General features: G+C 35.5%; 5 protein-coding genes across 6 annotated transcripts; 3 read left to right on the top strand and 2 right to left on the bottom strand.

Annotated features, from left to right (window-relative positions):
• Positions 1-41,543: 41,543 nt before the first annotated feature.
• Positions 41,544-57,263, bottom strand: LOC132560035 (protein NipSnap homolog 3A-like). The gene is made up of 6 exons (XM_060224692.1): positions 57,169-57,263; positions 52,318-52,552; positions 50,450-50,608; positions 45,421-45,534; positions 45,027-45,095; positions 41,544-44,296 (listed from the first exon to the last, which is right to left on the bottom strand). The coding sequence occupies exons 1-6, from the start codon at positions 57,226-57,228 to the stop codon at positions 44,232-44,234; spliced, it is 702 nt and encodes a 233-aa protein (XP_060080675.1). The 5' UTR covers positions 57,229-57,263; the 3' UTR covers positions 41,544-44,231.
• Positions 57,264-57,878: 615 nt separating this feature from the next.
• LOC132560020 (protein broad-minded-like) lies at positions 57,879-93,264 on the top strand. The gene is made up of 35 exons (XM_060224679.1): positions 57,879-58,033; positions 59,732-59,890; positions 60,721-60,916; positions 61,803-61,877; positions 62,301-62,426; positions 63,350-63,425; positions 64,005-64,108; positions 64,461-64,522; positions 65,267-65,411; positions 65,718-65,774; positions 66,437-66,548; positions 67,965-68,099; positions 68,757-68,846; positions 70,389-70,528; positions 71,718-71,753; positions 74,550-74,677; positions 74,996-75,197; positions 76,113-76,204; positions 76,725-76,863; positions 77,751-77,838; positions 78,742-78,860; positions 79,344-79,463; positions 80,176-80,264; positions 81,287-81,397; positions 82,615-82,726; positions 83,173-83,263; positions 83,597-83,620; positions 86,189-86,323; positions 86,608-86,691; positions 87,789-87,858; positions 88,352-88,473; positions 89,394-89,548; positions 89,949-90,089; positions 90,495-90,683; positions 92,687-93,264. The coding sequence occupies exons 1-35, from the start codon at positions 57,879-57,881 to the stop codon at positions 92,798-92,800; spliced, it is 3,993 nt and encodes a 1,330-aa protein (XP_060080662.1). The 3' UTR covers positions 92,801-93,264.
• A 4,445-nt stretch (positions 93,265-97,709) lies between these two features.
• Positions 97,710-106,160, top strand: LOC132560019 (large ribosomal subunit protein mL38-like). The gene is made up of 8 exons (XM_060224678.1): positions 97,710-97,863; positions 98,939-99,082; positions 99,974-100,185; positions 101,079-101,197; positions 101,513-101,671; positions 102,877-103,013; positions 104,685-104,772; positions 105,582-106,160. Exons 1-8 carry the CDS (start codon positions 97,710-97,712, stop codon positions 105,781-105,783), a joined length of 1,215 nt encoding a protein of 404 aa, XP_060080661.1. The 3' UTR covers positions 105,784-106,160.
• A 1,324-nt stretch (positions 106,161-107,484) lies between these two features.
• LOC132560006 (CCAAT/enhancer-binding protein gamma-like) lies at positions 107,485-111,749 on the bottom strand. Of its 2 annotated transcripts, none has more exons than XM_060224660.1 (2): positions 111,630-111,749; positions 107,485-110,264 (listed from the first exon to the last, which is right to left on the bottom strand). In XM_060224660.1, exon 2 carries the CDS (start codon positions 110,174-110,176, stop codon positions 109,781-109,783), a length of 396 nt encoding a protein of 131 aa, XP_060080643.1. In that variant the 5' UTR covers positions 110,177-110,264; positions 111,630-111,749; the 3' UTR covers positions 107,485-109,780. The 2 variants fall into 2 exon arrangements, with proteins under 2 accessions (XP_060080643.1, XP_060080644.1); XM_060224661.1 differs by having other exon boundaries at positions 111,638-111,749.
• Positions 111,750-112,436: 687 nt separating this feature from the next.
• LOC132560008 (uncharacterized) lies at positions 112,437-113,970 on the top strand. Its single transcript, XM_060224664.1, has one exon. It carries the CDS (start codon positions 112,437-112,439, stop codon positions 113,523-113,525), a length of 1,089 nt encoding a protein of 362 aa, XP_060080647.1. The 3' UTR covers positions 113,526-113,970.
• Positions 113,971-130,373: the final 16,403 nt, after the last annotated feature.

Genomic DNA, 130,373 nt, shown 5'->3' with positions numbered 1-130,373 from the left:
GTTCTTTAAAATCCACAGTCAGAACCGAATACCGAGATTGGAAATTTTTCCCGAAAAAAAATCAATCGGGAATAAATATTCACGTCTTGTCTTGATACATTAATACAAAACGGAAAAGTAATTGAACTGATTAAAAGAAAATCTTTATACGATTGGTTATAAACAGTTCGTGTGGTGATACTTCATGTGACTAGATAATGACGTATACATGTAGAACACAAAAACGAATTGTTAACAAATTAATTTAATGAGAGTAACATTGATATTATACATGCTACATGGTATGATAGAATCATGATGACATTTTTTTCCCACAAATATAAATTTATGGATAAAAACATTGAATACGTCCACATATTTGTCTCTTAAATTGCACTTGGGGAGGCCATGATTGACCTGAATATCTAGAGGGTAATAACAGGTAATATTGGAACTCTTTTCCTATAAAATCTGCAAATATGGCATTGTATTGTAGATATGCTAATCGCTAATTGACCGTTAATTTCACTTCTCTATCATCGTAATATTTGGAGAAAACGATAGGTATAATATATGGTATAATGTATGGAAAAACAGTACTTATGGAGATTATATCATAAAGTGATATTGTAAACAATAGTTCCGAAAGGAAGCATGTTATATTCCATAGTGAACCATAGTGAATAACTATTTACATGTATTGATCGGAGACGAAACTGCTCAATATTGGAAAAGTAATTGAATTTGTAAAGTAAATTATTTAAAAGTAAAAAAATCTTGTTCAACTCAATAACCATTTTATGAATACACCAGTAGATTAAACCTGTATTATAAATATGAACACTGTTATGTAAAATGAACAGCAGTAAAATCAGAATAGCACATTGTATAAATATATGAGTTGATATGTTTAAAGAATATTATCACATCATAAAATATTTCCCGATACGTGATTCAGAAAAATAAATACGAGTGTGTTTTCAGTACGGATGAAAATATCTTGTTTTAATTCTCTTTTATTAATTTTATTTTTTCAAAATGAAATCTACCCATAGTTGTAAAATCCTATTGTGGCAAGCTCTGATGTACAGCAGGCCAATATATTAATGTAAGTAATGATACAGATAAAATGAAGGGTTTTTGTTGTTGTAATCTGATCTTTTTTTTATTACAGTACATTTAACCATACAAGTTAACAAACATATTACATGATACATGGAAACATAAAAACATAAGGTGCTACGAAGACACAATCTACACAAACTACAGAAAAAAATAGAATGCATAGTATATGTATACATATAATTGACGTAAGTACTGAAATATTTCACTCTTATTGTTTTATGGGGAAATATATATATATATTAAATTTTCATTTGTTTTGTTTTTGTTATTAATATTATATTATCTATAATATCTATGAATAGTATAATTACCAAATTAATGATACATAACATGTAATAATATATCGAATTAAACCGTTTATTTCCGTGTCAAATCCGGAGTTCATTATCCTGCCGTCAGTTTGGTTTTTACTCTTTACTTTTAAAAACTTGTTGCGTAATTATTATTATTATTATGTTTATTCAGGCAAAGGCATAATAAAATTACAAATATCACATTACATAAGCAATTCAATAACTATTAAAATCAGTAATAAATTATTGTGGATTTCTTAAAATTATTAATTATAAAATATAAAATATCACAGAAGAATTTCACATACCTTAAAATATCACAGTTTAAACTAGTATCGAAGAAATTAAATTACACTGTGCTTGCAAATCTTCTAAGTAAAATAGTTGAACGTTTTAGAAATATCAATAAAAATGAGAGAAATTTGATAAAACCGGATGAAAATGCCTTTGGCCTTGGATTACCCATAAAGCCTATAAAATAGGCTTATTTCCAATGGGGTATGCGTGTGAACTCGTATTTTAGTAGTGCTGGTGTGTCAGCTGCAATGGGGTGTTAGTTAACAACTGGTAAGTATTATTTTACAAAAATGGACCGTGTGTCCGGCACAGTAATGATATATATGCGCTTATCTTTCTGATAGTCTCCGAGCACACGTTCGGTGACAACACTATAACTAGCTAGTGCATAATGTTCGGTACAGTATGCCTACTACTATTGTTTATGTAGTCCTATATTGAATTGCTGCTTTAAGTTGTGTTTCACTGTAGTTTTTCCTTGTATTTTGAATACCTTCTATATTATTATTAATAATTGTAATAAAAGGTAGTTGTATTAAATATAATTCAAAGCTCAGATTCCCCTTGGTGGCCTTGTGACGCATGGGTCCGGGGTCACGTGATACATATATGTAAACATTGTGTAGTTGTCCATATGAATATATGATTAAATAAGTAGGTCGATTTATTTCTGAATTCAGAATAATTGATTACTGCCAGTTTTCTCTTCAAGATTTGCTTTTGATATGAAATAATTAACAGACAATATACATGAAGGAATTTTGTCTAAAGAACACCCAGCACATCCTGAAAGGTTTTATATGGAAGTTTTCTGTATTTGTTTTCATCTACTGTCATTTTTTATGTGTTGTTTGAATATGTTTTCCTATGTTAACCAGTATTGTTTTTGCCTCACTAATATAGTAACTTTTGTAAATAATGTATCCTATCAAAGTTAAAAGGTGATTTATTTCATGATAATTTGGATATTCTTTTTTATAGCCAATGGCTAGGTTTTTTATCGTCAACATGCCTTTTTAGCCCACCATCGCGCGCGCGCGCGCGCGCGCGCGCGCGCGCGCGCGCGCGCGCGCGCGCGCGCGCGCGCGCGCGCGCGCGCGCGCGCGCGCGCGCGCGCGCGCGCGCGCGCGCGCGCGCGCGCGCGCGCGCGCGCGCGCGCGCGCGCGCGCGCGCGCGCGCGCGCGCGCGCGCGCGCGCGCGCGCGCGCGCGCGCGCGCGCGCGCGCGCGCGCGCGCGCGCGCGCGCGCGCGCGCGCGCGCGCGCGCGCGCGCGCGCGCGCGCGCGCGCTAAGAGATGGTGGGTTATTCAAATTGACCTGGGTTTTGGATGTAAACAATTCTTGTTACCGCTATTTCTGGAAAAGTACTGGACGGATCTTTCTCAAATTTCATATGCAGGTTCCCCTTGGTCCCTAGTTGTGCATTGTACCTTTTTTTAAACTGATTCGCATTCAAGATGGCCGACAGGTGGCCATCTTGGATTTTGGAAGTAAAAGTTTGTTACCGCTATTTCTGGAAAAGTACTGGATGGATCTTTCTCAAATTTCATATGCAGGTTCCCCTTGGTCCCTAGTTGTGCATTGTACCTTTTTTGGACTTATTCTAATTCAAGATGGCCGACAGGCAGCCATCTTGGATTTTGAGAGTAAAATCTTGTTACTGCTATATCTGAGGAAGTACTGGATGGATCCTTCTGATATTTCATAGATATTGGTTTCCCTTGGTCCCTAGTTGTGCATTGTACCTTTTCTGGACTGATTTGAAATCAAGATGGCCCACAGGCAGCCATCTTGGATGTCGACAGTAATACAGCACAAGCATATTGTCCATTATCCACCTGTAACTGACTGCTATCTAATAATACTTTGGGATCTTTTTCAAATGAAATTTGCGAATAGGTGCTTAATTAAAAAAATATCTTGTGCCATCATTGAGTACATTCAATGAAGACCAGTTCATGAACATTTACAACACCTGTAACAAACAAAAAAAAATAAACAAATCTTCAAGAACTGAAAACAGATCCTCAAATGGTGGGCGCCAAGATCCCTCTGGGATCTCTTGTTTATCCATATCTTTCAAATATCTGTTTTGTTTCGTTTTTTTTATGAAAATTTAAGTATTAACATTTTATAAAATAGTGTTCATAGTCTTCCTTGATATTGCAGTAGTTACAGTTACGGATATCATTAATTTTTCTACTTGTATAGGGTCTCTTTTGATGCCAGAATTTTGTTGAATAGTTTCCATTTGAACTCTTTCAATTTATTATTTTGTAAATATTTAAATATAAATTCATGTATATATTTTAATTTATAATGCAGAATTATACTTAGTATATTTTCCCAATATATGGTAGTGATAGGTTTTCCTGACCTTATTTTCACAGGATGATTATATATTTTTTGATTGGTACAATTTTTTATCTTAATTTGTTCTTGTTTAAGGAGTTTAATGATCAGATCATTTTTTATAGTCACTGTAAAGTTCTATAAGTTTACCTGACTTTCTTCTATTTCCCTAAGCCATCTTTTTGGGACTGCTTTTCTTAATTATTGATATCTCTGAAAACCAGTTACTTTTGATTTGAAGTTTCTCATAGATATTTCTTTCATTTAATTTTACATTGCTGTGTAGTAAGTCCTTAACTGTGAATATTCCTGAATTTAGCCAATTTTCAAACCAAAGAGTTTTATCATTCATCTTTATGTACTTATTTCCCCATATGATTTGTGATAACATGTTATTGTAGTGTTTTGGTTCTTTGCGTGATTCTTTTAGTGTTATCCATGAGGATAAAATTTCATAGTAAAATGGGGAAAGCTCTTCACTTTTTTTGAGGTTTTTTAAATTATCTAGATTCAGTTTGCATATTAAGAAATTTGGTCCAAATTTACCTATCTGAAACTGTGGGATAACTTTCCATAAAGCATTTTCATTGGATGTTAGTTTTCTTAACCAGCTAAAAATTATTGTATCAATGTGGGATTTTAAGTCAGTACAGTTTAACCCACCATCTTGGTATGGTCTATTCATTGTTTTACGTTTGACTTTCTGTCACTTCCCCTCCCATATGTAAATATAAATTTTCTTTTCAAATTGAAGTATTGTGTTATGGTGAATATATAGCATGGAGCTTAGGTATGTTAATTGTGGTATGAGTAAGGATTTAACTATTTGTATTCTTCCTATTATTGTCAGCTTTCTTAATTTCCAGTTATCTATTTCTTAATTTTATTAAATTTTTCATTCCAATTAAAGTCTAACATTTTTTTGTTTGTTCAGGCAGAAGTAGATACCAAGAGCTTTGATGATTTCATCTGTCCATGTTATTCCTTCAAAATTATCTTCAGTCATTACTTGATTACCTAGTCTTAATCCTTTTGTTTTTTCTCTATTCAAAGTTAAACCTGAAAAAGTGCCAAAGGTTTCTATTAAGTTTAGAGATTTTTCAATATCTTGTTTTGAATTTAAAAACAATGTTGTATCGTCTGCTAATTGTGATATTTTATATGGACGAATTTGATTATTTTTAATTACAAAGCCATGTATATCTTCGTTACTTCTTATTCTGATGGCCATCACTTCTGCTACCATCACAAACAATAATGCTGATACAGGGCAGCACTGCCTGATTCAACGTGATATTTGTACTGGCTCCGAGATCTATCCATTATTACTTATTACAGAGGTTATATTATTATAAAGAGTTTTAATCCAGTTTACAAAGCATTCATTAAAGCCAAATTTAAACATTGTTTGATAAATAAATCCCCATTCAACAATATCAAACACTTTAGCAAAAACTAAAAATAATAATGCACCCTTTAATTTAAATTCATCTTTGTTTTCAATTATATCTATAATTTGTTGTATGTTATATCCAATATATCTACCTTTAATGAAGCCGTTTTGGTCGGAAGTAATTATGTTTGGAAGAATGGATTTTAAATCTTTCTGATAAGCACCTTGTTAGAATTTTATAGTCAATGTTAAGAAGTATGATTGGGCGTCAGTTTTTTAAATTTAGGGGATCTCCTTTTTTTATAAAGTAGGGAAAGGTTACCCTGTTTTTGAGATGTTGTTAATTCTTTTTTCCTATAACTTTCTTTGAAGCAAGTTACTAAAATTTCCTTGAGGGGAGGCCCGAAAGCATTGTAGAATTCCGCTGTTAAACCGTCGTTGCCTGGTGATTTAATGAAGTTATAGCCCGATCACAGGATAGACTCTCTTGCCGTTTTAACCCTTTTTCAAATTCTGTATTCTCAATATAGTTCAAAATGTCTGCGGGGTCTATGTTCTTTTTCTTGTAAAGATTTTCATAAAACTGCCTTAGTCTATTTAAAATGTCTTTTGGTTTGGTCAGCATAACTTCATCTTCACTGTTAATTTTTGTTATTAATTTTTGTCTTTGTCTTTTCTTTTCAAGTGTAAGAAAATACTTGTGTTTTTTGCCTTTTTCCAACCAATTAACTTTTGATCTGATTTTCGCACCATATGCCTTTTTATTATGTAGATTTTCTAGATTAGCGTCCAGTTCATTTATTTTGAAACTGTTTTCATTGTGTGACTGCTCATATAGACTCTTTATTGTCGTCTCAATCCTCTGTTTTTCATTTTTTGTATTTTTGGCTATTTTTTTACTAAAGGATGTTTCTTCTTTATTCTTTATTTTGCATATGTCCCATGCTGTATGTACCTCTGTTGTTTTGTTTTCTATTTTCGTATTACATGTCTTTATAATGGCTTTAATTCTGTTCTTGTATTCTTCATTGTTTAGTAGGCTCTTGTTAAATTTCCAATATCCCGGGCCTCTTGCAGGGTTTGAGATATCTACAATTAATGAAATCGCAAGATGGTCAGTTGATTTTATTATAGCAGGACGGATATCTCTTTTAATCAATTTCGGAGTTATTTCCCTTGATATCAAAAATTAGTCAATTCTACTTGCTTCTGTTATGTTATTTTTTCTTCTCCAAGTCAATTGTTCTTTCGTAGGATTTTTTATTCTCCACATGTCAAATACTTTAAGTTCTCTTTTTAATATAGTAAGGCCATTAACACATTTCTGTATTCTATTCACTGATTTTCTGTCAATTTTATCTTGTATGTCATTCCAGTCCCCTCCAATTATTATCATGCCCTGTTTAAACTTTTCTATTTTGTTTTTTAATTTTTTGAAAAATCTGTTTCTTTGCTGTTTTTCATTTGGGGCATATATGTTGAGAATTATAAATTTGTTTTCATGTATTTGTAAATTTACCATAATACATCTACCAATCTCATCAGACCATGTATTTATTATCTCATGATTCAAGTTATGTATCATATCTCCTCTCCATTCAGCATTATATCTGTATACATATGATATAAGCTTTTTGTTCCTTAGCCTATAGAGAAAAACAAAAAAGAAACAGATTTTATCCGTGTGTTTAGCGTTATACAGTGCAATTTGTATTTTATTTTGAATTTTTGAAAATTCGGTTTTTAACTTATTTACTCATTTTATTTGTTTTATCCTGTAATATACAGGTATTTTTTATCATTATACATATACACCTTGTAAGACATATTTAATATTTTGATATTTAGATTATGATTGTCATATGTAACATTTTGATGTTTGTGTTGTTTTCATTGTTTGTACATTATACATTGTATGACATAATTAGCATTGTGTTGTTTTTCATTGATATATGTACAATGTAAATACATGTATACTATTTATGTAGTTAATATGGCATACATTCTCAGGGCTAGAAAAAAATATTTTCAGCAACTCGTCTGTTGGGCAAGTGAAACTTGAAATTCACTTGCCCGAATCCAACATTCACTCGCCCGAAGAAAATAGGCAACAAAACATAATTTAAGGAACACAAAATTTATGAATTTCTATATCAAATGTTTGAACTCAACACTTGCTTTCATTGTTTTTACTCATATTTAATTCACTGTTAACGCGAGCGATAACATTGACTTTTTGACAGTAACTACGTACACAAAACAACCTTGTTTACAACATTTGTGGTGAAGTAATAGGTTTTCGTGTAGTCTGGATCAACCCAAGTCTTGACACGTGGTGCAAACAAGGATACTACATTGATGTATTTGATCGACTATCAGTGGATCTAAATTAGTTTTAAGAGTGTTTAAGTTAATAAACGTCGTTTATTGTGGAATATTCAATAGTCAGAACTACAAACTTCACTCACCCACCGGACAAGTAGCTGAAACAAATCACTCGTCCGCAAGTATGTTTGGCTCGTCTAGACGAGCGGATGAGTGGATTTTTCTAACCCTGATTCTGTATAGGATATATTTCGTGATTCATACATAAATTACCATGTTTGACTGCTTTAGTGAAATTTTCTACATTGTAAATAAACACTTCTAACTTCATTTCTACTTTCTCTGTTATATATTTACTACGATTGTATTTTCTCATGGATACTATATGTGTAGATCTGGGAGGGAAAAAGGATACATCTTGGGCCATCTGTCTTGATTTACGAGACATCAACGGAGTTCCTTGGTTTAGAAATTTGTCGAGGGTGGTCATGGTGCTGGTTTTAGTGCCTCTCTTAGTGTCTTTTTTGTGAGTCTTGTGTTTCTTTCTTAGATGACTTCACTGCCAGATGGTGTCTTAACAAAACATTCTTTTTGTTCAGCAACTAAAGTGATGGGTTCAGTTTCTGTTTCTTGGTCTGTGATCATGGCATTCTCATTACCCGAATTTTCATCTGAACTTGAGTCATGTTCTGATGATGAAGTCACTTTTTCGTTGAGGGTACCGACTCAACTGGCCACCCTTGTGTACATTGTGAAACTATGTACTTTCAGGTTGAAAGGTGATAATTGAACTAGAGTTACCACATGAAAATTTATCTTCTATTTACATTGACTACTGACCTTTGACATTGAAAAGCAATCCTATGCAAACACCTTCACTTAGTAACTTTTGTGTGAAGCCGAGGTTGGTCAACCCAAGGACACTCAAACTAGTACATGTGTTATATGTAATTTGTTTTGGTGACCAAAAACATACCAGTATGTCTCCCCTTCCCAGCATTTTGACCTTTGACCTCAATATCAAGGTCAGTGACTTTTCAGTAGTGCACTGCATATCTCCTTCAGGTGATGCAGACATATTTTATGGTTTAGGAGTTATGGCCCAACCTTTGACCACAAGGTCAAGTTTTATGCATATCTCCTTCAGGTGATGCAACTACAAACCAAGTTTTATAAAGATATCTTTTACAGTTCAGGAGTTATAGCCTAGGCAAAATATACAAGTGTGTTCAAACATTGAGATTTTTTGAAAATATTTATAAAATTATTCAAATGAAAGATAGATATTGTGAATTTTTGTTGAGCCTACCAGAATTTGTTACCACTACAGTTAACCAATATTTCTCTCTGAAATCATTGAATTAAGTTCACCTGACATAATAACACCAATGCATATACTTTTGTCCATTTGAGTTTAAAACAGAAATTTCCCATTTCCTGACAACGAAATCTACAGCAACAGTCACTCTGAGTTTGCTCCATATACCAGTCTTCAGTAACTCATTGAGATATTGATTAAATTTATTACTTACAAAATAAGAACAAAAACATGAATTAATATCACATGATTTATCTGGTATAAAATACATGTAATAAAAAGTAACATCAAATGTGTTTACAAACAAAATGCCAAAATTACCATATGGTTTCTAATTGCTCATCTGCAATGCAGTGTGAAAAGGAAAAGCTGAAACAGTAAATATATATATTGGCTCAAATTTGATAGCATCCCAGTATGCCACAGACAAAACAAATATCATGGGTCTTCAGATTTTCAAAATGTTACTTGGAATTTAGACAATTTGACCTAAATCATCTAAAAAGCAATTGAAGGTCATTTCTTTGTGGTAACAAACATGAAATGACTCCATTACAGCATGTTATGTGCAAAAAGACTTGAATCAAGTATTTTTGTGTTATTGAAGATGAATAAAGATCTCAAAACTGCCACAGACAGATGGATGCCACAGCACAGTATAGATTCATTTGTCCTTCAGGAATCAGCCAAACTAAGTCACAAAATTAATGTAACTAGAATACTGAGGCAAGAACAAATTAAACAATAAATCAACATATTTTAAAACTGTTCATGAACACTTAATAATTCTGTTTTTAAGAAAACTCAATGTTCATTCTTTATCAAAAACGTCTTCTGAACATCCCACTATATCATATCACAAATCCGGGTTATGAAACAGGCCAAGATAAGATTTACTTCAGTCTATTTTTCTGTTGCTTTACGAGCTCAGACGTTGGGGAGGTGGTACTGGAGCAATGGTCTTCGCAACCCGTCTGGGGTCTTTTGGTGCCATAGTTTGTCCTCCCTTCATCGCAACTCGATCTGCCAAACGGTTCTCCACTACAGATTCTAAAAGTCCTTCAACATGAGTGTACGACTTTTCTTCCTTGACGGCATGTGCAACCCATCTGCCAGACTTGTTGAAATTTCTCTGGTATCTGCAAACAGATTGTAATACCGTTGGTTGGTAATGTTCAGAGATGAACTGTATTTTTCTATTGTTCTAGTACTTAAGTCTAAAATACATCTACTATTACATAACCCAGTGAACGTGAACATGTACATTTCTCTACACTGAGTTAAATACTTTGATATGTATTACCATGATATGTAATCTGTACTTGTTCAATAAATACAACTCTTTACCAAGGGAGCATTATCATATGTCACAATGTAATCTATTAACGTGTATTTTATATTCTACATCAATTTCTTTTCCAGAAGTGCTGGTGCAATACTGATCCGAGTCTTTCCCGATTGCCAGATCTTATAGCATGTATAGCATTACAAGGCTCATTGTTCTAAATATTGTAAAATTTTGCTCAATTTCATCTGGCACAAAGTTCTACAGCTGCAAATCAAATCAGAAGATACCTTATTGTGCCGTCTTTATTTATTTATTTATTTTTTTTTTTGTGTTAGTCCACATTTTCATTATAGTCCAGAGCAGCCATAAGGATACTGGCATGGTAGACAGGTGGCACATACGAGTATCGCTTGGCACAATACATCAAAACAAGCTGATGGAAATTTTCAAGCTCTGAAGTACTCCTGTGTAGTGAAAAAAATGTGTGCAAATTGCAAACCATGACTTCAGGTCAAAATTTCTTGCAATAGATGTACATAAACAAGAATTTCATAGAAAAATGTCGCGTGCCTAGGACAAAAATCTTTTTATACTAACATTGACCTTGACCATTGAACATGAAAAGCAATCCCAAGCAGACACTTTTGGTGAGGAATCACTGTAAGGAGTTTGAAGTCGATCGACCTTTTGCAGGCGACACAAAATATATGATTGCAAATCTCATTTGAAGAGTGTGCTTCATAAATTGTAGATATGCACTCTGATTTTTAGAGCAAGTGACTTATTGCCCCACATGGTCATTTGACAACTTTTCTCATAAAGCAGCACACATATCTGTGCTACTGTGACATTGATAGAGGGCCAACGTCCACCATTTGAACAAACTTGGCGAAGCTTCATTACAACATGCTGGAGTCAAATATCAGAACCCTAAATGTCTGTTTTCTGATAATTCATTCGACCTTTGTGACATTGAAAGTGGGTCAAGGTCAATTATTTGAAACAGAGACTTGGTAGAACTTTAGCTTGCCAAATGCAACATAGAATCCTAGACACAAATACACCACATAATGTTTTGAATTTAAAACCTACATGAAGTTCAAGTAGTAAGGCACCTGACGAAGAAACCTAGTATCCAATCCAATCCTTCTGAGTGCATTGTGAGCTGCACTTCCCTTTTCTAACCATTCCTGGTCTCGGTCTGTTTCGGCTCTTTGCCCGTGACTGCATTGACCAAAGCCTGATTTGCCATAAGCCAAAGCCCACTTATGTTCGTTAACACAATGGTGCAGAGTAGCTCCCAATAGTTCCTGAAGAATGTTGCAAGTATTAGGCGTACACTATCAGTTATCAAATTATGATTGTTTTTAGAAAAGGTGGTTCATAAATTTCTTTCTCAGTTAAAGATATAGATAAAGCTTTATAACAGTATATTTTGTTTTAAGTTTCCCCTTAATGATAGCTTTCCACAAAATGTGTCAGGAAATCTACATCACATAGGTACATTATATAATACATATTGACTCTCTATCTACTTCTATATAATATATTTGTACTCTCAATAAAACAGCGGACTAATACACTTGCAATTAAATGGGAGACATAATTTATTAGTACTGAGATTGAATTCTACATATGTTTAAAATTTCTCAGCAAGAACTTACCCATGTGAGGTAGACAGCAGATCCTTTTTGGGATTGAATTATTTCTACCGATTCTTTGCAATTTTTCATGTTGCATTTTACATCTATTTTGGTTTGAGCTAGTGCTGTAAGCCTTTCCATATACACTATGCATGTATAATCCTTTGTCAGATGGAAACAAAACCGACACTCCTCTCCATCATCAAAATCATCATCGTCGTCATCTCCGCTCTCTTCTGCTCCAAATTCTAGGTCTGCCAGTGACACTTTTCCCAGCTGTTCTGTGTTTTTTAGGTCTGCAACAAAAAGATTATGAGATTACCAAGTAAGATCTCAGTAGACATCAATGCCTACCTGTAACTCTTACCCAAATATATTTTTATAGACATTTATAATGTTTTATGTCTTATTCAGAGCCAACGTCTTTAGAAACTTTCATGGCGAAGGAAAGCCAGAGTGCTCAGAAAATGTACTGTACATTTCAACTGATCCAGAGCGATTTTTAACTCCGTGCTCAAAAGGTTCGTGTATCAAGACAAGAACTAGAAATATAGTGTAGTGATTATTTCTCCCTTTCCAACAAAAATATATATCATTTGACCTCAAGGTCAAGGTTATAGTGAACTTTTGGTAAAGCACTCCATTTCTTCAGATGAGGCGACTACACATCAAGTTTGATATAAAGATATTCTTTAGCATAGGAATCCTTTAGCAAAAACACAATATTCTTTATCTACGAGGTCAAGGTCACAGTGACGTACCTCTATTTCGGTAAAAATGTACCTGACCGACCAGTTAGCTTCCAGTGACGACGGCCTCTCGATGTCGCCGGACCTGCAATATACATGTCGGAGAAGTGTGAATATATTTGATTAATCACTTTTTTCAACATAATTTCGTATGTTCTTCACTAAGGGGTGTTTTTTTTTTTACCAAATTTGGTTGAAATCGGTTAAAGTTAAATTTAAACCCATTTTGAGCTTCCCCTAGTGGGGCCGTTTTTCACCAGATTTTTTTTTCATTCGCAAACTTGCCATAAGGACCATAAATATCAAATATGAATTGAATCTGATTGTTGGTTCATGAGAAGATTTTAAAAGATTTACCTAAATTTACCCCCCGTTTCCCCTCTCCTGCGGCATCTAGTGGGTTCAGACCCTTTTTCTTCGCAAACTTGAAGCTGCTTCGTACTGGGATGCTTTGTGCCAAGTTTGGTCAAAATCCATAAAACTGGTTCTTGAGAAGAAGTCATTTAAAGAAGGTTTTTACATATGGCCCCTTTTACACCCGTTATCGGCCCCAAAGGGCACATAATCACTTTTTCAAACATGATTTCATATGTTCTTCACTAAGGGACGTTTCTACCAAATTTGGGGATGCTTTGTGCCAGGTTTAGTCAAAACCCATCAAACTGGTTCTTGAGAAGAAGTCAATTAATTACATATGGCCCATGTTACACCCCTTATGGGTCCCAAATGGCACATTATCATTTTTTTTCACAAATTTTCATATGTCCTTCACTAAGGGATGCTTTCTACCAAATTTGGTTGAAATCGCTCAAAGTTGAATTTTTTTACCCTTTTGAACGCCCCCTAGTTGGGTCGTTTATCGTTGAAGTAGCTTCCCATGGGGATGATTTGTGCCAAGTTTGGTCAAAATCCAAAAAACTGGTTCTTGAGAAGTCATTTACAGAAGGTTTTTACATATGGCCCATTTTACACCCCTTATGGGCCCCAAAGGGCACATAATCACTTTTTTCAACATAATTTCATATGTCCTTCTCTAAGGGATGCTTTCTACCAAATTTGGTTGAAATCAGTCAAAGTTGAATTTTTTACCTTTCTGAGCGCCCCCTAGTGGGGCCGTTTTTCGTTGAAGCGGCTTCCAGTGGGGATGCATTGTGCCAAGTTTGGTAAAAATCCATAAAACTGGTTCTTGAGAAGTCATTTAAAGAAGGTTTCTTATGGGGGTAAAACCGGGGATAACCGAACGCCGCTATGGAAAAAAAATCGATTACCTGTGATTTGCAGGCCGCGTACTGTTGAAAACAAAGCTCCGCTGCTTGTATCAACTTTAACAATGTTGGCAGGGGAAGAAAACACCATGTACAGAAAAAACCTCAAATTCGGCGTAAACAAACACCATACCTTCTCTCCTCACAATCAAATTATGAACTCGGTCGATCTATCAGCCGAGTCGCACCGTATTCAACTCCTGTTTCACAACCCCTCAAAGCAAGAAAACCCTGCTAAGCCACATACAAAAACATTCTCACCCCATGAGTGTGTATGGAATAACGAGGTCTGCACTGAATGCGTGCCAACTGAAATTCCCACATGTTCGGAGAAATATCTGTATACGACTCACGGACATTTACCTGCCGAAGGAACTTGCGATGTCGGAGAAGTACACAGTTTGAGCGGACCTGATGAAAAAACCAACTTCGTCCAGTCCTCCAATTGCTAGAGTTCCCAGTAGGGTCTGAATGAAGCCTTGTAAGAACTTCAATCCGACACACGATATAGACTTCATTCCTACAACAGGTTAAGAAACAGAGAACCTACGTACCTCGATATCGGCAAAAATGTACCTGACCGACCAGTTAGCTTCCAGTGACGTCGGCCTCACCGTTTTTCTTCGCAAACTTGAAGCGGCTTCCCATGGGAATGCTTTGTACCAAGTTTGGTCAAAATCCATAAAACTGGTTCTTGAGAAGAAGTCAATTAAAAGGTTTTTACATATGGCCCCTTTTACACCCGTTATGGGCCCAAAAGGGCACATAATCACTTTTTTAAACATGATTTCATATGTTCTTCACTAAGGGACGTTTCTACCAGATTTGGGGATGCTTTATGCCAAGTTTGGTCAAAACCCATCAAACTGGTTCTTGAGAAGAAGTCAATTAATGAAGGTTTTTACATATGGCCACTTTTACACACATTATGGGTCCCACAGTGCACATTATCACTTTTTTCCCACATAAGTTCATATGTCCTTCACTAAAGGATGCTTTTTACCAAATTTGGTTGAAATCGGTCAAAGTTGAATTTTTGACCTTTTTGAGCGCCCCCTAGTGGGGCCGTTTTTCATCCTGATTTTTTTTCATTCCCAAACTTTGTAGACTTGCCATAAGGACCCTAAATATCAAATATGAATTTAATCTGACTGTTGGGTCATGAGAAGATTTTTAAAGATTTACCTAATTTTACCCCCTTTCCCCCCTCCTGCGGCCCCTATTGAGGCCAAACCCTTTTTCTTCGCAAACTTGAAGCTGCTTCGCATGGGGATGCTTTGTGCCAAGTTTGGTCAAAATCCATATAACTTGTTCTTGAGAAGAAGTCATTTAAAGAAGGTTTTTACATGTGGTCCATTTTACACCCCTTATGGGCCCCAAAGTGCACATTATCACTTTTTTCACATAATTTCACATGTACTTCACTGAGGGATGTTTTTTACCAAATTTGGTTGAAATCGATCAAAGTTGAATTTTAGACCCATTTTGAGTGCCCCCTAGTGGGGCCGTTTTTCACCAGTTTTGTTCATTCGCAAACTTTGTAGACCTTGCCATAAGGACCTTTCGGCTCAGGTAACCTAAAAACCAACTTCGTCCAGTCCTCCAATTGCTTGAGTTCCCAGTAGGGTCTGAATGTAGCCTTGTAATAATTTCAATCCGACACACGGTGTAGACTTCTTTCCTACGACAGGTTTAGAACAGAATACCCACCAGTTTTGGTGAAATCAAAACATACCTAAACTCGGTACAAATGTACCTCACTGCAACCAACAGTCACGACCCTCCAATCCAGGGCAGCCATGCGAGGTTATCAGCTACAACAGTTCCAGTACAGCCATGCGAGGTCAGCTCATCCCAGGATTCAGCTGTACAATATTATTCTGAGAGGATTTAATATTTTAGATTATTAACAAAAACACTGATACCCACCAGTTTTTGGTGAAATTCGTGATGTTTCACCACCATTATTTCGACAAAAAAATCCAAAAAAATTACACACAAATGATTTTAGAAGATTTTTCAACAAAACATTCACACTATTGCACATTCATAGCGATAAAATTAAACACCTTAATCAGGCCACCAATTATTCAATTAATCAAAACATACCTAAACTCGGTATAAATATACCTCACTGCAACCTACAGCCACGACCCTTCAATCCAACCATTGCAGCCATGCGAGGTCAAGTACATCCACACTAGGTCAGCTCACTCAAGGATCCATCTGTAAAATATTTTTGATGGGTGTCGAAATCAAAATTTTATAAAATGTTGAAAAAAAATCTAGTAGTTAATTTTACCTCTCCAAAGAAATACAAGACCTTAGGGTCATGGTATTCACCCATATTCTCCTAGGTCAATGTCACATTGTGTATCTGCAAAAAAATTTTTTTTCTCTTCAAATTATTTTTATCAAAACTGTACAGGCATCACATTTCAAATAAAATTCCACTTTCATTCAGTTGATGCCATCATTCCAATTTGTCAGAAACAGGGCTGCAAAAAATTGGAAATCCAAATGCCAATTGAGTCTGTGTTCCTCATGCTGAAGCTGATTTAGTTTTAAAAAAAAAAGAGCAACTGATCAATGTTTTCTCTTTAACAAGAGGCCACCAACCTAAACAGTCATGTGACCAATTTCAACAATGTCCACCAGTAATAAAACAGCGAAGGGCCATAACTCTGTAACTTAATCAAATTGATTTCATAATACCAAGGTTGCAGACCCAGGTTTCATCAAAAGATATTCATATTTTCAACAAGTTTTCATGGATATTTATAGATTACCAATTGATTAAACAGCTGCAAATAGAGCGAAATTAAATCCTCTGTGATTATTACCAACTCCACAATACATTAAAACCTCTTCCATCTAAACACAACAAAATTGTAATAAGTCATCTGTCTGAAATCCCTCTGGTCTTTATTTCTAGGGTGCTAAACATTAGATAACCAATCTGTTTACAATGTTCAGTAATTACATAAGGTATCTGTTATATTTTCTATGTACATGTAAAACAATGAGACACATAGAAACACAGTCATACTTTCTGCATCATCCAAAGAATTAAACTGTTGTCATGTGTATACCAATACATATAATTGAGAATTAGAAAAAATCTCAGTGGTCACCGTCAAAAATGTATCAACCTGCTCTTGCCGAATTAGAAAAAATAGTCTGATATTATGATGTCATGGTAACGGCTGATGTCATCAGTACTATGACATCATCAATTGCTAACAATGGCTTCACCAATGTACTGTGATGTCATTAAACTATTGGAATTGCCCTGAAATCCAGTCTAAATACATTCTAAGGTTGTCACTGACTTATTTTATACCTGTTACCTACTGTAGAACAGTTTTCCAACTGATACCAAGCCTTTTGAAAACAGCTGAAATTCTCACCCAACGAGCACCCAAATTACCTCCCTTTATGCACCCCTGATGAAATTAAAATAAAATCATTATGAACAAGTTTTAGTGTGTATTTCATGTATTTATAGCAATTATGAATAGGATTAAACTTAATCAAACATAGTAAAGCACATTTCAAATAGATTAATTTTTTTAATGTGCTTTATACATCACAATTAGTTTTTTGAAATTCATTAAAATCCTTCTGAGTGTCTAGAAAATGATCAGATGAGCAAATCAATATATCGCTTTACTGTGTATCTCGAATAGCTATAGAGTAATATAGATTTTCCTGAATGGTGTGCTTTGACAAATTCTGCTCTCAAATTAGGAAAATTAAAGCTTGAATAAATCTTAAATTTACTTGAATAAAGCTGCAATTGAATCTGAATCGAGTAGATTGTGCTTCTGTGAATTTAGACAACTGAAAAGAGGATTGTTACTACATATATATAGTCTGATATTATGTCGTAATGGTACAGCTGATGTCATCAGTACTATGACATCATCAATTGCTAATAATGGCTTCACCATTGTACTGTGATGTCATAGTGAAGGCTAGAAATCCCACAAAAACTTCAAATTAGCATCCGACACATTTCTCAAAAGTAATTAACAGTGATATGACATTAGATATTCTTAAATGTCATGTGTATGACATCACAAACACATGCTTACTGCCCCCCACCCTTCTTCAAGTGTGATATTAGAAACCCTATGACATTGCAATATTGCTCGAAAAGTAGTCTTTTTTACAGCTGTAACTATGGAAATGTAATTTTATGACAATATTAACATGAATGTATGCCCAGTCTATGAGAAATACACACACATTATTGAGTAAACATCATCAAAACAGAGAATTTATTCAAAATTCAAAAACTCATATTTTCCTTCTTAGTTACCATGGATACCACAAATTAAACTATTGGAATTGCCCTGAAATCCAGTCTAAATACATTCCAAGCTTGTTATAACAGAAAGCAGTAATTATTCCGCCCATTAACCTAAATATAGGACTGGGGGCTATCCTTACCCCTTAGGACTGTAAGTCTCTTGTTATAACAGAAAGCAGATATTATCCCGCCCATGAACCTTTATAGGACTGGGGCTTCATACATCTTTGGACCAAAAAGTTTGTTATACCAGAAAACAGTAATTTCCCTCCCAAATTATTTTCATGATTCTCACAATGTTTTAATTGAAACTACGACATGACTATGGCGAGACTCTCTTTAGCTGTAAGAACTCAAATGTTCTCTTATTCCCGTGAAAAGAATGAGATATCGACACTACAAGAGTACAGATTTGTATGGCCACACCGGGTCACACAAAGGGACAAACATGTACATTTTCTCGTGCATGTATACGCTACAGTCACAACATACATCTAAAAGGTATGTTTAAAACATAAAGGAATTCTTATTTCTTCAAGATTTACACTTCGTACATAAATATATATGAGAAAAATGTCACTTACATGTCGGTTTCGCAGCAGGTGTTTTCTGAATGACCAGTCTCGTGCCCAACGCTGAAAATTTTGTCGCAGCACAGAGCAGTATTCATTATACTCCAAGCTCATTGGTTGTCCCTTTTCTTTAACGTTTTCATTGGTCAATACGATCTTGAGACGCAAAATTCTTGCACGTGCCCGACGCAAAGCTTAGGTGCGCACTGTATTACTGAAACAATAAAGCGCCCCAGGAAACCTGGTTCTTAAATTTATCTTAAAAAAAAACACACATTGGACCAAAAAAGGTGAAAATTTTAAGAGTTTGATAACGATTAAATTGATTTTTTGTTTTGTTCTGTTTTGTAATTATTGGGATTAAGGTTGGGATGGGGGTGGGGGAAGGGGAGGGGGAGGGGGTCGACTGTAACCCCGGCCTTCTTCTATAGGCACACAGGAAATTAAGATATGTATCCACATCTTACTGTGTCAGCTTAAAAAAGAACAGAAGTTTCAAAAGATATTTCATATATCTACGTACTCCGTATCTTCTATTCACACCAAAAGATAACTTTTGAACCAGGATAATAGTTTCCCGCTTATACCGAAACTGGATAGTTTGACTAGTAGGCCGCGGTGCCATACTCTGTCAAAGGCCTTGCTTATGTCGCAAAAGACCATTCTAATTTCTTTACCGGAATCTTTTAAGGAGCTGATTCACAGTGGAGTCGCCAGACCGAAACCATGATTGATGAGAGGACAGAAGTGAATGGTCTAGGAAATAGTTATGAATATGCTTATAGACACATCTTTCGAAAAGTTTAGAGACGACGGATAAAAGAGATATTGGACGGTAGTTGCAAGGCAAAGAGGGGTCACCTTTTTATAGATAGAGGAAACACAAGCTTTTTTCCACTCACAGGGGAAAATTGATTTAGAAAGAGAGATATTGAAAATCATACACAGAGGAATACAAAGTATATCAACTGCTTCTTTTAACAAGCGAGGGTTAACCAGGCCAGGACCTGTTGCCTTAGAACAGTCTAATGTAAGGATAATCCCTTTGATATCTTCAGATGTAATTATTATTTCAGATAAGCTACACCTGTGAGTGTTAGCTAGAGTTGGAGTTTCGACATTAGAATCGTCCAAGTTTGACTGTGAACAAAAGTAATCGTTGAGTATAGTAGCTTTATCTATATCATCATTATATAATGTATTATTGACTAGTAAGGGGGGGACACGTGAGGTTTTACCTGAATTGGACATTAAGAAGTTTACAGTTTTCCACCAAGCCTTAGGTTTAAGAGGACTCTGACTATGCAGATTTTGACAAAGTTTGTTAAAATATTCTATTTTTGCCTTCCTTATAAAGTTAACGCACTTATTTCGGGCTTGTTTGAATTTCAACCAGTTGTTTTGTAAATTAGTTGATTTTGCTTTACGATGAAGCTTTTTGCGATCACGTATCAGTTTACGAATAGCATGGGACATCCAGGGCGGATCATTTTTTCGGATATGAACAGTTTTGTTGGGGATTAATAATTAATATGTTATATACATGTATGTGACTCGTTCAAATTACGTCTTTTGGTGGTTCAGATCTTCTATTTGAACAGTTTTGTGTATGCATATATATATTGTAGGATTAGCATACAGGGTGTCTAAGCGAACGTCACAACGCGCCGCGCACGTGAATTTCAAGTCTCTGAATACGAATCGCGCTTTGTGGTATTCGTGATATACGTGTCACAGAAGAAAATACTTTAAAACACCAGCGGTTAGACCACTTAAACTCGATCTTTGAAACTATGATATTTGACATGCGACTTTCTTTCGTTTAAGATTGAAATATGCCATTTATAACCCAGAGTGATGTATTTATCTGCTACAATCCGTCGATCTCTAGTTAATAATAATTTGTTTGTTCTAGTGTATTTATAATATAATGTATACTTGAAATAGGCGAATCATGAGTGCTAGCTCATGATTTTATTTCTTGTTATTTGTATCCCCCGTCCTAACAATTCCTACTCTTCTTTCATTAACACATTACATTTCACCGAGTGAAACAATATTAAAACTTCTGTATTTGAATAAAATATAAGAACCAGAGACGTATATATGTGTTATATACGTCTCTGATAAGAACCAATAAAATACTTTATAACATGACCATTCCAATAGTAATAAAGTAAAATCACACAACACGTATCGTGCGCTAACGTACAAGTCATATATACGTTTGCAACACTCCACAATATCACCTCATCCGTCATTTATAGTAGAACTACAAATAAGGAATAACCTCTTATTAAATTTACAGAATACTTCAAGCAATAAATGCATAACGCTTATACATTCGTAAAGTATAGGATTTACGAATATTATAATACATATACACTTATACATTGTTGATTCCAAATATTACCCTGAACGTTCAGTTACCGTTAAACATATCATTGAACATTATATTGTTCATACAAACTCTCATCACTCACAGGGAGAATATATTAGAAGAAATACTTTGACTAGAAAGAAATAAAGTTACAGAAAACTTACCATAAAGACAAAACCCGCGGAACCTGGCATTTGAACATCCGTCTAACCCGCAAGCCAGGATTCAAATGTACCCAGATATAGTAAAAGACAAAAGACAAAAGACGTATACCCAGGAGAAACTTTCAACCAATCAAACACCTTGGTCAAAGTCCGTCAAATGTCTGGTGTCCAGTCGGTCAGTGAACACTACTCACATACACAAGCACGTACATCTACACTACACAAAGGGACGCGCGCTCGCCAATACGTATAAACGTTACGCGCGCAAGTAAAACGTGACACTAACGATGTGTTCGCGATGATAAATGATACACACATACATAACCAGCACATACACATATATATATACCACAATATAAAATATAGATATTACAGGAATCAGTACCAATATACAAAATATGACCCTATTACAGAAATATTAGGAAGGAGATACATTTATGAAAGTCTTTAGAATAGTATGTAGGAGGTATTTTCTTCCGCAATATAATGAAGATATGAATATAATAATTCTATACTGTGTGTTTATTACTTAAAGATGTTCTGCATCTTTTTTGGAAGTCAAATTCAGTAGTACTCATACTTTGTGCCACACACGTACCTCCCTTTACACTTTATGTAAAAGGCCAAAGACCATATAGTTTCCCTCTCATAAATGATTACTCAGAAATGCAACTGGTCAGAATCCATCATCCTGGAAGCCTTGAATCCTTGACAGTTTACTGATAACAATTACAATGCATACAAGTTTGTCTCAACATTATTTCAGGAACCAGTCTTTGGCTCATTAGAATATAAAACAAGAAGAAAAAAAATCAGTCACTCTATCATTTCATTTAGTATGTCACATGTAGCAGAAAGCATCAGGCTTTATAGAATGTGTACAAAAACAAGAGGCCCATAAGGTCTGTAACGCTCTGGATCTGAAAGCCCACCAATGTCATACATGCCTATAGGTTGGATATTTTAAATATTTCCAAATTAAAGCTCTGCCACTTAAGCTCTTTGATGGGGCAAAACCAATGGGTAAATTCTTATATCATTACTGTCTTTATCTCTTCATGTCCGTTATTGCTATGAATTGTTAAATATAAACCTCGTTCCCCTAGATATTTTTCTGACAACCTTCATTATATGTATCCCTCATAGATAAATGATAAATCTTCAAATTGAATTTCACAGTTGGAATTCAATTGCTCGTGAATGCAGGTTAAAGGTAATTCATTATTCATGTATATAATTTTCAATATTCGGTTTAATTTGTTGTAAGATGATACAACTTCTTTGTCAATTTACATATCGGTGTGGCGAGGAAATGAAACTCGGGACAAAGTTCATAATTATTTTCGTTTTAATGCACCGACGCGAAATCCTACAGAGTCAAGGAAAACAGTCGCACATGCGCATACGAAAAATACACAACATCACTAGTGCACCATTGTCAACCTAACCAGTTTCTATTTGACAACAGTAAATACGTAAACCCGCGTGCTCTGACTCCCAGCAACAGAATGAATAGTTGGAGAGACCGAAAGCCAGAAGAGGCGTGACGTAAGCAGTGGAAACGCATTAAACATGCAATGCAAGTGCATTTAATAAAATGCGGAGCCTCCACTGACATACAAATCAAGAAGGGCTTTGTGCCCCCCTGGAGATCTGCCATTGTCCATAATTCATTTATGGATATTAACAAATGATTTATGGATACGAAAAAGGGATAATGTATGAATATCCATAAACGAATTTCTAATTTTTAATTAAATTACTCTTTAATATTTATAAATGGAACAGAATTATTGATATAAATACATATCGTGTGTATTATAATTATTTATGGATATCCATAAATTGATAAATGGACATCCATTTATAGTGATTTTTCCCCACTTGCGGTTTCCGTACACCCATGCAGTATTATGAAGTTCTGTTTCAGCACTGGCCAGATTTTATTCCGATCTCCGATTCTTGTTGTTATATTATTAGGTTGGCTTAGGTGATCTCTCTCACTGACACTTCAATACAAGACTGGTGTTAGGGGAGATCGAAATAAGACGAGAACAATAAGTAAATAAATATGATATAACACAGATGATATTCAAAATCATCATCATCATCTCTCTCTCTCTCTCTCTCTCTCTCTCTCTCTCTCTCTCTCTCTCTCTCTCTCTCTCTCTCTCTCTCTCTCTCTCTCTCTCTCTCTCTCTCTCTCTCTACATGTTTCACATGTATTCAGTAGAATATGAAATGTAATAATCTACAGAGTAATGAAAAATAAATCGATCACCGTAGTAAGATTTTCTCTGTGTTTTAATCAGCGTTTTGATGCATTGTTACGGCTAGGTCAATGCATGTTTGCATTTTCCAGACCTATTTCAACTTAGTAATAAATGTGCTGGTTTTGTTGGTTATATCAATACAAATAGCAACGAAAAGGAGATACATTCGTGGCTTGTTGTATAATATCTTAAATCTATTGTTCCATAATGCATCCAGTAAGTATTCACTTGTACATTGGATGTATAGATATCAATTATTTTGATTATCTGATAAATGTTGAATGAATTTATTAGTGTTATTCGCTTGAATTTACTATCGACAACGTGTGTTTGTTCTTGACTGCAAGGTGGGACCCAATTGCGGGTATTCGTTTTAAGTGTAAAAATATGATGGTACTGGTGTTACTGTTAGAATAACGACTGTGATGATAAACATACCCTTCATAATAAACACATAGACATATGTTGAATGGTAATCAATATATATTAATATGTACAAACAAAGTATCAATTCTTGTGCATTTCTGCTCCATGAGGTTTTTTTTCTTTTCACCCGGTTTGTAATTACCCCCTTTGGGGCCCCACTAGTTTAGCGCCCGCGATTGTCATAGATAAGTATCGCACGACAAGCCTAAACAAAACGAATTACTAAGATTGATTGTTAAAACTTATACATAATAACACTATAGAATCATTTACTGCCAACAAGAATTAGCAGATAGGGCGCAAAAGCAAGTGTCATACATAAGACACGTGCGTTTGTTTACACTTTCCTCGTAATCCATTTTTTCTTTGCGGCGGAAGTAAATGACTTCGCCACATGACAAACCATGTGACCCACTCGGCTTTCTTCGTGATAAACCGAGCGTGAAAATGTTTATAAAAATGTTTATAAACTTTAAAGCCACTTTAAAGTTATAAACATTAGTCATGATAATCAATTTTTCGACGCCGAAAATTTGTACAAAAACAACAGATTTGACGTTGTATGCGCGTGCATCGCTTTATTATGGATATATTCTATTATTCATAAGCCGAATTCTCCATTCCCCGGTGTTGAAATCTAAGGTAATAGCCACTTTAAAGTTTTTTTCATTTGATACTTGTTTTAAAGTATTCCACGCTTTGCAGTTATATAAATGAAACAATATGTAACTGTAGACACTATTAAAACAGTTGGTTGAACAATTTATCTAACAGAACGTGATTTGATTCAAAGGCATTCGTAAAAGTTTTGATTAAACGGGTGACGGACTCCTCCACTCCTCCGCTATGTTCGAGAGCTCCGAGAATGTACTTTCGTTAAAATGGAAAACTCTAGAAACATCCAAATGAAGAGGCATGCGCGTGTGTACATCACGCGCGTGGTAAGAACACGCCCGCCATAGTTCAAGTTGGCAAGAGAAAGATAGATTGGAAATGTCCGTTTGTAGCGAAAGCAAAGCTTTGACGAAGTAGCCGATGTTATCCAGGTTTATATTAGGTAAGTATGTTTTCATTCAATTTCCGACTAAGTGAAAAAATGTAATGAAAGGTGAATTGTTATATATAACAGAGCACTAAGTGCTTGCCCCACATGTGCGTGTGGGGCAAATGAATGTGATATATTTTTTAAAAATTAGATGCAGTAAGTTGATGAAAATGAACAATTTTGTGAATTCCATATGCCTTTTTTTATAACGTAACTACGGAGGTTGTTTTTGCGCGTTTGAAATAATCACCTGGTTCATGGAGCGGTTTATTATCTGCTAACTTACATTGGCGCATTAGTTTCGGACACTTTAAGAACCATTTAAGCTAGCTACGCTGTGTCCACGATTTGCCACCAAATAAATGCATAAATGAATTCAAATATGTTCATATTAAAAGGTTAAAAAAAACAACTGATTAGTGAAACACCAGTATTTTTTCTAAAAAATATCCACAGATCTTACCTCACATGAAATGGTCGACATCTGTATTGGACATGTGACTGCACGCCGATTTCTGATGACATCACTTAATCTTAAGCTTATGATAACTTATAATGACCCAGAAGTACACATGTATTGCATAAAATCATCATTTGAACAGGACAAAATTCTGATGACAGAAAAAAATTAATAAATGAAAAAATATAATAACCAAAAATAATTGATATTTGTGTTGATGTGTTCATCTTTTCTGAATATGTTTTTAGTTAGTTTTTGGTTGTTTTTTCTCAAATGAACCATTGTTCTTGACGAAAACCAAACTAATCAAATAAAGTTAATTTAACATCAGTCAGTATACAATTCGTTTGTTAACAAAAAACAGATATGAGTCGCCTAAAATGATGATTTAAAAATCACCACTTTTCCAATATAAGAAGTGCATGTTTGGATGTTTGTAACCAAAACATTGCAAGAAGGTCTGGCCTTTTATTTATGTTCAGTTTTTTGTTCACTTGGCAGACAACAAGAAAACACTGGCATCAGAGGATGTATGGATTGATTACTTCATCATATCTGTGAGGACACCTAAAACATATATTAAGGAAAAATACTCAAATTTGCCAATGAAGTATTGGCATATAAATGTATAAGACATTCTTTTGGAATGATCAGATTTGTAAAAATCACAAAATTTATTGGAACTATGGAGCTACTGCATCTCCTCGTCTAGATTTTGACATTTCTTTTGATCAGGGTGGGTTTTCCATGGTTGCTTCATAGCTGTAGCATCACTAATGTTTTTCACGGCAAAACAGCTGCATGATGCAACTTAATTCATTACTTAACTCAATTGTATCAGAAAAGTATCCATGGGAAATTTGTTAATATATATGATTGAATTTTGTCAGAAGCATCTATGGGTGAATAGGAAATCAATTTTGTATAAATTTTGTGGAAAATCGGGAAATCTCAAGAAAATTGAGAAATGGTATAAAAGGAAATAATAAGTTTGGCTTGTACATAGTGATTAATTCTGTCTGTCACTAACAGAACATGCAGCTTTGACTCAATTGTTAAGAGTCATGGATTGTTCCGCCAGAGACATGGGTTTGATTCCTGTCGCAGTGCTTGGTAGGAATATGTTATCTGTTCTTTTAAAAATGTACCCTCATGCAAGAACCTGGCTACCTGTAGATTAGTACAGATCATGGTCCTGTGCTGGATACTGGATAACAATGATAAAACTTAGTATTATGCTAGGTGAAAATGTTGAACCATGATAGCCCAGTGCATTTTGATAATAGGTTGATCTTGTCATTTCTGTGATTGAATTACAAGTATACTTCCTGTGTTGTATTTTAGGCAAGCTGGTTGTATAGAGTACATATTTACAAATGATATTGTTTGAATGCTTGTGTTGTAGTTGAATTTAAGAATGAAAATATCATTTCCCTATTTGAAAAGTGTTCCATTTTGGTCGGCAAAGATGCATTATGATAATGCTACTATTTTCACTTCAATTTTGTTATAAAAAACATAAACAATGTAGATAAACAATAAAGCACATCCATCGTCAAAATGATATGCTTTGTGGTGCACATCCTGTTGTAGCTAAAGTGTAATGTTTCAGTCCTGTTTGTTTAGGTACTGCATGGTTTTGAAACCCATGAAAAAATACAGGTTTACTAGTCAGTAAATTATGAGGTGTTGTGTTGGCAATATGTATTATGTACACATCTTTTCATTGTAGGATGGAACAGGTGCTTGGTGTAGAGCCAGTCAATGAAAATAGGCTTCCCTTGCCTCCCATATCATCTCTGTTGTCAGTCAAGAATCAGAAATCCCTGCAAGTCTCCACTCAGTCACCACCACCACCATGTAAAAAGACTGTGACAGCTCATATCCCACCACCAGTTAAGAATCAAGTGATTTTAACAAGTCCAGTACTGAACAAAACCAGTAAGACTTTGTCCTCACTATCTCCTTCAAAATGTGGAAAAATTGTGACATCTTCTCCAACTTTTCCACTATTGTCATCACCTCCTCCACCTCCTCACCTCTTATGTGGCCTTAGTAATGTTCAGCAAAGCCCTGCCCAGGGGCAGCTAGTGGACAAAAGGGGGATGGTACCATGCCTGAGTGAAGAGTTTCTAGACCAAGGTAGTATAGGGTCCATAAATTTGCCTTGCAGTCATGTCATACAGTACCAGCAACCAAACTTCAGAGATGTCAATACACTCTCCTGTCATACAGTTATGTACCAAAACACCAGTATTATATCGCCAAAAGTAGGATTCAGATCTTCTATTTCTAACCATCCGAGTGCATGGACAGGGAATTTTCAGCAGTTCAATATTCCTGAACACAAAACATCACCTAAAAACAAGAAGGTTGCATATCAAAACAAGTATTCTTTGTCACAGAATCATCTGGATTTTAGATCTAGAACAGTTTTAGAGAACTTCCAATTTAGTTATGATGTGGATCAGCTAAGAGATCTAGGACAAGATGTATTTGGTTGTAGTAGTGTTATACCCATTTCTCAGACTTCATCAACTTTGCAAAATTCAAAGACTGATAGCACTGATGAGCTGAGGAGTATTGAAACTGGTGGAAACATTATCAGCTCAGTTCATCTGCAGGGATCATTAATTCAGGAGGAAAGGGCATCCTCTAAAGAGGATGGTGGAAAGTTAACCACTTGGATGGAGGATGAAGATGGATCAACCCAGGAATTAGAATCAAAGAGAAAATTGATCTCCTCTGCTTATCCAGTGGACACAGCTGACAGTTGCATCACCAGTAACAGTTCTACAGAGAAACAATCTGCAGTTCCAAACATGTCTTCATCCAAAGTTGAAGAAAGCACTGAGCTCAATTTGTTTCCCTATCCAAAGATAGATGAGATAGAAAGTGTTGGATCCAATGATTTGGGTGTTGACAGTGTAGAATACCATCCCATAGCTTTGCCGTTAGGTTGTTTCCAGTGTAACCATAGTGACACAGAGTCAGATACAGCCAGCCACGAAGGATCACTAGGCAAGCGTATGGCAAAGATGGGACAGGATCAATTTGATCTTCACCTAGATAAAACATTGACGTTTTTCGATTGGAATCTGATACCTATTCAACTGCAACAAGTCAACAAATCAGTGTCTGATATAGCGAAGCATTTACAGCCGGATGATCCTCATCTGCAGCGGTTGAATGAAAATGATTTCAGCCATGCTGACTATGCAGAATTGACAGACAGTAGTACAAGTGTTCCAGGAGCTTTGGAGTTTCAGCAACAGACACTCCTGGAGGATAATCAAACCACAGGAACATTGCATGTAGATTCTTCTGTGTCTGGGACTAGAGAAGAGTTTTGTGATGGGTCTAAACTTGGCAAACATCCAAAGATAACTAAAAATGAACAGGTGAATCCTGAAACAGAAAAACATAACGAAATAGAAAGACAGTGTGAACATTTGTCAAAAACAAAAAATGAAATATTGTTGAGGCAGATTGAATCACCAAGTGGGACAACCTCAGAGGAAGCGATGGTGGTTCCATGCGGTAAGAGCAGCGTTAATTTTGTATCAGGTCCTACAAGTGACACCTTTTCTTGTAATGAAGTTTCTTCAGAACATGAAAGCAGGAGCTTAACTTCCAGTGACATCAGAGATACAGTCATAGAAACTCATCAAGGTAATCCCCTATCCAGGATTGCTACTGTTTTATCCAAAAACATGAGTAAAACTTCCAAGGAAAAAATTGGTAAAAATGTTGAAAGGTTGTCCCAGAACATTTCTACTGTCATTCAGCAAGCAAAGCTGTCTACTGATAACACGGCATTGACAGCTGTTGGAAGTGTGATTTCCTATACAGGGACAAAGCCTCAGATGAGAGAAGATGTGCTTTCCATGAAAGAACCTCATTGTAGTACAAGCAGTGTTTTGACAGGTGAGCATGATTGCAGAACTCCAGGTCTTTCAAAATCAGAGTTACCACCTCTTTGGCATGACTCCAAAAATTACACTGATGCTCATCAAGGAAAGACAACATCAAGCCAGGAGAAACGGCTACTGCAAGAATCAGCTGAATTTTTAGGAAAGGACTTCAGTGCATTCAGTCGAAGATCACAGAGAAAAAGAGGCATTCCAAAGAAGTTAGAGAATTACTTCAGTGAATGTAAGGATGTATCAGAGGACTTTCAACCAGCTGTAAACAAGAGGAAAAGGCAAAGAACAAGAAAGGATGCAGAAAATGATTTGAGCACATGTGATAGAAATGGCAGTAGTTTTAAATGGAATAAGGTGTATCAGGATGACTATGTTGTAGGAGATTGTAATCGGGCCACAGAAGATGAAATCTGTCAAATTACAAAAGCATGTGAAACCTTTTCACATGATCAGGATCAAACCATTGAGATAGATGGAGAATACCTCTTGGAATTAGCCCCTTCATGTACTCAGAATATGTTAAAGAGACTAAAACAAGGTCTTACTACTGACTTATCTTGTAGGAAGACAAGGCTAAGATCTCAGGAAACAGCACCAGTGATCTGTACTACAGATGTCAAACTTAGATTTGCGAGTAGCTTTGTAACCACAACCAAAAGTGTTACCTCCCCTGTCACCATGGTAACCAGTGCTACGGATGTTAACATGGGTGCAATTAATGCAGTGACCATTAAAAACCCAAAGATTACTACTGGTCACATAGGGATCTCCACAGCCACCAAGACTACGGACTCGGGAACTACTGGGAAAAGTTGTGGCCCCATGACCCAGGACTGCACGGTTCATATAACTCAGGAGGATACTGTCAAGATTCAGTCCCTGACCAAAGGGGAAATAACTTGTGCTGTCAATTATGAAAATAACTCTACACCAACTACAAGTGACAAAGAGACAACACATCAGTTTATCATAAGTGAAATGCAGAAGAAAAAAGTCTCAAACATACCAAAAAAAAAGGGCAAGTTGAAGAAGAAAACTGGATTTGAATTAAAGAAAGCGAAAGGCTGCCTTATCGCAGCAACTAAAACAACTGTAATGTATGAAACTAAGCTAGGCAATGAGAGGGTATCAGGGTTAGAGGGGCCTGAAAGAGCCAGCAGAACAAGGCTGAAATCTACCTGTTCCTCTGAGGACATTGGTGCCTTACCAGAAAAGAAAAACAAAGCAGGAAAAAAGAAAGCTATGTCATCTACTGGCAAATCAAAGAAAAACAAACTGAAAGATCTATCAGGTCAGGACAGTAGAGACAGCAGTGTTGAATCTGCTCTTGTTGCAGAAGACATCACAAAGAGTGCTGATGTGAAGAAGAAATCCAAAAAAAAGAATGTTTTTGGTGAAAAAGAAGCACAGCTAGCAGGTGATGGAACAGGATTGACAAAAAGTTGTAAGAAATCCAAAGGGGGAAAAAAATCAAAAGAGAAAGCTGATGTAAACAGCTTATCCAAAGATTTTTCTTCTGGGCAGTCTTTGAAAACAAATGACAGTTTAATACAGAATTCTGATGGAAATGAAACTTATAGGAAGAAGAAAGCTAAAAGTGATGGCAACTTTGTTCTAAAGGGAAATAACTCAAAATTTAAAAAAGGAAAAAGTAAAACTTTTAATAATCTTACAAAGAACATCACCAATTTGGTGAATAAGAGTAAAGCAAAAATACTAGAGTGTTATGCAAAACATGGTGTGGTCACTGATCCAAATCAAGAAGTCATGTCTAGTACACCAACTGATTGCCGTTTCTGCAAGAAAACTGTTCTGTTCTCTGACGTGAAAAAGCATGAAAAGAGCCACCAGTTCAAATGTTTTAAGTGCTGCTTATTGTTTAACACAGAGGTAAGATTTGTGAATGTCTGCACCTAAATCTGTTCATTGTGACACTTTTACAGATCTGAACACTGTTGTAACACCCTGTCTATTATGACCATTCTACATATCTGAGCACTGTTGTAAAACCTGTCTATTATGACAATTCTACAGATCTGAATACTGTTGTAAAACCTGTCTATTATGACAATTCTACAGATCTGAATACTGTTGTAAAACCTGTCTATTATGAGGATCCTACAGTATTGAATACTGTTGTAAAACCTGTCTATTATGAGGATCCTACAGTATTGAATACTGTTGTAAAACCTGTCTATTATGACAATTCTACAGATCTAAATACTGTTGTAAAACCTGTCTATTATGAGGATCCTACAGTATTGAATACTGTTGTAAAACCTGTCTATTATGAGGATCCTACAGTATTGAATACTGTTGTAAAACCTGTCTATTATGAGGATCCTACAGTATTGAATACTGTTGTAAAACCTGTCTATTATGAGGATCCTACAGTATTGAATACTGTTGTAAAACCTTCAAGATCCTTGATTAGATTGTTGTTGTTTTCGTTACAGAAGGAAGAGAATGAACATGTCCTCGGTGAACACAAGGTCAGTGAAAAGCCTAAGAAGGTCAAATCTCCAGTGACCAGACTTAAGGAGCTCTACCACTGTATGCTGTGTGAAAAATCCTTTGTAACCATAAAGTTGATCCAGCGCCATCTACATAGTAATGTTCATGGCTATAATCGTCACATACAGAACAGATGTCTGACTATGATGGGGAATCATTTTGAGCAGTCAATCCAGACCCTGGAGAAACATGATGTCATTCAGGCCATTGACAGTGGTGTTCAGGAAGGTATGTACATATTGTACATCTAGTTACCAGCTCATTTGATTTAAAGGAGCAGTGAGCTTGTGCCACCCTGCAGTGTTCATCTTAAAATCACTACTTGTCATTAATGAATAAGCAGATTTTGACCAAATCTTGTCAGAATCATTCTTGGCTAAAGGGGAATCAATTTGTATAACTAGTGGGTCTTGGCCAGAAGGAGCTTGAGGGACAGGGCTGAATTTGGGAAGTAGAGGAACATCTTTCTTCCTTCCTTTGTAGGACTGGCAGGATTTTGTCCAAATTTGATCTGAAGCATGGGTAACTCATTTTTGTATAAATGGTCGGTCTGGCCCCTCCTGGAAGCAGAGGGATGGGCCCAATAAGGGAAATGGAGATTTCACTTTGAAATACGTCTTGTATGACTATGCAGGCATTTTAAGCAAATGTTGTCAGAAACATTCTTTTGTAATTATAGATAGTTGGTCTTGGCTTCCTCTGCCTTGAAGGGCATGACCCAAGTAATTATAGATAGTTGGTCTTGGCTTCCTCTGCCTTGAAGGGCATGGCCCAACAGGCAAAATTCAGCAAATTCTTTGAAATCCTTCTTCTATGGTAGGATTGTTTAGATTTTGACAATATTTGGTCTGAAGCAACTAAGATTTAATTGCTCTAAATTTTATTAAATATTGTGTAAATGGTAGGTCTCATCTCTGCACAACAGAGGGGCAGGTCCCAACAGAGGAAATAGAGGAATCATTTTGAAATTTATTATTAAAATTATTTTTCTGAATCAAGGATCTGCAATATAGCCCAGCATCATGAGAAATAGAGGTCCGATTTAAAATCATTGAATATTTTTTTATGTTCCTGGAAAACATATAGTCACAACTGTCTCTGTCCATCTGTCTTTCCATTACTTCTTCCTGTCATAACTTTACTCATTATTAAGTAAGAATCATGCACATGTATGTATGAGCATGTTGCTCCCTGAAACTATACTTGTAACATATTCTGGGGTCAGTGACTTATGATATTATACAATGCAGCAATGTTGATGAACAGATTGACGAGGGTTGCATAATGCTATCTCATGCATAATCATATCTCATGCATAATCATATCTCATGCAAAATCATGTCTCATGCATAATAATATCTCATGCATAATCATATCTCATGCATAATCATGTCTCATGCATAATCATGTATCATGCATAATCATATCTCATGCATAATCATATCTCATTCATAATCATATCTCATGCAAAATCATGTATCATGCATAATAATATCTCATGCATAATCATATCTCATGCAAAATTATGTCTCATGCATAGTCGAATCTCAGATCCTTTTTTCGTCATTATGTTATGAAATACACATTGTACAATACCTTCACATTAACACATGTGTATGGTATGTATTTAGTTTACCAACACATTAAGTATTGTCATTTTCTATCTGAGAGCCCAGCAACTAGTCTGTGTTGCTTGCAGTCAAGTTCTGTTGATGGTAGTGAGTATTCCTGTGTCAAAATGTATCTTTACAGCAGTTGTGTGGTTTTATAGTTGAATTTATAGCATATTTCCAATATCCATACATCATTCCGTGCCTTTTTGAAGTAAATTTCGGAAGATTTCTATGATTGAATACATTTTTCAACTTGTTACTATGGCCATTGTCATAGACATGTGTACAACAAACCCAAAAGAGTTCCCTTCATACTGAGTGACATTAACATTGATGCCAATTTTTCAAAAGTGCAACTTTGTAGCCTAAAAGGGAACATTTGTGTCATTAGTAGACAGAATAAATCCAACAATTCTAGTGTCCACCTGAGTAATTCCAATAAAAAATCATCAAAACATCACATTTTTCATACAAATATTGTCGTAATCTGTCCCATCACTTGGTTTAATGGTGTTTTGAGAATTAAATAATGAAAACTATTCAGATGGACAGTACTTTTTGAATGGTTTAGACAACACTCTTTCTAGCAATGAAAATTTGGTATATCATGAATGTCAGTTAGAGGTTGCACTTTTTGAAATTCGATGTTGATGTTAATATTGCTGTAAATTATTGTCACATGACTAAATGCTAAATGCATATGAACCCAAAGGCCACTATGATGTTGGATGTGATACGTATCAACTATGTATATCAGTGTCTATGAGCCCTACATTGGATACAACATGATAAAATTAAGATAAGGAATAAAAGGAGGTGTATTTTCAACAGCAAAATACTGAAAAACAACATTAATGGTGATGCGTGAAAGTTGGTGTGCGCATAGGTCATACTAAGGTGATGTGTAGTGAACCAAATCAGGGCCCTTGGCCCCTCTGTTACAGAGTTATTGCCCTTTGTTTAAATTTTGTGTCCAGAGCATAACTGCTTACATTTAGACCAGGAAAATATATGTATACGTTCATCATATAAGGGAATGTAGTGGATAGACTGATCTTGCTAAGAGATTGTGCAGTGTACCAAAATCAGTGCCTGAAAGGCCTTAATTACAGAATTCTTGCCATTTGTTAAAATTGTTTTTAGGGAGAAATAATCAGTTTTATTCATATTCTTGGAGTTTTCTTTTTGCTTGGATGAAGGTACATTGTAACTTAGTTTGAAGCTTTAAAAGTCCTCAGTTTTTGGAAAAAATGTAACGATATTATTTTGAATTGAAAGCGGAAACGTCCAGGTGAGCTGTACAGGCCCAATGGGCCTCTTGTAGAAACTACACTTCTTTTCTTTACAATTGCCAAAGGGAGGATTAATTCTCTTTGAATTTTACAGAAGAGGTGATAATATTATATATCGTTGACCTTTAGAAGGATCCAAGCTAATAATGCAAAGTACAATGTACTGTATAATATTTTATACGATGATCACCAGCTGTTTTTCACTTTCTCCACTGTCATCATCTATTGCACTCTCCTCTCTCAGGTTTCACTGATCTATCTGAAGCCATGACATCATGTTATGTTTTGTCAAGATTTACATTTTGGTAAAGGAAACTGTTCTCTTGATTGGTATATGGATACAAAATGATTGAAATAGTTGAATATTGCCTTAAGATCCAGTTGGTTTTCTATCAGTCCTTCTGACACCTGCGTTCACTTTCAATTCTTTTTCATAATTGTGGATTGACGCTTGCTTCAGATTTTTTTATGGAGGGCAAAAATTTGAACAAATTACAACACCAGCCTTACAAGTCACAGGTGTCACTAACAAATGAGTCTCTTTTTGTGGATTTCAAAAAACACTACTTATGGACTTTGATTTTGTGGATATGTATTATTCAATAAATATATTTATCCTTATTTTAACATTTAATTCCTTGTCAGATAAAATTTTGTGTATGAAGAAGAGCCATGAAATTAACATAGATTAACCCCCCATGAAAAGTATTGATTCAACAGTACTATGATTCATTTGATTTCTTTTCTGTATATTTGTCTTTAGAATCACCAAGTGATCAGCTCATTCAACAAAGATTCACATTCAGTAAAGTGGAAAACAAGTCCCTCAAGACGTGGACACTTCCAAAAAGTCTGACTACTACTGAGGTGTTAGAGAAACAGTTTATCAAGATTGTAAAGCAAGGCATCGTAAACTATTATTATCGTGAGCCAGAATTTCTGGAGTGGATCAAAAAACAAGAATATGTTTTAGAAAGCAGGTCTGCCCTTCCAAACCCAGAGACATGCCAGAAAGAAGAATCCTATGCTGTAGTTACCAACTTATCCATGATGCAGTATCTCACCTCTTGTTCTAATGTCACTTCTGTTCCTGAAGGTCAAGGTAACGGCACTCAGTGCATGCACGACCAAGTAGGGGACAGCACCAACTTTTTGTATAGAGAATCAGTCAAAAATATTGCTAGTTCTTGTTTTCTACCAACCAGTGAATCAGAACATAGATGTTACACCCTACCTTATGATAACTCATCAGATTCTTCCAACTTTCAACCTAATAATCATCTACAGATGGACAACTTGTCTCATTTTGAATCAAACCAAGTGGACAGCATCAACACCACAGCACAGGAAGCAGTGCAATTCACAGTAGGACATACCATTGGTCATGATAACTCATTCCTCAATTCATTTTCAGCAGACGGTAGTCCACTAGACCAGCTGTCACTGAATGCTTCCACGACTCTCTCTACAAGTGGAAGTGACTATTCTGATCTGGACATGGATCAGTGCCCAATGGGCTGGCTGAGTCGTGCCATCGAGGACATTGAGGCCGATCCGTACTATCCTGACTTTCTGGACAGTCAGTCCAATCTGGAGAATAACTCTAGCTTTAACAAGTTCTCCACATCTAAGGATTCTCAAGTTTTTCCCACCACAAGTACTCAGCCAACATCCAGCGAGTCCACAGTGGATACAAGGAGTTTCACAGATTTAGATAGTGGACAGCAGGTACAAGTCTACAATGATAGAAGTTTGGATACAACAGAACAGTGCTCACATACTAACAACACAGGTGAGGAGGATCCTGAATCACAAGAATTGATTAAACTTGAATATGCTCAGATTCTCTGTGATATCCGCAACGTTGTTCTGGGAACAAGATCTTACCAAGAATTGACACCAAATGGACAGGTGACATCTTATCATGAATGAGGATTAACACCACAGGGATGTGACATCATAACACAAATGAGGATTGACACCAAATGGACAGGTGACATCTTATCATGAATGAGGATTGACACCACAGGGACAGGTGACATCTTATCATGAATGAGGATTAACACTACAGGGACAGGTGACATCTTACCATGAATGAGAATTGACACCACAGGGATGTGACATCATAACACAAATGAGGATTGACATGTAAGGAACAGGTGACATCTTACCATGAATGAGGATTGACACCACAGGGATGTGACATCATAACACAAATGAGGATTGACATGTAAGGAACAGGTAACATCTTACCATGAATGAGGATTGACACCACAGGGATGTGATATCATAACACAAATGAGGATTGACATGTTAGGAACATGTGACATCTTACCATGAATGAGAATTATCACAACAGGGACATATATCTTATCATGAATGAGGATTAACACAACAGTTACATGTGATATCTTATCATGAATGAGGATTGACCCCACAGCAACATGTGATAGTCTACTGATAGGATTGATGATCGATAACCTGTAGGAATATTTAATACCTTACCACACGCGTTTGATACCGGTACTTGAGAAATCCTCTCTGTTACAATAATGACAATACATTGGCATTTGATGTTTTCTTTTGGACATTTTTGACAAATTAGGATTTATACCAAAGTGACATTTGATATTCTATATTTTTTTGTGTTTTGTCTGATCATGAGCTCAGCTAAAATGTTAATATGAACCGTTTAAATATCAACAATATTTAGTTGAAATATTCATATATGAAAAGTTTAAAGAATACTTTATTTTCAGTTTGATGAAGTCTTCAGACAGACTCAACTTTCATTATTTCTACGGAAATCTCTGAAACATGAATTATATCGAATATAGATTTTTTATTTCATTAACTATAAATCATAGTCCCTATAAGCTTTCATTGATGATCATCCTTTTAATAACTTCCTTAGAACAAAAAGTCTTGCAGTCAAATGATATTTTGATTGAAGCTTGCCAGGAGGAAGGACTGCCCACTTTGTTGAAATAAATTATCAGCTTTGAATAAATGTACCTATTTATATCATCAGAGAACATATTGACTGCTGGATATTATATCAGATTGTCACCAGCTTGATAGGGCAAAACATCATCTAATTTCACGCAAATCTCAGATATTTTAAAAATATGTTCGCCTATCTCATCTTGATTAGTCATGATTAACAGTTAAATTTACATTGACATATACAGGCAATCAGACCTCTTGTAATTATAACACAGGATAACAGTGATGTTATGTTATACAAATCCTATTGTGATACATATTTTATGCATAAAGTATTGAGAAGTCGTTAGTGTTGACAATTGTAACTTGTGAATGTGAAAAGTACAGCACTGATTGGGATAATTAAAATGAGAATGATTAAGATTTTTTACTGTTGATTTAAATGTGGGCCATCTCTGTCTATCATTACATTATCAATACTCTTCTTTTACAAATAGTTTCATAGTCTTACAAGTTTTTTTTTAACTTTTTAACCAAAATTGTATTTCTTTCTTTTTTCTTTTTCTGTTGTTTTTATGCAAATTGTACTTATTATCCTTTCCTACCTTTATGCCAGAAGTAAAAACAGCAGCAATGATACTTTTAAACTAGGAAGTTTATTTGTTGTACGTGTATGTTTCCTAGATATAGACATTGAATTATAAGTCTAATTTCAAAATTCCAAACAGGTGCTAGAAGTGGTGGATTGTTTTGTATCACAGTTATCTGGTCACTTCAATAAGAAATCAAGATTTTAAGGTTTTACTAACAAAGTGAGTTTCTATCAAATTTGAATTTGATATGTGATCATTTGTATTCATTTGTAAAAAGAATATATGTCATTAATGTCTTTACATCATTTTGTTTATCCATATTCTCAGAATTGTAGCATGATGCACAATACCACTACACTGGGCCTTGGTTTACAAAATGAAGTGCTGACTAGAAAGTCTACATGGTATATAAATATACATTTGTTAATTTTTAGGCAAATTTCTTATTGATCTTGATTAAAAATAGTATGCACAGAATGCGTATAATTGAAAATAATTATACACTTTGGAAATACCAATGTGGATGTGAGCTGTTGGACAGAATCTTGCTTGGTTATCCTTAGAATATCTCTGATATTCCAGTTTGTTTTTAATCACATTTTAATTATATATGTGAAAAATATTACTTTCAACAAAGTTAAAATTTCACTCTCTCAAAATTACTGACTCTTTAATTCAGTTTCAAGAGAAGTTGATTTGTTATGCATTGCCAACAACATCTAGATAATTAGGGCCCTGCATCAAAAGTGTGGGTGCCTTTTAGTGAATAGGTTGTCTGTTCATCTGACGATCTTTTATTATTATTATTAATAGACCAACAGTTGCACTTTTTACCCAGTGCTTCTTTGAAGGAAGTGCTTGTTTGGGAGAGAAATTTGGTTCTTGAGGTCCAAGGTCAAGGTTACAGTTTTGTTAAGACATATTACAGAGGAATAATCAGTTGAAATCAAATGAGAGAGTGCCTGGCTACAAGTCAAGGTCACCAGGTCAGATTTGAAATATCAATATTTCATGGGCAAATTATTGTCTATCAAGCAATCAACAAAACTTCAATATCAATGTAACATTCTCATTTAGAGTCTGACACATAGCCAGGCCCTTTGTGACATGTGTCAGTGCAAGATTTTTTTGTTCTAGAATAAAAATATCAAGCACACCAGAATACCGAGTCAATGCCAGCTATGTACCTCCACAATGACTAGATCATCTATAAATATTCCTCATTATTCGGTCCCTTTGCGATATTGCTGATACGTCTATAGCTGGAAAAAGCGGAAGTTGTTGGTCTGAAGTTGTTAGAAGATTTTGTTTTTAAGTTGTTAATATACCTTAAATGCTTCAGCTTGTTCATTTACATATACTAGGTTTAGTGTCTTAAAGTAAAAAATGTAAATGTATGATATAGTTTTACACTGACAAATTGTACAGCAATGTTGGGACAGAATTTGACTTAATTTATTTTGAATATTTTTCCTTGATATGAAAGGTCCAGAGTGTGTGGAGATTGGTGATCAGTTTTATATATAGTTTCTATATACTCTTCATTGTTATTGTTAAGAATGGAAGAACTTGTATTTTTACTAGTATTTCATCTACATTGATGTTACTGTGAATTTCTGTGTTCATAAATATACCTGTAATTCTTACAGGGAGAAATTCATCCAGGATGGTTTTTTTTTAATTAATTTTTAATACATTTGTTTTCCATATACATCGTCTACTTTAATAAAATTTAACATAAGTTCCTCATTGCAATCCTTAAAAATTAGGTTTCAGTGGAATAACTTCTAAAAGGTTTTCTACATTTAAATGTATATTTTCAATGTGACTAATGAAAATCTCCATTAAGTTTTAATTTGCACTAATTTCAAGATTGTTCTCTGCAGATTAAATTCGACATTACAGAGTTATGTCCCTTGCACTTGCAAATTTCAAGCAATTTCTAGCTTCTGCTGATTATTTCAGACATTTTGGATTGAACTTTGATGCATGTATTATGGAAAATGGCGGGTCATGTTTGTAGTTGGTTTGGGTTCGATGATATTTAATATTTAATAATGGACTCTGAAAATTTCAAACAGTTTACATTTTCAATTTTGTCCCCGCTGGGGTATTCATGTTGTAATGCCATATCTAGTTCTACATATGGCTAATTCTCAGGAATGAGAGTAGATTTTGACAGAATTTTGTCAGAAGCATCCTTGGGCAAAGGAAAATGTGTTTTGTATAAATGGTGGATGTTGGCCCCCTGTGGCAAGAGGGGCGAGGCCCAATAGAAGATCCTATTCCCCCTGTAGGACACATTGGGTTTTGACAAAAAAATTAGTCTGAAGCATTATTGGTTAATGTTTAATCCATTTTGTGTGAATGTTAGGTCTTGTGGCCCTGTGGGGCAGGTGGGGCGGGTCTCAAAAGGGAAATAGAGTAAATTCTTTAAAATCCAAAACTCCTGTAGGAATAAATGGATATTACCCAAATTTAGTTCCAAGTATTTTTAAGTGAAGGTGGACATTTTCTGTATAAACACTTCCTCCCAGCCCCCTTGGGTGGGGGCCATTTGGGAAATATCAATTTTTTAAATGCCTTCTGCTGAACAAATATATTGTACAAGTTTGATCTGAAGCAATTTTACCCGGTATTTATAATGGGTCTAACTTCTGTTTGACAAGGCTGGGACCATACAGGGAAATTATATCCCGAATTACTGATCATGTTTGAAAGTTTTTATCAAACGGCTGAATAGCTAAATTAACCAAGTGGGTGATGCATGCCCCTTTGCCTCTTTTTTCTTAACTTATTTGTCTCAAAATTATCTACAAATAACTAAGACAGTGGGAACATGCAAATAGGAAATTACTGGTTACTGACTGTCAGAGACCTGAATTAGAACAGCTCATCATGTGGTTAAAAGTGCACATGAGCTTTCCTATTTGAGATATGGTTTAACTAGAAGCAAATCTTAGACAGTCCTTCTAATGTCATTAAAAAACCATCAACACTTTCTACACACTGAATATTCATTCTTTAATCAATTTTGGCAAGGAAGGCATATATACATACCTGGTATGTATTAATCGTTATGACAAAGGTTTCAAATAACAGAAAACACATAATATGTATTCCGATATAGCAATATTCCTTAAAAGATCTATCAGTACAAGTGAAAACATTTAAATTGTAATCATATTGACAATACAAAAGCACCAAGCACCATGTAGAGAAGAAATCAACAGATACATGATCTTATTTCCATGTATATGGTTTAAATTTGAATCAACCAATTAAATATTTAAATTGTATCATCTTGACAATACAAAAGCACCCAGCACCATGTAGAGAAGAAATCAACAGATATATAATTTTAGTTCCATCTATATGGTTTAAATTTGAATCAACCAATTGAATATGTAGCTTGTTACATCACAAAAAAAAAGGAACAAGTTAAGTAGTGATGAAATTAACCAGTGTGTACAACTGTTTATAGACATATAAGTACATGTAAAAAGAAAAATGTTGGCATATCAAGATCTGAAAATAGTACTTGTCTTGTAAAACTTATAACAACAATCAGCCAAAAATCTTACTGGACACCTAGTACTAAAACACACTGTATCAAAACACATAATGTGGTAAAAACATACACTAGTGAAGTGGAAAGTAAAAAAATAAATTTCAGATGAACAGTTAATTTCTGATTTTGACACATTGGATATATATATTGGACAATTTTTTTATTTTTTTTTATTTTATGGTTTGCAAACATTGAAAGTCAAATTCAAGTTAAATTTTGAAGGATTTCCCTTCAGAATCTGCAATGCCTTGTCAATTCATGTTTTTACCGATCAGTAAATAGTGACTGATGCCAAAAACTGCCAGAAAATAACAACTTTAAAGGGAAAAACATTACATTATTTTGTATTAATTTTTCTTGCTGAATGATTTCACACATATGCAGAAAAAAAGGATCCATATGTGATCAGATGCCTTGATGTGTGTGTGACTAAAATATTAAACTACCGGTATTCTGTATAGGGACTAGGTAATTCACTTACAAATGGCACAGTGTACAAACAACAGAACCTCCCCTGAAGAAACTAATGTAATATTTAGCTTATATAACTTACACTTATAAATATGGCACTTAAAATCAAGGTTTATGACTATGTAAATAAAATGTATAAGGAATTCAGTGGTAAAGTTTATAAACTAGCAACTTCAATCTGAGTAACCTGTTTAAGATAAAAATATATGATGTATATAGCACTGTTTATATTCAACAAAACAATTCTCAGGGAATCTAAGTTAACCATTCAAAATAGAACAAATAGTTTGTAGTGTAAACAGAATGTAAGCATGAGATGAAAAAAAATTCAGATATAAAAAATCATATATTGATGGATGATTTACTGTATATATGGAAGAGACAAATTATGCCTAAAATAAATTGCACAACTACACTACAGCTTACATTGAAGACAATGGATGGTTCATAATGACATTTTCTGCAAACTTGAAATTATATTCTTTATACATGTACTACACAAATGCCATTACTCCAGGTATATTGCTTAAAGAAAAACAGCATGCTACAGGCCCAGTATCAAGTCAAGACCCTTGGCCATTTGGTTATTGAGAAGAGGTTGTTTGGAGATTTTAACACATTTCACACCGGTGACCTTGCCAATAGGTCAAGGTCAATAATATGAACTTGGAAGTTATTTATTTCAGACTGCAAGCCTGATTTCTGCACCCTGGTCCATTTTCATTATTGAGAAGAACTCCTGTGATCTAGAAAATGGGTCAAGGTAATTTTGAACAAACTTGGTGATCTCCATCCAAGAATGCTAAAGGCCCATAAAAGTACCATGGACCTTTTGATTATTGAGAAGATGTTCTTTGAAGATTTTAACATATTTTACCCCTGTGACCTTGAAAGCATATCAAGGTCATTCATATCAACAAACTTGGTAGCCCTTCATCCAATAATGCCACAGGCCTAGTATCAGCACCCTTGGCATTTTTGTTAATGAGAAGAAGTTGTTTTAACATTTTAACATATTTCTTCTAAATACCTAAAAGGCCAAAGGTCTTGATATTGGGCCTGCTAAAATCTTCAAATGACGTCTCAATAACACAAAGATCCAGGCTGTTGATATAAGTTCTCTAATATAAATGGATGAAGGGATACTGATTTGTTGAAATAATTAACCTTGATATTCTAGATCTCTTGGGCTAAGTGAGTTGAGATCTTGCAATTTCTTTTCGACAAGCAATATGTCCCGAGTAAAGGCATTTGTGTAGTGCATTTATAAAGAATATGATTTCAACTTTGCAGGAAATGTCTGTATGAACCAACCAATGTCTTCTAATCTAGGTAACCTGTAGAGTAGTTGAGCAATTTATTTTAGGCCTATTTGGCCTCTTTCACATACAGATATTTAAAGTCAAATGACCCTTAGGCCCATGGGATTTATGTTTAAAGGATCTGGTTCACATATATTTTGATAACTACAAAAAGTTGTGTATACAAATTAGGAAGAAAACTGTTTAAAATACTCCATGTTGTACCAATTCAATCACCTCATCTTTCAGTCACATGGAAGGAAAACTAACATACTAGGTATCTTAAGTCTACTGTCTTTGGTCATGCCAAGGAGCAGAATGAGGTGAGGTGAAGGCCTCCTATTCTACTGAAGAGGAGACCAAGGGGTCGGAATCAGTAGTCGTCTATGTCCTCCTGTTGCCTGGTCATCTGTATTACAAAAATAAATATCACTCTTACCAAAACAGCTTTAAAAGGAAAGAAATGAACAATTGAAGTACATTGATTACATACCTGGCAGGTATTGCCATTTAGTGTACCTATGTCATATATATATAATATTGTGTTTTGAGTTCCCATTTTATAAGTGATCTACGAAACTAGATAAAGAATATTTTATTTTGGTGGGCTACCATGAAAATGTTTTTGTGAATTTCTAAAATCATGAACTGGAAACTCATGCCTTAACTCTCTACCAATCAGAAACCAGGCATGCAGTACCCCTTCTGAAACTTCCCGCGAGGCAGGCATATTTCTAACTTTTTACCTTGTGACAATGGTGTAATAAAATGTGTTATACAATATAATTGTGGCAGGTTTTAAATGTGCTAGAGATAAAGTGACCCATTAGCTGTGCACTTGAGGGAATTTTCCTTTACATATAAAGCTTGATTAGTAAAGAGGCCAACTCATTCACCAGCAGTTCCAGATTTGAACCCTGACAAGCACGCTACCCCTTTCCCGTTACATATAATATACTCGTGTAATATATCTAAATATATGCATGTTTACCTCATACAATATAGCCAAAATTGTGATGTCAATGACATTACAGAGCTGAAAGGACTTCAGGTTTAATGTGGAAAATACATTTTCTGCAATAGCTGCCAAAATGATTAACATGTGATATTAGGCAAAGAACTGTCAATAATTACTGTACCTGAATTGTCTCCCTTTATCTGGTTTTCCACAGCCTGCTGAAGAGAGTTATGAAACCACAGCTGGTACCCTTAAAATAATAATTATGTATTCCATGAATTCCAAACATGATCTAGAATTTCATTCAAATGGTTTCTGTGTAGGTATTGCCATAAATAAAAAAATGTATATTTTTAAGTGAAATCGTCCTACACTTATATCTTAATGAGAGGTGATAAATTCTGGTAAAGTAATACAGAGTAATGAGATAAACATATACGTAATGGTTCATGTATATAAGACTCCCAGTACTGAAGCAATCATCATTAACATTATCAGTAAAACAACTAACACTAGTACACATACAATGGGTGGCAGAAAGTTTACCATGAGAGACAAATGTTAAAATATCCCACCTGTGTTGGTTGGTCCAAGAACACTTTGAAATGTGCCCAGAAGTTTTGCATTGCCTTTATCGGAAGAAAATTTGAGCCCTGCTCCCTGTTTGATTGTGTCCAGTTCATAAACACCTGTAGTTAGATAAACCATTTAAAGGGGACTTATTTTACAGGTATCAATAGAGATAATTTCGACTGTTCAGTCTCAAACTGGACTTTGCGAACAAGGAGAAAATACCAGCATAGAACAAAGATCTTCATTATAGTTCAAGAACTGATGTAGACAAGGGCTAGATATGAACCAATAAAGGTTTTTTTGTTCCTATTCAGCCCTTGTTTTTATCAAAAATAAAAACAAAATTTACACCAATACCCTGGGAAAAAAACCAAGAATAACAAGTTCTGATCGGGTAATTGCCCTCTGATTTAGATTTATCGACATATCTGTCATGTAAATTACTTCTAAATTGCTAATCTAAGTAAATAATGTTACTTTAAAAACAAAGTAAAAAATACAATAAAACCACCAGCTGTCTTCGTACATAATACAATAAAACCACCAGGTGTCTCCGTACATAATACAATAAAACTACCAGGTGTCTCCGTACATAATACAATAAAACCACCAGGTGTCTCTGTACATAATACAATAAAACCACCAGGTGTCTCCGTACATAATACAATAAAACCACATGGTGTCTGTACATAATACAATAAAACCACCAGGTGTCTCCGTACATAATACAATAAAACCACCAGGTGTCTGTACATAATACAATAAAACCACCAGGTGTCTCTGTACATAATACAATAAAACCACCAGGTGTCTCCGTACATAATACAATAAAACCACCAGGTGTCTCCGTACATAATACAATAAAACCACCAGGTGTCTCTGTACATAATACAATAAAACTACCAGGTGTCTCCGTACATAATACAATAAAACCACCAGGTGTCTCCGTACATAATACAATAAAACCACCAGGTGTCTCCGTACATAATACAATAAAACCACCAGGTGTCTGTACATAATACAATAAAACCACCAGGTGTCTCCGTACATAATACAATAAAACCACCAGGTGTCTCCGTACATAATACAATAAAACCACCAGGTGTCTGTACATAATACAATAAAACCACCAGGTGTCTCCGTACATAATACAATAAAACCACCAGGTGTCTGTACATAATACAATAAAACCACCAGGTGTCTCCGTACATAATACAATAAAACCACCAGGTGTCTGTACGTAATACAATAAAACCACCAGGTGTCTCCGTACATAATACAATAAAACCACCAGGTATCTCTGTACATAATACAATAAAACCACCAGGTGTCTCCGTACATAATACAATAAAACCACCAGGTGTCTCCGTACATAATACAATAAAACCACCAGGTGTCTGTACATAATACAATAAAACCACCAGGTGTCTCCGTACATAATACAATAAAACCACCAGGTGTCTCTGTACATAATACAATAAAACCACCAGGTGTCTCCGTACATAATACAATAAAACCACCAGGTGTCTCCGTACATAATACAATAAAACCACCAGGTGTCTGTACATAATACAATAAAACCACCAGGTGTCTCCGTACATAATACAATAAAACCACCAGGTGTCTGTACATAATACAATAAAACCACCAGGTGTCTCTGTACATAATACAATAAAACCACCAGGTGTCTCTGTACATAATACAATAAAACCACCAGGTGTCTCTGTACCAACCTCTAGCATGAAAACATGAAATAGAATGTTTTCCCAATAATATCCTGAATTATTCTACCTTTTTCATTTCTCGACAGTTTGACGTTCTACAGAATCGTCCTTTGAAGTTGGGCTGGCAGAGAGATTTACATCATTCTATGTTACCTTTGCTATAATGTCAAACTAGACGATGACAGTATAGCAGATTATACATTAGACCTAACACTGATGTTAAATTTGACAATCAGAATCTGTTTTATGATATCTTTGAACAAGACTAGACTGATCTGACACTGTTCTTTATTTACCTTGGAGGTCAGACTGGACAAGACTGATCTGACACTGTTCTATATTTACCTTAGAGGTCAGACTGGACAAGACTGATCTTACACTGTTCTATATTTACCTTGGAGGTCAGACTGGACAAGAAGAGTGATATGATACTGTTCTACATTTACTTTAGAGGTCAGACTGGACAAGACTGATCTGACACTGTTCTATATTTACCTTGGAGGTCAGACTGGACAAGAGTGATCTTACACTGTTCTATATTTACCTTGGAGGTCAGACTGGACAAGACTGATCTTACACTGTTCCATATTTACCTTGGAGGTCAGACTGGACAAGAGTGATCCAACACTGTTCTACATTTACCTTGGAGGTCAGACTGGACAAGAGTGATCCAACACTGTTCTACATTCACCTTGGAGGTCAGACTGGACAAGAGTGATCCAACACTGTTCTACATTCACCTTGGAGGTCAGACTGGACAAGAGTGATCCAACACTGTTATATATTTACCTTGGAGGTCAGACTGGACAAGAGTGATCCAACACTGTTCAACATTCACCTTGGAGGTCAGACTGGACAAGACTGATCTTACACTGTTCTACATTCACCTTGGAGGTCAGACTGGACAAGAGTGATCCAACACTGTTATATATTCACCTTGGAGGTCAGACTGGACAAGAGTGATCCAACACTGTTATATATTTACCTTGGAGGTCAGACTGGACAAGAGTGATCCAACACTGTTCTATATTTACCTTGGAGGTCAGACTGGACAAGAGTGATCCAACACTGTTCTACATTCACCTTGGAGGTCAGACTGGACAAGAGTGATCCAACACTGTTCTACATTCACCTTGGAGGTCAGACTGGACAAGACTGATCTTACACTGTTATATATTTACCTTGGAGGTCAGACTGGACAAGAGTGATCCAACACTGTTCTACATTCACCTTGGAGGTCAGACTGGACAAGACTGATCTGACGCTGTTCTATATTTACCTTAGAGGTCAGACTGGACAAGACTGATCTTACACTGTTCTATATTTACCTTAGAGGTCAGACTGGACAAGACTGATCTGACACTGTTCTATATTTACCTTGGAGGTCAGACTGGACAAGAGTGATCTGACACTGTTCTATATTTACCTTGGAGGTCAGACTGGACAAGACTGATCTTACACTGTTCTATATTTACCTTGGAGGTCAGACTGGACAAGAGTGATCCAACACTGTTCTACATTTACCTTGGAGGTCAGACTGGACAAGAGTGATCCAACACTGTTCTACATTCACCTTGGAGGTCAGACTGGACAAGACTGATCTGACACTGTTCTATATTTACCTTAGAGGTCAGACTGGACAAGACTGATCTTACACTGTTCTACATTTACCTTGGAGGTCAGACTGGACAAGAGTGATATGATACTGTTCTACATTCACCTTGGAGGTCAGACTGGACAAGACTGATCTGACACTGTTCTATATTTACCTTGGAGGTCAGACTGGACAAGACTGATCTTACACTGTTCTATATTTACCTCGGAGGTCAAACTGGACAAGAGTGATATGATACTGTTCTACATTTACCTTGGAGGTCAGGCTGGACAAGAGTGATCTGACACTGTTCTACATTTACCTTGGAAGTCAGACTGGACAAGAGTGATCCAACACTGTTATATATTTACCTTGGAAGTCAGACTGGACAAGACTGATCTGACACTGTTCTATATTTACCTTGGAAGTCAGACTGGACAAGACTGATCTGACGCTGTTCTATATTTACCTTAGAGGTCAGACTGGACAAGACTGATCTTACACTCTTCTATATTTACCTTGGAGGTCAGACTGGACAAGAGTGATCTGACACTGTTCTATATTTACCTTGGAGGTCAGGCTGGACAAGACTGATCTGACACTGTTCTATATTTACCTTGGAGGTCAGACTGGACAAGAGTGATCTGACACTGTTCTATATTTACCTTGGAGGTCAGGCTGGACAAGACTGATCTGACACTGTTCTATATTCACCTTGGAGGTCAGGCTGGACAAGAAGAGTGGTATGTTACTGTTCTATACTTACCTTGGAGGTCAGACTGGACAAGAAGAGTGATCTTACACTGTTCTACATTCACCTTGGAGGTCAGACTGGACATGACTGATCTGACACTGTTCTATATTTACCTTGGAGGTCAGACTGGACAAGACTGATCTGACACTGTTCTACATTTACCTTGGAGGTCAGACTGGACAAGAAGAGTGATATGATACTGTTCTACATTTACCTTGGAGGTCAGACTGGACAAGACTGATCTGACACTGTTCTATATTTACCTTGGAGGTCAGACTGGACAAGAGTGATCCAACACTGTTCTACATTTACCTTGGAAGTCAGACTGGACAAGACTGATCTGACACTGTTCTATATTTACCTTGGAAGTCGGACATTTATATTTACCTTGGAGGTCAGACTGGACAAGACTGTTCTATATTTACCTGACACTGTTCTACATTTACCTTGGAGGTCAGGCTGGACAAGATCTGACACTGATATATTTACTGTTCTACATTCATCTTGGAGGTCAGGCTGGACAAGAAGAGTGGTATGTTACTGTTCTATATTTACCTTGGAGGTCAGACTGGACAAGAGTGATCCAACACTGTTCTATATTTACCTTGGAGGTCAGACTGGAAAAGACTGATCTGACACTGTTCTACATTTACCTTGGAGGTCAGGCTGGACAAGAAGAGTGATATGATACTGTTCTACATTCACCTTGGAGGTCAGGCTGGACAAGAAGAGTGATATGATACTGTTCTACATTTACCTTGGAGGTCAGGCTGGACAAGAAGAGTGGTATGTTACTGTTCTATACTTACCTTGGAGGTCAGACTGGACATGACTGATCTGACACTGTTCTATATTTACCTTGGAGGTCAGACTGGACAAGACTGATCTGACACTGTTCTACATTTACCTTGGAGGTCAGACTGGACAAGAAGAGTGATATGATACTGTTCTACATTCACCTTTGAGGTCTGGCTGAACAAGACTGCTGTCACCAACGGTTTGAAGTAACATGTTTTCCTGACGAGACATCATTGGTAATATCTTGCTGAAGTAACTGTTGATCCAATGAGAATCTCCAGCCAGAGCCTGTCGTACTGCAGCCCGCTGGGTCAAGTTATCTGATGGATAAGTGTAGTCATGGAGATTATGTCAATGTAACAGTATCAATATACGAGACAATAATAATACTACAATAACTCCATGCCAGTAGGAATGTACTTCCTCAGTTTTTAATTCTAGTGCAACAAAAACTCAGCACACAAGTTGTAAGAAATTCATATTTCAATGTCATAGATCAATGTCAAGGTCACTGTTACTATTAATAGTCAACCTATGTTATACCACAATTATACTGAATAAGCCTCACTCTCCTTAAGAATAATTCATCATTGTTTTCTGTACGATCATGATATATTACATTTGAATGAGAAACTTGTAGATTAAATATCATCTGGACAATTTTTCAATGAGAAAGAAACTTTTTGTATTAATTTGTTTGAATATGACAGTTTACATGTATTATCTACTCTAATGATTTATCACATAACCTAATGCATAGCTAAACAGTTGATCTAATTTGATATTTCATATATGAAGCTTTGCTGACTATTTTTCACAATTTTTAACTACCAATGAGAATTTTTTTTATATTCATATATGTAGCTTTGCTGACTGTTTTTCACAATTTTTAACTACCAATGAGAATTTTTTTTATATTCATATATGTAGCTTTGCTGACTGTTTTTCACAATTTTGAACTACCAATGAGAATTTTTTTTATATTCATATATGTAGCTTTGCTGACTATTTTTCACAATTTTGAACTACCAATGAGATAATTATACTACCAGTTTAATAACAATATATTTCATAGATGAAAAGAGAAAAACATGAGGCCTAGCAGCCTTAATGGTCACCTGAGATAAGCAATATTGAATATAAAGGTTATATGATAGCTTTCCAGTGTTATGAATAGTGACACTGTATATATAGTAAGCCAGTGTCATTACATGCATATCATCAAAACTGTCATCCGATACTAATAATTCTTACAAAATATTTCAAGCGATAAGTGAACAACATTATGATCAAAAACAGGTTTTCTATAAACATTTCAGATTTAGAAATAAAATTCCTCAGGAAGAAATGTGAGACCCATTTTGTTAATAAAAGCATCTGAAAATGCTTCCTTTCATACAGAGCATTTGATTCTACCATATCTGGATGTTGAAAGAAAGATTTTTGAACCAGAGCCAATTTGACTCATTTTGGCCCAGCCCATCAGCCACTGGGTCAGTCAGGATCAGTATGGGCATACCATCAAGCCTTCATCCTTCTCCCATAATTCTAACCAAGTATATTGTCGATGGAAATTAAACAAATTATGCTCAAAATCTAGTTTTCCTATTCAAAATAAACTATAGTAAACTTTACCCCTTCCCCTTGGGATAATGTGAGACCTGGGGCCTTGAAATTCACAATTTTGGTAAAGCACCTCAACATGCTTCCATTCATGGAGAGCATTTGATTCTACCATGGGTGTTGAAAAGAATTCTTAAATCCAAGTCATTTTGACCTCTCCCCTCAGGCCACTGTGGGTTTGAGGACTGCATAATTCTCACTTCTGGTTCATCTTAGGCTAGGAAAGTTTTCTTCAAAATTTCATTGATATCAGTTCAAGGCTTTTTGAGAAATCGAACATGTTAAATTGTTTACGGACACACAATGCCGCACAAAAATGATCATATTAGGTCACTTTGAGACTTTGTCTCGGGTGACCTAAAAATGGATCACATGTATCAGCTTTGCATGCTAGGAAATTACTTACCATATTCCCAAATATGGACAACATCATTGATACCACCAATTTCGCTAACCCAGTATCCAATGAGAGGGGAGTGAGCAGTTCTCAGATGTATCCATTCTTTGCTCAGTTCAATAAATGGTTTCATATCCTTTGGCCAGATTTGATAAACTCTCAGTTCATAGAGCTTGCCTAGTCCATTGCTTGTACTGGAGCTGTGTCGACTCAGCTTCCCAGGCAGCTGGTGACAGAATGGGGTCTGCAGAAAAACAAACTGTTTTCAGTACACATGAAACTTCAAGTCAATGAAAGCCTTCCCTATAAGTTTAAAAAACCATTGACAAACTTGATAGCAATTATTGCATGAAGAACACATGACTTCATTTAAAAATTTATGTTTATCAATGTAAAATTTTAAAAACTCAAGGAGAGGACTTGGGACTCTACAACTAAAGAGCATTAAACTACATAATTATTCAATCATTATCCAAGCACTCCCCCATCCACCCCCCCAACCCCAAAGTAATAAAAGAAAAAAAAAGAAAAAAACAAGGACATAGTCATCAAAATCCTCCACTCCTGTTCATTTTTAAAATATATAAAGTGAGCTACAAGGAAATCTAAAGTATTGAAACCATTTATCGTTTATGTTCAGTTTAAAGTTCTGTTGAAAGTGATCATTATAATAACAATTTAGAAGCATAATACTGTGAATATTAAAACCAGCTTATCATACCTTTATATTCCCTTCTTTTATGTTAATGATAGAATATTTGTCACTTAATTTCAGTGATGATGGATCAATTAATGATTTTATTACCGCTCAAGCATGACAAAACAGTGAAACGGTTTATACACATTAATAAAATGCAATACAGCATCCAATAGTCAGATATGTAAAATAGCAAGAAAGTTATTATCAGTACAACAAATCTTAACCAGTGATAGTGCAACATCACTTTAAACATTAATATTCTAAAAACATTTTGGAGATTCAATGTCATAAGTTTGTTAAGGCATTTTACCAACTGGTGGAAAGACTAATTGTTATTGTTCTGTTTCTTATCATTATTATTCTTATGCCATGATTTTGTGGGGTCTAAATTTCCAAATCAGTGAAAGATATGTTTATAGTCTTTTAAAGGTCTCATATTATTACTTCAGAAGATATCCTGTGCAAAGCAATCAGTCATTCCCGTCACAGCTGCCTCTTCAGATATTTGCAGAATTAGCTGATAATCAAACTTAGGAGAATGGTTAAGGTACTAAGTCTGCTAAGCAAGTCTTATAAAATATTTGATCATTCCATTGAAAGAGATGTGGAAAGTGTTTCAAGAAATCAGCCAATCAGGTTAGAGCACCATCATTAAATATGCATGGAATTCACAGCTGATTGAACTTGAGTGAGGAGACCTATTTCCATTCATTTTTAAATCTTTTAGTTTTTTTATCATTTTCTAGCATGATTATCACACTTTATCAATTATACAGAATCATTAGTACGTTATGATTCTTTAAATGTATCCAGCACAATGTCGCCAACTTGCCTGATATTGACTGCATCATGACTTGTTTAAATTATGACATATGCTACACTTGACTGGTGTTTCTTCATGATTGATCACTACTTAAAATGTTCAAAATCAGTATCTGGATCCACTACAGTCCACAAGGGCAGTCAGAAATGGGTTATGCTGGCTGATTGGAACAAAAATTAAGTATGAAAAATAACAAAGGACAACAAGAGAGTTATGGTTTTTGTGCACTGCTCTCATACTCGTTGAGATCTCCTTACCTCGAACCTTTCATGTTGATATCTCTTATAGTTTTTGTGTAATGCTCCAGGCAAAATTCAAGTATGAAAAATAACAAAGGGCAATAACTCCTACATAATCACAAGAGAGTGATGGTATTGGTGCACTGCACTCCTTGTTGTGATCCATCTACCTATGAAGTTTTGTGTTGATAAATCTTATTGTTTTTGTGTTATGCTCCGGACAAAATTATGGATGGACAGATGAACAAAGTGGCGACTATATGTTCTTCCTTCGGTGAGCATGAAAATGTGATACCTACATAGAACTGATTATTATGTCATATTCTTTGATGAACCTTTAAAACATCCTGTCACCCTTGATTTTTAAGGGCTAGACCAGAGCTTAGATGATTTGAGGTTGGCAATACTGCTATCAATAGGGTACATCTTTATCAAATATGTAATCATTTTATGTAGTGCTGAGCTACATACTTCAGTGTGTCAATTATGTTGGTGGTACTATATAGACTGTATACACAGACCGCATCAAGTGAAAGCTAGAGAATACTGAGAGGCATTTGATGGAGCTTTGAGAGATTAAGACATTATCTAACAGGAAAAAACCTGTTCCTTTTACGAAAGGAGAGTATCCTATCCTACCCAGTCTAGTGAAGATTGTGTTGATATTCACAGTGAGTGCAATATACAAGGAAGGGGGAAGCTCTTAGAAAACAAAGAAATGAAACACTTTGTATCAAATGTTGCATTATTGTATTGCATGACGATGTCTTCCGGGGAAAGCATGAAACAGGAAAATCTTGTGCACATCAGTATTGTGACATTGAGTTATACTGCTTGTAATATTGTTAGGTAGTCTTCATTGAGACACATGATTTTCCGATATTTTGATTAATTTCTGATAGCATTAAACAATGGATTGGCTGACAGAAGTTCACAGGGGTCAGGCTATTGCAATGATTATGCAAGATCAAAGGCAAATACAGGTTGCCAGACATTTCAGTGTCCATATTTGCATTATAGAACATCTTGTTAGATGTCTAGAGGAAACTGGGTGGGTTGCTGACACACCTAGGTCTGGGCATCCGCATGTGACCTCACAACGTCAGGACAGGTTTATGCGTCTCACGTATTTGCACAATCGGCACCTTCTGCCCCTTACTGCTGCTCGTCGTCAGCGTGGTGTGTAGTTTCAGTGTAGTATGATAAAGTGAAGCCCATGGTAAGGGAAGCGTTACACTATTTTCTTACTAATTAACTTTTTTCACCAACTTTTTTTATCCCTTGGGGAGGGGGTAATATTTACTTTATTTTATATAGGAAAATTACATTTTTGAGCATCATTTTTTTAACTGGTATTTTCTTTCAGAAGTAGTTCAAACTTGGTTAGAATTGTTTTATTTTTAGTTTAAGCTGACAGTCCGATGAGATGCACATATTGACCTTGACTGACCCCCAGGGGCTGAAAGGCGTTGCCAAAAATGGGTCAGATTGACTGAAATTTCAAAGATGTTCTACTGTTCCTGGATGAAATTTTATACAGAAAAATTCAAATCTGGTGTAATTTCTTTGATTCAAATATGGGTCAGCATAAAGTATATATAACTTACATTTGCATTAAGTGTACAATATAGTTAAAGTTATATGTTTTTTTTTTTTTTTAACAAAATCATTTCCACAACATATCGCATGAAGCATTATGATTCAGGTGACAGTTAAGGCCCTTGGACCTCTGGGATATTTATTTATTTTTGTGCTGGGATAAGAGCACAAGACCAAGAGCTAGTTTTGATATAAGTAATGTTTGCAGGTGATTGCATTAGTAAGCAATCTTATGGTATAAAATTCCTGATCATATTACGACAGACAGCTGGTAGATTTGTATGCGTAGACATGTACATGCATACGTCAGATGTCACATATTTTATGTGGGTCTTTTCACTTACGTTCTCATTTACAAGTATACAAGCTTGTTCAATTTCTTAGTACATTAAGTTCCAGTTTTTGTTTGGGGCAATCAACCATGATGCAAATAATGTATGTACATCCTTATCCATGCATGACAAAGTGCTATCAATTTCATATAAACATATTCAAGGGATAAAGAAACGCTCAGTAAACTTTGAAGATGATTCTAGGCAAGATGTTCCCCATACCTGGGATTTGAGAAGATGATTTTTAACGTTTCTGAGGCCCCTAAGGGTTGGGTACCATATTATTTACAATTTTGGTGCACTTTTAGCCGTGGAACATTTTTGTAAAATTTCATTGACATTGGTTCTGGAGATTTCCAGGAGTAGTTGAAAATGTAAAAATTTTATGATGCACGAGGCTGCACAAAAGGGAATCTCAATAGGTCACGTTGCCTCAGGTGACCTAATAAATTATTTAAGGAAAATAAAATAACTATTTATAGTCAATGTAACCAATATTATTATGTAGCAAAATAAGCGTTCCTGAAATTGAAAATCTGTGCCATAAAATTTGTTCAATCAAATATGGAACTCTTTCAGGATATAAGTCAATAATTGTGCATTAAATTATATAAATTCAGCCATGTGTGTAATTTCATAAGCTAATAACACAATTGACTGAACATGTATACCACCACTCTTAAATCAGGTGGTGATAAAATTGTGTATGTCATACCCGGCCCCAAAACCTGTACCAAGGAAATTCAGAAATAATTAATATATCACTAATAAAAGGGATAATAAATCTCAAATTTTCTACATTAATCTACTGAAGTGTTTTGAAAATCTGTCACTTTTTTCATATCACAGCTAATTTACGGTTTTGATTTTTTTTCCAATTCCAAACAATAATTATATTATTCTGATTTTAAAGATTTAGGTTCCGCTCAGAAAAGAGGCGAACTTCACATTTAAACTCTCGCGGGTCGTTTGTTTCCTTGGTAAGATCACTCCTCCAGTCAGATGAATGTTTGTTATAAAGTGAAAAATATGTAGAAACTTCAGCCATCCTTAGTATAAAAAATTACCCTCTAACCTTAAATCACTCTCGGCTTCAATTTGCACGTTTTACTGCACATGTAGATATCGAAAAAGATATTCTCCATTTTCTTAAAGTGCATAACTCACTTGTAAATTCCGTACAGATCGACAGATGCCACGTATAAAAACTTGAGACTGCATGGCCATGTTGCGAATTTATTTCTGGTTCAGCTCTGCTAACGTTTTCATCAACATCACTCAGGTCATAGGTCAACGGTTGCCAGACCAAGATAAGATATGGTAGAATAAATTTCATTGGTGTTTTATCCACTAGGTGCAATGTTTCATCCAATCACAAGATTCGTGTCATGTTGAACTAGGACGAAGAATAAAAATGGACGGCGATTGTAAACAGTGATGTTTTGACAGGTTTTAGAAGGTATTTTATTTATTTTGAAAAGGAATATTTGTGTTCTTTTATTATTGTTTAATGAAATCATTGTTATAGATCCCAAATATTTTAACGGTAATCTAAAAATAATATAAAAGAATTATTTTAAAATCTCGATTAATGAACTACTGGGCGCTAAATATGTCCCAGGACACTGATTAGGTACACTGTATAGCATTATATCGACCTAGCCAATAATTTTGGAAAGTACATGCCTATGGTGAGTGTCACTGACCATGTGTTTACATATATTGATATACCTGAACAGTTAATTGAAAAGTAAAGACAATCAAAATTACAACTTTGAGGAAGCATGTTTTATGGCTTCATACACATACAGAACTTGAATAATATCATATTGACACAATTCAATATTACTTTGAAGAAAGAGTGACCAAGATCCATCATGAGTGGTTGGAAGGGTTTGGAAGGTGATGACCTCATTCAGAACCTCCGTCACCTTCTTATCAACTTTGACCCCCACATCCGAGAGGCTGGCTCATCAGATCAGGTAGAGGAGGCCCTGGTTCATATGGAGGAAAATGATGAAAACTTCCACAGGTACTATGATTATATATCACTGGTAATCGTCTTTCGTTTGTTCCATAATCTGGAAGATATTTTAATTGCATTTTTATGAGGAAAAAATTAAACTGACATCTTCGTACATTTACAATAAGAAAGGTAATACATGTATTTCTTCAACATCAAATTTGGATTACAAGAATGCAGAGAGTGTATATGATCTTATAACTTTTATCAAACAAGTCATAAAATTGTACTTTGTTATTTTAAAAGGCACATTGAAATGGAAAAAGGGTTGCATACTTCACATGTTGAATGGAAACAAAATTAGGATCCTTTGTATCACACAATTATCAATTATTGAGGCAAATTTTGTAGAAAACAGACATTTGCACAATAGACTTGAAGTCATTCTGGCTTTTATATCTCCATTGTTACATAATAGAGTTATCAGTTAGTTTGTGACACCATTTTATCATCCAAACCTAACATTACAATAGGTTATGTAATGTGTAATTTGCAAAAATAAGATATGAATATAACCTCTAAATAACAAGGATTATAGATATGTAATTTCCTGAAGATGGCTACTTAAATAAAGCATGAAAACATTAGTGAATTTCAACTTTATTTATCCTATCAGCTTCTCTTTATCTTTTATAAACCCAGGTATACATTTCTGTATATGTCGTAGGTTAAGTGAGCTATATTGGAAAGGATATTTCGGGAGAAGGCATATAACAGTGTATCAGAAAACTGTTATGTTATTACCTATGCATTGGCATTTTAATTGTGCATTTGTATTTTGTCCAAAAAAAAAAAAAACTTATCATTCAAGTATTTCCAGAATGATATACCATACTCTTAAAAAAAAGTATATTTATGAAATTACACTTGACAGTGCACCAAACTTACGTTTAGAAATATCATATAATTTTAAAGATTAGAACTTATTCTTTTTGTTCGTCCATATCACATCTGATATTCCATTTCTCTCTCTCTCTCTCTCTCTCTCTCTCTCTCTCTCTCTCTCTCTCTCTCTCTCTCTCTCTCTCTCTCTCTCTTATTATCTTGTATTTTGTGTGAATGTTGGTATGTGTGTCTTATTATTTTTAAATACAGTGTATCATGCAAAAGTTTGAAAGAAAAGATGCAATAGATATGATTTTAAAAAGATTTACCCATGTTTCCTAAATATCAGGACTCAGTCTTTGCTTGCATTTTTATATCAAGTAATTGCCAATATTAGCTTAAACTATTCAGTGTTATTAAACTGATGTGACCTGCACAGTGTATACTACTATCATTATGGAATCATGGTGGTTTGGTGAGTTAACAAATCGTGACCAAGTCTTCTAGGAAAAGTAGGAGTCAAGGAATAAACCTAGTCCCAAAAACAATAAAATATATATGTCATAGGATGTTTTCACAACAGATGAACTTTTAAATCCTTCAGAAAAGATCAGGTGAGATTTACCTGTTACAGAACCAAAATAGAGTCTTGCTAAATTTAATTCAGATTTGATATCACCTTAGTAACAGGACGTTTGGATGTTGAGGTATCATTAAGGCTGACATCAACTCCTTAACATTTTTATCCTGTTATCTTACAATTTTAGGGTTCTAAAGTCAAAATTGCATTTTTTCTCAAAGTCAATATTCAAATAATAGAAGTCATCCTCAGAATATTTCGGTTCAAGAAGAAAATTATTAATCAGTAAACTGGTGTTTCAGATATGAATTTGTGCGACAGTTGAAGAGGAAGATTGAAGAGGTACTAGGTCCTATCATTGAGGATGAAATTGAAAAGCAATCAACATCTACTGGATCAGTGGACATTGGTCAAGACACATTGGTCAGCAGGATCACTGAGCGAGTCATTCACTCAAGACAGTAAGTTCATATCCTTATAGTCATGTGGTCGCAGTTTGATAGTTTTTATTCAAGAACTTTAGTTTTTCTGTGCCACTTAAACCTGGCCAGTCGTTAAATGACCCTGGCTGTTTATAGGATGTTAAGTAACAATAAATTAAACCAAATCCTATCTTTATCAGTAGATGTACTAGTAGCAGATATGTATGAGATAGATTTCAATTTCTGTAGAAAATTTAACATCCCGTTGGTAACGATCAATATACATTAGAAGTTGGACTTTGACCAAATGTTTCAATAAAGATTTTAATGTTCATCATTATAAACATTAATTAAGATCTAATGTTAAACATTTATTAGAGGTTGTTAACAATATTGTTGTCACTATAAACCTTCACTTAAACTAGATCGATCAGAAAAATAGATTTCCATTTGGCATGTCATTAGTTGTAGATGGACAATTATAAATATTACCTGAAATGTTGAAAACATATTAAAAGCATCCAAAGCTAAATTGATTTGTAATTATTTATTTTTCTCCGTCCCATTACATATTTTCATCATCTTTTGAGCAAAGTCATATTTGAAAACTCTGACATTTGTTTAATTATTTTAGTGTGTTAACCTTTTCTATGAGTTTCATTAACTTGCATTTTATTTGTTTAAAACAGTTTAAAATCCATTGATCAGATTCCTTACTGATTTATCATTCAGTTTGATTAATTTCTATAGAATGAAAAAGATTTACAAATTAACCAAGGATGTTATGAAATTTTACTATTTTTGATTATTTAAAAAAAAAATGAATTTTTTTGACTGACAATAGATGAACTGATTTATATCTTTTTCAGTTACAATGATCTATCAAGGAAGATGAAGAAAAATATCCTGGAAGCTGTTGACCACCTGATGAGGAACTTTGATTCCGAGTTTGGTACAGGGCGCCATCGTGACTCTGCAGATCAGCTCCAGGCCAGCAAACAAACACGCAAGACTTATATTGTCAGTGACGAGGATGAGTCCTCATGTGGCAGCTCCTTTAATCAGGTAAATATCATCTGACTTTAACAGTGCTATTTCATTGTCTTGTAAGCAGTAATAGTCATAGTCCACTCCCAGTCTTTTAGACACAAGGAAAGTGTAGGTCACCTGATTTACCACAGGATGGTGAAAGGATAAAATGTCATACACGTCATCTCATTATATAACATTTCTATTTCAAGTGTTCTATAATTATCCATTTTATAAAACAATATTTTAATTCAGAAAAGGAACAAGCTCATACTTAATTATTTATAAGGTCACCTTAGACAAAGTCTCAGGGTGACCTATTGTTATTCCTTTTTTGTCCAACTTTGTGTGTTGTAAACATTGGAACATTTTCGACTTCTGGAAAACTCTGGAACTGATTTCATTAAAATTTTACGGAGACCTCCTATGGCTAAAGGTGCACCATAATTGTACATTATATGGTCCCTGACCCACAGGGGTTTGGGGGCGGGGCCAAAAAGAGTCAAACTGAATGAAATTAAAAAATCTCAGGTATGGTAGAATCAAATACTCTTCATGGATGGAAAGGCCTTCAGATGCTTTACCAAACATGTGAATTTCATGACCCCAGTGTCTCACATTTCCCTTGAGAGGGGGTAAAATTTACTATAGTTTAAATATGAAATTTACATTTTTGAGCATAATTTATAGACTTTCTATTAGAAATAGTTCAAACCTGAGTGTAATTTCTTTCATTTCAAACTTGGTTAGAAGCCTAAGCATGGGACAGCAGTTGATGCAATGCACAATTTACATTTGCATTATGTGTACAATGTAGTTAAAGTTGTATTAACTTTTTTAAGCAAAATCATTTCTGTGACTTGTTACAAGAAGCATTGTGACTCAGGTGACCATTAAGGACATTGGGCCTCTTGTGTTTTAGGGTATGATGTGGTACACTAGCCATGAGATGCTGGAGAATGTAGCTGAGAAACTGGGCAAGACCAAAGACACACAGGTAAGACAAGTAAATGGAGGTCATTGACATGTTAGCCCTACTGCATTAGTGCTGATGAGATAATTAAAGGGAGGTAATTGATGAGTAAGCTTACTGCATTAGTACTGATGAGACAAGCAAAGGTAGATAACTGATAGGTTTGTTTCTTTAGTTCCAGTTTGGAACCTTATTGCTTAGTATCAGCCACTCTCTGCAACTAGATAATGTTAATATTCTCTGTCTTGTTTAGAACATGACTTCCTGTATACATTGTATTTCTAATTAAATTTGTTTCTAAAATGTTAGATTTTTATTAAAAGGGTGTTGCATCTAACATTAAACAGGTCATTGCATCAGTAGAGATGTTTTAAGAAATAAATACAGGGCTGACAGATATTTGTGAACCAGAATTTATTATTGAAGGACTTAACGGATTATTTTCAGACAAGAATAGAAGGGATGCAGACACTGAACCAGAACTCTCCTGGAGATTTTGTCAATAGTGACCAATGGACAAGGATACGGAAAAATCTAATGGATGTGATGGCTGATCCTGATGAACAACTCTCTGTAAGTGATCTATAGTCCAGCACCACAATCTGTTAGTCCAGCACCACAATCTGTTAGTCCACTCCAGCACCACAATCTGTTAGTCCACTCCAGCACCACAATCTGTTAGTCCACTCCAGCACCACAATCTGTTAGTCCAGCACCACAATCTGATAGTCCAGCACCAAAATCTGTTAGCCCATTTCAGCACCACAATCTGTTAGTCCAGCACCACAATCTGTTAGTCTAGTACCACAATCTGTTAGTCCAGCACCACAATGTGTTAGCCCAGCTCCATAAACTGTTAGTCCATCACCACAATCCATTAGTCCTGCTTCACAGTGTACGGATGTGACAGAATTTATATCAGTACAATGACAATAGCTTTATAAGAGCTTTGACAGTTGTGTAGAACTTGATTCTACAGTCACCGTGTTTTGTCCATCGTCATGCATTGTGCTTAAACTTTTTCTTTAAAACCCTACTCCCCTTTCATACCTGTATTGATTTCAGCCAAATTTGGTCTGATGCATCATTGGATTGTAAATTGCATGTATAAAGAATATGATTTCAAGTTTGTAGAAAATGTCTTGATGGACCAACAATGTCTACTATGTAAGGTGTAGAGTATTTGAGCTATTTATTTTAAGCCTATTTTGCTTCTTTCATATATAGGTCTTTATAGTCAGATGACCCTTAAAGCCCATGGGCCTTTTGTATTTATGTCAGTCTTGGCCTTCCTGAGGTTTTTTGGACATGTTATAAATGGTGTTACTTTGTGTCAGTATTCAAATATCTAACTTCAAAATTGATTGCACCATGACCACAAAGTCATAGTCCTTTGATTTTCCTTCATGTTTTTTCCCTCCTCAATTTTCTGCAACTTTTAAAAAAGAAAATAATAAAACTGCTTATAATTTCACTCAATTTTGTTTACATTTCAGTATCTCAGCCAGAAGTTTATCGTAAGAGCGTTTACAACCACCTCACAATACACCAAGGAAGTCTATACCCTCTTAGGTCTGTATACACCATCGTAAACATCAATTTGTTTATTGTAACATGTATATATAAAACACAAAATATGGAAAATCAACACCATTTTTTATGGTGCAGTAAAAAGGCCTTTATGTGCATTTAATCAATTTGTATTCATGTTGAAATTATAAATTGAGAAATAGAATCTTGTATTGATCTTTGTAGTCAAGTTGAAGCTTCTGTTTATTTTATGACTGGTTTGTTTGAGGAATTTTCTTTACCGGTAATACATTCATGTATTTTTACGAAGCCATATTAAATTGAAATTAGATTACAAAATGGTTTAATCATAAAGACAGTGTACTTTGGTTTTAATTTTTTAGAAATCAATTTACTTTAATATGACACATGATTTTTAACATCATTTACCAGAATCTTTCATTGTAGAACAAGCAACAATGCCATGGTTTTATGTTATGAGATTATGGTTATAAAGGCATTAAGAATCAGTCAGTAGATTTTAATTGTTATCAGTGACTTGAATCACAGCAGCTATTGGAGACGTAATGACTGTGTCATTATAAGTCCTAGCTAATCTACTTGCTTCCTTTTAAATTCTAGCGGACTATCTGATTGTCCAGTTCAATTCAAGGCGTGGTTTCATTCCTAAAATTAAGAATGGACTTGATGTACAGAAAGGCGAAATTGTGAAACTCATAAAGGCTGTAAGTCGGCTTCTTTGATAGTGCTGGCAGTCAGATCAACATTTGGTTAGAGCTCTGTGACTTTGAAGCATAACAAAGTGGTTGAAGTTTTACTTTGTTGTACTTTTCTATGTATGCCCATCTCTTATCTCTATTAAATACATTTCAATAAACATAAATATGATGTTATAGATCAAGATTATCCCTACATTTCTATACTTTAGAGGGATTGATTGATAACAGAATAAATCTGACTCTTTTCCTACATTTTTTTTCATTCTTAGAAATAATTGAATTGTTCAACTTTAAAATTGAATAAAAGGTTATTTGAGTGTTTGGGTTTATAAACATATTTCTTTCCTTTACTTCACAGTTCCGACTGTTAAATGAATTTCAGCAAGAGACAATAAACTACTGGATACGTTATCCTGACAAGTAAGTCAATTTGCATGTGATAAAAATATAACATATCCTGTAATAATGGTAGGTTTGGGAGGTATGGGGGTAGAAGGGGGAGGGATTGGGGACAGAAGGGGAGGGATTGGGGTAGAAGGAAGAGGGATTGGGGTAGAAGGGTGAGGGACAGGGATAGAAGGAGGAAGGATGGGGATAGAAGGGGAGGGGTAGGGGTATATGAAATTAGATTTGGGTGGGCTTATTACTGGACATGACTTTACTGCAGGATAAATACTTAATGAATCATTGAAGCCATATACATACTAAGTATCAATAAACAAGATAGATTTAGCTATTAATTACATTTTTGCAATTGAATTGAGTTGTGCTTGTGATTTCTTATCACTTTATTGGAATGCACACGAAGCATATGTTGAATATGGGAGTTTTTAATCAGATTTTTTCTGTGTACTTTTGGGGTTTTTCTCTAATTTGGTCTTTAAAATCAGTTTTGTAAGGAATTCCTACCAGGTAATAGCATAAAACACTAGTGTTCCATATACAGTAGTCATTTCAAAATGGTGTTATTTTGTTTTCAAGCGTAACGTCATTTGCTCTGATGGCATAACTGTGTCAATACTTCCCTAACTTCTTGTTTAAATGCTGGTTTACTTTTTGTTTGGATCAACTTATTTTCTCTTTGTTTTTTGTTTTTTCATTATAAATGATATTAAAAGAACAATTTATGGTATTTCTAACACAATTTGCCCTCGTGTGTTCTAGATACCTTGAGATGGTTCTGGAGAGTACATTGAATCTGTTCTCTATACACCAACAAGGGGCCCCTGTAGGGACTTCCTCCAGTCTCACTCCGTTACATTTTGTATCCCTCATCGATCCAAAGGCACAGTGGTTCATTAAATGGATGGTATGTTAGACCTGGAACAATTTGATGTTGCTGAAAAACTCCATAATTATAGACTACTTTCTGAAGAAATGCTTATAACTTTTTACCAATGTTGTTCTGTTATGATTTAATATCTAAATATTTGATACTTGCCTTTGATATAATAATTATTATTGTTAATTGTTAAATGTTAATTTTTATTTAACAACAATTATGAATTAAGTTATACCAACTTTAGTTTATATCATTTACACATGACTCACTGATTACTGCGACAAGCAGTTATAAGTTATAAGTGATAACTGATGTTATGAATATCAATTGCAGCATGGTAACTACAGCAGGATGAAACTGTTGAAGCTCCTGGAGAAATATAAATCTGTGGTAGGTGCCATCAGCTAACAATGATGATGTACAATATTAATTTTACAGAAAATTATATAAAGAAACTGCAGTTAGACCAATTATAATTTAGCTTAAATGTATTTTATCGGCTTTGATAAATACAGTTTTCGTAATAATAAGGTTCGAGGCCTCAAACTGATAACTCAACTCTTGGTTATCCACTAAAACTCTTAACACTTTTTCGTAATTTAATTTTTATCTTAACACGCAAATTGTGCTTTTTTCATTTTTGTGATTGTAGATTGGAAATATTCCATTTATAAGAATAATAAATAGTGCCTTTTTCCTTCTGGTGCTGCAGACACAAGCTATTTCATTAAGACACACTAAGAAATACACAAAAATTGTCAGGGATGAGATTTTGAATGTTCAGAATGAGGCTTTACCAAGTGCTGAACCTCAAAAATCTTACCCTTTATTTGGAGATTCCTAGGCTTAAATTACACAGAAAGGAGTAATTTTTTCTCTAAAGTTTTCCTGTCAAAGAAATATTTCATGCTTCAATGGTGAATTGTATGCCGCAAAGGTTTATTTCGGGGATGGATACAATATAACCTGCAGGGAAGATAATGCTTGTCTATTTAAATATCTTACATTGAACATGATTTGAAAATTACAAGTTGATGTTGTGTTTGTTGTAGGTTGTGAATGCTGTACACCATTGTCTTGAGTTTTCAGCCAATAGAAAGACACCATTTGATTTAATGAGCGAAATGTCGGACAACTTCTCAAAGACATCTGTTACAGGTGAAAGTCATTATCAGATATATAATTCTGTGTGTCTCAATATGAGAAATTTCTTTCAACTTGATATTTAATAGTAAAGACTAAAGCCTGACAGTTTGCCAAATATGTATCTAATAACAACTTTTTAAATTCTTTCCACATCTCTCTTTAAAGATATTTTCCACATCTCAAGCTCTTTCTTACCTTGTGCTTTTATATGTAAAAGAAATTTAGATAAGATTAGTTTTGACATCCAGTTCGATTTCTGGGTGACCATGACACTTTATGCAGGCGACACATAAAGTTCCGAGGAACTCTTGTATATGGATGTATGTGTTCAAAAATGATTTCCAAATGAAAAAATTTAAAAAAAAAAAAAAAAAAAAATGTAAGGTTTTATGGTAAAAATATACCTTGAGTAGGTAGCTTTCACTAAGTGTGTGTAATCAAGTGTGTGTGATATGTGTGTCACTTTGTGTAATCAGTGTGTGTGTATTTGTGTGTGAAAAATATCATGTGTGTGTTACTGTGTGTTGGTGCTGGCCAATCTGAATTTTATTATCAAAATGTTACCTGTGTGTGTGTATGTGTGTGTTATTAGTGTCATCTGTGTGTGTGTACAAAGTGTCATGATGCCCTATTGCAATGAACCAAATTGTGAATTATACAGTCCCCACCACTCAGGGGCTGATGGATGGGGCCAAAAGGGGTCAAATTGAGTTAAATTTCAAAAATCTTCTTCTCAACCTCCAGCATGGTAGAATCAAATGCATTTCATCCATGGAAGCATCTTAAGGTGTTTACTTGGGTCTCAAATTTCTTCCTGGTGATGAAGTATTTTTTAAACTTCACTGTAATTTTCATAGAAAAAACATCATTTTTGAGCATAACATTGGCTATTTCCCACTGGAAATAGCTTTGTAAGACTTAGTATAGGATGACAGTTTTGATGGTATGCATGTATTGACACTGACTTACTATATTCAGTGTCACAATTTCTGTTTCATGACACTTGATAACTACCTTTAACCTTTACATCCAATAATGCTTATCCCAGGTGACTATCAAAGCCGCTAGGTCTCTTGTTTTATATGAAAGCATTGAAGACTTGTGTTTTAGGTGTGAAACTGTTGTACAGTTCTTGGCAGAATTATGATTATAGACACACAAACAAGCAGAGCAACAACTTTAGATGAGATTTCACTAGTGTGCGGAATGTATCAAATAGAATATTCCTAATATCTTAATGAATAATAAATGTATTACATCACGCTGGGGTGAAAACTTTCATTTTTTTCACTTGTGCAAAATTTCAAAGTTTCCACTACACTCAATAATAACAGTTATTCATCAATTAAAAAAAGGTTTCTTAGACCATGAAACCTTGTCGTAGAACCACAATTTTGAACAGTACTTTACCACCACGTATGTTTGATGTTGTAGATAAGGGACGTTCTTACTACACTGGAGCTGAACTGGAATACTCCTACTTCATACACTCTGTCTTTCTCCTGGGGCGCCTGCTCTGTTTCATCAATGGCCGTAAACTCTTCCCCATCAAACTGAAGGACTCGGAAGGTACGCTTATTTACTATGCTGTGTTGATATTATAGCCGTGTTATCGGCTGGTTGTTTTACAGCTTTGAAAAGTCGTTTTGTTAAATGTTCATATTGTAACGGAAATTTTACGTTTTAGGGCTTTTCATGCTCAACATATTGTGCTTACTGCAGTTTCTTAATGTTGATCATATTAGAAACAAATTCATCTCTGTGCTTATTTGATAAATAAATTGATGATATGCTGAAGTTTCATTGTATAGAAATCAGTATGTTTATGTTATATAACAGAGAATACCCAGAAATAAAAGACCCAGGCAATGGATCCTTCAAACTGTTATTGATATGACTTTTAAAAATTGTACATTTGTTTTTAAGTTAAAGGAAGTATTATTGTTGTAAATGCATAATGCTTGTTGTGATATTTGTACAATTTATATTAAAACAGTGGATAACGTTCAGTGGGTAGATATTTCTTTTGAATAAATCAGATCGATGCTCATCAGAAATTTCATGAAATGTTTATGTACCATGAGATTATATTGAACTCAGTGTGCAAAATCATCACACATTTTAACATTTGAGTAAGTATCATATTTATGATAAGAATTCTACTTAGCTGTTAAATGACATCATTCTAACCTAACTTTCCTCCAACTTTGATTTCTGTAATTACAGAACCAGTCACTATAACTAAATTGTTGGTGGCTCTGGTATTGATAGTGGTCGACCCAAGTCTCAACAACGGAAACTCCAAGTCCACTCCAGGTATGTGCAAGTCCAAGCTGATTAATTTATTAAGTCACCTTAAACAAAATCTCAGGAAGACCTATTGCAATATCCTTTTGCCCAGCGTTGTGCATTTTACATATGCGTCTTAAACTTTCAACATTTTCGACTTCTCAAAAGGCTCTAATCCAATTTCAGTGAAATTTTGCAGAAACCTTCCCTGGCCTAAGATGAAACAAATTTATGAATTATACAGTCCCTACCCCACAAGGGCCTGAGGAGCAGGGCAAAAGGGATCAAATTGACTCAGATTTCAAAATTATTCTTCTCCAGACCCAGATATGGTAGAATCAAATACTCTTCATAAATGGAAGCATCTTAAGGTGCTTTACCCAAACTGTGAATTTCATAGCCCCAGGGTCTAACATTATCCCGTGGGTATGGGGTAAAATTTGGCATATTTTATTTCAGAAAAACTAGATTTTTTAGTATAATTTGTTTAATTTCCATTGGAAAAATTTCAAACTTGGTTAGAATTATTAGTAAATGATGACAGCTTGATATTATGCTGATTTTGGACCTGACTGACCCCCAGGGGCTTTACTGTAATTTTCACAGCAAAATTGTGTTTTTGAACATAACATTGGTTATTTCACACTGGAAATAACTTTATAAGAATTATCAGTATAGGATGACAGTTTTGATTGAATGCATGTAATGACACTGGCATACTATATTCAGTATCATAATTTCTGTTTCATGACACTTGATAACTATCCTTTAACCTTTATATTCAATGTTGCTTATCTTAGGTTACTGCAAGGCCACTGAGCCTCTTGTTTATTTTCTATTGGAAATAGTTCAAACCTGGTTAGAGTTATTAGTATAAGATGACAGTTTGATGAGATGCACATGTTGACCTCGGCTGACCCCAAGGGACTGTTGGGTGGGCCAAAACCGGAAAAAACTAACTGCAATTTCAAAAATCTTTTTTCTAAAATCCCAGGTATGGTAAAATGAAGTATTCTTCATAGATGGAAAGGCCTTCAGATGTTTTACCAAAATTGTAAATTTCATGACCCCAGGGTCTCCCATGTCCTGCTGTGGAGGGGTAAAATTTACAATAGTTTGTATAAGAAAATTACATTTTTGAAAATTATTGGTTTATTTTCTATTGGAAATACTTCAAACCTGATTAGAATTTTTAGTTCATGGTGACAATTTAATGAGATGCACATCTATAATGATTTTCATCTAAAATGAAATTTCAAAGATGTATTCTATTACATCTATGGAACTCCTTTGTTTACTGTCGGTGATGCGTCGATTGGCCGTGACATCAGTTGAGATTTCCAGTGATAAAAAGTAGCTGTTCTATCAATCAGTCCGTCCTAACATGGTATTTTTTATTTCTCTTTTAAGAAATAAGAATTTACAGAAAAAGGCTTTCTTAATGTTAAATATGATGCCATCATCTTTCAATCAAAAATATTTTTGTAAGAGTAAGCCTGATGATAATCCCAACTGACATGATATATTGCTGGGTCTAATGACTGTATAATCCTCATTGCCTTTTCACAGCTCGATACGAACCAGGCAGTTTAGTGACAGAGATCCTAAAGAACTTATGCAGCTCAGAACAAGTCTGTGAAATTTGTCTGTACAAGGATGACATCACCAATACTCTCTTGTCCCCTGTCTCCCAGTACCTTGATACATCGGTAGGCAACACGTTTTATCTATATTGTCTTTTGTATTTGATACAAAATGATTAAGATGGAAATATTTCCCTGTCAACTCTTTCTGGAGTTCTTTTGAGATTTTCATCAACATATAACTGACACCAAGTGAGCTTCTCATTCATTGTCTTATAAATTCTTCTTTCATTATGTATATTTTGTTATCAACAGATAAAATATCTATTAGCATTTCTGTTTTTATTCATGCTCCACAAGAATATATTTTCATGTATTGATTTATTTTTTCAAATCGCTCTGCGTCCATGGTCTGTCTGTCCGTCCATCCGTAAACAATTTTTTGTTATCACTATTTCTTCAGAAGTACTGGATAGATCATTCTCAAATTGCATAAGTAGGTTTTCAATGATCTCTAGTTGTGCTTATTTGATATTGGGACTGATCAAATAAACAAAGTGGTGGACAGGTGGCCATCTTGGATTTTTTCCATGAAATTTGTAATCGCTATTTCTTTAAAAGTACTGGATGGATCTTTCTCAAATTTCATATGTAAGTGCCCCTTGGTCTTTAGTTGTGCCCATCTAATATTTTGACTGACCAGAGAAAACAAAATGGCGGCCAGGTGACCATCTTGGATTTTTTATTCATGAAATTTGTTATCACTCTTTTTTCAAAAGTACTGGATGGATCTTTCGTAAATTTCATGTGTAGGTTCCCTATGGTCCCTAGTTGTGCCCATCTTATTTTGGGACTGATCAGACAAATCAAAATGGCTGACAGGCAGCCATCTTGATTTCACCTAGTAAAGATTGTTATCCCTATTTCTTAAGAGGAACTGAATAGATATCTCAAATTTCATAGGTATGCTCCCTTTGGTCTGTCATTGTGTTCATTTAATTTTGGGACTGATCAGAAGAAACAAAATGGCTTCCAGGTGGCCATTTTGGATTTTGCAGGTGAAGAATATCACAATATCTGCAAAGGAATGTTCAAATGTCTTATCATTAAGAGCAAAAAAAAACATGAGAAGAGAAAAGAAGGGGAAAGATCCAACTTTCAAAGAGCAAATTAAAATCAAACAATGATGGGCGCCAAAATCCCTATGTGATCTCTTGTTTTCGCTTATTTTTCTTCTAATGTGATTTTTTTTTCTTCACTGCCTTTTGTATACAAATGTGTATTATCTCCTGTCTCTGTTTTACTCAAAACATAGCATATTCGACCAGGGAGTGAGTATTCCTTCAATGAGGTGAGCACCCGATGTTTTGCGTGCCCTGAAGACCTATTAACGGTTGTTGGAACATTAATAAAATTCCCACCTCCAGAGCAGTCACTAATTACCCAATGTTTTTATCTTTACTTTGTACATGTATTAAATCTATCCTAGAAATGGGTTTCAGTCTGGTTTCAATTTTTGGAGACCTAATTGTTTGTAATATACTGATACTTATACTGATCAACCTACAATTTTTTTTCACTAATTATTTACCAAAGATTAATACAAAAATACGATCTATACTCATAAGCATTATTTAAAACCTTTGAAAAATTTTTATGTCATGTTCTAAAGCTTGGGAAAAAAAGGTGAAAATATTTTGCAAGGATGTAATAGTAAAAGTTAGTTATTTTATCAGCACTTCTGGTCAATGATAGTTGACAAATTGCATCTCATGAATATTAAATTGACATAAAAGATGAATAATGATTTGACATTGAGAATGTGATTCTTCAGCTTAAAAGTGCTCATTTTAGCAATACACTTCCTAAACACAGTGAGTTTCACTTAGTATGATATTCTATTTTAACAGATATAACAGATATCAAAATCAAATTATAATGGTAATTATTAATTACGCTTTATAGTTTGTGTGAACCTCATTCTAACTAAAACAAAATTAAGCTATGAATTTGCTACAAATTTTGTGAGGTTTTCTTTTTTCGATTAATTATTTAGTAATTTTCCTAAACAAGGTTCTAAAATTTGCTTGATTTCATGGAGAGATAATACTTCTTTTTTTTTTATTGATAGTCCTGTACAAATAGTGATGTCTCTGTTTAAAATATACCTGGAGATATACATGTTGCAGTCTTCCTACTGGCCATCTGCCCCTTGTTGTGCCAGACTTTGTGATGTGTTTGTTTTCTCTGTAAATAATTGTATCAGGATGTTAATCTATGACTTTAAGGTTTTTGTTCAGCTAACAATGGTGTATTGGAAGTGTTAAATATTGTAAATACCTTCTTTACTTCCCCTGGCCCAAAGAGCCAAGTGAGCTTATGCCATGGGGCGGCATTTGTTGTCAACTTTTTCATTTAAACAACTTTTCCTCAATAACCAGTGGACCAAATGTTTTGATATTTGGATGGTATGTACCTAGGATAAAGCCTGACAAATTTAGTGAAAAAAAAAATACCTTGAACCATATTCAAGGTCACAGGGGCAAGATTTGTTAAAACCTTTAAAAGACTTCTTCTCATGAACTAATGGGCATAAATAAATGATATTTGGCTGGTGTGTTCCTAGTATGATGATTGATAAAGTTTGTTAACAGAAATGACCTACTGTCTTGCATGGTTACACAGCAGTCCAGCAAGGTCTTACAGTTAACTTAAAGCAAATGCAAAACAGGCATTTGATGATAGGTTGTTTGTTATCATGCATCATCTGCCGTCTGCCGTGCATAAACTTTCCATTCAAATGACTTCTTCTCAATAACCAGAAAGCTCAGGGTCTTCATATTGGTCTTTTAGCTTGATGGGATAAAGGGCTACCTAGTTAGCCATCATGTTTTGTATGTTGTCATGCACCAACCACTTTCTGCCATGCATTGTGAATATGAATGACCTTGACCTACTTTCAAAAGAGGTCAAATATCTAAAAATCTTTAAACAACTTCTTCTCAATAACCAATTGGCATAGGCTGCTGATATTAGGTGTGTGGTATGGAAGGATAAAGGGCTACCAAGTTTGTAAATATGAGTGACCTTGACATTCATTTAAGGTCACAGAGGTCATATATTTTAAAGTGTTTAAATGACTTCTTCTCAATAACCAAAAAGTCCAGGGTGCTGATAATAGGCCTATAGCATGCTAGGAGGTCTATCAAGATTGTTCATATTATTGACTTAGACCTACTTTCAGGTCAAAAGTGTTAAATATGTCAAAATCTTCAAGCAGCATGTTCTCAGTTGGCAAAAGATCCATAGTACTGATAGATACAGGGCTATCAAATCTGTGAAAATTAATAACCTTGAAACCATTTCAAGGTCATAGGGGTTAAATGTATTGAAATATTTTAACGACTTCTTCTCAATAACCAAAATGTCCATTGTGCTGATATCGGTCCTGTAGCATGCTGGGATAAAAAGCTACCAAGCTTGTTCACCTTGATCTACTGTCAAGGTCACAGGGGTCAAATGTTTTGAAATGCGTAAGCAACTTCTTCTCAATAAACAAAAGGTCAAGGGTCTTGATATTGGGACTGTAGCTTGTTCTTTCAACAAGCAATATGTCCAGAGTAATGGCAATTGTGTAGCACATGTATAAAGAATATGATTTCAGATTTGCTGAAAATGTCTTGATGAACCAACAATACCTTCTATGTAAGCTGTAGTGTAGTTGAGCAATTGATTTTACACCTATTTGGCCTCTTTCAGATATAGGTCTTTATAGTCAGATGACCATTAGGGCTCGTGGGCCTCTTGTTTCCACATAACATGGAAACAGCACAACCAAAAAAGTGCTGGTATGGAAAGACAAGACATGTTACTTACTTGAATGTAACATACTGTTTAAACGCTCACCATCAGCATCCAGCAAGGTTGTTAGAATCAAACACAGTCTTTCTATGCGACCATAAATCTATATATTGAAGTACAACATATAATTCATTATCTATGTGCTCTGTCAACATCAGGAATCATTATCAAAGTTTACTTTTAATTCTGTTTTTCTGTATTCTGTTTATTGTGTTTTGTTTTTAAAATCAGATTTGGACTATGTTTGGTTTCTTGAATGCCTCACTCGACATTGTCTTATTTGTAGGACCATCACATCGGTAATGAGACCACACTTCTACATGTCGCAGACATTGTGTCTATGATTGCATCTAGCACTAAAGGTCGCCGCCATCTTATCTACGGAGAGAAGAAAGACATATTTACCCGCACAAAGTAGGTTTGGACCACAGAATGTATGGTTTAGTTTACTTATGAAATTAGAACATTTTCATTGGGGAGATGTTATCTGCAAAATTTCTGAAGCTTTTAAGGTCAACACTGTTTTATACTGCAGGACTATTTTAATATATATGAACTAATATTAACAAGTATATGCACTTTAATGTAGACGTTGGGTAGCCTGTTAGAACTCGGTTTAGCTTTCGGTCAAAAATCAAAATATGATATGAAATTGGGTCAGACATGCACATGTCATTCATCTGTTTGCTGTTGTTAAATTGTCTGCATCACTTAAACACCTTGTCTGTTTAGGTCATCAGCGGCACACATCATAGCTAAGTTTACAAGGAAGGCATTGTTGGGAGAGTTACCTCATGAGGCAGGCCCCGCTCCCTCGAAGGCCGTCATCGGAGCCTACCTGTACATCTGTCGTCAGCTGTATAACACTTGTGAGGGCCTTCTGGTACTGTACCCTTACGACCTTCACAGTGTTGGGGCCATCGCCTGGAGAGAGGTATGTCATGTGGTAGTATTTGTTAACCTGCGACATGGGAAATCTATTAAAAAACTAGAAATACTGATTCTTATTAGCTCTTGCAATCAGATAAAACATATTTATCAAAATTGAAAATGAATTAAAAATGAAGTATTATCATATTGACCAACAAGAAGGCTGATATATGCCTGTGTCTGGCAATAAGTCTGTGTCTGGCAATAAGTCTGTGTCTGGCAATAAGTCTGTGTCTGGCAATAAGCCTGTGTCTGGCAATAAGCCTGTGTCTGGCAATAAGCCTGTGTCTGGCAATAAGTCAGTGTCTGGCAATAAGTCCGTGTCTGGCAATAAGCCCGTGTCTGGCAATAAGTCTGTGTCTGGCAATAAGCCTGTGTCTGGCAATAAGTCTGTGTCTGGCAATAAGTCTGTGTCTGGCAATAAGCCTGTGTCTGGCAATAAGCCTGTGTCTGGCAATAAGCCTGTGTTTGGCAATAAGTCCGTGTCTGGCAATAAGTCCGTGTCTGGCAATAAGCCCGTGTCTGGCAATAAGTCTGTGTCTGGCAATAAGCCTGTGTCTGGCAATAAGTCTGTGTCTGGTAATAAGTCTGTGTCTGGCAATAAGCCTGTGTCTGGCAATAAGTCTGTGTCTGGCAATAAGTCTGTGTCTGGTAATAAGTCTGTGCCTGGTAACAAGTCCACTCTGTTGATGTTAAGAAATATTACTAACAAATACTATTGATCATACTTCAATAAGCCCACCCTTGGCTTTAAGTGTACATTGCCCATATCTTATTGACAGTCTCAAGATAAGCTAAAAACACCCCAACCATCTGCAATGAGGGATATAGTCGGCGCCGTTGTGTTTGTCATTCCAGTTGTCAGAGAAAGTATTTTGAGCACTTGGTTTAGATGCTTTTCAAATTCTTTCTGTGTTAGGCTAACAGAGATGCTGATAATGCTGTGACCCCAACCCCATCAGACAACAGCTCGGACACCGACGTCACAACTAGACAGGGCAAGGCAGACACGTAAGCTACCTCATGTCTGTTATCACCTAAAGAGTTAAGGGCTTTCTAGAAAATCACTGTGGAGAGGAATGACTTTCATGCATAGGTGGTGCTGAAGAACTTATTATTTCATACAATGTTTTCACTTGCTCACCTCTCTTGGTGGATCGTTTGTAACACAAGTGGATTAATCAAATTTTATAGACGATGTACTGGAATAGATTTTTGTTTTATCATTTACTATTTTTTTCTGTGAAAGGTGTCACAGTGTTCTCCTTTTCGCTGTGTCAAGGATGGAACTCTTTTGTGAAAAAATAAATTTTTTGAAAATGAAAAAAATAAAAAATAGAATTCTTTACAGTTCATTTATGACTACTGCAGAAATGGCATCTTCTTGTAACTGTTTTTAAAAAATAATGAAAATTTGAATGATTGCAAAAATAATGTTAATCTTTAAAACATTGTTTAACCATAGAAACTATGTGTCTTCAAACATGTGGAATTATTTTATGTATGAGTTATCTGCCCTTGCTCACCACAGGCAAGTTTGGGAGGACACCCTGAGGGACAATCTGTTGAATTTTGCTAGTACAGCTAAAGGTATTCTCCTCCTTCAGCAGACAGGTGCCATCAACGAGTGTATGTCGTACATGTATATACGCTACGAACAGAAACTTCAGGTAAAGAGTTTCATTGATATATATATATGTTTGATAGTATTCAGTTAAAATCAAATCCTTACTGATACTGTGTTTTAATTCTCAGACTAAAACAGCTAAATCAAGGCAAAAAGGAGCATATTATTGATTAAGTACGGTATTTCCAGATGATATGCTGCATTTTTTCCCTCTGCATTCAGGCCAGGGGTTTATATACTGGTGCAGCTTGTATGTGGATGAAAACAAAAATCAGCAGAATGGGGCGAAATATGTAGGTCTAACATACCAGTACGAGAGGTCATAAATATTTCTACAACCATGACATGTTTATGACTGAAACAAATTGCGTAGAACAGAATCAAATCAAATCAAATACCTTTATTAAATGTTACACTGACATCTTGATAAACAGCTTTCCGTTATCTGTTGTTGGTATAATAAAAGTAAACAATAGTGGTCACCTTATCGTAAGAAAAAGGGTGTGGCTTATATGTGGATCAAATTGAAAAAATTGGCTTAAAAACTGGCCCTGCTGCTTGTATACCTGTGTGACTTATAACCCATAAAATATGGTATATCTCAAGTAACGGCACTTGAAGTAAGGGTATATTTATGGATACTAACCAGAATATTTATAAGTGTTAAAGGTTACTGTTACTTTAAATAGAAAATGCTTTTCCCTCAATACTGTATCCTTTTCTGTCACTCCCTCAAGACTTCAAATTTGTTGTCCATTAATGTTCCATGTCAATGGTCCATGCGGTCATTGTTAGAACAGGAAGTCAGTTTCCACCTTAGTCTTTGGTTCCACTGTTCAGTAACTGAAACAACAATCACAAAGATTTTCCTAAGAAATAATGGTTGGTAAGGATAACTTGCTAAACATGGTGACTTGTGTATTTTTTAAGGTGAGCAAGTGTGAAAAGTTTGGATATGGTTACATGGTGACACAAGTGGCTGGTACTGCTCCAGGAATGGTGGCTCTACAGAAAACAGGTGAGAATATATTATATAATTATAAGATCACATTACCTCACAAGTGAGAATTGGTGACATATAACCTATAGCCATCGTGTTTCGTCTATCGTCATCTCCCATGCGCAAACCTTCCATTCAAATTACTTTTCCTCAATAACTAGAAGGCTCAGAGTACTGATATCGGGTTTGTAGCATGATGGGATGAAATGCTACGTAGTTTGTTAATATTAATGACCTTTACCTGCTTTCAAGGTCACAGAGGACAATTATGTTAAAATGTTTAAATGACTTCTCAATAACTAAAAGATATTATGCCTGTAGCATGCTTGAAGTTATGGCTACAAAGTTTTGTAATATAAATGATCTCTACCTGCTTTTAAGGTCACAGGAGTGAAATACGTCAAAATTTAAACAACTTCTTCTTAAATATAAGGCCAAGGGTGCTGATATTGGGCCTGTAGCATGCTTGGATGAAGGGCTACCAAGTTTGTTCATATTATTGACCTTGACATATTTTCAGGATCAAATTTGTCAAAATCTTTAAATGACATCTTTTCAATAACCAAAAGGTCCATGGTAATAATATTGGGCCTTTTAGCTTGCTTGAAGTGCCACTAAGTTTGTTAAAATGAATCCCTTGACCTACTGTCAAGGTCACAGGGGTCAAATGTTCTGATATGCATAAGCAACTTCATTTCAATAAACAAAAGGCCAAGGGTCTTGATGTTGGGTCTGTGGCATGTAACAAGTAATATGTCCAGAGTAATGGCAGTTGTGTAGTAAATGTATAAAGAATATGATTTCAAATTTGCTGAAAATGTCTTTATGAACCAACCAATGTCTTCTATGTCAGTTGTAGTGTAGTTGAGCAATTTATTTAGATGACCTTTAATGCCCATGTGCCTCTTGTTTCTGTTGAAGGCTATATCAAAGCATTGATAGCTGAGCTATGGTCAGTTATGGAGAGTGGACTGTCTGACGCACCACTGTACAGTGCCAAGACCTGGCCTGTTGATGCTGTGGATAGACATGCACATAAGGTATTAGACAATAAAGCTTGCAGTACAAAATAAATCCTTTTATTTCTCCAGCAATAAGCCCATGCTATTGTATAAGCTCATCCAATATTCAAGGTCATTTAATTAACCGAGCCCTGACTTCATGTCAAAGATGTAATTTTGTCACCGTGGGCTTATTACAGGATCGGTGTATTTTTCATTCAGAAAAAATGTAATCTTGTTTTTATGAGCCAACATTTGTAACTCACTTCAATCTCTATTCCTTAACTGTTTTTGATTTATTATTTTTTTCTGATGAATTTTAACTACAATTACTTCTTTCATTTGGTGATATACAGTAAATTCATGCTTGTTTTCATATATCTACACTTAATGACAAATTATACATGCCAGTGTGACAGTAGCATCAATAGATCACATGAAACATTGGAGGCTTGATATAAACAACAAATGGTGGTATGTGTTGATTGTATGTAAGATTACAGCAATAATTGATGATTACAGCACCTGGTCCGTCTCCTCAATGTCCTGGCCTCTTTTCCTGCTGTGTACGAGGTGCTTGCTCGTAAACCTCTCCCAACTCAAGATGAGTACACATTCCGTGAGATGCCTGAAACCATTGCTGTAAGTTTTCAACAGAGTGACTGTTAGATATTGAAGATTCCAAACCTAGTAAGGATCCAAGGTGTGCAACTGGATCCCTGGATGGAGCAGTTTGTGTTTGTCAGGAAGCTGAGATCATGAACCTTCCAGTCATAATTATGTCCTGGTACATTTCCCGAAATATACCAATACATACCAAAACTGCATGTGGTGGGCCTTCCACATGATATTTAGTGAGATGGCAACCAACTACTTTTAGAAGACCCCTTACCTCTAAAAGACCATGACTGCTTAAGCAAATAAAAAAATAAATGGTTATCAAAAAAAAATCAATGCCTCAAAACTCCTGAGATCAATAGCACGCTAAGTTTCTCAGAGGTTGTCCTGTTTATTTGTATAATTTGTAAATATTTATCAAATTCTTTATTCTGAGGTATTCTAAGATAATTACAACTCTAACAAACTGTAAGTCTCACAGTAGATATATTGTTCACATTTAATTAAAATGTAGATGAAATGCAGTCAAATTTAGTTAAAACAGTTTGAAATAGTCTAATATTGTTTAGCAACTGAACTGTGAAATGATAGCGATTGTACTTGGTCTGATGAAACACACAATGAAATTCTGATACTCACATTCATTTTTGTAGAGGTTTTGACAGGAACAACTGAGGTCGTAGTGGCCTCTAAAAGAAAAATTTTACCAATTTTCTGTACAATGTTCCTTTTCCAGGGTTTTATTGATAGACTGATCCTGGTGGACTCCCCGGGGAAGACTCACTCTCTGTTTAACTATGAACACTCCCATGTGTTTGGCTTGAGGTAGGAACAATATCTGTCATTGTCAAGGCTGTGTTAGTCAAATCAACATAACAACGAATTATTTATAATAAAATATAACTGTGATGTGTAAACTTTCAATATTTTTTGACATCTGATCGTTATTTAGGATCTAGTATATAGTATTTTAGTTCTGTTTAATTGTATGATTTACATGTATTATTCATAAATGATGAAGTGCAGGAAAATTATATTATAGGGTGTTAAGTGTGATGATCTCATATCTCCTAATTACAGGGTGTTAAGTGTGATGATCTCCTATCTCCTAATTACAGGGTGTTAAGTGTGATGATCTCATATCTCCTAATTACAGGGTGTTAAGTGTGATGATCTCATATCTCCTATCTCCTAATTACAGGGTGTTAAGTGTGATGATCTCATATCTCCTAATTACAGGGTGTTAAGTGTGATGATCTCATATCTCCTAATTACAGGGTGTTAAGTGTGATGATCTCATATCTCCTAATTACAGGGTGTTAAGTGTGATGATCTCATATCTCCTAATTACAGGGTGTTAAGTGTGATGATCTCATATGTCCTAATTACAGGGTGTTAAGTGTGATGATCTCATATGTCCTAATTACAGGGTGTTAAGTGTGATGATCTCATATGTCCTAATTACAGGGTGTTAAGTGTGATGATCTCATATGTCCTAATTACAGGGTGTTAAGTGTGATGATCTCATATCTCCTAATTACAGGGTGTTAAGTGTGATGATCTCCTATCTCCTAATTACAGGGTGTTAAGTGTGATGATCTCATATGTCCTAATTACAGGGTGTTAAGTGTGATGATCTCATATCTCCTAATTACAGGGTGTTAAGTGTGATGATCTCATATGTCCTAATTACAGGGTGTTAAGTGTGATGATTTCCTATCTCCTAATTACAGGGTGTTAAGTGTGATGATCTCATATCTCCTAATTACAGGGTGTTAAGTGTGATGATCTCATATCTCCTAATTACAGGGTGTTAAGTGTGATGATCTCCTATCTCCTAATTACAGGGTGTTAAGTGTGATGATCTCCTGTCGAGACACATTCCTACTACTACAGTCCCAGTATAGGTTTCAGGATGTTCTTTTGAAGGCACAGGGTGAGAATCACCCCAACGATCGGTAAGTCAACCACACTATCACAACAATATGCATGCTTATCAGCAGGAAACACTACAGTAACGACATTAGGTCCACACAATACTCATGCACTCCCTAAATTCTTTTTCGTCTAAATTTGTATGAAAAAAACAGCATCAAGAACCAAATTTTGTAACTGTTATATATACTTAATAAACAATGGGTAATCCAACACTACAAGAGTCAAAGTAATTGTAGAAATATCCTACTGTGGACCTTAAAGTGGATTCTATAGATTTTCTTACTAAAAATACATGATAAAGAAATCTCTAATCTCCGTGTTGGATCCTTTATTTTGTTATTTTCTAAAAATAAATTCATGACAACAAGTAAAGATCTGTGACAAAAAATTATAGATCAGTGACAAATAAATACAGATCTGTGACAAATAAATACAGATCTGTGACAAATTAGTACAGATCTGTGACAGATTAGTACACATCTGTGACAAATAAGTACACATCTGTGACAAATAAGTACACATCTGTGACAAATTAGTACACATCTGTGACAAATAAGTACAGATCTGTGACAAATAAGTACAGATCTGTGACAAATTAGTACAGATCTGTGACAAATTAGTACACATCTGTGACAAATAAGTACAGATCTGTGACAAATTAGTACAGATCTGTGACAAATTAGTACAGATCTGTGACAAATTAGTACAGATCTGTGACAAATAAGTACAGATCTGTGACAAATTAGTACAGATCTGTGACAAATTAGTACAGATCTGTGACAAATTAGTACAGATCTATGACACATTAGTACAGATCTGTGACAAATAAGTACAGATCTATGACAAATAAGTACAGATCTGTGACAAATTAGTACAGATCTGTGACAAATAAGTACAGATCTGTGACAAATTAGTACAGATCTATGACAAATTAGTACAGATCTGTGACAAATTAGTACAGATCTATGACAAATTAGTACAGATCTGTGACAAATAAGTACAGATCTGTGACAAATTAGTACAGATCTGTGACAGATCTGTGACAAATTAGTACAGATCTATGACAAATTAGTACAGATCTGTGACAAATAAGTACAGATCTGTGACAAATTAGTACAAATCTGTGACAAATTAGTTCAGATCTGTGACAAATAAGTACAGATCTGTGACAAATTAGTACAGATCTGTGACAGATTTGTAAAGATCTAAGGTATGACCTGTGTGTTTCATATTTCAGTGAAGATCTCATCGTTGACATGCTTTCTGTGGAGAGAAATTATGTCCTGGTCAAGTCCTACCTGATTGGTGGACCTTCAGAGCGAGTCCATCCACCTCGCATCCTCGGTGAGGTAAGACACCACAAACACCAAAGTTATTTGTAAAACCCCTTTTCTAATAATAGATCTTCAATTTTACCTTTGTTTCTGAATAAAGAAATTTATTTACAATCTTTTGAACACAACACTGTTTTTTAATCAACACCGAAGATAAAGACATATTCATAATCAAGTGTTAAAGGTCACCTCAGGGACGGGAGGATGTGACTGGGATCAATCAGTGCCAAATGTCAAACTGCATACGTTCATTTCATTTTGGTGATTTTTTTTTTCTGGGTTATGTCCCTTTGGTAAAACCTGAATAAACATTATATGATGTGCAAGATTATTTGTTCATAGACTTTTACTTAATATATTTCTAATCTTAATTGTCAATAGTGATGTAATTTGGAGGTCATTCACCATGATCAGAGCACCTTGATATCACTTCTGGTACAAGATCTATTTTTGATTCCCAGGATTCTGTCTACCCATATCCATTGTTTTCATCATTTCCTGTTCCGCGGGAATATACACCAACAATAGGAGGGCGCACTACACTAAAACAAGGTAAGGTATAACCTCTGTGAGAGACTCTGAGGGAGAATTTCAAAGTACATAATACTTCTTAAAACATAATTTGTTTCAATTAAACTGTATTTCTTTATGTTAATTTATTTGGGTAAATGTTATCTCATTTGGACTTTGAAAGTAATTTTTTATATATTTGTTCACTTTGAAGTTGAAAATGTTGATATATTTTTAGTTCTACTTTCTTATATTATTTGATGTTGATTTGATTTAAAAAAAAAACATCTAGTAATTACAAAGGCAATAGACATACTTATTTCACAGCTTCCTCTGAAATTTAATTGTTTGTAATATTGTGAGGTTTGATTGCAGCATTTGTTGAATCAGAGGAGGAAGGTTTGTATAGAGTGATTGACAAGTTGATAAGCTGTGTAACTCCGCCCTTTCCTTATCATGCACTCCATGACCTGCACTCACTGTGTTCTATAAACTATAAATATTTTTTTTATGTACTAAGCACAGAATTACTGATAATAATCATTAAATAAAGAATTTTGTCCAAAAAACGAAACAGTGGAAGAGAAACTGGATTAAGTTGTTTACGGGTGACCTGCTATCTTATAATTTGTCTAGTGGTCTGATTATAGGGTCTTGTACATGTCAAAGACTTTTGTAAAAGTATGTAAGGAAAGTAGACAAGGTTCAATTTCTGGTTCCATGTTCGTTAATCCTGAGGTCCCAGGTTTGAGTCCCTGGTTGGAGCTCTTTCCTCCAAGTACACATTACTTAGGGGGTTCAAGTTGACAGGAAGTGATGCTTTTGGGGGGATTAGTGCTGGCAGGTAGTGATGTTTATGGTGGGTAGAGCTGGCAGCCAGTGATGCTTTTGGTGTTTAAGTTGATTGGAACTGATGTTTATGTGTAAGGTTTACAGGTAAATTCATAATTTATCAACTGGATTTCATGTAACTGACTAGATATTAAATAACTGACTAGATATTTAATAACTGACTAGATATTGTTGTTGTAGATATCATCTGTATATTGCTGAACAGACATGATCCTTAGAGTGTATCCATGTTATTCATCCTTTAAAATATTCCTTGCTTATCAGGTTATGCTTTTTCCTTTCAAACTGTCTAAGGCATTCTGGAAAATATGTTGCACTGCAATTTTGATTTCAGGTAAAAACTTATCAGTTACAAAATGGTAAAAATTATGAAAAAACTTTTGAATTATTATTGACAAAAAAATCGTTTAGGCATATGTCACTGACTATTACTGTATTTTGCAATAAGCTCAAGGGGCCAACACATTACCTGTGACTCAAAGTCAGGGGGTTGAGCTTATTACAGAACCTCAGGGGCCAACAAATTACCTCCTCTCAAAGTCAGAGGATGGGCTTATTACAGGACCCTTGGAACCAACAAATTACCTCCACTCAAAGTCAGGGAGTGGGCTTATTATTGGACACCCCGGCCAACACATTACCTCTGACTCAAAGTCAGGGGATGGGCTTATTATAGGACCCCCATGGCCAACAAAGAACCTCCAATCAAAGTCAGGGGATGGGCTTATTACAGGACCCAAGGAGACCCAACACAAAACCTCTGACTCAAAGTCAGGGGATGGGCTTATTATAGGACCCCCATGGCCAACAAAGTACCTCCACTCAGAGTCAGGGGGTGGGCTTATTACAGAACCCCAGGGGCCAACAAATTACCTCCTCTCAAAGTCAAGGGATGAGCTTATTTTAGGACCCTGGGGCTAACAAATTACCTCTTAAAGTCAAGGGGTGGTCTTATTACAGGATACCTTAAGCCAACACATGACCCTTTACTCAAAGTCAGGGATGGTCTTATTTCAGGACTCCAGGAGACCAACGCATAATCTCTGACTAAAAGTCAGGGATGAGGCTGTTTCTGTTAAAATACTGTTAGTATTTTATGGTAGTGATTCTAAGTGGCAGATTTGGATGGGCTTATTACCAGACATAAGTTTGCAGATAAGTGTGATAATGAATCAAAACTTAGAAATGATAAGATAAGCTAATTAGTTAAGTATTATTTGTAAAGTGTGTTGAAGATTTATACATTAACATGCATACTCGTTAGGGTTACCGTGTTGAGTACAGATCTAAAGAGTAGCATGTATGACACAGAGATACTCGTTAGGGTTATCATGTTGAGTACAGATCTAAAAAGTAGCATGTATGATACAGAAATACTCGTTAGGGTCATCATGTTGAGTACAGATCTAAAAAGTAGCATGTATGATACAGAAATACTCGTTAGGGTCATCATGTTGGATACAGATCTAAAGAGTAGCAAGTATGACACAGAAATATCCTGTCATGAGTACAGAAATATTATAGGATATGATATTGCAGTATATTGATTACACATGTATGCAGGAATTTTTTGTATAGACATATAAAGTATTTTGTAATGAGTACAAAACTGACCATGATATATTAAGGAACAACCTTATAGAGTACACACATTTAATAAAAAATTTGACATCCTAGATTGAGTACAGACATGTGAGAAATAACTTCAGTTGTGTAAAGGGAGATAACTGATTGATAATTAACTGTCATATATAGGTAATTATATTTCAGGGGATTTTTACCGCAACGAAAAATTCTCATTTTCATTCAATGTCAATTAACACACAAAAAATAGATTTCAACATTAACATAAAAGTTAAAGATTCTCTTTATCATTTGTTTCATTGAAAAAAAAATTTAAATGATGTGAAAGGTTACTGGTAACGGCTGTGTTCCTTTGTGTACTTATTCAAATGTCCCCCTTGCTTTGTACATTGTCACATATCATGAATTATTCTATGAATGATTTTGCTAATATGCTTTATAACAGGGAACATAAAATTATGGATGAAGTATCTTGAAGTGTGTGGTCCACAGTGAAATGGTAAATGTTTTCTCTTTGTACCTGTGTTACAGAAAATGACTTAACCAAGTTCCTAAGTAACACAAAGACATTCAAAGCTGACCGTGGAAAGACGACGTGGCTGGAAAGATGTAAAAACACCCTCACTAAGATGATAATAGCCAAGTCTGATCAGGTCAAGGGCATGGGTAGGTCATAACCTAATATAGGTCAAGGTCATTTGTAGCTCAATTAACTAATAACAGCAAGAGGAGCTCTAAACCAGAATATAGTTGACGGATGACAAGAATATTTCAACAAAGGTTTACCTGAGGAGGAAATCAAATGAAATCTGTAACGTTAAAGAAAAAAAAATAATAAAAAGTCGTAGAAAGTGTGTAAACTTTCAAGAAATTCTAATTTTATTTCGTTAAGTTCTGCCTTCTGTTTTGACACATACAACTGCTGATGATATTTATTTCATTACTATCAGTAATACAACAGCTACTGGAGACGTGTATTCCCCAGATGACAAAGGTTCCGGAGGAATGTGTCTTTCCGTTACTGGACTATACTGGTAAGTCAATCTCAGACATGTGCTAGTTATACAACACAGACTTATATAGTCCTTCATGGTTTTATGTTTTGTATTTATGTATAGATACACTGTGAACTATAGCAAAGTCTGATATATAGACTGTTTCTAAATTCATTATTTGTGTTTGAGCAAATATGATATGTATATAATTAATGGGGGCTATTTGGGAGAGTGTTTTATGTGTTGAAATGCATAAGCAACTTCTTCTCAACAACTAAAAGGCCAAGGGTCTTGATATTGGGCCTGTAGCATGCTTTTTCAACAAGCAATATGTCCAGGGTAATGGCAATTGTGTGGTGCATGTATAAAGAATATGATTTCAAGTTTGCAGAAAATGTCTTCTATTTAAGCTGTAGTGTAGTTGAGCAATTTATTTTATGCCTATTTGGCCTCTGTCATATTTAGGTGTTTATAGTCAGATGACCCTTAAGGCCCCATGGGCCTCTTGTTTAAAAAGACTACCATTGTAAATCTACTTGTACCAGGTACTTCTTTTAAAGTTCATGGACATATTGAATCAATGAAAAAAAAAAACACGAAAATAAACTTTGACACAATAATTTACATATATTTTTATGTATACTGGTGTATAATGTATCTATTGGGCTGTTTTTATGTGAACTGGCTGAAATAGTTTGTGTGGTTTGGAATTATATGTCAGATGTTGGAAATGTTACATGTGAATCTCAGAATGCACAGTTTCAGAATTTTTCTGCCAAACATAAAATAATCAACTTGTAATTAAAGATATTAAAGATAAAGATATTAAAGAAATGTGTGTGTACATTTTACTCTGTTTTATGCAGAAATTCTGAAAACTAATATGTTACGTCAGTTTCAGACATGAAGAGCTGGCCCCTGTAAACATATGCTAAATATTCCATAATCCAGAATTGGTTTCAAACTGTACTTGGCATTTTTCTTGCAGGTTCAAGCAATTCAGATGTTTAAACACTTTCACGAAAGCAAAATGTATTTAGTATGACCTTGTACAAAGATAGAGATTATGAACAATTTCTTTGAATTCATTTGTATACTATCAGAAACAATTAACCATTTTACATGGTGTTACACAGGTACAGATAGTGCTGTTAAGGCATATCATTTGTCTCCACTCCAGACACTGGGCATCAAGATAGCAATCAGGTTGGTATAGTCTTAATACTGTTTATTGATGTCCTAAAAAATATTGCTTGCAATTATGTAATGATATTGTATTGTTCAGTGAGATATGGTCTTCTCTTAAACCATGCAAATTTTATCATAACAACTTGTAAATTTCAGTGTTCTGTGAAAACTACCAGTAAATTTCAGTGTTCTGTGAAAACTACCAGTAAATTTCAGTGTTCTGTGAAAACTACCACTAAATTTTAGTGTTCTGTAATAGCTACAGTAAATTTCAGTGTTCTGTGATAACTACCAGTAAATTTCAGTGTTCTGTGAAAACTACCACTAAATTTTAGTGTTCTGTAATAGCTACCGTAAATTTCAGTAATAAGTTGAAATACATCATAAATTTACAAGTATGAATTTGAGTTTACATATTCAGCACACAAATCAAATGGTAGTAAACAGTTGCCAGGTAAAGAAAATAAGGCATTTCAGCCTAAATGACCTTTGACCTTATTTGACTTTAAAGGTACGGAATACACCTGAAGTTGATTCACACTTCGTCAGACGTCACAGAGAAGCTTACACACCTGATTAAACAGTGTGCCTGCTTCCTACAGCAGCAGCAGAAATCGGCAGACACCAACATCAGTAGCCTTTTCTTCAGGGGGTGCTTCTGCAGATTACTTACACAAATGCCATTTCTCATTTTCTCTACTCATTCATTCCAATTGTTTCCATGTGTGATTAACTCAGGTGACTGTTTAGGCCCCTGGGGCCTCTTGTTTCAGAATGTGATATTATCAGAAATATAAATACATTTTCTTTTTTTTTTTAACAACAATCACGAAACAAGCTTTAATCTTTTATCAATCACTCTTTTTGGCTCAAATGAAAGTGCGGGATGGGGAAGGGGTCTCACTGTGGAAGAAAACTAGAGTGCCATGGTAAATCCATATGGCTGAGCAGATGTTGCCATACCTATTCACATCTGCACTAGGAATCAAACCCAGGACACAGACACCTACAAGGTGAAAGGGGGTTGCATTTCCACATATCTTTTGAGGGACGGGTAAGATTTTTATGAAATTTGGTGGGTACACTTGTTACCTTAATCCCTTGCTCAAGTTTGATTATTGGCAAATTCTGCGCTTATTAAATCAGGCTGCCGTGACCTGATTTGCTGATTTCCTTTTAATCACTCTTGGATGCTGCTTTCTGCATGATATCTTTTGAAGGACTGGTCGGATTTTGAAGAAAATTGGTTGGTACACTTATTACCTTAATCCCTAGTTCAAAGTTCAAATAACAGTGACTTCCGCGCATATTTCATGAGGCTGCTGTGAGCTGATTGGCTGATTTCTTTAACCACTCTATGGGAAAACTTTCAGCGCATTATCTTAGGAAGGAATGATATAAAATTTTTAGGAAACTTCCTTTGTAGGCTTATTACCGTAACCCCATGGTCTGCCTCTATTTATATTTCGCCCTCGTTAATCTATTTTGGGTTTGATTAATGATTTTGGTGAAATGTCATCCATTTGTATTTGCTTTCCTTAACCTGTATGTAGAGTTCCTACAGGGTAACTATCCCGGGTTTGACTGGTTCGCTGCCACCGTCTTCCTTATCTTCAATGGTAACATAGAGAAATCCTGGCAATTCCTGTACAAGTTCTCAACACTCGGCTGTTCCGGATACCTCTGGACACCACGTCTTCACTCCTCCGTAAGTCTTTGTCCAACAGACTACAGAATTTTGAATAAAAAAAACTTTTTTTCTCCAGTTAACGTTTTGAAATTAAAGGTAACCAATTATGTTCTCACAATTGATAATTTAAGTGAACTAGTTCTGTTTGTTCCTTCTGTACACAGGTCACCTATGTTATCATGTATGTTGCTTGTACAGTAATAATAATGTTTGATTCACAAATTAATGGAAGGTATTTATCATAATTTTATGATAATCCCTCAAGACCAACATGGAAATTCTGGCCAAGAGTAATGGGAAAGAACTTATAGGTTCTGAACTTCAAGGTGCTGAACAGATTGAAATACAGGTGGGCTTATTACCAGACATTTGCTTATTTCTGGATCAGTTAGGAATTAAGATTTTATGACTGTTTCAGGTCCATTTGCCAAGTGCTCTCATGTCCAGTGGTATATCACCACTGTTCTCCAGTACAGGACACAATATTGAACTCATTCTTCAGATAGAGCTCCCCCTGGTGGCCTCAGCCTTCAGAATGTCAGGATACACACCTGCACAGGTAATTTTCCTCTCAGATACTACAACACACCAAAAGATGAACAGTGTCTGTAAGCATATACAATTTTAGGATCCAATGGGATAAGGATATAAGATATCAGTTTTATAGTGATAACTAACAGTATTTCTGTTTGTGGAAGTTCAAAATGATTAAAAAATTGAATAAATCAAGTATGTATATACAACAGACCTCGCTTTGATGGTATGGTGTTCTCTGGGCAACAGCAAGAAGGAATTTAAGATTTATGACAGAGAGTTTGGTTTATAGTTTATCTGGGCTGAGAATTTTTAGCTCTTCAAACAAAAGCTCTTAAATGTGATGTTTAAAGCCCAGATGAATTAATTCCAGTTGCTCATACTGTATGTGAAACAATCCACAACTATGTATCATATCATTGTATTGCAGATATGTGTTCATTGGCTGAAACAGTGTTTCTGGGACTACTTAGACTGGCAGGATATATGCCACTATGTGTGTGTGTGTATCGTCATGGGGATAGACTATCAGGTGTATATGTGTGTGGCAATTCTCCGCCACATGCAGAAGCGCATCATGGAACACATGCAGACTCATGACCTCATCATCTTCTTAAAGGTAGAGAGATTGATGCAGTAGTTTTTGGGAATGATTTTCCAAAAACATTTTGAAATTATACTCAAAAAATATCTAATCTGTTTCACCCTGTTTTTTTTAATGCCCCAATCAATTTAGGTTTGTAGGGAACATGTAGGTGGGCTTTGTCCCATCCTGTTTCGCTCTTGATTAATCAATGTCACCACTCCAGTAATTTTATTTCTTAAAGGATTTTGATAAAGTTTTATACAAAAATGTAATTAATACCTTAGATGAGTTCATTTTTCGGTTACTAAGGTTACTGTTACTATATAAAGAAATTTGGCAGAAAGTGATACTAATATTCATTGGGGTCATTTATGTCTCAGATATATTCTAGTTTTTTCTCACAAATTGCCAACAGTCGGATCACTTGATGTTCTTGTTGTTTTATTCAAATTCCCCTAATTCTGTGGTCCATCGTCCATCCATCCTTCTGTAAAAAGTTTTTTTATAGCTATATATTGAGAAGTATAGGATGAATCTTTCTCAAATTTCTTATGTAGCTTTCCCTTGGTCCCTATTTGTGCCCTTTTGATTTAGGGACTGATCGGGAAAAGTGGCTGACAAACGCCCATATTGGGTTTAATTTCATGGCAGATTGTTATCGCTAATTCCTGAGAGGTACTGGATAGATCTCTTGCAGATTCAATATTTAGGTTCCCCATGGTCCCTTGTGTGCTTTTGATTTGAAGCCTGATAAAGAAAACATTATGGCCAACAGGCCACCATTTGGGATTGTGCCTAACAAAATCTGTTATTGCTATTTTTTGAGAAGTATGAGGTGGAACTCTCTCAAATTTCATATGTAGGTTTCCCATGGTCCCTCGTTGTGCCTGTTTGATTTAAAGACTAATCAGGAAGATTCACAGACCTATAGCCAACATGTTCTATCTGTTGACTCTTGCCGTCTGCCATCCATAAACTTTCCATTTAAATGACTTCTTCTCAATAACCAGTAGTGCTGATATTAGGCCTGTAGCATGCGATGATGTAGGGCTTCTAAGATTGTTAGGTCATCTGACCGGAAGGGTCAGGATGACCTCTAGCCATCCTGTTACGTCCGTCGTCGTGTGTGGTGCGCCACTGCAGTACATAATCTTCCCATTTAAAAGACTTCTTCTCAATCACCAGAAGACTCAGGATAGTGATATTGGGCCAGTATGGGATGAAGGGCTACCAAGTTTGTTCATCTTGACCTACTGTCAAGGACACAAAACAACATCTTCTCAATAACCAAAAGGCTAAAGGTCTTGATGTTGGGCCTGTAGCATGCTTTTTATACGCCCATCAAAAGACAGACGTATTATGGTCTGGCGCTGTCCGTCCGTCCGGCGTCCGTCGTAAACTTATGAAACTTGGTAGGCTTAATCACCATGATATGAAGTTGTGTTTTCCTGAACAGGGTTTTGATTTGGTGATTTGAACAAGAGTTATGCCCCTTTGTTTATTTCACCCTAGAAATCTTGTCCGGAGATCTCCTCCAACATTTTTCAGCCGATCTTTATGAAACTTGGTAGGCTTAATCACCATGATATGAAATTGTGTTTTCCTTTTGAATAAGAGTTATGCCCCTTTGCTGTTTTGGATATTCACGGGCATATTTTTTTCTGTTTTCGGTACTCTTGTTCAACAAGCAATACGTCTGGAGTAATGGCATTTGTGTGGTGACCCTTCAGGGTATATATCTCATGGATCTGGGGGCTCCGTAATACACAGTTTGAGCCCTTTACTGTGTATTACTATCTAGTACAAGTTGCCCTCTAGTGTTGCTTAATTTTAGAGTCTCACACACAAAATTAAACCTGAATATGAAAAATCACTGGTTCATGCATTTAAATACAGAATTTTAAAGTATGAATTATTCTATACAAAATCAATTTTTTTTATGATTTGTTGTGTAACTGTCTTGTGAAATTATTTATTGGTAGATGATACAGGTTTAATAGACCTGTTGTTTAAGTTTCTATTCTTTTTCATTGTAGGAGACAGCTCTTGATGGCTTCCATGTGTCGTCCAATTTGAGATTCATGAATGAACTAGAGAAACGCTATAGAAAGATTGTGTTATCTGATATGTTAAACATATCCAAACCTTGACTTCGGAAAATTCTACTGATATTGAATGAATAGCTCTGATGGACTTGAATCTGGATTAGGAAATCCTGAGAGACAACAAAACAGGAGACACATGGAAGACAGTAATGTTGGTTTTTGTTCAGACAGAGCAAAATGGTGCAATGATTTTTTTCTTTAGGTCACCTGACCATATAGTCATCATGTTTCATCCGCCATTGTATGCTGTCCGCTAGGCATAAACTTTCAATTCAAATAAGGCCCATTGACCTCTTGTTAATCATGGATCCATACCGATAATATTGTCATACTATATTTTATTTACATGCTAGAGAACGTTTTTTCAGTTGTCGGAATTCAAAAGGATCGTGTCGGCGGAAGGGGAAAATTTTTCAAACATGATTATGTATTAAAGATGATATGACAGTGAGTTGGACTAATATTGAGATTATCAGATATGACTTTTGATAAATAGTCTATGAAATGAAGTGTTATTATGAAGTTAAGATTGTATTTTTTCTGTGATAATTGTATTTAGCTGTATTTTTACATTTTTTGTTATATATCATGCAAGAAATTTGAAAATAAAAGAATACAAAAAAAAAAAGAAAAAACAATTTAAAAAAAAATAATAGTTTGAAACATCATTGGGGTTTGGAATCATTTCTTATATATAGAAACTTGATTTGACCCCCAGTAGTGGTTAGTAAATAGTTCTAAAATTCAGAAATCTGATTCGGCCATTTGTTTCAAAACACTACTCCTTCTTATTCCTTGGTAGAGTTCAAATTTCGTCTGAGACATAATTACAGGTTATCATTTTGTAAATTCAGGAAGTGGATTCGATTTCTAGGGACCGAGGAGTAGGCGAGGTCTCAAATGGCCTTAAGCTGTGATTGTGGTCTGTCCATATCACATTCCCTTTTTTCTGATACGGTATTCATCATTCTGTACTATGTATATTAGTGACAAAGTTGAATACAGATATTACAGTACATTCTCATGATCAAATTAAATCATGAATTTTTTGATAATTTATTTTTTGACATTTTCCTGTTTTGTCTTTTATGATGGACTTAAAATAAATTAATATGGTGGACAATTCAAATTTTTACATCCCATTGTAGAAGGAAACATTTTTTGGAGGGTTTTTGTGTATAACTTACTTAGCACCATGAAAATCCTGTTAACTGTTTTCACCACTAGCAGTCAATGTTCAAGATAAGAGGTTCGTTTTTTTGTAAAACTAAAAGAAACTTCAATTAATCCAGGATCACTTTCATTTTTGAGAGCCATTTAACTCCTTCATTGATTTTCCATGACATCATTAATGTTAAGCCATTGTCCAAAATACATGAAATGATGTTAGAAAACCAGATAGGACATTCCGCACCATTTTATTCGAGACATTTTGTGGTAGTCAGGTTGTGTTCAGGTTCACTTACATGACAGCAAATCACAGACGTGGAAAACATATCTAACGATGTTAATTGTTTCCGCGAAAATAAAACCCAGCAAACTGTGCTCATTTCATCTTAATAAAGCACATTTGGTGGAATTTGTCCATGTTTTCACTGCTATGCACTAAATGCACTTATACATGAAACACAGTTCTTCTAGTATGAGATAAAAATACTGGCATTGCAGGTAGGACATACATGTAGCAACAAGACATGTCAGATTCATCCACCCTACTGAGTAGATAGAAATCCACAGGAGGAATATGTCAGATTCATCCACCCTACTGAGTAGATAGAAATCCACAGGAGGAATACATCAGATTCATCCACCCTACTGAGTAGATAGAAATCCACAGGAGGAATATGTCAGATTCATCCACCCTACTGAGTGGATTGAAATAACTACCATACAACATAGAAATCCACAGGAGTAGTACAAAACCCCTTTAGCATGGACACAATGTTAAATTCAGACTTATATCAGCTAATACCAAACTGGCAGATTCCAGAATCCGTCACTTTAGACCAACTAGAACAGGACTTATACTTATCCTCGGACTTTGAAGATGAGCGTACAGACCACCACTGAAGTACATGATAAACTACCTACTATCCTCCAAAACAGAACAGTACACAGAGACTTTCTAGAACTTATCAATTATAATATTCTAATGTCATAACTATTATGAAGTCACTATGTATTTGTAACACTTGTACCACATTTTTATACTTTAGGCATCAGCCGTAATAAATGATGTGTCCTGATGACAGCCGTAAATGGGTGGAAGCATGTAGACATATTCCATATAACGTCGTTGTAGTGAGGAGTGTTGAATCACCCTTTATTTATCATATTTCTATACCTTGTTATGTATTGTTGGGATATTTCCATTACATGTAGTCATGTCATGTGTCATTCATAACTTGTCATTGGCCTCTTGCATTAATGTTAGAGGAGAGGTATACTGAAAGTGGTAAATCTTTAAATCCATTTGTCCGTTCATCTTTGAGTTCATCCATCTGTCCGTCCATCTTGAAGTCCATCCATCTGTCCGTCCATCTTTGAGTCCATCCATCTGTCTGTCCATCTTTGAGTTCATCCATCTGTCCGTCCATCTTGGAGTCCATCCATCTGTCCATCTTTTATTCCACCAACAACAACGAATATTAATTCCATAAGTACTGAATGTGATTTCAATAAATATGAGATCTGTAAGATCTGTTTATATATGTATTTTTCATTATGAACACTGTAGTTTCTTTATAAAAGTACATGGGGTACTAATACAACTAAAATTATGTGATTTTTTCTTTATATTCCCTTTTTGATAAGGTCACACTTTGCAAACCTTTGTGGACAATTTTTGTGTCTTCAAATTTTAAACCTTGGGTATTTATCAATATTGCATCATAACGACTTCTGATGATAGATTCTCAAAAAATTTCCGGAAAAAAAAGAAAAAACTTGATCTTAGGATGAATAGAATCTTGAAATTGTTTCCTGGTCATAAAAGATTTGAGAGATTTAACATGCTATGTGTTAACTTTCAAAACTTGAAAGTTCTAATCAGACTGGTCTTGAATCTCATATGAAATGGAAACTCACACAAGATCCTTGTAATCAAAGTTGTGTGTGATCCATCAGAACCTTTATGAATGCCATCACTTGCAAACATTTTTGTGATTACCATATTTATCTAGCAATAAGCCCATACCTGGTTATAAACCCACTCATGTTTATCAAAATTTGAAAAAAAAAATAAGCAAACAAAAGATGTTATACATGTTTTATAATTATCCATTCTGATCCCATGACCTCCCTGTAATTGAGTTTAAGTGATGGTCTTATTTTAGGATAAATATGGTTACAATTAAATTATGTGTTCACCATACATGTTTTATGTAATGTATGACTTATACATTCCCTAAATAAAGTATTTTAAGAATGCATATTTGAATTTTATTTTGTTTTGTGTTCTCCTGTTGAATATGAATAACAAACATATACTGCCTGTAATGCAGAATGAGTCAATTTAGCATTCATCTAACACTTCAACACTGGCTAAAGGGTCTAAAACAGGAAATCTAAGATCTCAACTCAGCACACAACCATACAATACAACACAATGCACAAACATACAAACCAAATTGACACTATACAAGATCAGCACAAATATATCACATATATAACTATAAAAGTCGGTATATTGAACAGAAATATGCAGAAGGAACTGAGTGGAATCGCAGAAAGCAATAGACATTTGTAAAGTGATAATGTAGCTTAGACAATATGATTGGACAGGTTTTCAAGATGGGACAACAAAAAACAAGTGTTGATTGTAATGTTGATTATAATTTCACCTGTACCGAACTAACCATAGTACAGCGGATGGGACTTTAAACGGTAGCCCGTGTGAAAGCAGGGGCCACGATCCCGTGACCTGGGCAATGCGGTGATATATAACGGTTTTAACAATACCAATATATCATTGTAGCTGATGGCTTTCAAATTGTAACTTTTAAACAACTAACACAATACGCAGAATGTATTCTAAAACACGACGAAAAACAAAACATGCCAGTCACGTGACTCGGCGCTCGATCCATTGTACCTCACCAACATTAACATTATGTCCCGATTCTGCCTGATCCTGTAAATCGTTTTTCGGTTCTTCAATATCTTTTGGGGCCGTTTTCGGTCAATATGAAACTTCAATATTTTAACTATTGTTATTTAGAAACAAAATATTTACACTACGGGCCTGAATTTTACATGTAAACTGCCCGATTCTGTGTGATCCTGTAAATAGTCTTTCGGTCTTGCGCGACACAGTACGTTAGTGAAGAAAATAAATATCTTTTTGGTTGTTTTTGGTCAACATGAAACTATAATATTTTAACTTTGGTCACTTAAACACAGAATAATTATATTGAGAGCAATTAAATACCTGAATTTTACATATAAACCACCCAACTGTGTAAATCGTCTTTTGGTCCTGTGGGGCATATTATTACGTTATGCGAAAAAAAACAGTATCTTTTTTGGTCATGTTTGATCAATATGAAACTATTATTTTTTTAACTGTGGTCATTTAAAACTAAAACAATTACACTAAAAACAATTGAATACCCACATTCTACATATAAACCCGCCAATTCTGTCCGATCCTGTAAATAGTCTTACGGTCTTGCGCGACCAAAACAGATATCGTGGGGTTTTTTTGTAACACTTCTTCATTTTTCCCTTAAAAATGTTCATAATATTTAACAGAAGAGTGTATTAATACAAAGGAAATTCATTAAAATCATTAAAACGGTGAAATTTCAGCCTGATTCTGTCCAGGGACGTATCTACGTTCCTGTTCTGTCCGATCCCGTACACTTTCTAACCTACTCAGCCGATACTCGAATATCTCATACGTCGTTTACAAGACTTGCAATAGTTCAAGGGAGCTAACCCAAGGTCAACCAAGATGGCGACCTCCTTACGAGTTGGGTCGGCATGCTTAAGAGACTTACTACGGTTAGATGGAAGAATAATTAAACAGCAGATAAGACAACGTTGGAAGTGGAGACACAGGGGGAGAAGACCAGAAGAAGCTAAAACATATGTGGAACGTGTCGCCGGTATGTGGTTGATAAGCTTAGCAGTGCACTAGTTGACAGATTCGCCAGTGCACATGAACACGTCGGTCCCTTTGAAACTGTTTATCGATGTTATTCAGTATTGTAAATCATACGTAGGCGACATTGACCTTTTGCATGCAAGAGAAATAATGTAAATATTAACTAACCTTTCTAGTCGATTTCAGTTTATTGTTAAAATCGTTAAATCCTCGTCGGACGAGGGACATTGTCAAACGTCCGATATAAAAGAGTCTAAAAGAGGAATCCCCAAAAGGGATTAATACATGGTCTGCCCCAAAATGTGTAACAAATTAGGAACAAATACTTCTCAGTTAGGAACATACGTGGATTTGAGAGGATATACCTGGAGTCCAGCACGTCCTCTCTTATTAATTACGGAGGATAAATTCCTCTGAACTCTAGACAGTAGTACGCATGTAAGTCATAATGTTTCTTTTCTAAATGAAAAAACATGATACTTTCTTCATAATCGGCCATACATCCAAATAAACTGTATCAAGGTAGCAAACATCTTGAATTGATATTGCCTTATCTGTTTACAATTCAATAAATCACACACTCGGTGCATAATGTTAGTGTAATTGTATTCCAATAGACAGTCACAATAATGTCAATATATTAATAAGTATCAGAGGTGAACTTACAGTATATTTTGGAATGTACTCACCCATATTTTCTGGACAAAGGATTTCATCATTACCAATGACTTGATTGAATAGTTGCTGGGTTTGTCAATTGTTGGAATGCATGTTTTGACAATTTTTTTGTTTCAGATGTTATTGATATAGATGTCTTAACCAGTGAGTGAGAAAAATGCCTTTTTTCTGATTATTTTTAGAGGATCTATGACACTCCTTTACACCATTGTATCTGAAATCAGAAGAGAGAAAAAAACCTCTGTATTGAGAGGATGCATTGGAATTGCAATGTATCCTTACATATTGAAGAATATTCCTTACCTGTTTAAATATCAATATCTATCTTAGATATATAACCAGACTAATGATTGGAGGCAATGCAGGTTGATACAAAATTGTTTCTTTTCTGTTTACAGAACTGACCAAAAATTCACCAAAGATGATAAACATTGGTTTCAAACTACCAAAGAACAAAGGTTTAGAACTTACAGAAAATAAATATGAAGTTTCTGTAAAGGAGTCTGATGAATCTGACAGGATGCGTGTAGATTCTGAAGAAGGTAACCAAACCGTAAGCTCTTAAGTCTTTGTTCGAAGTGGCTGGATTCACAGTTGTAGCCCAATATCTAAAATCTTGAGGGTAGAGTAATGATCCTGGCCAATCTCATATTATGATGATTGTTAAAAGGGTGGAGCAGTTAGATGCTGAAGACTAGCATTCCAATAGCAGTTGGGTACTTTCTTTAATCAAAGGAATGTATTTTACCAGTTCCACTGTTACACAACTCTATATGATTAATTGATACTTTACTTTTTTCATAGTAAGCAATGTTTACTGTAGCACATTATCATTCAGTGGTGATATTCATTCATTCATGTTAAACAAAATGGTTCTATTTCATAGTCAATTTATGGCTTTTTTAAAGCATTCTTCCACCTTATTCTCGTCGTTTACACATGTTGTAAGATCCAGGGGGTGGGGGTTGATGGAATTACAACTATCAAACTAGGGAGGCTTTTATCACTGTTTAGTATACAGTTGAAATTTGTTGTCTCTGATATCACTCAAGTCAAATTTGTCAGTCCCTTCAATTGTAAAGCAAGGGAAAAGTCATTTGTTGTCTCAAAATAAATTTTTGCCAAATATCGACACATCTACTGAGTTTTAGTCACCTGTGCATAACACATGACTAATATCATTCCATAGTATATACAACAAATAATTACACATATTTGTGTTTATATACTCAATAAATCAGAAAGAAAAATATACAGACTGAAAGCTTGCTGGTACAATATCATGTATGTACTAAGTATATTCTGTTCCATTTTTTTCTATACTTTATGAGAAACACCCAAATCCAAACCAGTTCATACAATTAACAAAAAATGATAATGATTGATAATTGACATGTTCAGTTAATTTTTTTATTTTGTGTCCTTGTTTCCAGAGCAGCTGAATTTGAGATCTATATTGAATGACCTGTGGTATAGCTATAGTTGGAGTCAGGACCAACGGGCCGTGGCAGAGCACTATGGACTGTATCGTGACCTCTTCCATAGCGCCTACTTTTACCCACAGTTCCCTCTAAATATCTTCTATGAATATGACAGTGAAACAGACACAGCTGTTTACAACGGAAATATGATTTCTCCATCAGAGGTATTTATTCATGCATGTAACTTTTTGAATTTTCTGTCTGAAGTGATAATGATAGTGCATTTTATCTTTTGTAGTAAATACAAGAATATTCAATCTTTGGAAGGAAAGGGTGTTTACGATAAAATTAAAGGAGCAATGATATATATTTTTCAACATGTCAGGCTTGCTAGAAATGAAAACTTTTTATGAGTTTTATCAAATCGGAAAAAAAAACCACCTGTAAAATGTTTGAATTTCATACCCGGGTAGTTATCTTAAATTGCTTTAGTCATAGAGAACTGACAATTGTTCAATATCCATAACAAGAACTTGCTTATGAGAATGAAGCAGTTCAGGCTTTTTGGAGTAAGTTATGATAGAGAAGGCTTACCATTAATCCAATGTAAAACTGCAGCCTCTTAGTTGTATTGACATGTTGTGTATCAACAGATCTGGTAAAAAATTTTGGTATGCTAGAACCAGAAGTACGTGCTTCACATTCGCAAAAAGTTGTCATATCTTTTAAAAATGCTTAAAAAATGTTATTTTTCAAGTTCAAGATCGCATAACTTTTTTATCTTTCAGTGTTTTGTTACATATTGTACATCACAATGTTAAGATAAACATGCTAATTACAATACGGTATAAATTGATGCAAGATTTTATCTGTTTGATAGGTTTTCGGACCAAAAACTGACCCTTGGTGTACACCTGTGGTTCACTACATTAAATGAGTTATAGCACAGGCCCCTGGGGCCTCTTTGATTTTTTAAACTCATTTCCTGGTTTGTCTCTCAAGGTGCTACAAATAGCACCCTGTTTGGTTGAAATTGGTTCATTGAAAAAATTCTATTTGTGTAAGAGGTCCTTTTATATGAACAAGCTTTGTGGATTAAATTTTATTTTTCTGACAGGTTGATAAAAAGCCAGATGTCGAGTACAACTACAGCCCAAACAAAATGTATACGTTAGTGCTTACTGCTCCCGACAGTCACCTCCAGGAAAATAAAGCAGAGTATTTACATTGGCTTGTGTAAGTTTGGATTGCTCGATGGCAACACATGTTTTTCCATTCTGATAACTATACAGACTGGTATATGTGTGCTTTTGAGAATACTTGCCCACCATATTATGAATTTCTGACATTTTTCAGAATCTTAAAAAGTCTCTCATCTGTATTTGATAGAAACTTGTAAAGAAACAATTTTTCTCTTGTTTTTTCTTCTTCTTTGAAAATACATTCTAGATATATTCAATGAAATGTGATTTTATTTAAATCTTTGGTCTCAGACTTATTGATTAAGTTCCCCTATGAATACTGTCTTGCTTCACTTCCTATATTTTACAGTGGTAACATTCCAGAGGATAATCTTGATAAAGGGGAAGAACTCTGCTGTTACTTGCCACCTTTCCCTGTCCGTGGCACAGGTTACCACCGATATGTGTTTGTCCTATATGAGCAAGAGAAAAAAATAGATTTTTCTCAGGTTAAAAGACCAGAGAATTGGTAAGTAAATGATATAACTAATCACAGGATCTAGTTCCAGGATATCATTTTAGAAATTATTATTTATATGTATAACACAAATGACAAGAATTACACCTGCTATTGCACATCCTCGATACTCCATGATGTTACTCTCACTATTGCTCTCTGCACCCCTGGAATATTTCATGGCAAATTTAAATGTTCCATGTGTAACCCTTGCTAGATCTCGGTAACAGTCAACAGACAAAATTGTTGGTATGCGTCTCATCCATTGATTATATTTAGACAGGAACCTATAAAATTACAAATCTATCACAATAGTACAAATGTAGTTCTCTCAGTTTAAATTTAAAAGCTGAATTACTGAGTACAGTTGATAGTTATGCAAGACTTACAATTATTTGACATAATATATTTAACATTTTATGACTGTAATTATTGAGTGACGTACCAGAGACCCGGAGAGGATTCAATTTGCCTCTGTCCTGTTTGGCAGCATTATGAATAGTGAAAAGGACTGATGAGTTTGCAATTAATTAGTTCTAATTTTGTTTCAGCGTATTTGCTTTTTCAACAGATCCAGATAGAACTGTACATTGGTATATAGTTGTATGATGATAATATGTAGGTCATTTCTTTATTTGAAAATTCAAATCTTGAGTAAAAAATATCTTTTAATTGAAATTTGGTTAGAAGCCGAAGCATGGGACAGCAGTTAATGTATACACAATTTACATTTGTATTATGTGTACAATATAGTTGAAGTGATATCACTTTTACTAACAAAATCCTTTCTATGACATGTAACAAGAACCATTGTGACTCAGGTGACCGTTAAGGCCCATTGTTTAATTTAATTATGATAAGATTTTCACAAAAAATGGTAGTAAACACCAATATTTCTCATGATTCATGGGTATACCTCTTGAAAAATCCCATGCATGTAATGCTAAAAAGTTCCACATTTCTCCGTAGCTATCGTTGGGGTTATCCAAAGTGCGCAGACACATGTAGGTCTTTTATTGTCATTGTTGTTGTCAGGGAAATGTTGGTATTCAGTTTTCTTTCTGTAGTAAATTCCGAGATATATTCAGTGGGGATAGATCTATCAATTAATTAATAATCGCTTTGTCAGCTGAACTTGATAATCAAAACAATTGCCATGCCCCTCCCAGGAGAAATATAACAGCTGTTTAACATCACAATGATGATTTCTGTTTTAGTGTGTCACTAGAGCATCGCACTTTCCGAATGGCAGATTTCTATAAACAACACCAAGATGATATCACACCTGTAGCGCTGGCATTTTTCCAGAGTGAATGGGACGAATCAGTGACAAGAACATTCTGGGACAAATTAGGTAGGCTTAATCTCCAAGTGCTCCAACATACTGATAGTTAAAATGTAAGGTTATATCTGTATTCTTTTAGATGTAACATGGTATTGTGTTGGTCATTTAAAATCATTTGAAACAGTGCAACCTTACATTGTACCATGTATTACCCAAAGTTTGTATATATCACTGATGAGTCCTAGATTGAAGAAACAACTGCATGGTACAGTTTTATTCATTGGTTGGCCACTGTTTCTGACTTAACTTATGTTAAAGGTGCTACTCACTTATGTGTCTTTTGTAAAAGTGACATGGTGGATGTTTTCAATGAAGCAGATGAGACTTAATGAAATAATAATTTGTTAACATTAGTGCGACCCTGAACAGTGGATTTAATTCTGTCCTTCTTTCAATGATACTGACCTGGCTAAACCACAACACTGTGTTTAATTTTGGAGAGAATGTGCAACAGAAAATTAGCAGTTTTTAGGTCACCTGAGACAAAATCTCATGGTGACCTTTTCTGATACCCTTCATCTGGTGTCATGCATCCATTTAACACTTTCAACTTCTTCTCAAAAACCCCAATTTCAAGGAAATTTTGTAGAAACCTTCCCTGGCCCTAGATGAACCACAATTGTGAATTATACAGACGCGGTCCCCCAGTGGCCTGAGGGGTGGGGCAAAAAGGGATCAAATTGACTCAGATTTCAAAATTTTTCTTCTCAAGATCCAGATATGGTAGGATCAAATACTCTTCATGAATGGAAGCATGTTAAGGTGCTTTACCAAAATTGTGAATTTAATGGCCCCAGGGTCTCGCAAATCCCCGTGAGGACGGGGTAAGTTTACTATAGTTTAGATAGGAAAACAAGATTTTTGAGCATAATTTGTTTAATTTCCAATGGAAATATTTCAGACTTGGTTAGAATTATGAGTGAGGGGTGATGGCCTGATAGTATACCCATTTTGATCCTGGCTGACCCCTAGGGACTGATTGGTGGGGTCTAAAGGGGTCAAATGAACTGAAATTTCAAAAATCTTCTTCTCAAGACCCAGACATGGTTTAATGAAATGCTCTTCATGAACGTAAGCATCTTAAGGTGCTTTATGTAACAAAATGAGTCTCACATTTCTTCCTGGGGAGGAATTTTTATTTTAAACTTTACTGTAATTTTCATAGACAAATTGTGTTTATTGAGCATAACGTTGGCTATTTCTCAATATAGGATGACAGTTTTGATGGAATGCATGTATTCAGTGTCACATTTTCTGTTTCATGACACCTGATAACTATCCTTGAACCTCTATATTCAATATTGCTCTCATGTGACCGTCAAGGCCACTAGGCCTCGTGTTTTGTTTCATCTGGTCCATAGCGCAGCGTCTGTCGTCTGTCCAGCATCTGGCATCCAGCATCTTTCAACTTTTTACTTAAATCACAGATTTTAACAGATTTATAATTAGCATTTAAAGTAAGGAAAATTAAAGTCTGGTTTAATTAAAAAGCATATCTTTTTTACTTAACAAGAAAATATTTGGATATGACTGAAAGTTGCATTGAAAAGAAAACAACTATTTTAGAAGTATGTGGTTTTGAGAAACATAAGAAATTAATTTTAATGTAAAAACTTGTTTTTCTTACAAGAGTGCCTGATAATTTCTCTCTTACATTGAATTTCTATTCTTTTATTTCAGAAATGGAGGAGCCATCATTTGAATTCATGCACCCCCCACCCTATCATCCCAAACAAGTGAAGTTCCCCCAGGGGCAGCCCTTCAACTTGTAAGTTAACATAAGTTACAATGTTAGTTAAATACAAGGTCCCCAAGGGGCAGCCCTTCAACTTGTAATTTACCTTCATTGACCAGGTTTGTTAGATACAGGGTCTCTAAGGGGCAGCGTCAACTTGTAAGTTATGTTCAGTGACCAGGTTTGTAAGATATAGGATCCCTAAGGGGCAGCCCTTCAACTTGTCTGTTACCTTCAGTGACTAGGTTTGTAAGATACAGGGTCCCTAAGGGGCAGCCCTTCAACTTGTCTGTTACCTTCAGTGACCAGGTTTGTTAGATACATGGTCCCAAGGGGCAGCCCTTCAACTTGTAAGATAAAGGGTCTCCTCGGGGAAGCCCTTTATTTATCTTGTGTGGCCATTATCAAACCATGTTAATATACAGAAAGTAGAAGGATGGGGCAAAATAGGGAAATATGTGACCAGATTTGGTCAGGAACATATTTTGGGGAAGGGAGCTCAAACAGATGAGGGTAAGGCCTAATACTGGCTTTAGGAAAATATTCTTGAGCATTTTTCAAAGTACAATTCTAGTCATGCCAATGTTAAGTTCTGAGAGGTAGATTCCAAGATATGATTTTGCAGAAGTGTTTGTAGTTATTAGATGAGTGATCAGAACAAAATTTAGAATTGTTATAATATATACTGTATATTTACTGAAAATTTGCTGATGCACCAAATTAAGTATGTTTCTTGTAAACGCATTAATATATTTACAGTGAAATATGAATAATTTTTTCATGTTATATTTACAAAATAATGACCAGTCTGCTCTCTTTAATCTTGATGTTATACTTTAAAGGTACCTTGATAGATATCGGGATGTAAAGGATCTCAACGAGGAAGTTTTAAAGGAGAAATTAAAGACGGCCTCACCACTTTCTCCACCTCCCCCAAGACCAAAATATCCCAATCTTGTAGTGGAGGGATACCTTCCCAAGTGGTTAAGACTAAAGAACAGACACAAGCGACTTCGTGAAATGCATTGGGCAGATCTAGATTGAATTGCTCACAAGTCAATAGCATTTCTTCAGTGATGACACATGTTCGTATGTCTGTTGAGGTTTCAAGCATCATGTTCAGTCCATCAAGGATTTGAGTGTATCTTCGAAATTCATGCAGGATTCAAGTATATCTTCAAACGCCATCAAGGATTCAAGTACCTGTTCGAAGTCCATAAGAGATTTAATTGAAAAGATAAAATGTAGGAAATAAATGTGAAATTTTCTGCCAACTCACAGTTGGTCTATCTAACTGAAGAAAATGTTCTTTTATGAGCAAATGTCCATTGTTTTCTTATGATGGTAGAAAGATTTGATTTGTGACATATGTAAATTCATTGTGTAAGCAAGAGTGGGTGATGAATGTTAAAAAAACAACAACTGTGTAAATAAATATACTAAAATATGATACTGAGTAGTGTTTAATAATAGCACTGTTAACAGGGAAACTTGCGATAGCGGACTAAATTGTTTGTCTCTGCCTGTCTGTCTGTCTGTCTCTGCCTGTCTGTCTGTACATATATTGCAATCCAGACAATCACTTGAGAAAAGAAAGATGGGAATGAATGAAACCTCATTGAATGTTAGGTTTTGAGGTAATACAGAGTGGAATTGAGTTTTGGGGTCAAAAGGTCAACTAGACAGGTCACTGTTACTAAAAATAGACTTTTGTCATCAAATTTTGGTTTCCAGATGATAACTTCAGAAAGGATCGATAGATTTGGTTGTTAGCTTATTAAGTAATATAGAATGGGATTGAGTTTGGGTTCAAAATGTCAACTGGGAATGTCACGGTTACTAAAAATACTTTTATCATCATATTTTGGCATCCTGATGATTGCTTGTGACCGATTGTATTAAAACTTGATACAATCAAATATTATTAGAAAATGTATGAGTGGGAATGAGTTAGGGGTCAAAAAATCAACTGTCACGGACTACAATAGATATTTATCATCCTCTTCAGGGCTCCACATCAAAGCTGCGGGGAGCAAAGTTTGTCAGAATAACACCAGTCAACTGACACATGTTCAAGGTCACTGTGTCAAAAGGTCAAGGTCGAATTTTACATCTTTTCTCCTGTATACTGAAAATGTAACTAGAATGGTTAAATTTGCCCATAAAGGTCAGACACAAAGCCATGTTCTGAATAAGGGATGATAAACTAAATTAAACATCCAGTATAAAGCATAAGGGAGTGTATATAATGGTTTTTCTGTGTTATTTTCTCTTTTTTGCGTCCTTCCTGTCTAGACACTGGTTTTTGGAGGGAAGACTTTCAATTGTTAAAATGAGACATCTGTTCATTGCTATCAAGTTTGCTTAGAAAACTAAATAAATGGCAGGGGACAAGTGTTGCCTGTAACACTAAGTGTAAGTTTGTTTTTTAGGAGATTGTTCCTCGTTAAATGAGGTTGGATTTTTTCTTAATCGATGGGAAAAGTTTGACGGAGGATAATCATGGACAAACCCCAAATCCCGTCACTTTTCTGTTTAGGTAATTGTTCTTCACAAAGTAGTTGTGGCTTTTTAAAGTTAATGGGGAAATTCTTTTGCCTGCCTCCATTTTCTGAATCTGTTACTGCTGGCCATCACATATTGCAAACATGTTTCTAGAGAAAAAAGTAATTAAGATATATAAACATTTACAAGTTACTTGTGACTGTTGATTTCTCTCGTTTAATAAACAAGAAACTCATGACATATCATTCATAATATTTTAATACGAGTACAGCTATTGACAAAGCAATGTGTATACATACAAGTTTTTATGCAATATCTAATGAAATACTTATCTTTATATACAAACTGTTGACTACCAAGCACACAGTATATTGGTGGTTAAAAAAAATTATACCATTCAATATTAACTGGAACCGGGTTTGGCTATGAATCAAATTCTCTGAAAATTAAAACATTAGTGAACTTTAACTTGATGAATTCTACACTAACTATTAGTTATTAGTTAGTACTAACTATTATTGTGATATCAAACAAAAAGTTATTTTTAACTATACAGCCAGAGTTATTTCCCCTCCTCCATACAACTTTCCCATTTTAACCCACATGTACATCAAAAGCAAACAATTATAAAAATATGAGGAATCAATATGAGCATGAATGTTGTTATGAAAAAAAGAACTTCACGATTTTACTGCAAAAATGAGACAAAAACAGAAACCTGACCCAGTGAATCTACACACTTATTAAAATCTAAAATAATCAAAAATGAGACAAAAATGATATAATTTTTATTAAGATCTTGAAAGTACCTAATTTGTAACTTAAATCAATAACATGTTCAGAGGAATCTTTTTTTGCAGTTGACAATGGCAGAATTTACAATTTATTTCCATCTTTTAAATCATCAAAAAACAATTTAAAAAACAAAAAAAATCCATTACACAGTCGGAAATCAAGTATATGTCTACACTTTTGTAAATCACAAAACATTTTAACATTTACTGATCAGGAGAAATAGCATTAACCAATATCTAATACTGGTTTACTATGTATGGCTTTTATTTGTGAAGTACAAATATCCTATGGATAAAATAATGTCTATTTTAGCATATGATGTCTTTGAAAGCAAGTAGAACACTATAACCAAGTACAAATACTACATGCAATAATATCTAAACTACATTTAAAAAGGTATTGTTTTTAAAGGGATATTCTAGATAAATTAAAAATGTCTTTTCAGAAACCATTTTAATGACTTTAAAAAGCATTTTCAGCATCAAAATATCTCCGGTAGTAAATTTGAACTAACAAAATTGATGGGAGACACACCTAGGGAATTCAAAACTAGTTAGTATAAAAGGTGCATATCATTACATGATTTTGAAAACATAACTAGAAGCACAATGTCGGATCATAGCGACCAAAGACTAATTTTTTCTAATTAATCACTTATTTATTTATCAATTTATCAAGAACACATATTCCATACACATACAACAAATAGATACTGTATGAAAGACTGCTTGTAGCTACATAATAAGGACAGATTCCAAAATTTATATGTTTGTTTGCAGTGCATTGTGCAGGTGCAAACATGTGATGCAATCAGGACAATTTGTAAATCAATTTAGCTTGATAAAACTTTTACAAATCAAATATTTTCAGTTGGTTTTTGTGTTTATGACTAACAATTTCCATAAGATCATGTGTCGATACTCCTGTACAATTTTTCTATAAAACGGCATCAACCTATATTCTAATTTGTCCAGAATATTCCTTTAACGTACATGTAATATACATGATGAATTCTAACGAGCCCTTGCTTAACCTAGCCAATTTAATGATAATACCTACACTCAATATATACTGGTATATACTATATTTAATCAATACTGAATACTTTCATTAAACAACATCAATACAATATCACTATATGCAAGCCATTTTCAGTACTTCTTTCCATATATAAAAAATGTGAAATTTAAATATATTGTCCATTTCTAAAAATCATCTTTCAGTCAAAAACTCAATTATTGAGTCTTTAAATGTATAGCAACAGTATCTGCTGGTTACATTAACAAGCTTTTCAGAGCAAGATTTTATTTTTCGTAACAAATGATTTAAAATTACAACACATGTGACAATTAACTGTCATTCTGTTTAAATAAACAGTCACACTTAGCACTAACATTCTGCCAGTAGTGAAACCAATGTTCACCCTTACTTTTTAATTAATTCAATATTTTCTCCGCATACGGAGAACTGTTTGCTATACCAATTCACCACACAAATCAAAGAGTATCAGTACATGTACTATCATAATTAACATATATATTGTTTTTAACAATAAAAGTTTGATGCAGATTAAGTAATGACTAATATAGATGATTGAATTAAGGGACAAGAACTGCTATAAGAACCCACTGATAAAAAACAGACGCTTCTGTATTTTATTGAAAAAATTAAATACGCTACTGCACAAAGTCATTTCCACTAAAGTCCATTTGCTAAAGAAAAGTCGAAGCTGGGCCGCTAGTCACTGGGAGTTGATCTTGGAATACTCATGATCTGTGGATACCTCTCCTTTGACGTCACCGTTGACTGGTACAGTGCAATTCTGAGTGACTGTTCCTGCATGGGCCAAAAACAAGTCCTTTAAAACACTTAGTTCTTTAGAGAGAATTTGAACTTTCTGTTCCAGCATCTCATTCTCATTGCGAAGCCTGTTAACCTGTTCACTTGTTTCTTTTGCTTTGGCGCGGCTCTTCTCACGACTTTTTCGGACAGCTATGTTATTTCTCTCTCTCCTCTTTGTATACTCATCACTTCCTTTCTGGTATCTTGACTTTTTGCTACTGTTAACCTCGCAATCATTGATTTCGTCCTCAGAGTCGGACATGCTGTCGTATCCCATACTTCTCTTTGGAGGCATTCTTACTGATATTGACTTGAGATTTTCTACACACAGACGAACTGTCAAATTGTTCCTATCTGGAATTTTTACTCTCTGACCTGGGAATCTAAAAAATAAAAAAGAAATTAAAAATTATTATTTCATTCCAAAATATGTTTTCTTTCTTCAAATATGTTTTGATAGAAATTTCAGGCAACATTTGCAAAGATGATTTGCTTTGAAGTCATCAGCATATTGACATGAAAAAAAAAACAACAAGAAACATAGAGCTAACAGTTTTTGTACATGATTTCTATTGTAAACCTGTATCTTGTTATGAGTTGGCTACTTCTGGATAACCAGATACAAATGTAACACTAGAAGTATGATGTACTGCCAAACAATAAACATTTAAGAGATTCTCATCAGTTTTACCTTAATTTATCCAAATAAGTCTTGTAGGTAACTTATATAAATGTTAACTATTTATGTTTACAACAATTTCAAAACAAGCTATCAGTTTATATTAATCACTCTTGTTGACTTGGATTAATTGCTTTACAACAATTAATTGTTATGACACAGATGCAAGTTAGCTGAAATGTTTTGCAATGTTGGAAACTATAAAAAAAAATGCCTGATTGCTGACCCTTGCATGGGTCAATTGAATTTGGCATTTTCTTATATAGAGAAATTCTGACTAATGACCACGGCAACGACAAAAATAAGTCACGGATAGACAGTCAGACCCTTCAGACTATACTAAATGCTGTACTGAATGTATTGAAACAGCAGATATATCATGAATGAAGTGCCAGTGTTACAATTTGCACCCTATCACACTGAATCGCTCAGGGGTTAAATATGGACCCCTAACAATGGAAACCTTTGGGATTGATACTAAATGCAAGGTACAGAATACTTCCACAAATCGATCTTGTTCTTATATGAAGCTTGCATCAGACTGTATTTCCTATTTACAGCAACAAAGCATACCCTTGTCTGAGTTTCAATCTTGACCTAACATCAGCCATTTTGTCAAGTACTAAAATGTCTCTCGTCTTCTTCATCAAAATGACCATTACCGAAGAGTGTGAGAGGCTATAAGGATTCCATACCAAGCAAGGCTGTCTGTTTAATATGGTGCACATATAATCAAATTAATCGACACGTCTCTAGCTGGTGAAATACACAGTTACAGACATCCATAAGACCGTAAATAACCTCAAGCCGTACCAGTATAACCTGTAATTGAGCGTTTGTGGATGTAAATTGCGTGTGGCTCCCCTTTTATGACATACTAAAGAACCAGCTTACGTGTAGCGAATGATTGCGACATCATTTTCCTAACACAAATCAAGGCTAAACAGAAACCTTAGATGGAAATCAGAGCTTTCGTAATAAAAACAATGATTTTAACCGTATATATGCTTTTCTACCGCCTGTAAACATATCTTCAACCTGAATTAGTATTTAATAAACATATATTCACCTTCGTACTTGGTAAAAAGTGCTCCCTGTTGTCGAATCTTCTTCCAACTGTCGGCGTTGTATTGTCGGGAAATTGGTAAGAAAATTACTGAGTTTGATAATCTACACAGAATAACTGTGATGCAATAGCGAACCAACCAATGAAAAACGGAAAACCCCTTCTTTAGTAAGCAACGCAACAGATATTGTTTCGCCTTCTCATTGGTCAAATATTTTTTTTAAAAATCGTCTTATGTAAAAGGAGTAGTTTTCATGTAGAATAAAACAAAACATGTAATGAAAAATACAATATTTTTATTAGATGTAAATCTTAGAATATGTCGCAATACATATGAAAATTGAACTTCACGGGCAAAATGGGATAACTAACTTAAAAAAATTCACGCCTTTAGTCCAGGTGATTGGACTGTGTGAAAATAAAGAACGACCGAAGTGTTTAGGTTCTACTATGGTTGGGGATATTCCACTCGCAAAACGAGGCAGACGTCATTTCTAAAAATATGACCAATCAGAAAGCTGTATGATCTCATATACTAAAAATAACGCAATTCATCGAATTAACATGGCGTTGCTGATAATGTAGTTCCACCGGTAAAAGAAATACGTTTTCAATTTCAACGAAGGTGACAATTTCTAGTTTTTCAATTTTCTTTTACTCATTGATATAAAACAATATAGGCATACTTGCATTTTTCTATTGATCAAGGATTGAGGAAATGAAAGTGGATTGTTCTGGCGTATGAATACAGACTGAGTCCGCGGTGTTGCGTTATAAATATAACCACTGACGGGGAAACCGTCATTGGGTATGTCTAACAATCGAAGTGTGAACCTCTCCAACCGCAATCTTAGCGATTCGCGTGTGTTGTACGGACCGAAGTCCGTGTTCCAGTCTAACTTGTCAGCTTCAACAGGCAAGGCGCTGGATATTCCAATTTTATCTTTTAATGACAACAATTTCCCAGGTTCACCATGTCCGAATGGAACCTTGACCACACTCGGCCCGGAGTCCCCTCATCTGTACGATATAGGAATTGAAGAGCTGAAGAAAGCATTTTTTGTTGTGAATGGGGAAGAAGAAAAAGTACAGTTACCTGACCTGGATCCTATGCTTGAGAATTCAGTAGACATTGACAAACTTTTAAACAGTCAACTTATTGGCGACACAAACTTGGAGGAATATATTTCTCTCGACTTGGAAGGTGGTAACGCCTCTGGCGATTTGGATACCGGAAACGAAGTTGTGAACGAAAACATTCAACAAGCTCTGAAAGAATTCTCCTCAAGTGTTCAACCTGAATCGAAATATATGCAGCGAGGTCAGACTGTTGAGGAACTTTTAGGGTCTGAGGGGGCAGGGTGGCGACAAGTGGTCACTATCAAGCCCGAGGACTTGGGACTGACCTCCTGTCAGTCCAACGTTGTACTGGAACCGGTCACTCAGCAGTTAACAGCATCAGCATCGTGTCAGAGTGCCCCACCCACCCCTCCGCGTACTCCAGCACCCTTATCACCAACTCCGAGTACAGCATCGTCTACTACGGAGCCAATTTCACCTCGAGGCCCCCTCCCCAGGGGTAGACCGGGTCGCAAACCATCCGGTGCCGGGCCAGTCAGGCAAAGTAGAAAACGTCAACTTGACAAGGACAGCGAGGAATACAGGGATAAACGCATGCGAAACAACGTGGCCGTTAGAAAAAGCCGAGATAAGGCAAAACTTAAACAAGTGGAAACTGAAAATCGTGTAGACGACTTAGTGAGTGAAAACGAGTCGCTACAGAAAAAAGTTGAACTTTTGTCAAAGGAACTTAACGTTCTGAAAAGTCTTTTCGTCAATGTTGGTGCGGCTTTACCAGAGAACTTTCTTAAACTCGTCGCCGATATCGGAAAATCCTGACGAAAAATTGACTCTTAATTGTGTAAATAGCTTCTCTAATTTTTTAAGTATTTGTTATGGTAGTGAATTGTGCAGTTACCGAAATAGAAACAGTAATGGCACGGATGAAAATGGCAGCAACTATTCCCATTCAAAGTGTAAATTGACAGATATGGACACTTTACAAATGAGAAATGGATATCATAATCAACAACATCAACATTACGTCACACGGGACCAGCAATGGACCAGAACATTAATTTTGAACTTTCGTGTGTTATTGGACTTGTTTACACATGGTGAGACCTGCTGGAAACAATCGTACAAACAATGCGAAAAGAGATTTAATATTTTCAGCAACGGTAATGTTTGTGCTGAAAACCATTTACAGTGTTTCTTTGCTAGTTTTTCTACTTTTGGTATACAATATAGTTCAATATGTTACATAAAATTTGTAAAAATCAAATGGTATTAGTTTGTGCTTATTCAAATGTGTATATATATATATAACTATATACCCATAGGAAAAAGGTGGATGCAGTTTTATATAAACAGAGCACACATATAGTAGACGGCAAATAAATGGCTATACTCGGGATATTTTGAGCACCTTTCTATTTTATGTAAGTTTTGTGCCGTTTTTTTATATGTTTGTTCTGTTGATTTGTTCTGCATCTTTGACCGAGAACAGAGATTTTCTTAAACTTGTCATTTACCGACTGTACTCGTGAAAAAAAATCTTGAATTCTTATCTCCTATATGTTGAAATGGTCCTTGGAATGTTATAAAGTGCAGAAATGCATAATTGTCCTTTTCTTGTATCCAGTGTCCCTACTTCTAAGAATGAAATATTGTTTTTCATTTTGGGTTGATAAAATAGAATTGGGTAAATGCAAGGCACGTGAAAATCGCCATTAAGAAATCGGACAAGTGACTCGAAATATCTGACACTTCGAACTACATAACTGTTTTATTAGAGACTTCAGAATACACAATACAATGCAGAAATGAATGGTCGTCATTTCCTTGTATTCAGTGTCCTCTACTTCTGAGAATGAAACAAACATTTTCTCCTTTTTACATAAAAATAGAATTGGGACAAAAATTTGAAAGAAATATTTTTTATAGCGGACTACAATGTAGTGAAGATGTTAAAAGTCCACAACAGACCGATTTCAATTACTATTTCAAGAACTGGATTCTGGTTATCACTACGTAAAAATATCCATTAAAAATACAAGTAACCCGTACATAAAAAGATTTAGCAATGACTCCAAAGCGACATTCCATATCACCAGTAGGTTGGTTACGTACAAGTCGTTCGAGCATGCAACTGCAAGAGACCACACTTCAAGAGATGTGTGGTTCGAGCCCTGTTCGGGACGCTGTAAGTTTCTATAGAAATTAAGATAACAACAGTTCCGTGCTGTCGTGAGTGTTTTTGGGGAGAGACACTCTACCACAGGTCAAAATATTTTATTTAAGTGTCAGTCACATAGTGTACATATGCAGTATTCATTCATAAAACGTACCCGGTGAAAGCTGACTTACCAGGCACTTCATTACAGCGTAAATTATTACATAAGAAATACTGACACTTTAAATAAGATTCATGAAAACTTAACAATAGTCGGAATAATCTGAATTTTTCTGGATCCATCAAAATGACGCAGTTAACTAGACAAGCTATTCCACATGGAACACACACAGGGAAGTCCGTGAGACGGATGATGAATTGTATCCGAGATTCTATATATAGATGTCTGACACTTCAAGCGAAGTGGAACTACACGGTAGAAGTTTGAAAAAAGTTAATTTACTGCTAATTTCGCTCTTGATGAAAATTAATTAGTCAATTAAATGCTAATTACACTTTTGATAAAATTTCTTTTTTAAATTAAAATGGTCTCCTATGACATGTAGTCGCGTGCTGAATATTCCCAAACCTCACACGACAATTTCTAGAAGAGAACCAACATAGGGCATTTATCCTACCTGAAGCAACTTGCTAAGGGTTGAAAACCGCGGGAACACTCCAAGAAATCTCCCATCAATAATAACGTTTCCTAGATACTTAAGCTTGACAGACAAATAGAAAATTCAGGAATCAAGATTAAACATGTAATAAGAATCGAAATCAAACGTTTTTGTCTTTATTTCATTTTTTTACAAGTGTTCTTTCAATTATCTGTAATAATGTCGATAATAATCCATTCAAGCCGATTTTATGAGCCAAAACATGACCAAAAGTAAACAAAAATATAATTTTGATATAAGTTATGAGATTCCGAAAATCTGTTTAACCAGTGTACAGAATGGTGGCGATGGACTGGATGATCCTCGTACAATGTAAAAAAAACTATTGGAATAGTCAAGAAAATGTTAATAGGGGAACATCATTGGTCTGGATATACATAACTTGGATAATTTAACTTTCACTTATATGTCCATCAGTGTTCAGGAGAAGCGAGGGGACGCCCTTTATCCCTGTTTGGTTCGTCTTGACCATGTGTCCATTCGGTACGTTGAGAGAGTCGGTCAGGGTCTCTGGATTTATCCTTGTCTGTGGTTAGACTTGACCCTGTCCATTCGGTACGTTGAGAGAGTCGGGCAGGTTTTATCCCTGTCTGTGGTTAGACTTGACCATGTGTCCATTCGGGACGTTGAGAGAGCACTGGCATTTAGCATATCTCAAGAGGCCCCTAAGGTTCTGTCTATACAGCCGTCTTCTGTCTGATAATATCGCTCCAGTGATCGGGTTTATTTGAAAACTGGTTACCTAAAGGGGTTGTTGAATATTCCAACTGTAACTGTTCTTTTCAATCATTTTATTTCCTTATTCCACATTAGTCGCCTCAATTGGTAACATTTGCAATTGATACAGCGACAGTCTTTAAATTGTAAATACATTGATCTAAATGATACATTAAAATACTTTTGAATTTAAGTTTCGGGGAGGAGCACATTGGTGTTTGAACGGCAGATACAACATGGTCATGCCTTCAAGACGCATTTAATACCACTTGGATGGTTGAAAAAATACATTACATGTTTGGAGACCCGCGTTGGTAGAACATCACGGTTGGTTACTGACACATAAATAATGTGTGGTGTTGAAATACAACCAGAATCTATAGATTGGAATCAGGGGAATACCTACAGAGTAATAATAAACACGAAGGCAGGATGATATACAAAGAGAGGTTACTATCGATATAAACGAAACATATTTTTACAAATAAATACACATTCTCATGTTTGAATTTTCTTATTTATTGAAAACACATCTCTCAGAATTCAATATTGATGAAAGTTCAATGAGGAACGGTAAACGATATTCAGAACAGTACTCAACGTCAGAAACAGTACATAACATCCGGTACAGTGTACAACATAAGGAGCAGTACATAACATCCGGTACAGTGTACAACATAAGAAGCAGTACATAACAGCCGGTACAGTGTACAACATAAGGAGCAGTACATAACATCCGGTACATTGTACAACATAAGGAGCAGTACATAACATCCGGTATAGTGTACAACATAAGGAACAGTACACAACATCCGGTACATTGTAAAACATAGGGAGCAGTACATAACATCCGGTACAGTGTACAACATAAGGAGCAGTACATAACATCCGGTACAGTGTACAACATAAGGAGCAGTACACAACATCCGGTACATTGTAAAACATAAGGAGCAGTGCATAACATCCGGTACAGTGTACAACATAAGGAGCAGTACACAACATCCGGTACAGTGTACAACATAAGAAGCAGTACACAACACACGTGACAGTGCACAACATCCGGGAGAGTACACGACTTCAAAAACAGTACATACTCTGCGTAAAGGTTGGTGATGTAAACATGCTTTAGAACTCTGCTCATCACCACATCCGGTAAATTGTCAGCGTTTTGTATATACAGAACTTTCTCGAATCTGATGAAAAATGACAAAATACAACCCTGACACGCAAAACTACACCATATCGTCACCTAACAACTTTAAAAAAGAAGGTGAGGAACAAGTTCTAGGTAATTGTCTTGTATGTAACTGCCCTCTGCTTGAATGTGATATCGATACATTCTGAATCAACTGGAATATATTGTTAACCAAATTTAGACAGCTTCATCAAAACAACGTGTTCATCCATCATACTCTTTAGCACAATACCAATGCCACATACCAAGTTCAGTGAGCAGCGACAACACGGGGTCCAATAACCGCGGAACCTTTTCTTAACTTGACCTATTTACAATGACGAGCTACCCAGAAGTTATAAAGGAGTCTCGCAGATGTCCGGAGTATATTGCGTCCCACATAACCCCATAGCGTTATAATGATATATCCTCTAACCCGAAGTAAATGGTTCGATATTCGGTAACCCGAGATAACGTTTCGCATGATACATTTGAGTTCAATGTGCTTAGATACCATATAATTTGAGGAAGAATAAATTAGAAAAACCAAAGCGTAAAAACTAGCTGAGAACAATACAATATTCACGAAAGGAAGGAGTTCCATAAATTTTCGGTTGAATACATTGTCGCCAAGTAAGCTTTGCCATGTTTACTTCCCACAATGAAATACAGCGGTCCGAACGGCGTTGCCATAATTAATGTTATAAGGTAAATGTTTCTTATCTAGACCGAGAAAATGTTTTGACGCCTTCGAGTTCGAGGTAAAATTTTCGACATTTTTGTCTCCAGGAGAATGGCTCGATAACCTCTAACCCGAAGTGAATGCTTTTAAAACCTCTAACCAGCGAAAAAATGTTTTCAAATCCTCCTTACAAGGGAAATGCTTTGGTACCCTCAAATCCATGGGGAATGGTTTTGATACCCCCTGGCCCAAGAAAATATTCCGGTACTCTTTAACTCGAGGAAATAGGATACCCTCCAACCCGAAATATCATTTAACACGCGTATGTTTAAGTACCAATATAACTCGAGGACTGTGTTTCGGTAACCTCAAATCAAGGACACGGACCATAAGGGACACACGCTACATCATAACATTACCCGCTCAATAGGTTTATGTTGATTCAATTATAGAGATACGATAGGAACGGTGGATCGATAGTCCATAAGTCTGGGTGGATAGATCACTTGGAGCAATAGCGGTCACACATGAAATATTGATAAGTGACCATATCAATAATGCACGCGATTTTCTTGCGTTTTATTAACGTCCTATGATTCCAAACAAAAGGTCCAGCTCTGCCAAAGTAATTGATTTTGGTTTTTTTTCTAATATGGCCACAGCATCATCAATTACCTAGACAAATCAGCTGATATTGTGAAATGTACAGATTTGTCACGTGCAAATCTTGTATCAGGAAAAGTATTCACATCAGCATTTGAAAACCGATGTGACTCGCTATAGTTTACATCCATGCCATTGTTGTGGGTAATATTACTACCAGCTTTGATTTTGAGATTTTATTTAAGCATTTTTATTGCATAAGTGAAGCAAACGGTTTGTGGACAAGTTATTACAACATAGCGGAGGCCCTTACCGCAATTAGATTGACAAAAATTGATAAATAGCTTTATCTGATCAAAATGAATATCAATTTTCATGCAATCAAAGGTATATTACAACAGGTTTAAGTTGATGAATTAATATTATATCACATTAAGTAATAGGATACATTTTGAGAGATCTCATGTATACCATCAGGTCCTACTGTGTATACGGTGTGGTACATTACAGCCTAGTGCGTTGACGGTGTGGGGCACCAGGTCCTCGTGTGTTGACGGTGTGGTAAATCAGGTCCTACTGTGTTGACGGTGTGGTACATACCGGCCTAGTGTGTTGACGGTGTGGGGCATCAAGTCCTAGTGCGTCGACGGTGTGGGGCCTCAGGTCCTAGTGTGTTGACGGTGTGGGTCATCATGTCCTTCTGTGTTGACGGTTTGGGGCCTCAGGTCCTAGTGTGTTGACGGTGTGGTAAATCAGGTCCTTCTGTGTTGACGGTGTGGTACATTACGGCCTAGTGCGTTGACGGTGTGGGGCCTCAGGTCCTAGTGTGCTGACGGTGTGGTAAATCAGGTCCTTATGTGTTGACGGTGTGGTACATACCGGCCTAGTGTGTTGACGGTGAGGGGAATCAAGTCCTAGTGTGTTGACGGTGTGGGGCATCAGGTCCTAGTGTGTTGACGGTGAGGGGCATCAAGTCCTAGTGTGTTGACGGTGTGGGGCATCTGGTTCTAGTGTGTTGACGGTGTGGGTCATCATGTCCTTCTGTGTTGACGGTGTGGGGCCTCAGGTCCTAGTGTGTTGACGGTGTGGTACATTATGCCCTTCTGTGTTGACGATGTGGGGCCTCATGTCCTAGTGTGTTGACGGTGTGGGGCATCAAGTCCTACTGTGTTGACGGTGTGGTAAATCATGTCCTAGTGTATTGACGGTGTGGTAAATCATGTCCTGCTCTGTTGACGGTGTGGTAAATCAGGTCCTACTGTGTTGACGGTGTGGTAAATCAGATCCTTCTGTGTTGACGGTGTGGTAAATCAGGTTCTACTGTGTTGACGGTGTGGTAAATCATGTCCTGCTGTGTTGACGGTGTGGTAAATTAGATCCTGCTGTGTTGACGGTGTGGTAAATCAGTTCCTACTGTGTTGACGGTGTGGTAAATCAGATCCTTCTGTGTTGACGGTGTGGTAAATCAGGTCCTATTGTGTTGACGGTGTGGTAAATCATATCCTTCTGTGTTGACGGTGTGGTAAATCAGTTCCTACTGTGTTGACGGTGTGGTAAATCATATCCTTCTGTGTTGACGGTGTGGTAAATCAGTTCCTACTGTGTTGACGGTGTGGTAAATCAGGTCCTACTGTGTTGACGGTGTGGTAAATCAGTTCCTACTGTGTTGACGGTGTGGTAAATCAGTTCCTACTGTGTTGACGGTGTGGTAAATCAGGTCCTACTGTGTTGACGGTGTGGTAAATCAGTTCCTACTGTGTTGACGGTGTGGTTAATCAGTTCCTACTGTGTTGACTATGTGGTAAATCATGTCCTACTGTGTTGACGGTGTGGTAAATCAGGTCCTACTGTGTTGACGGTGTGGTAAATAAGGTCCTACTGTGTTGACGGTGTGGTAAATCATGTCCTGCTGTGTTGACGGTGTGGTAAATCATGTCCTGCTGTGTTGACGGTGTGGTAAATCATGTCCTGCTGTGTTGACGGTGTGGTAAATCATGTCCTGCTGTGTTGACGGTGTGGTAAATCATGTCCTGCTGTGTTGACGGTGTGGTAAATCATGTCCTGCTGTGTTGACGGTGTGGTAAATCATGTCCTGCTGTGTTGACGGTTTAATGAATTTTGACGGTCTCCTTATATGCGATAGGGCTTTTTAATCTGTGATGTTTGGGTTGACTCTTTTGTAGGTCATTCTTTGGAACTTACGGCGTTTGTGTAGATTTCGTGTCCTTGTGTAGAGTGATAGCTGTCGTCCTTTTTTGATGAACCTATGGTAGATTTTGTCTCCTTGAGTGGTATATGTGATACATTTCCTTGTTTACTGGTGCTTTTGAGGCTGTGATGTATTCAACCTTGTGTAAAAGTGATTTACTTCGATATGCTGTGTTCGAACGTCTGTTTTGCTGTCCTGAGTTCAAGGTCAGCTCAGGATCGTCAATATTTCCTCATGTGTAAGGACAAAACCTAAGCAAATACCATTATGAGTGATATTTGTTTTTTTGTGTCTTCGTGCTTTATATAGATTTATATTTCACGTACGATATGTCACTCACTAGGAGGCTTTATTGGTTTTGCTCTACATTTTAAGATAAGACACCTATGGGTTATGTCTGTGCAATGTCGATCAAAAGGACGTTTTAACAGACTTATCGCCTTCCCAATGTAATCACGTGACGAAAGATAATGATTTGGGCAACGCAAGTCATCAAGTTTTATAGGTCGCGCCTCTCACCTACACTGTCAACCCGGCCCGAATAACGTTATCATAATGTATTTTACACTTTGTGCTTAAAACACCAGGTATGAGTCTTACCCACATCCAAATTGTCATCTAATTACTCGTGATTAATTAATAATTATTTAGAACAAATTAAAATTGTTTATTTTTTATGTTTACTCATGTTCATTTCCTTTATATGTCCAATAAATTTGTGATCAGGAAAAGTTTTGTTAAAAGCATACAGAAAAAGAAAGTATGTAAACTTTTACGAACAGACGAACCCTTCCGAAATTGCGTTTTTCCCACGTCCTTCTCCTCGAAGTTCCAGATGTTTATGATTATAAATCCTGGTTGGTGAGGATGCTGCAACATTTTTGCAATACATTCTTGAATATAGACCATCTGTGGCATGTGAGCGTATTGGATAGCGGTAGATGGAATGTTACATCTGAGGAATGGAAAGTTCATGAAAGTAAAATTAAAGCAGACAGCGTTCTTCATAGAATAAGGCATTACAGCACACGAAACTGAAAAGAACGAGGCATATGATGTCTTTAATTTTAGGTTCTGAACCAACCAGAACCAATCTATTGTCGCCAAGAAATCTGCGAAACTTTTTATATGTGTTTAGATTCATAAGTTGTGCAATCTTTATTTAAATACATGTGTATGTATTTCGGTTAAAGATTTACAGACAAAATCGTTCTAAAATTGTCAAATGTTTAGAAAAAGTATTTGAATCGCTGCAAAATTCTTTACCTTTAATAACTTCATTGTACACACAGCTAAATGGATTCTAATAATTGGTTATAATACAAAGCACCAAATATACCAAATATTTACGACATTAAGAAATCGTAGTTGAACTGCTGTCTGTTTCCCTTTCCAACAAAGAACCGTTTCTCTTCTCATTAAATTGGATTTTGTTCAAGATTGCTGTCAATATTTCCAGTTAAAATGGCCTTGATACCAACGTATTTAAAGGATTGTGCTTTAACAAACCCGAGGCATAGGGTCATGAATTACTGTTTAACAGTTCATTAATAGGATGAGAGTAAAAACGAAATTAATTATTTTTAATTATTTGACCGTCCTAAAATATCATTCAGATCGAAAGTAAAACCGGACATTTTCTGAAACTTGACAGAAATAAAAGGATTCGATTTTTCTGTTGGGTTGCGCTAGTAACCATTCATATGAAAATGTTTTGCATCAAGATTGATGACTCCGCTTGAGCAATAAACACAGTCATACAGTCCATGCTGCCTTTTTCAAAATAACATTTTCTTAAAAATGATTCACACTATAGTGAATTTAATGTATATTTATTTGATCTTGTCATAGAATTGACTTCTTTTTCGATTTTATTTCGATACGTGAATAAACTCATCCTTTCTCCATTCTCATCGAGGTATTTGATATATAGGTCATCAGTGTAAAGTGAACCATGCACACACACATAAATAATGATTGTTTATTTAGTGATAGCAATGCGATTGACGTTTCCCTACTTAAGTTAACCTCCTCACCACCTGTAGGAGTTTTAGTGAGCGAACACAAAGTTCTCTTGAGGTCAACATTATCTGTTATATTGTTACCTTCGCTTTGCAAAAAAAAAGTTCGGGGACCGTCGGGGTGTACTCACCGTGACGGCATCTCTCACCCTAACCTCAAACCCCTGCAAAGTATTAATACAACCTCTGTATCTTTTCATAACATAAAATGATCTAGTTTCTATAGTAACTGCTGCCATTGCATACGGAGAAAGTAACAGAAAAAACCTTCCTCTGTGCAAATGTCTAACTTGCATTCCGCTTTTTTTCAATACGAAGGAACACAGGCCCAGGCACAAAATCCCAAACCTGCAGGACGTATGCCTATCATAAATTCATTTTGAATCCTCATACAGGCTGTGGGGTCGGGACTTTGCGCCATATATCTCGGTGAGATAAAGTCAGAAACGGTGACAAAATGTCAGTGTGTGGTTATCTTACGAGGACTGAAAAAGTATTTCTAGTGCTCATAGATATCAGTGGCATCAATGACGAAGAAGAAGAAGGAAAAAGAGACGAAGAAGAAGATGATGATGACGACGACGACGATGATGACGACGATGATGATGATGATGATGATGATGATGATGATGATGATGATGATGATGATGATGATGATGACGATGAAGACAGTTTATACAGATTGAAATTTATCACAACTATATGAGTATTGTTCTCTCTGTGTTGGTGACAATTTGCTATTTTATTGTGAATGATGCTGATTGAGGCTTTAAGCCTCTGTACCCATTTGCAATATTATACAGTCACTGCCATTACTTTACAATACAAAATGCTCAATACGTAGTATCAAAATTGATACTATGATTAAGATATGTATACAACTTCAGAATGGCATTGTTTATATTGAAAAAGAAAACAAATCTAGTAAAAAGGTTCCCTAAAAATACAGTACATACGTCCTTAATTCAAGGTGTCATTAGCTCGTCTCTGAGGTCGTTGACATTTCTACATTCAACGTATCTGCTGGTAAATGATAACTTTTCGGTGTAAAAAGAAGGAATGTTGACCCTGTCATTTTCACGATAACTATCTTTAGAAACTATGTTATTTCTTGTTCAGGTGTTCAAGCGTCATTTAACGTCACCGGAGAAGGTCTGTATGTGTGAAAAATGAAAAAAGACTCTTTATTCAATTGAGTGTGACTTGTAGATTCATATTGACGAACACTTCACAGCTATCTATAAATAGCATTTTTCGCACTGAAGGTAGTCAACAGACCTGAATAGGTTTCTTACTATACGAATGTGCCTAATGGTTTAACAAATCCTCTCACCGTCGTTCTATAGTCGATTGCACGATTTACTTTGTCCTCGTTTGTTTTTGTTTGATCAGAACACGACCCACACATCATATGCTTGCCACCACGAAGCTAAGTCAATCATATTTCATTCTCGCGTCCATGTAAATATTGACGTTAAAACCAGCTAGTACACAGGTACGAGAGCACTGTGTTATCAAGGTCCAAAGTTCGAGCGTGTTGTTATGTCCAATGACGCTCGAGAGTTGTCTCAATTCTCTATTATCAATATTTCCATGTAAATCAATGGTGGTCCATTGTTTAGAAAAAATCCTTTTTTTCATCACGAATCGATAGGCTACGATAGAATAAATGAGCATCAAGTTAGTATTGTTGATTCTAGGTTTACGAGTTACATATCAAACTCTTTATTAGCATGTCTTTACGGATTACCTGCCGTTATCCGATCTGTATTGCTCTTTCACTATTATATTGATTACCTGTAACACTATTAATATATACAACAAAAGACGGTCAGTTGCTCTTAGATAAATGTCACTAAGTTATTACACATGCAACACTCTATACAAACAACAGCTGTGCATTCATGAATGTTACCACCCAGCTTGAATATTCCATCGAGTTCGTCAAACTTATATTACATTTTTGAAGTAGACTATAATGACAACAGAGGACATCAAACTTATATCACACTAATGACAACAGAGGACATCAAACTTATATTACATTTTTGAAGTAGACTACTCAGTATAATGACAACAGGGGACATCAAACTTACATTACATTTTTGAAGTAGACTATAATGACAACAGAGGACATCAAACTTATATTACATTTTTGAATTAGACTATAATGACAACAGGGGACGTTCCACATATTCTTCACCAATTTTCATTTCTCTGATCTCGATGTTCTGGTAAAACGCTACCGTAAATATTTTAACATATTAATTATAAATAATGATATTTTTTGCTATATGAGCCTATGTATTCTACCAAGTGACAAATTTCTATTCAGAAGCAAAGCAATAGACCCCCCAATGTGTACTTTTTAAAAAAGAAGGAAATAGAACATAGTTTTGATTTATTTTATGAATATTAGCATAAATAAAAACTCTTTATTTCATATTTTATATTATTATCACTGTGAGAGGTCAATGAATACAACAGAATTTTAATATTTCGTTTGTCTAAATCCCGCCTGCAGTTCAGAGTCGTGAAAGTGATATGAATAATATGACATCCCTATAATTTAAATGGCATATCTATCGGTACAAGATCTAAAACAACATTTCTTTGCAAAGGGAAAAAAGTCACGACATGTATAAAGAGATAAAGAGGCTATGCCATATATCATTAGATAATTACTAAAGGCTGACTCCATTTTGGCTTTGTTTAAAATCTACTAAATTGTCTGCATATGATAAAATAGATATTCTTACAACTTCTATTATATGCCGAAAGAAAAAATCTGCATATGATAAAATAGAAATTCCTCGTATGAATAACAATCTGTTCTATATATTACCTGTCTGTGTTGACGTGTGGTATCCTTGTGCAAGTTACTCTTATTGCTCCTGTTGGCATGTGGCGAGCCTCCTGTATGTTGTTCAGTGAGGTAGACATAAGCTTCCCCAAGAAACCTCGCCTCAAAGAAGCCACAGCTATTCACGTGCCAATAATCCTAACAAACAAACAAAAACGTTCTGTAGGATATTGTTTTGTACAGTTATAAAGGTCACTGATTACTTCAAGGATGGTATAAAATCAAGAAAAATTATAAACGATAAACTTTCGTCTGTTCAGTAACAAAAAAATACTAATGTAAATTTGCTGCGAAGTATGGGTTAATCCACGGCAATTGGAACCGTTGAAAACAACTAAGAAAATATCAACATGCGAACAGGATCTAAAACTCAAATCTGATGAAACTAGAACAAAAAGAACAAAAGAAATCTTTACACGGAGACTCCTGAAAAGGTACAAGGAGAGTAAGATCAAGGGTGTTCTAGGAGAGTAAGTGTCTTCTCCTTCATCCACGACACCTGTCATGTAAACATGTCAATCGACGTAAGTATGTCACGTTCTGAAATGAGGACACCCAAGTATAATCCGCACTTTAACGAATGTGGTATTACCTTTTATGGTCTTAGTTTGTAGTGTTTAGGACAAAATAACTATAAAAACAAATGAAAAGGATATCGTAAAAAGCATGCCTAAACCCAAAACAGCCAGATGTGTGGGGAAAACAGGATCGCCTCTCTTATTTCATACTAAATCGAAAGACGCCACAAAGGCAACATTTCCGAATTTGAATATTGTCCACGTGGCGGTTGTTCTGGTATATCAAAAATCTATCTCATTACTTTTCAACGGTTATAGGATACTGTCAATCTCCGGTATTCGAACGTATTAATATTCAGCTTTTAAGCTGTATTTTAGATTAAGAAAAAAACCAGAAAGTATTCGCGCGGAAACATTTCCCGCTCCCGTTCTGGTTTTTCCAGTGACAGGGATTGACCTGAGAAATACCTGTTACGTGGAGAAATGAGGGTTTGACTTAATAATTATGTATGTATTGATGTGCTTTTGTTCCTCACGGATTCTCGTGTAGAAGCCTACGGTTGTTACCTTCACTTGGTAGTTAATAAGATACACATATATTATGTGCAGCTTATTGAGGTCAGAAACTAGGTACATATTATTACCTGTTGCGCTGGGTGCTGAATACTCGCACATATCGCAAGGCAGATTAATAGGCGGAAAAAAACTTTTATAGACATTGCTCATTTGTTTAGTTTTTCTTAAATTTGACACAGACTACGTCATTCTAACACTTCAAAAGGTTACATGACAAGCGAATAACACAATTCAATACAAATTTTAAATTAGAATACAGTCATATATTGCCAAATAATGGAGTAAGCTGTATCATACAATTGTTTCGTCCTTCTAGGACTTGTCAATGGTGCTACATCATACAGTTGTTTCGTCCTTTTAGGACTTATCAATAGTGCTACATCATACAGTTGTTTCGTCCTTCTAGGACTTGTCAATGGTGCTACATCATACACTTGTTTCGTCCTTCTAGGACTTGTCAACGGTGCTACATCATACACTTGTTTCGTCCTTCTAGGACTTGCCAATGGTGCTACATCATACAAGTGGTTCGTTCTTCTAGGACTTGTCAATGGTGCTACATCATACAGTTGCTTCGTCCTTCTAGGACTTGTAAATGGTGCTACATTATATAGTTGTTTCGTCCTTCTAGGACTTGTCAATGGTGCTACATCATACAGTTGTTTCGTCCTTCTAAGACTTGTAAATGGTGCTACATCATACAGTTGCTTCGTCCTTCTAGGACTTGTAAATGGTGCTTAGGACCTAAATATTAGGGCGCGAAGGAAAGAAATCGAACATCGTAACGTTGCTATTCCATAGTATACAATACAACGGAGGGAAATCTAAGGTGTGCTTTTTAATCTTTACCGTTTAATGTCACATTCACATCTCCCATGTCACAACAATATGATTCAGGATTGATTTGTAGCTAGGCTACGCGGTATTTAGTGTCAGATGTTTTAATTTCAGACACATCCAATAACTAAGGTGTCATTTTACTGGTCACAATCAATAGCTACACAATTTGATCACGTTCCGACTTTGCAAATTTTCACAGGTCGTTGCTTTGATTGTTCATCAATATATCTGTCCCCGTGGGACTTCCGTATCACGTGTACCGTTTACATCGATAGTATGCAATTACTGAGCAAACTAAACACGTGTTAACGGAACCACGGTCTGTGGAGATATCGCTAATGCATACTGTTGATTTGATATTAACCAAACGCTTTCCAACGTCATCATTACCCAATTCCGAGTATCATAACTTTTTTCAAGTATGCTTACGTCTTTCAACCAAGTATTACATTTTCTTCCTAAATGACCTTTACGTATGGTGTGGTTTGAGCTCCTTCTCTTTGGCCGATGGTTATTTCCCAAACTTCTGGATTTAAACACTCTTTTACTATTATAATCACTGAAAGGTCATAGAAGGACAAATCTACGGTGTAGTTTAATAATATTAGCTGTTATCGTTTGTTTTGACGACACGGTCAGACAGCATTGGCCATGAAATTAGCACTTGTCTGGGAGTCAACTACTGTTGTGAGAAATATACCGAAAGTCTCACAATATTGATCCGATCCCACAAAAGCATAAATTTGACAATCCAAATGGTTTGCTTGTAGAAGTCTTCAAACCTTTGTTGAAATTCAAATTCGGATGTCGATTTCAGAGCAGATGGATTGTACAGAAAAATATAAAAAAAAACCTCCATTGTCTAGCCGTCTCGTCCTTTAAATAATGTTATGGGTGAAAATATTGACATCCAGAGGAGAATGCCGAAATAAAAAAAAAGAACTTCGCTCAACTACATGTTCCTGGAAGCTGACAGGCCTAGAGTCTGACAGCTATAATTGTCGGTATTCCCAGGTCTATATTTTTTATTTACAGTGTTCCTATATTGTATGTATACAACTTTTTTCATTGATTCATATCTCGTGTCGATTTGTTAAGTGAAACCATCCTGTTTTGCTCTTTGTAAAATAACACTCCCTTCTGGAAAATCCTTACTCATTCATATACGAAGACCTGTTTAAAAGATCAGTTTGAATGACTAATGAGTGTTAATGATGACAGATGCTTTTACTTAAAGTAACATTCAGGTAAAAACATGAATTATTTTTCAATTTTGATATTGTAATCCCTTGTCAAAATTCGACATATCAAAATAGTCGTTTAGTCTACATTTTTTTTTTTTTTAATTTTCGTACCTTTTTCCTGTCGTTTTTGCATTCGTTCATTAATTCATTCATTCATTCATTCATTCGCTGTTATGACACCGTTGCGTCAGACAGTGGAAAACTTAACCATACATTAGACTGGTGTGGGAAAACATAATTTATCAAGAATGTATACTTAACATACACACGTGGAAAATTCGTTTAGATTACGTACAGTGTATATCCTGTTGGGTGCGGTAAGGAGAGGGAATTCCCCGAAATATGTGCCACCATTCACAACACTATTATCAACTTACGGTACTCGCTCTGTAGCAAAGTGTGCATGTCTATATTTAGATATTACTAACTGTTAACAAACAAAGCTCTTGTTTGGGATGGTGTCGTGAAGTATACATACCAATAGGCATCTCTTTAATTACTTACTAGTAGAACAAGTGGTCACACATTAAAACACATCTCCGTTAAATATTTAATTATTAATTTCTAAAAAATTAACACAACTGCCAAATTTTGTATGTAACGGCACACAAGTATAAAACCGTTAACACCTAAAAGAGATGTATTTCATTAAGGTCACAAATGTTTCAACTGTTACGTGATAGCGTCGAATGTACTCTAATCTATAAACTTCATAGGGTCGCAGATATTGTGACAAAAACATAAGAAAGGGGTATGGAATGAGAACATCGGCAATTTTGATCGATGTTGTCAGTAAGATTCTCCTTGAATTCGTCATTCGTTTGAAATTTATGTTTCTCTAGATAGAAATCTTGTATATACTTAGCCGGCTGCCCAATTTCTAATGAACCGTATTGATAAGCCTGATCAATATCGTAACCACGGCAACCAGAGGTACACCCTATATATGAGACTGGTCTCTGTGGTTACGTACCACTGGACATTAGAGTAATAACACACATACTATTCTTGTTTCTATGGTAACCACACAGTGGTCTAATATTCATATTCCTAACTCTGTATAGTAAATGACAATCATATTTACAAAACACATTTATTTACAGAATACCAGAGATGCCACCGACGTTTAAGACCTACGTGTTTCCATGTGGAACTGTGATATACAGAGCGAAGAAATTTACGCGGTCTTGAGAACGTAAGATCTGATGGGGTAATCGTTGTTCACTATACTTACTAGTCATCATAACAAACTATCCTGTATCATATTGACATTATCAACATTAAGCTATCCACCACATGTCTGACCTTCTGTGTTTAATCTGGGTTATTTCAGACTGATATTTCGCTAAGTAACTGCCTTGCAAATGTGGATAAACGTATGTATA

Source organism: Ylistrum balloti, unplaced genomic scaffold, assembly GCF_031769215.1.
Source record: "Ylistrum balloti isolate Yb309-2 unplaced genomic scaffold, AGI_CSIRO_Ybal_v1 Utg371002, whole genome shotgun sequence".
Taxonomy (NCBI): domain Eukaryota; kingdom Metazoa; phylum Mollusca; class Bivalvia; order Pectinida; family Pectinidae; genus Ylistrum; species Ylistrum balloti.
The sequence above is the reverse complement of the archived record's forward strand: the minus strand, read 5'-3'. Positions and strand labels throughout refer to the sequence as shown.

Excerpts from the sequence above, each read along its gene's own strand:
- LOC132560035 (XM_060224692.1), bottom strand. The coding sequence starts at position 57,228 with ATGGCCATGCAGTCTCAAGTTTTTATACGTGGCATCTGTCGATCTGTA. Across the intron at positions 45,535-50,449 it reads TGTTCAGCCAGACCTCAAAG|GTGTTTATGAACTGGACACA; the intron begins GTGAATGTAGAA and ends ATCTAACTACAG. Across the intron at positions 45,096-45,420 it reads TCTTGGACCAACCAACACAG|GGTACCAGCTGTGGTTTCAT; the intron begins GTGGGATATTTT and ends TATTATTTTAAG.
- LOC132560020 (XM_060224679.1), top strand. The coding sequence starts at position 57,879 with ATGAGTGGTTGGAAGGGTTTGGAAGGTGATGACCTCATTCAGAACCTC. Across the intron at positions 58,034-59,731 it reads AATGATGAAAACTTCCACAG|ATATGAATTTGTGCGACAGT; the intron begins GTACTATGATTA and ends CTGGTGTTTCAG. Across the intron at positions 64,523-65,266 it reads TGGATACGTTATCCTGACAA|ATACCTTGAGATGGTTCTGG; the intron begins GTAAGTCAATTT and ends CGTGTGTTCTAG.
- LOC132560019 (XM_060224678.1), top strand. The coding sequence starts at position 97,710 with ATGGCGACCTCCTTACGAGTTGGGTCGGCATGCTTAAGAGACTTACTA. Across the intron at positions 101,672-102,876 it reads GTTAAAAGACCAGAGAATTG|TGTGTCACTAGAGCATCGCA; the intron begins GTAAGTAAATGA and ends TTTCTGTTTTAG. Across the intron at positions 104,773-105,581 it reads CAGGGGCAGCCCTTCAACTT|GTACCTTGATAGATATCGGG; the intron begins GTAAGTTAACAT and ends TATACTTTAAAG.
- LOC132560006 (XM_060224660.1), bottom strand. The coding sequence starts at position 110,176 with ATGCCTCCAAAGAGAAGTATGGGATACGACAGCATGTCCGACTCTGAG.
- LOC132560008 (XM_060224664.1), top strand. The coding sequence starts at position 112,437 with ATGTCTAACAATCGAAGTGTGAACCTCTCCAACCGCAATCTTAGCGAT.